This window comes from Haemorhous mexicanus, chromosome 1 (genome assembly GCF_027477595.1).
Source record: "Haemorhous mexicanus isolate bHaeMex1 chromosome 1, bHaeMex1.pri, whole genome shotgun sequence".
NCBI classification, from domain to species: domain Eukaryota; kingdom Metazoa; phylum Chordata; class Aves; order Passeriformes; family Fringillidae; genus Haemorhous; species Haemorhous mexicanus.
The window spans coordinates 143,589,650-143,710,579 of NC_082341.1; the positions used below are offsets into that span (position 1 = coordinate 143,589,650).

Genomic DNA, 120,930 nt, shown 5'->3' on the forward strand with positions numbered 1-120,930 from the left:
AGATTTGTCACAAGGCAAAAAACTGAGCAATATGGGCCAACAAGATGAATGCATGGGTGCAGAAATTTGCAAAGTATACAGAGCATAAACACAAAGATGTCAAATGTTCTTTACGAGCATTACTGGTTGCCAGTGCCAATCCCATTGAGCATCCTTGTTAGCACCAAAAAGAACATCTGCAACCTCACTCAGACCTTCTCTACTCTGCCCCTCTGTGCACATGTTTACATCTGCACAAACACTACCCATTCTTACATGGCAGCTCCTTATACCCACACTGGTCAGCTCTGCATACATGTCCAGACTTTGACAGGACACACAGGAGTAGAAATTATGCCTCCTAAATGTTTAAGTATTTGGGAGTATCATGTGGAGCTGAAAAGAAAAAAGGACATGATAATCTGGATGGAAGTGGGGGAGTACCCTGTGTTTCTTCTACGTGGGCAGTCAGCAGCAGAATGCTGTACAGCCTAGATGGAGTCTGGTCCAACTTTGAGAATACCAAACAGAGAATGGAAACAGTGCATCATATCACCATGTCAAGGCAAGGTCACATGAAGCATGTTCTGATTACAGAAAAGCTCTCCCATTCAGTTTTATTTTCCTTAAATATTAATGTTAAGGACTAGGTTCTGAGAACAGCTGTGGCAGTTAACTGTGTCTAAAGAATTACTTATTTTCTTAGTTAGATGGTCTAGAGTTTAGCACCTTTTCCTAAGGCCAGTCCTGAGCATAACTGGGGTGCCGGTCCAACCAGACACACTTCAGACTGTTAGAAATGCTGAGATTAAGCTCTTCCACTTTGCCTTGAGCCAAGTGGGAACACGCACCATCCATTGCTGTGACTACCTCAAATGACCAGAGCATGGAATTTCTGCCCCTTTATGAAATACCAAGCTGCATCCACCCCACCCTTCACCAGCAAAGCCTTTATGTCTACACAGGACAAGGGAGCTGGGCAAGGGGCACCTGTAAGTGGCAGCCATGGTACTGGGACCTGAGCTAAAGCTGTGGTTAAGGCACTTCACATCCACCTCTGCCCCAATTATCAGTACAATTATACATTTCACAAGTAGCAGTGGAACAGAGGCAGTGAATCTCACAGCAAAATCTCACCAGCTATATTAGTGAAGATCCTAAGTATTAAACAACTAGAAGAAATGCTGTTCTTCTCCAGCATCAAAACTAAGATAATTGTCCCCTTTTTTTCCTTTCAAATGTCACTTTTGAAAGACTTGCACATCTAGCCTGAAGAGCCTGTAAGAGTCACACCAATTAGAGATGGATACCATAGTAACACTTTCTCTTGCAAGATTACAGTTTTGCAGAAATAAAAAATCAATTACAAGCCAGTTATCCCAACACGGTTAGGAGTCTGACAGGAGATGACAGCTTGATGCAGACTGTGTGTGTAACTAGTAACCACAGGGCAGGTCTTCCCCTGCATGCACATTTGGTCTCCTGTGTGTATCTGTCTTAGCTGTGTACATGTAATGGAGAGGGAACCATGGGGCAGAGACCATGCCTGCCTCTGCAACGGCTTGCTGACCAAAAAGAAGTTTCAACTTCTTTATATGCATTTCTCAAAGACACTATGTCACTACATGTTCACTAGTACACAGAAAAGCCTTTCACAGACAAGAAAGCAGAAAAAACAGGTAGTGCTATGATAATCAGAAAGGACATATCCTGTGGTGAATGAGCTGCCAGCTCACTTACATTAGGTAAAGAACAAGTAAAAGCAAAGCCATAGAAATACATAGAGAGTGGGGAAAGTCCACACTGAATCCAGTAGGAAGACATAGCCCCATCCCTATTAATCTCCAATCTCCACAGATGTCAATTCTCTTTTCTTAATCAACACCTTCAAGTGACTCCACCTCTCTTGCTTCCCAGAGAAGCTTCCTCTGTATTTCCACCATGACAGAAGACCAAAGTGTAGTTCAGAACAGTTCAATCATCTCCAAAATTTACTTACACCTCACCTACTTTTGTATCTCATTTCCCTCTCTGACACAGGTCTATGCCTTTAGAAGCTACAAATCTCTACTGAAGTCTTCCTTATTTCTTAATGGACCTAAATTGATATTTAGCACATTTTCAATCTGGCTAAAAAAAAAATCCACTGAGCTTGTTAAACTTCAGCACAAAATATTACTGCCTTCTTTCTCCATTTACATCCTCAATCCTAAAGAACTAATTCAAAACACACAGGTTGTTTTTAACCTGTTCCAAGTATTTGTTTTGCTAACTTTGCAGACCTCCTATTATACATAATGTTACTGCTGCTTCCTTCCATCCACATACAGAGTCAGTCTTCTATTCCCAGTTATCCAGGAGATCATTTCTTCTCTCTCAAATATCTCAGCCTAATTATCTGCTCCAACTTCTGTTCCCTGGTGGTTATTTTGGTGCTACAGAAAACTAGAAAAATTAATACAGTTTGAGTATTTTTTGTATAGGAAATGAAACTCAATCATGTGGCACTGTAGCAGCATAATTCTGTGATCTTTGATGTCAGAGGAGTTCACTGTATGAAAGCTAACACAAAAAAAAGGTGCCCAAGGTTTCCAAAGTAAAATATCAGACTGGCAATTTGACAGATGTGTGAGGGCTGAACAAAATTTGCATGCATATCTACATAAATATTACAATCACTATAGTTTAGATTGGAAAAGAATAAGTACTCAGTCTAAACCCCAGGTTTCACACACTTATGACTTTCCAAAATATTCACTTAGAAGCTGAAATATTCCATGCTAGGTCCATATTTAGAGGATGTTATTTTAAAAGACTAAACCACTCTTGAGCCATTTTAGGCTCTTAGTATTCAAGACACAATGACATGCAAGAACTCAAGAGGAAAAAAAGACGAAATCACGACAGCAACATATGTGAGTTGCCATGTACTAAATCTTTAACTTTCTTCTTAAAAAGATAAGTAGACCAAGTTCAGGAATAAAGACTCATTCACATGACAAAGCTCCAGCACATGCTGCTCTTTTATACTGCACTGGCTGCTCCAGCTACTTCTGCACTTTCTGTCATGAATTCAGTAGCATCACTGAATTGCTTAGGTTGAAAAAGACCTTTAAGATCTCCAAGTCCAACCATTAACTGGTTTTCATTCCAGCTTTTGCTTCCAGATTCTGATTTCAATGCAGTTGGTGGCAGCAAGAGAAAATCAGAACGCAACAAAATAGGGTGGGGACCTGTCTCCATGTCCCACTGTATTTTTATGTTCTGAATGTGAAGTCTAAGAAACATTTGTGATACAGGAGGACCACTGCACCAGACCGTCCAAACAGATTAAAATAAAAATTAGCAACCACCCCAAGGGTCTAGCATATTGCAGTTGTAACTTCTCAACCAAAACTGGGAAATCTTGAATTTCTTCTCTAAGCCAGTTATACTGAACATTTGTAATATTTGTTTTTATTTCTGACTCCAAGTTAAATAAAACCTGTATTATTTGCTATGACTAAACATTATTTGCTATGCCAAACATTTATAAAACCTGAGTGACCACAGAAAATTCCAGTTCAATTCAGCCAACAAGTAAGAAAATACTGAAATATCATTAAAATGTGCCTTTATTTTTCTATTATAAGAGAATTCTCCATAAACCAAGTTGACTCTGTTTTACAAGACTTTCCTCCCAATATAATAAATTTTCAAGATTATCATGAACAGTGTAAATCTGTAAATTACACTTCTTGTTGAGGGCTTCATCAATGTTTCTTCAGTTGTTGTAATCCTGGAGAGCCTGAGCCATGAAAAGCTTGCCCAGGTTCTGTGCATTGAACTCCTTAATATTCTGGCAGTAGGTATTAATTTGACCTGTCAAGAGGAAAGAGTAAACCCTTGTCAGTTTTGAAATTCAGAATGACACACCAGAACACAATTTTTCAAAAGCAAATGTGTATGAATCACTGAGGATTTATGGAGAAGACACTAACTCTGCTCGAATACTCCACACTTAGGAATTTTATATTTTCAGGATGCCCAAATGTGTTTGGGAAGAAGAAGAAACTAAATTAGGAGAACAGGTAAACTGGTATGCTCAAAAAACCCCTTAATTTTCCAGCAATACTACAAACAATTTCTGAAAATACATATGACAATAAAAAGAATAAGCAATTATTGCTGCTGAACTGAAAGCTCAATCACATTAATTCTTCAATTTAGCTGCTCTAAAAATTCTACAAGACTGAATTTCAGTTCTGTTCTTATGCATATGCTTTTTCTATTAAAATATTTGCAAGAATTATTTTTCAGCAGCACACTGAAAATCGTGCCATTTCTCTCTGACATTCTGCTAGCCTTTTTTTCTACCTAACATTTCACTTTATTTCAAAAATCATCAGGGTATGAAGATTTGTCAGTGCTTTACAAATCAGATGTGCCCATCAAACATTTTTATACTCTTCCAGCTACAAGTTATTTCCCTTGTTAGCTACGAACAGCTAAACCTGAAGCCAGTTTAATCAAAATTAAAGCTGTTTAGAAGGCCAATAAACTCTCGATTTAAAGCTCTATTTGAGAAGTTTTTCAGTGCCTCAGAGACAAAGACCTAAGTTTTATGCTTTATCCACAAACTTTACTTCATCTATGTTGAAGTGGATGCTTTCAATTCTTCCCTTGACTATGGTAAAAGAACAAACAAAGAAAGTGCTTTGGCTGAAAACTGTCTTTTCCTTTAAGTATAATAGTTTTCAATTCCTTCTCTCGTAAGGGGTGATTCATCCTAAGCTTTCACTTTCATAAAACACACGTCTACACATATACACTCTTCAGTTGCATTTATAAGCTCTGCTAGAGCTGAATATTTAAATACTTTAATGCTGCTAGGATTCAGTTACTGCTAAAAACTATAAAAACAATAGGGTTTTCTAAAAGATTAGGAGTAATAAATCAAGAATATTCTTTCTTCAAAACACAGCACTTATTATCAGTGTGAAACTATTAAATATTAAAATAATAATCTCTTGGTCACTTTAAAATTCAGGTAATTCAAATCCACTTTTTTTTTAATGCCAAACCACTCTTTGATGTACCGTACATTACCAGGATTTTGAATTTTCTCTCAGTACAAAACAAGGTGATAGCTATCTGATCCAAAAAGCCTGCTACATTTAAACAATTTGCTTTCTCATGACATTTTCCAAACTTATTTTACTTAGCAGTGCAGCTAGGTTGCCTGATCTCTCTTGTCACTGTGAGGTTCCAGGTACAGAACAGGCACTGACAGTGATTATGCCTGCAGCTTACCAGTGAACTGAAGAAATTGGGGGGTGATATCTCGAACTATCTATGCTTTGTTCCCATTTATATTTTCCCTCTCCTGGTAGTGCAAGAATATGGGGATAGTTTCCCTAACTCTCTGGCCATATAAAACAAAGAAATTATCTCCAATCTATTTGAAATTAAAAGCAAAACCTCCTCAGCCACTGCAACAACCAGTTTAAACCCCGAATTATTATCAATAACTTGGGGCTGCTGTCAACTGCTCTGAATCAGAAGTTCCAGCCCAAAGAGCTTACTCCTGAGTCTTGTCTGTACAGCTCCTGAACTTCTGGAGCTGAGGGAGGGGCTGGAGCACAAGTGAAGGGGGCAATTACACCCATTCATGGAGAAAGCCTTCCCCATGGAGCATTTCTCCATCTCTCCTTTAAAATGTCAAATTTTCAATATCAAGGATAGGATGTGGAATGTTACCAAGCGAAAATATCATACCACGATGGCAAAAGTAATAAAAACTTAAAATGCTTTCAAAGGATACAACTGTACTTTTCCCCACAGCAGATAGCCTTTTGTTAAAAGGTAATTTGAAAGCACTGCTAAACATTACCTGCAATAAGGAGTGACTCCATTCTTGGAGGTGGTTGTGGTGGTTTAAAAAGTTTATTGATGTCCTCCTCAGGAAGAGGGGGCTCTCCTCGGCTCTGACGCTGTATATTTTCTTGCTGACGTCTCTGCTGATACTGAAAACAAAACAACAGAATCAAAATGCAGCAGGACTTAAAAAGCTGCAAAAAAAATTCTTTTCAGATGTTTTCAAGAAACTAGCAGGTATATTTTAAAAATTACGTTTTTTTAATGCAATTTAGGTTACTACAAACAATACAATGCAATTCACAGTTTATTTCAACTCACAGGCAACAAGGCATTCCCCATCCCACACACTGGCACCTTTAAGAGAGATAATGGAGAATCATATAGTACTGAGGCAGTGGGGCTAGCTTCTAAAATTTTTCAAAGATAAACACTGTATCTGATGGAAAGAATAGAGCATGGCTGAGAAAGGCCTCTATTGCCCCCACACAATAGAGAAAAGAAAGGGTGGAGTATACAGGTATGAGAAGCCACCACCTCGGAGAGTTGCACAAACCAAAATTCTCCATTTTATGTAAGTTAAAGGTCAAAACAATATTAATGTGAAAGGGGAAGAGAATTTGATTAAGTAAGGTATTTTAAGCCAAAAAATATTAACTCCAAACTGAGAACAAAGTGGTGGCTGAAACCAAGCACAATGGTTCATTTCTCCATTAATATGCTAGAATAGCAGCTTGTAAAAGTTTTTCTGCTCTATATATATTAAAAAAAAGTTGTTTTCCATACTTCTCTTTGCCACAGAGATTACTTAAACTTTATAAAAATTGAGACAAACATTTCTGCAGCTATCAGATAAACATTTGTTCTTGCAAAGCTCATAAATTCAGGAACTATGTGAGATTTCATACTGTATGTGGCAGTGAGGATTTAGTTATAAACTTTGTCTTCAAAGTCTCACATTCAACACAAGAAAAAAGTCTTTAAGGACACAAAGAGTACAGAGTGTTTTCTCTTGCTTACTTAAATGTATCTGTGATCCAATGAGTTTGAAAACAGTTCTTACTTGGTGGCACAATCAAATGAAGTAATTTTTTTCCAGTAGTAGAGACAAATACATGGTTTTGGACAATGTTAAAAATAAAATCTGAAATGCCCATATTTGTATGTGAATTGCATGCAGTTTCTTCTTTCTTTGCATTACCCCATTCACTTCTCAGCAGTCTGCCTATTATTCTTTATTGAAATGGCTTGCTCTTAATCACAATTGCTCCATTCTAGAAATGAAGTTACGACCACTAAGTATGCTGCAATGAGCCACTACTAAGGCAGCTATAGTTAGTAAAGAAATTAGTGAGACACCATGGAACCTACTTTGCTCTGCTTTTCAAAATAAATAGATCCCCCTGTTATTAACAAAAACCTTTGAAGCAGATGCCATCTTTCTATTCAAATTAGGCAATAAGGGGAAAAAAAATTCTGAAGATAACATGCATGAAGCTTCTATGTCCTTGGGAATGCCATGGCCAGGACAGACCACTGATCATGTGCTGCTTCCCTAAAATATACCCTGTCCAAGCTACACTTTACTTATGTGAAAAAAAGCAATTTTGATTTTAAAACATTCAGTGATGAAGTCTTTTACATGAACAACAGGTGCCCTTTTTAATAATCACTTACTGTGTGTAGCAATACCTGCAACATTTTATCTTAAAAGTGATCTGGCCCATTTTCAGTTGGCCAATACTGAATCTTGTCATACCTCTGTCTGCTAGATAAAAGAGCTCAAACTTATTCTTCATGCAGGTATCTCTTGAGTAAGCAAGTAACTTGTTAATTTATCACATTATATGAATTCTGTTCACCAAAATCTTCTCTCTAGGCTTTCAAATAATTCTCATAGTGCTTTTTTCCAATTTACCACCATCCTCCTACAGTCAGACAGAGCACTGCTTTATCTGTGCAGCAAGAGCAAAGAAAGCAATACTGTCTTCAAATACCAGAATAGCTAAGGTTGGAAGGGACCTCTGGAGGTCACCTTGTCCAACTCTTCTGCTCAAGCAGGGTCACCTAGTGCTGCTCTTCATACTCAAGATTCTCTAATCAATGGATTTTAATTCTAATTCTCTAATGCTTGGGATTTTAAAGAGGCCCTTTGGCACCAGGAATTGAAAGTCAGCATCACCCAATCAGCATCACTATTTATTGATACTAAACATGACTCAAATGTCCTTTTCAATCAGAGAACAGTCCAACTTCTTCACAGTTCACTGGACTATGCTTTATTTCTAGATGCATGACTACATATGATGGTACTAAGACACAGTTTGGTTTGGAGCAAAACTTGTAGTTTCTCCTCTTTCATTTACTGAATCTCTTATTCCTGTGTCCATGGTGTATTTATAAATTATTTTGGTTTATCCTAAATCACTAATAAACATGTAAAATAGCTAAATCCATACCATATGTCACTACAAGTGAATTCATTTGGTAATTGCCCACTGACTAACCCATTTTAAATATCTTCTTGTAGTGGGTTTGTGTAGCAAGATTTTGGTAGCAGGGGGGCTACAGGGGTGGATTCTGTGAAAAGCTGCCAGAAGCTGCCCCCATGTCCAATATGGCCAACAGCAGCTGGCTCTGAGATGGACCCACCACTGGCCAAAGCCAAGCCCAACAGTGACAGTACCTCTGGGATAAAACATTTCAGATGGGGAAAAAAAGCCAGCCAAGAGAGAGGAATCAGAATATGTGAGAGAAACAGCCCTGCAGACACCAAGGTCAGTGAGGAAGGAGATTCCTCTGCAGCCTGTGGTGCAGAACATGGTGAAGCAGCTGTGCCCTTGCAGCCCATGGAGCAGAGGAGCAATGTGAGGGGATCTATCCCTGAGGAGGAAGGAGCAACAGAGATGTATGATGAACTGACCACAGTCAGCATTCCCTGGCCCCCTGCACTACTGAAGGGAAGAAGGAGAGAACATTGGGACTGAAGCTGAACCCAAAAATGGGATGGGTGAAGGGAAGGTGTTTTAAGATTTGGGTTCATTTCTTCTCACCCTACTCTGATTTGATTGATAATTAATTGAATTAATTACCCTAAGTCAAGCCTGTTTTGCCTGAGATGGTAATTGGTGAGTGATTTCTCCCTGCCCTTAGATCAACCCACGAGACTTCTGCATTTTTTCTCCCATGCCCAGCTGAGGAGAGGAGTGATAAACTGGCTTTCTGGGGCATTTGGCACCTAGCCAGGGTCAACTCACCACACTGCTTAACAGGTGTATTTTTGAAAGATCTTGCTTAGATCCCAATTCATCTGTCTTGGAAAACACAAGCCAAACTGTATTTTGTGGAAAAAAAAATGCTCTCATTTAAGTTTCTCCATGTTACCAACCTGATGTTTCTGCTGCTGCTGCTTGCTTACGTTCCTCAGGTAGGTATTGTATTTAACAATGTCTTGGCTCATCTCATCCACTCTGTCCATCAGCAGCTGCAGGCTCTTCCCAAGGTGATTACTGAAATAGGAGAAACAGTCATGAAAGATGAAATTTACTACAAAAAAATTTAAAATTAAAAATTCATTTTGTCTCTTGACAAGTATTTCTGATCTAACGACACCATTTGCAAATTTTTAAGTTCCTGATTATCTTTGTTCATACATTTATTTGATGATACTTTACATGGCATCTCCTCCTCTAGCATCTTTGCCTCACTACAAATACCAAGTTTAAGTGTTTTGGTCTTTCCAGAAACCTCCCACTAATGAAAAAACAATGCCTTGCATGAATTTACAGTTATTAGAGATGCAGGTCACACAGCTAAAAGAAAAATTCTGATGCTTTTGTGACATGCAACCCAAGCAACATTCCAGGAGATGTGCTCAGTGTTTGGTTTCAAATTTCTTTTTAAAATTCACTAGCTGAATTTGGTTTTGCACAAATTTTTAATTATCCCTCTGTTAAATATTATTCTGAGTAAGAACAGTTAAATATTCTTCAGAACTCCATCTCATTAACCATGCCTGGAAGTTCAGCAGACACGGTTTGATCCTAGCTGTTGAGAGGGAGTCTGTGTCCTGTCCGGCCAGCTCCACATTCCATACCATAGGCAACATGGAAGCAGCAGGCTGGGCGTGTCCAGCTATGCGATCTACTGCCTTGGCCAGACAAATGCAGTCTGTTAAACAACTTTTATTGTTACCATTTTTAGCAATGCATTCAGTATTTTGCAGGAATGTTCAATTTAAGGTATACCTTCCAAGTCAAAGTTTTGGAAGTTTTTAGGTTGGTGCCCATGGAGACATTCTCCTAAATTGTGTTTACGGGGTGGAGCAGTAAAAGAAGGCACTTTCTGCTCTCTATTGATCCCTTTGATCAGAAGCTGTTTTGTTGGCTCTGTTGTCCTACTTGGCTGATGACCAACAACTCAAAAGCTAAACTCCATCCTTCTCTTCCTCAACTGAAATCTACTAATAATCATGAGAGTTTCTTTCCAATTTAAAGTTTGGTGCACATCAATGTGAGAATCACACCCTTCAATCATTGTTTCACCATGTTATCTGAGATTCTCTCTTCTTTCACAATGCTTTCCTATCATCCTACAGCCTATGGACTGGAGAAACTCTAACTGGAAGACACAGGCATAAAGTCAAAAGAGAACCACACATGCAATACGGTGCACATCCCTAAGTGTAAATTATTTCCAGAATCCATAGAACTCATAGCTGGAGACAGAAGCTGATCATGCTCTTAGGAATACCTGCAGAGAACAGAGCTGGAGACACCCTTATCTCTGAGCGCAAGGACAGCTGTCTCACTCACTGAGCTGCTCACTGAACAAAGGTCAGCATCAGAACTTCAGACCACAATTTATTTACAAGCCAGAGTGTTAAATCGGACTTGTGTACAGAGGCAGATGGTGTGGAGTATTTCAGCTCCACAGCAGCAAGAAAAGGTGCCACTATAATAATTATTTTTAAACTTCTTGGGGCTTTTTGCTTGAACATTTCAAGCACATGATATTTAGAACTGTGGAATATTGCCATGGCCAGGAGCGTGCATGTTTTCAGTTTTTTACAGAGTTTATATTGTATGGAGTTAGTGTTTGGAACTGGATATTATCAGAAATGCCTGTATAGGTATATACTAATAGCCTTGTAAGGTATGTGCACAACAGAAATACATAATTATTTTACAGATAGTGTCCATGTGAAATATAGCTGGTTACAAAGAATGATTTTATGTGAATCTCTTTGGGACCAGCTTAGTACAACAGAGCACAGAAACAGAGAGTTATTGTCAGGAGTTGCAGTAACACAGTGTTTGCTCTCATTGCCAGGGCAACAAAAAACAGATAACTTAAACAGATGTGAACTGAGACATGAAGTGATAAGTATGCTGCAAATACAGAACCAGCTTTTCCCTCAGTTCTCATGTGGCTGATACCCTTTTTTGCTCCATCTCTTAAAAAAATAGAAAGACAAATAGGAAGCAGTTTGTAAAAATGCATATGTATGATCTCTAAGGAAGTTTTATTCAGCTGAAGTTTATTCTGCTGATACTTTGGAAGTTAGATCACATTGCTCCAGCCCATAACACTCATCATACACCTAATTTGCTCAAGGGGTGCTTTAGGCACCTCCATACATTGTGCATTCCCCACAGCAGATCTCAGAGATCACACTGCCAGGTACCTAAATGCCCTCTATTCATCAACACAATAAAAAAAAAAGTTTATATATATATATATATATTTTTTTTTTTTTTTTTAAATTGGTGCCAGTAAGTGCTGCTTGCATCCTTATCTAGACTCACCTCCCTACAGGACTCTATGACTGTCAAGTGTAGACAATGCAGAGCTCAGCACTTGTATTTTTTGTTGTTCTGCAGGGATCAGTAATAAAGAAACTGCTATTTCAATGGCTGCATTTCAGTCAGCAGATTCAGCAAAAGAGTCAATTAAACTAAGTTTACATTTAAATTAGTGAGGAATGCAGACCAACAGGAACAGACCTATAAAGGAAAACAGCTGGTGCTGAGAAACCAATGGCCATGCTACATGTGTTTGGAGGGGTTCTTATCACTGCTTCTGACATGGTCCAGTGATCTGCAAGTGGCTGAGGCACAGTAATTATCCTCCCAAAGCCTTTTTTCAGTTTAGTTTCATCTGAAACAAATCAAGTCTGAGATCACACAGTGGTGATGACCTGATGGCATTCTTGAATTGAACTAGAAGACAGCTCCACCTTAAGACAGCACCAGGAGACCACCACTCCTCTGGTACAGTGAATCTTCATGGAAGAAAACTATCAGCTTTCATCACAAAATCCTCCCTCTCACATGGGAACTGTGTTCTTCTTTGTGAAGGAATATAGAAAAGAAAGGGGGGGGGGGGGGTGTGAATTAAAAATCAGAAAAAGTACCTGCCATGTGAATCTAATGAAGAATAATCTAATGTGAGAACACTCCTTCACCACAACTGTTACCAGAATCATGGATCTGTAAGGAGTGACCCATAGAACTCCTGGAAATTTAAAATTTGAGACTTATCTGTGTAGCTTAGATAGCATAATAAAAAATGCCCCAAAACACATAACATACTGCCAAAAGGAAACTGTCAAAGCCTCTTTACATCATAAAACACACTAGAAACTATAGTCTGGAAAGCAGTCTCTTGAGCTGTGCATTCTTTCTCTAACAGCCTTACATGTGATGGGATGTAACTGTTTACCCACAAGGGCAAACAATTGTTTAACAATTGTTTAACAGTTATCAAATACAAGGATCAATTAATTCTGAGGGTGAAAAGTAGCAACCTGTGAGCAGAGTAGCCTAACCTGCAGATAACACTGATGGTCTTTCCTGTTTTGTTCTTCCTGCTGGCAAGCCCTGCAGTTGGCAGTGATGGAATCTAGCACCCACAGACAGAGAAAGCAACAACAATACATTAACTGACCTCACAGATCACTCACTGCACAAGGGCATCCTCGTAGGATACAGATCTGGCTAAGAGACCTGAATGCAAGCCTTCCTCTTCCCAAGGGAGTGTTCATACCACCAAACCTCCCTTTGCAGATATATTTTAAGGAGAGCAAAGGTCCAGTTCAGTGTTGCCAGAAAAGGCAGTTTAAGAGGTTCCATCAGCATCTCCCTGCCTCTCCCTCTTTGCCCACAGGTTACAGCACTCTGAGCTGTATGGATTCAGCTGTTTGCGTGGGCACACTTCAAACTCTTTCAGTGAAACAGTCCACTGTAAATGCAAAAACACCCCCTGTTGGGGTTTCTATTTTTTTGGGGAGGCAGAGGGGAAGGCTGGAAGGGAGGAGTGGGAGTCTGACTTTTTCCATCAGACTATGCCACAAAAGCTATTTGTACAGCCATATTCTGAAACAGATGAGGAAATAAAAATCTTTGAGGGTAGGAGGGATGTAGAGATGAAATGAGGGTAGTGGGGAGAAACAAGACAAACAGCTGGGACTGGAACCTCAAACTGGCTCTGCTTCTGTAGCATTCATAATGGGGAGCTACACATGAAGCCCATATTTACTTCAGCATCTTTAATCAGAAAAGGACTCCAGACACACTTGCTAAAGGTCTGAAACACCCAAAATGAAGCTTCAAGTCAGACACCCAAGCTTCAAAGGGAAGCAGCGATTCCTGTGGCTCCCAGTGTGCTCCCAGTGCCCATGTGCTGCTCACTACTTTGCCTGTGTCCAGGCACAGCTCCCGGGCTCAGCTGGCACAGCCCACGGGTGCATGCTGGTCCACGAGCCCGTGGCCCTGCTCCTCTGAGACCCAAGTCACGGTGCTGCACCCAGGCACCAAATTTTGGGCTATAACAATCCTGAAGCTGGAGATGTGCCAAAAAGACAGCCCCCTAAACTTGCCTACCATTGCCATAATTGGACCCCCTTACATATTTAATTTTATTTTGCTTGTACCATGGCTAAGGAAGATGAGAACAAGGGACAGCAAGAGGAAGCGCTGGAAAATGCTGTATCTGCTGCTCATTTTTTCCACTTTCCATCAGCTCCACTGAGGCCCCCTCTCATCCACTGCTTTTTGGGAAAGGTGCCATCCTGGACAGAATTTTCCTCCTGGTGGGAACAGCTTTGGGTGGATTAGAGAAGTACTGCTGGGCAGAGCACATCTTTTTGATTAAAAATGTGTAAGGTACGTTCCCACCACTTAGCAGAACTTGTTTACATCTCAGCATTTCAGCCCGAGTTCAACCTGTGTTGTTTAAGAGGGTTTTGTTTGAATGAGATATGTAAGTCAAGAGTCTTGAGTTCCATTCTGTTTTCTATTCTGACTTTGATGTGTACCTTTGGGCAACACATTTACTCTCTCTATGTCAGGTTCCCCCACCTGCAAATTAGAGATTTTCATAATTATCTAAATAATCCGTTAAGCACATTGAGAGTTTTGAATAAGCAGTGCAATGTGTAAAGATTAATATTGTTTTTAAAAACCAAAGCAACCCTTCTTATGTTACTTCTGCAAAAATACTGCATCTGATGTTTGAAAAATATAACTGCCAAGTCGATGTTAGTGCAGTAAATGTTCAGCACATGTTTGCTTCTACTGACGCACACTATTAGAAAAATTGCTTGAGACAAATTGAGATATTATAGAACAACCCTATTATGAAGCTAGACCACAAAAAAGCTTTTTTTAATTTAAACTAGATCATCAATAGAATAAGGAAGAGATGGATGAGAATGAGAAAGTTGGTTGTAATTATTTCCCTGCAGATCTGGAACATTATCTGACAGGATTTTAATTCTTGAGTCTCTATCAAAAGACTGGCAGTACTCCAAGGTCTTCAAGACATTTTGGTCCTTAAGGGTAGCAGGATAACTGTTTGAGCAAGAGGCCTTTACTTGCTATTACTTGCTAACCCTGTGCTAGTCTGCCTTCAATCTCTTTGCCTAGAGTACTTGAGTCAATTCATATTTCACAAGAGAAACACAACTTTATGTCCAAAAAAGTAAATTACTATATACAATTATCACAAATATACTTCAAATGGAGAAAGGTACTAAGGTGAAAGCAAAGTGTCTCAAATAGGTAGAGCTTTAAACTCAGACAAGGTGGGTGCTGAACAGGTGAAAATCTTGATGAAGCAAACTCTCCAGAAGAGACAAACTATGGGTAAATAACTTTATGGCCAAAATCATTGCTTCAGAGAGTATAAAAGTTCAGGGATGCTCCCAAGGAGCCAAAAAAGCCCCCCAAAAGCCCAAAAAATTAAATACTCCAAAGAAATAAAACAACAACAAAACTCCAAACAAACAAACAAACAAACAGAAAATCAAAACAAAAAACCCCACAATCAAACAAAACAAAGACAAAAAGCAAAAAACAAGGCCAAACCCAAAAAGTAGCTTTGAAGTTACTGTCAACAGCAAAGTTAAGTGAGGAAGATATGCACCGAAATTAAAAGCTGTTATCTGAAATGTTTCAGCCTAAACTGCTGAAAGACAAAAATGAGGAAATGTGAAAATAAAACTCCAGAGTAGTGGAGCTTTGAACTCCCTACTTCAGGTAATATATGCTTTGACAGAGTAGCCTTCATAGCTGAATTCAAGTAAACACTAGTGAAATATTTCAGCAGCCAGAATAAGTCACCTAACCTTGAATAAACAAGCATTAAAATGCTTTAATTTGCCACCTGCTTTGCCAGTTATACCAATATAAGATGTCATTGAATGTAACCTGCCTGGTAACTAAAAGTAGCTATCAAATATTAAACAAAGGACATATACAAAAACCCCCAAACAACCCAGTGGAGTAATTCCCAAAACTTTCTCTCCTTCAAATAAAACTAAGCACCTTGAGCTCCTCAAAGAGACCAGGTGAGCTTCAAAAATCTGCCAGGAAAGTCTGTTTTTAGTTTTGGGCTGGTACTTCTCTTGTTCACCTCTCATTCCCTTTACTGATACGAAGACCAACACAAAAGCCTGTCTTGCACCAGACATTTAACACCAGAACGGAAAGTAATTTGTACAGTTCTTATCTTTTATCTTGAGTCAGGACAGTGGCACAGAACAGTTACTACATAAGACCTAAAGCTGTGATTTGTCATCTGTTCAAATTGCTTTCCATTTCCAGAATTGTATTGTGTCACTAGCAGCCCTTACTAGATCCAGGGTGCCAGGTAGTCCCAGACCTTTAAAGGAGGAAACCCAAAGAATCAGCCAAGTGCAATGCTGCCAGGCCACCTGGGAACCTTCTATATCCTCAGCATGGTCCTCATTTTCACCACAAAGTGATAGAGCTCACAAGAAATCAAACCATTGTCATCTCCTACATCCAGTCCTCACCCTCTCCTCAAATGGGAAAAGTTTTGTGATCTTTGACCAAGAAAATGACTTCTGGAACACCTGCAGAGTCAAGCACACTGAGTATCTCAGCAAGAATTCTTCACTTCATTAATATAAATGTGCAAAGTAACAATTTTACTGGACAGAATTATTGACTAAGTATTACTTGTGGCATTTGTAAATACCCCAGCAGAGTTCAACCCTATACCCGTTCTCTCTTGATCACTTTCTCTAAAAGCTGTCAGATCCCTCTGAACTTCCACATAAGCTCAAGCAGATAAAGTGGAAAATTTCTGCTAACTTAGGCAACAAGGGACCACTAGAAATACGTATCTATTAACTTCAGCATTACATGATGGGGGAGGGAAGGGGAGCAGGAGAAAAAAGGAAAAAAAAAAAGGCCACTAGGATCAGAATCTTGATGCCAAAGTGAAGTGTTTTACCTGAAAAACCTATTCATTAATTCAACCTAGCTTCTACATGCAACAAGATACACAAAACAATGCAGTATCTCATTATTTTGGTCAGACCAATAATAATCCAACTGTATTGTGCTGTGTAAGATTTAAATACCGCCAAATTTTTGATCATACTGCTAGAAGTCATGCGTAATTTGTTATCAAAAACGGATTATCAGGGCAAAGTGCTACAAGAAGAAAAAGTTATTCCTAGACAAAGTTATGAGAAGATCATTTTAGAAACTCTTGAAACAATTTCCGACATCATGAATGCCGTCTGTCATGACAATCAGGGGCATTTTTCCCAGTTTATCAGAGCCTTTATTATTTCATTTTCAAATTCATCCTGCTACCAAAGAAAAAGAAATGCAATTTCTTTTTCATTAAAATAATTTATGTAATTACTAACAGGATATTTTAAAAAACCTATTTTTTTATAGATCTATTTGCCTGAAATTTCTGAGTGCCCATATTTTCTTGAAAAAACACACTCTGAAACATTTCTACATTTCAAGCACTGCAAGTATATGAGGATAAGAGACTGAATTTAGTCCTGGAATCTAATGCTACAGTTTTACCATGCAGTTTTTCCTTCAGCAAAAGAACATGAAGGGTAAAGTGTTAACCCCATTAAAAGTCAAGGTAAAGCTTACATGGACTGTAACGAGACTGGGATTTCACCCAAGGTGTTAAACTGTGGTTTGGGAAAGCGAATAAAAGTACATCCATTACTGTAACAAGTACTTACCTGCTAGCCAGACTGAGCAACTCATGTCTATCGGCTACTGCGGATTTCTTTTCCAGTTCCCACAACATCACATTGATCAGGTATGAATTCTTAATTACAATAGGCACTTCTTCAAACATGTTTTCATATGCAATATTTGCTTTTTTCAAGCTGTGAAAAAAGTTATGGAATATTTACTAATATAAACAGTATCTCTCTTATTCTCTTTGTTGAATTGTTGCTCCAACAAACAACAGTTTTGTAAAAATTCTTGATTTTCATAGTTCCACAATTAACCAAGAGTCAAGTTTTGTTAAGAAAGCATTTGCATGGCAAAACCTCACGTTTACAAAGACTAGGAAAAGCTGCTCTAGGAAAAATTCTCAGAAGACAAGCAGCTGCCTTGCTTGTTAATAGATTACCTACACGAAAAAGCCTCCAGCAAGAGACTGTACTGACAGGATTAACTCTGCCCCTTCCAAAATATTTTACTGGTTTTCCTGCCATCAGCATTTCTTGAGCAGAACTAAACAGTTAGTTACCACATGATGCTAAAATACCTTTAAAATATCAAAACTACTACAATGAAGAACAATTTTCCCAATACCTAAATAAGTAAAATTTTTACTGACCAAAAAAGTAGATTCACAAAATATTGTATGTTTTGGAATAATTCAATTCTGTGGTGAATATTAAAACATAAATTTTTAGTGTGTATTTTTACAATATACACATAAAAAACTATTGCTGTTGCTTTAAATAAAGTGAATAAAGTAGACAGTAATACTTTTCATAAAATATGGATATAAAAGCATGATCTAGAAGTCTCTAAGGAAATAGAGCCTTAACTTCTTTATATTCATACTGGATTTTGGAACAAAAACTTTTGCTTTTTGCCTCCACCCCCCTTTTTTTTTTACCAATCATGGATTTGTTTGCTCATCATTACAGTTTAAGACACCAAGCAATGAAATTGATATGTTTTTCCTCAACGAAGTGATTTTAACAAATTGTTTGTGCTTTTGCTATTGAACACTATGCAGTTGGAGGCAAAAGATGCTAAGGCCTACATCTGTAACAAGAAGCTAATCTTTTGAAAGTAATTATCCTACTTTACTCCAGAAGATGGTGTCCACCTGGGGACTTAATTTAGAACAAATACACTGGGACAGCTATTCCAGAATACCTGTTCTATTTTAATTCTGGGGGAAAAAAAGAGCTTAAAGACAGATCAGCTATTTCCCTCCATCCATATTATTTTTTTCTCTGTTTTTGGCTCTGCTCCCATGTACAGCTATCTACCTCCACAGTCCTCAGAGCACACCCTCTGACTAGCCCCAAACCCAGTTCGGGTGCCCCCACTTCTGGAAATGCCCACCAGCCTTTCACACCTCCTCAGCCCACTGTGCCTCTGCACGGCTGTCACAGCCCACACAGGTCCGTTTTCCCCAGCATACACTGTTACATGACATTTTAAAATACAGCCTTCCATAATCCCAGGTACCGTTCTGCGTCCCAATAACTCAGCAAACCCTATGAGAAAACATTATTTGAAGTTACTTACGCTTCTGGAGAGAAGTCTTTTTCCTTGCAAACTTCCATCAGTTTGGGAGTCAGCCTATATGCCTTCAGTGACAAAGACCCTTGGGCAGTCTTAATGGGATCTATTATTAAAAATCAAAAGAAGCCTATTATTACCAAACCCAGACTGCCTTTTTCTTTTTAAATATCTGAATGACATAAACAGGAGGAAAATTACTAAGTAGTCCTAGTGGAAAAAAAATTAAGACAACAAACACAGAAAAGACACTATAGCAGACACAATCCTATTGCACTTCTAGGTAAAATACAACCAACAATATAAAGTGATGCCAAGTAGTAAACTTAGATTGGAGAACTTGGGGGGAATCTTGATCCATTCTACTCGTATTATTTCCCCATTAGAGGTCCAATTCACATTTCCTTTCTTTGTATTAATTATTCACAGAACTTATGTAAGAGTGACCTCATTTAAATAGAGATTCTTCCTTCCATTCTGCAGTATATTAAAATATTCATTAAACAACATTTTATATGAAAAAAGAGTTATTTTAGAGTAGCAATAAGCTAATTCAGATCAAGCTGCCATGCCACTTTGTGTTTGACAATGTAACTGGTATATACAAAGATTCGTTTTGCCTTGAATTTAGGCGGAAATTTTCTAAACAAACTGTTACATTCCTTGGACAAAGAAGCTTAACACTTGCAGCATGATAACAGCTGAAGCATGCCAACACAAGAATAAAAGCTGTGTTAACATTCATGTTGTCTGAAACTTAACACAGTAAAACTTTTAGCAATCGGTGATAAAATGAAAACCAAAATAGACTGAAACAAGTGGAAAATTCATCAAGGTCTGATGATGCAATGTTTCCAGCCAATATAAGTATACTTTAACAACTTGTTCTTTACTGTAATCCAATTGTTAACATACTGAAACAATTTTGGGGCAGCTCATAAGATTGATCGTATTCATTAGTATTTTTTCTGACAGATACTCAGGACGTTACATTTACTTCTCAGCTGGAAACTATATGCAAGTCTGCCAGATATGGCAAACTGTGAGTGTTTGGGGAGGGGGAGGCTATAAAGCTGTTAAATTGCCTACGGTTCTGATACAGCACAGAACATCTGGTCTGGAGAGCTTGAGGAAACACCATTAAATAGGCAGAAAAGAAAAAAATCTTTGTGCTAAGAAACAGTCCAGGTTTTGTATGCTTCTGTCAGAGGTATTAAAAAAACTTGGCAATTCGTGTGATGATTGGTCAGTCACGTACAGAGCCAGACACGCTAGCAAGCGGGGTTTGTTAGACATCTGGTCGGGTTCCACCAGCCCCTTCCACGAGGGAGGGGAGATGAAGGAATAAAATTGAAGCAGCTACTCCAGCATTCCAAAACGTACACATCAGGGCTCTGATAGCAAGAAAAATAAACAGAAAGAAGGAAACCCTGTCTAGACTTAGCTGCTGCTGAGGCTGCCGTAGACACAGGGTTGGTATTTACTCGAAAAGGCCTGCCAGGCTACTCTTACAGGCAAAAGACAGAATACAAAAATAGTAGTAATAATATTAAGAGGGGAAAAGAGTAATAAAGGAAACCTCATACTAACCGTAAATGAGAACTACAGACTCTTCAATTGCATGCTGGTAACTGAACTGGGAGTCCAGGAGGGCACGGGTGACAAAAGAGCCATAGTATGTGGACTGGTACCAGCCAACGTGAAGATGATCAATGTTTACGTGGCGTAGGCTTCGCATCATTTCCATCTGGTATTGGACTGGATTAAATAAAAGGCATGTTAAAAAAGTAAACTTACATAATCAGTACTATTTGAAGAGAAAGCTTGATATTAAATGAGTCAATTGTATTTAATTTTCATTTTTGCAACTGCCTGGAAATTTGTTTACTCGCTGGACTGTCTTCGTTAAAACCCAGAGTTTCCTCAGAGAACGAGAGTAAGACCAGCCTGAGTAAGCAGACTTTTTTCAGCTGCAGTTAATTGCAAAAGTGATCAACAAACTGTTACACGTCATTTACAGTGTGCATTACCTTCCGCATTCATAAAAAAAATATCTGATACTGGGTTTCACTAAGCAGTAACATTTTACCATTTAGTAACAAAGATTTATTGTGATTTAAGTTGCAATACTGTCTGGAATTAGGTAACTTTTGGAATGAAAAGAATTATTTAATGAATATATGAAATAGATTATAAACGGTGTCTTTCACAACATAAAACTACATTTTCAATATCAGAGCTTGAGGAACAGCTATAGCTGTTAGATAGTTTTGATTACATTTTATTTCCAATTTTCAACACTGTTTCTTCTTTTTAGGTGTATGTAAATGCAAAGGATGCATGAGTGTACATATTGTTTATAATACACATATATCTAAATACAGCAAGTTACCTTAAACAGTAGAGAACATATTTTTTGTAAGGCTTTTTACACCAACAACTGTAATGTTTCCTTGTGCCAACACAAAAATTCTATTTCTATTAAATGCTTCATTCAAACAATCACCTTCATGGAAGAGAGTTCTGTTCAGAACAGTTCTGTTCAGGAATATTTAACATAATCCCATCAAACAGAACAACACACTTTATCACTTATCAGACCTTTTAAACAGGCAGACTGCTGGTTAAATTTAAGGAAAGAGAAATCAGTGTGCTTATCAGATGAACCAACATTCGGAGCCAACTCACAGGAAATCAAATGCAACAACATGACACAATCCTTAAGTTTTGTCTGCAGCTGCAAAAATTACAAAGATAACACACACACACCCCATGTGTTCATTTTTTGGTAATTTTTTTCAAGACTTCTCCTTGTACCAATGCAAATATGACATTCATTATGAAAGAGAGAAACACAAATTAATTAGCTACAGAATGTGCTACATTTTCAGACCCCACTTCACATCCTTTCAAAAGGGGAAAAAAAATCCACACATTATTTAAAGACATGAGGAGACATTCTTCAAGACTGGACAAATATTTTTCCAACTTATCACTCACCTTTGCAGCACAAACTACATTCTGCAGTCTTCGTAAATTGCCTTTTCACTAAATTGCCATATCTGACTGACTGGTGCATTGAAGTAACCTACATACACTTACAGACTTCTATCAGTACATGCTGGTGATTGCATTCTATACCTATATTCTATTCTATATAGTATCTGAACAGGAGTTACTTGAAATCTGTGTTTCATCCAGGGCACCATGACAATACAGCATCCCAAAACTAATACAGGAAAACTATCTGGGCTCTGTTCTAACACAGCCAGTGAAGCAGAGACCTGCTCCATGTGGGTGCCTCTAAACCAAGGAAAATCTGGAGATGCCTCTACACTCTTCAGGGCAGGCTGCACAATTGATCAAACAGATATTTTCAAGTCAGAATGAAAACCTTTCCCTTTGTTAGACCTAAACAAGCTCATGGTGCTACTTCCAGAAACAGAGGCCAGGCTGAACAAAGCTACTTACCCAGAGCCCAATGCTTTTGCATCTCAGTGTTTAGCTCAAAAGCAAAGATCTAGTTTGTAAAAGAGGCTCAGCCCTTAAACTTTAGAAGTTTTTGTGGATTTTTTGGAGGTGAAGATGGTAAGTTTCTAAATTTTATAATTAAAACAAGACCTCCTCCAAAACAAACTAAAAGTCTCATCATGTAAGCATGATTTTTAATTGAAAAAGCATATCCAATTATTAAGTGTAGCTAGAATAAACTCTTTTGGTTAAAAGAAGCTTCTCAAAGGTATATCTATGTAGAAAGCAAGAATGACTTGTTTCTTATATGACTTGCTACAACATGCTAAAAAATAAAATTATATTTAGATCCTTTGTAGCCAAATGAAGTCATTAAGAGAAAAAACTAGAAAGGATTTTCAAAAACAGCTGAAACAGATAAAGGATTTAGTGATAATTAAATTAAATTTAATTAAATGTGGAGTTTTAGATAGCTGAGTTAGACTTCTTGCAGTGGCAATTCTCTTGTAATAGTAAAGGTGGTCATGTAATGATGGGGTAAAGATACTTAGACATAGATTCCTATGAAATCATGTGGCTGATACATCCAGATAATTTCCACCTTGAGAAGTGTAATATTCAAGAGCAGGAAAACATCCAGATCTTTTACAAACTTGAATAAAGGCATATCATGCTCTCAAAAGTGTTCCTCTGAGAGCTAACTGGTAACCAAGTTCCAGGAACAAGTTCTTTTCTTAAGCACAGTACATCCAGCTACATGTAAGAGATGCAACACGATGCAAGAGATACTATCCAGAAGAAAAAGGACTCACTGAAAACCATCCAGATTTCATGTTAGCAATTCCTCCTCTCATGACTGTTAGCAGTTAGATGATAATGAAGGCAATAGTGGAAAAAATGTCAAAGAACCAATAAAGCATCAATAGCTAACATCTTTGCCTTGGGAAAACAACTGCAGAAATTAAAACATGATGCAGTCCCCACCAGGGAGAAATGGAAACTCTTTTAACCAAACATATATATTTTATAACATGTATTAGTAGCTAGATAGCTCCAACAAGCTGCCAACTTGCACAAATGGATAACAGCCCCCAAGCTGCTTTTGTTGATACTGTTACCACTGTTTCTTTACATCGTTTGCCCAATCTACAGAACGTCATCTTTTTACCTAGAAGCTTAGCACAGACTGGGCAAGAGCTCCCTCTCTCCTTCTATTTATTACTCAATCTGCTAGCATTTGGGACAGTTGTGCACTTTTTCATGCCACAGTGCCTCCCAAGCCACTCTGGAAAGCTGACACTGAAAGAGCCACTTAGTCTAAGAGCACACAGAGCTGAGGTGAGCAAAGAAAAGGGCAGGGGAACAGCCAGACCAGGATGCTGCCGCCTTCTCCCTCACATTTAGATAGTGTACCTACATTTTAAAACAAACCAATTGTTTAGGGATGTCCTTATGATAAGGAAAGGTAACAGCCACGTCTGCACTTCAAAGCAGTGCTGCTTGCACTGAGAATGTGCAAACTCCGTCTCCTGAGCCTCCAACGCTATCCTGAGCACCTTTCTGAGATTCTTAGATTTTAAAATTTTTTTAAAGATTCTCACTTATTATTAAAAAACACCACCTTCTTTCCTCTAGAATGGCAATTTTTTGTTAATTTGCAAACAAATGGGTGGGAGGAGGGAATGAAGGAAGCTAGAAAGCATTACTATAACTTGTTTAAAGCAAACAAAGTGCAAAACTATACAATACAGGGTTTGAAAATGAGACTTGTGTGGATTTGTATTACCAAAATGCATTGACTGAAAAACCTTGACAGTAAACCCTATTACAGTAGTTTATGTGTTTCAATAAATACTGTAAAAGATTTTTTTAAAAATAATAGAATAACAAAGACATTTTCTTTTTCTAGAAAGTAATGCCAATAACAGAAACTTTATCTGGGCTTTAACATATAGGAGACATATACCCTACCTTACCAATAAAAAAAAACCCTCAAAAAAAACCAAACCAAACAAAAAAAAACCACAACCAAAAGAAAAATATACACAATATATCAGCTACAAGACAAAGAACTGAACCCTGATGTGATGGCCCATTCAACACGGACAATTCAGCCACGTTTTCTACACCTCAAAATATCTGGTCAGCGATTTCACTATTTGAAAACCTAATTCCAGAATAGGTCAAATCAGCTGAAGCATTTAAAAAAGGTCCATCATTATTCTAAAATGCAAACAAATCTAAAATCCTAGAGTTCAAAAACAACCAGCAAATGATGCAAGCTTACTTATTACTGAACTGTTTTTTTACCAAGAAAAATTCATTAGAATTCACCTCTCAGGGGATCACATATGCATGTTGCTGAAACTCAGTCCTTAAATAGTTATCTTTATCATCAGAGGAGATGCATTTCAGCCTGGCCACATTCACACTATCAGTAACTATTGTGACATGTGAAACCTATGTGATCAATAGTGGCCTAGAGGCAATATATTTAATGACACCTCACTGGCTCAAGGCCTTAATTTCCAAAAGATAACTCAAGTTGATACACCTTAAGAAATTTGATATAAAGAGCAGCAATCCACATGCCTCCTGAAAAGCCATGCCCCATTGAAATGGAAGGACTCTGTGCCAGTGTTAGGTGCCATAGACTGACTGGTTTTATGCTGCTCATCACCAAGCTTGCTGCAGTGGACTCTGTGCACAAGAAGTAACAACCAACTCTAAGCTACAAACCACTAACATCTGTGTAGCCTTCAGTCTGCCACTCACAATGCAGTGTTTGCCCCAAACTGCATTTCCCAAATTTGTACTTTTAAGTGTGCTCTAAGAGCAGAAGTTGCATGTGCCTTCAGGAGGGCAGGTCACTGGTTCAAGAACAAAGTGGACCTTCACTGCTCCCTCACCTTCTACAGCCTCCTCACAAAGACATTCTCAAGGAGAATAAATCTGAGGATGAGTATTGTTTCCTCAAAGAATGCTGAGCACCCAGAAGACAGATGAAGTAAAACTACCTAAAATTTACTCAAGATTAGGCATACTGTCCAAGGGACACAAAAGTCCATGAGAAGAGACAGCATCCAGTTTCTGTGCCAACACTTCTCTGAATTTAACTAGCAACATGAACATGGCACATTTTGGTTAATCTGGTCAAAATATACTGAAAAACAACCAAAATATTCCTTTTATAGCACCGCTATTAATGTGGATTGTATTTTTAATGCAATAATTTATCTGTTTTGAAGTGCTACCATGTGGTAGCATGCGTACTGAACAAGTGCTATACACTTCGCAGCACAAAAAAATGTGGGTTTTTCTATACATATTAACTTTGCCAAACCACATGTATGCTTCAGACAGTATCTTCAATGACTAAACCAAGTTAGCAGATGCTAGTTCAAGGAACCAGCGTATGCATTTGAAAAGAAGGAAAACTGATTTATTTAATTTAGCACAGAGAATTATGGAGACAACAGATTAATTCGTTTCCCTCCACACACACAATCTCAATTAATTGTCTAAAAAACTATGAATCACAATAACTGCATCTATTGATAACCATTCCAATTGTGAAGATAAAAAAAAAAAAGGAATGCCACAACCAACTTGTTATGATTAAAAAATACAACTAAAGAATGAGAAAAGAGAAAACAGAATTCAGAATTAATTCCAGGAAAGGCAATGTTTCATCTGAAAAAGCCTTTAGATACTGTTGAAATATATTTCTCTGTCCAAAGTGTGCACTACATATGCATACAAATATTTACAGATTTTTATCTATATCCAACCACCTCACACATACACACTTCTCCCAAGACAAATGCACAAGCTCAGTAACTCAACAATTCCCCTATTCACGGAGAAAAAAAATTAAAAGTAAATATTGCCTTCCTCAATAATATTAATTTCCTCCTCCGAAATATCAAGTCATGGTTACAAAACAGTGCTCTATTTTATGCACTTTTGCTATACAGGTCTGGAAGCACCTGACCTCGTCTAAACTTGGAAGCTAAGCAGACCAGGGTCTGTAGGTAGCTGGATGGGGGGGGGGGGGGGGGGGGGGAATCACATGAAAATAGGAAAAAGTCCAAGAGTCACAGTCGTAAGAGCACAAAACGAAAAGCACAAAAGTCAAAAGACTTAATTCAACCCCATTTTAATTGCTAAATTGAAGAATGAAAAAAAGGGTAGAACATATTTGGCCAAATAAATCACAGAATCACTATCACTAGGTTGTAAGAGACCTTCAAGATCACCAAGTCCAACCCAGCCCTAATACCTCAACTAAACCATGGCACTGAGGGCCACATCCAGTCTTTTTTCAGACACATCCAGGGATGGTGACTCCACCACCTTCATGGGCAGACCATTCCAGTACTTTATCACCCTTTCCGTAAAAAACTTTTTCCTAATAGCCAACCTATATTTCCCTTGGTGCAGCTTGAGACTGTGTCCTCTTGTTTTGTCAGTTGCTGCCTGGAGAAAGAGACCAACCCCCACCTGACCACAACCACCTTTCAGGAAGTTGTAGAGAGTGATAAGGTCACCTCTGAGTCTCCTTTTCTCCAGGCTAAACACCCCCAGCTCACTCAGTCATTCCTCAAAGGGCTTGTGTTCCAAGCCTCTCACCAGCCCTTTTTTTTTTTTTTTTTTTTTTTTAAGGAATTTTGTGTTCTAATGAATTAGCAACAGAGGAAGAAAACCTGAACATTCACAAATCTGCATTTCCTCTACACACTATGAGATAAATTGGCTACAAATCTACAAATCTTTCGGAATCCCCTCCATCTATGCCACCAACACTACTGCTCTAGGAAAAGCCAACCTCTCCTGAGTGAATGCTAATTACAGCAATTGAGACTTTCCTAGTACCTTCATGTTTTTCTAAAACAAAAAGGTCCTTGCTTTTATGAGAAAGAATGAGAGAAACAGAAGAGGAAAGACTCTTCAGTACCAATTCATTATGTACATTCAGTAAACTCATTCATTTTTAACCTCGATCACAACTGAATGTTAGTTTTATGACAGCACTGTGTGATATTAATTGTGCTCAACAGAATAAAGTACAGGACACCCAGAGGAGACATCACAATCAGTAGGTGAACAGTGAAAAGTAACAGAACATAATAAAAATAAAAACCAGTATTTAGAGTGCTTCTGTCGGGAGATACTTACCCAAGTGTAAGCATGTACCTCCAGACTCTTATTTATTACCAGTTTAGCCAGCAGCTGCCAGAGCACAGTCCCCACCAGAGCTGATGACCACAGCCCTGGTATTAGGGACAGGGAGAACTGTCCTGGGATCAAGGACACCCCAGCAGAGCCAGCAGTGACTGCCCATGACTACCTCGCTACTTTACAGAGGAGGCTCCAAGCCATAGGCCAGCACAAGGACAGCTGACAGCTCCTGATCACGTAGGGCAAGGTAGGAAAGGGCAGCTCTGCCACTGGTGGGAATAAAGGTTGAGGACAAGTTTTGAGAGCAAACAAGTAAAACAGGGAAATGGGGAGCACAGGGATGTGCGTGACAGGACAACGGGAAAGCAGAAAATGGAAGCAAACCACTTCCTGCACATGTGCTGGCACTCACCCAGGGTTTTCTGACAGCAGGTTTGGGACTCTGGTCTAAGCACACAGCCAGTGAATTAGGAGGCAATCAAAGCCATCAACCTAGTGTAGCATTTTATTAACACATGAGCAAACACTCAGATAAGCCTTTGGACAATCTAAATCTCACTGACCACACGATTCTCTACACAATTCAAGATAATGGAAACTTGTCCTGTTTTTAAATAAGTAAATCCAAGCCTCAATACGACTCTAAATACAATGGGTAGGACTGTCAAGGTAACCTGAGAAATTGTCATCTAATATATGCAACATTATTCCAAAGGATAAAAGCATTATAATACCATCTTTCAGAAATATTAAAACACTGAGTTTTCAAAAAGCACTTTTAATTTAGAAATCCACTAAAAACTAGCATCTTGAAAAAAGTTAAAATCAAGCAATATAATTCAACTATTTTGTTGGCAATGATTATCAATAAGAAATGGTCAAAAGAAAAAGCAACATATTTGAAGGCTTACTGCCATATCTTTTGAGTATTTTTTTCATATTTATCTAGAAAGATCCATCTTCACAGCATCTTACAAACACTTGCCAATTAATCCTCCATCTCCTCCTACAGGGCAGGTAAATATTATTCTTGTCCAAGCATCCATTTGGCTTACTACACTACTATTTCTACACTGATTGAAGACAAATTTGATATGAGATCAAAATCTTTATCCAGAGAAAAAGTTTCAGTCAGCCTACATTGTCATGACAGCAGTAAATTGTACTACTAAAAATGCCATCTGTTCAGCCTAAAGCTTGCTTTCCTCGTAAGAAGGCAGGAAGATGATATCTCATTTCCTAATAAACATCACATGCCTAATGAAAGCATCCACTGTTTTCTATTAGGAGTGTATTCCCATGAACTTCAGCACCTTGAAGCCTTTACTTACACCAATTTTGTCCAGTATAATTCTAGCTGCTAACATGCAAAGTAGGATTAAAGGAATGAAAAAGAATTAGCATGGTCAAAACACAACTCTGTGTTACAGTAACCTCGTATCTAACATCCTTTAAAAAAAAGTTTTTTAAAAGTTTCCTAAGATATCCTTAACTTTGTTTAACAGCTGTTGATTTTAGCTTGTTTACTCTAGTGAGGATACATTAACAGGTAAAAGCTCTTTCTTCACAAAATATCAACAGACTCTTTACAACATATCTACCTTAATGCTCAAAGTTACAAAGCAATTAAGCACACAATAACACAAAAATGTGTGGTGAAACTAATTCCTTTCCTACATAAATGTCAATCAGATTAATGTATTTTTATGAAATTTTATATTACATAAATACTCAAAAAGGTTATTCAATTACCTGGAAAAATTTGGAAATGTTTAAAGATTAATGAATTACACAGTCACTTTTACTTTAATATAACACAGATTTTCACATTCAACAATTTGAAAGCAGAACAGGAACAGACTGAAATGGAAACAACTCAAAAATCCCTGCATTTAGAAAATCAGTAATTTCATACAGCATGCATCACAAGAAAGTCAGTCTCATTTAGTTAATAACTTTTCAGTAAGTGAAGAAAAATTATGACTTCACATAAGGGGTTTTTGGGTCTTTCACATTCCTCAACTCCCCTGAAAACAGAAAAAAAACACTCTTCTTCTTTGTAAAGCTTCAAAGTTTGGGTATTTTCTACCAATCACTGTTTGCACTGCTGAAATTCAAAGGGCAGTGGGAAGTGGAGGGACATCTTCTACAGTTTATTTCAAGTCAAAACACCCATTTTGTGTCACCAGATACAATGAAGCAAGTGGTTTTCTGATGGCTTGGTATTAAATATGCACAAGTCTGCTTTCAAGAATTTCTCACATTGTTCTTAAGTTTCAAGCTCATAAAACCCAGTCTGAGCACTGAAGCACACACAGCCCCCATACAGCAATTTTCCTGAATTGTCTTTATAGCAATTCATTGCTACTGCTTATTTCTTCAGCTGAAAGTTACACCAGTTATTTTTCTGTGATCTCCATCAGCCCATCACGTAGGGATAACACTACTAAACACTTAGCAGAGAGAATCAGTGAAGTTAGAATTTCTGGCAAAACAAAAGAACACGGTAGCCACCCCCATAAACTCATCATTTGAGTCAAAATTACACAGGTATTTTATTAAAAAATAAAAAGATGATTGTATCTTCAGCATTGCCCTTACTGCTTCCACCAGGGCCTACTGTGCAGAGCCAAGACCTCCCCATGTACCAGGAAGGCCTGAAGCAGCCAGCATCTATTGCTCCTTTCAGGAGGGCAGAAGGACCCCACACAACCCCCAAAATTCAACTAGTTTTACAAAGTACCAGTTTTGTCTAGCCCAGGCGCTGATAACTTGCTGAGCAAACAGCTATGAAATGCCACATTAACTTTTCTCTTCAGTAAGAACAGCACTTCACTATTACTCCTCATTTAACACAGCAACTAGGAGCTTTGTCTAATACCTAGATGAACACAACGTCACAAGGACGCTTCAGCACGCCTCTTACAACATTCTTAGATGCCCACTTATATCTCCAAGTAACACATCCCATTGAGCAGTCCAGGACACAGCCTGAGACAGTCCATCTGATCAGCTTAGAGAGCAATGACTAAGCTGAAAGCTCTAACAAAGGGCAGCTTCACTCGGATCTCTGCTGTAGGACCATCTACAAGCGCTCCTCATGGCTGTCAGCCAGGTCTTCAAGCCATGAGGAACACTTTAATTCACAGGAGGTACAAGTAAGTCAGAATTTATGCCAAGCCCCACCCAGCAGACTGATGACAAAGTATCTCTTCACTACAAGATCCAGGGTCAGACATTTGCTTTGCCAATTTGCTTTTTACTTCCAGATAAAATGAGTCAAGTCCTTTTTCTTGCAATCCCTGCCACAACAGAAATCTTTGCCCTTGTTTAGCTTGCAGGCAGATTAGAGTGACAGGTTCCCTTCTGGTTTAGTTCCTGAGCTAATGATTGCCACTACACAACAGACACACATATTTAACACCACTTCTTATCACTAGGCAACTCTTCAAAAGAGAGGGAAAACTCAGCTTTTATTATCCAAACTCTAACACAAAAAATTCTTAACATGCAGTCTTACAAAAGCGTAAGTAAACAACCCGTCCACCTAAAGATTTCTCTAGATGAAGTGAAAGGTTTGCATTGCACATGTGGAGGCCGCGGATCCATACAGAGATGATGCCTAATGAGAGCCAGAAATGAGTATATCAGACAATTCCACTTTTTTGAGGGGCACACCTTACACTAGTATTTTATTGTAGCATGATGGCTACCAAGAGCTGTTTGCAATTTTCTTCAGGATAGTTTTAAGTGTGTGAAATAATATGAAGGAAACTGATTTCAGATGGGTTCCAAAGTAGAAGACACTGATCAACATTTTCTACGGAGCTTGAGGAAAAATATTCCATTTTGGAGGAAGAATAAGACTACCAGTTCAAACCTTGTGAAAGCATTTGCCCAAAAGACTCTTAAATTTCTGCAATTAGATCACAAGACATTTTTTGTTTTTTTGTTAAGTCTTCCCTGCCAACCAACAGTCACAGCACAGTTATTTTGGAAGCTGTTGGCTGCACCAATAAACAACAGATTAAATCAAATTCTCATAGAGGTAGTCCCTTCCGGCATGTGAAAATCAGCCTCCTTTGTTCCCTAAATATTACATATAATATTGTGTGCATTTCAACATGACAGGTGATAGCATTAGAAGGACACTGGAGATGCAAGAAGTTATACGGTGGCCACATATGCTAGCAGGCAGCAAGAGTTTGCAGTGAGAGACATGACACTGACCAAAAACTCATCATCCAGAATGGATGGCATCCAAATTTTCAACACATCTCATCCCATACAGCTAAGCAATAATGTTAGAAAAAAGCCAGTGTTATGCTTCTTTAGGTAAAACCTTGTTTTTATGCCAATTCCAAAACAGAAATTTTCCAAGAACATCACTAATACATCATTGCACTGTTTCCTTACATGACTACTACCACAGCATCTATCAATTAATCAATTAGTGTGTGCAACATTTAATTAGTGAAAGAGTATTACAGTACTTAAGGTTTTAAAAGTGTTACAGTTTCAGGTACAGCAGCACAGACTTCTAAATAACTCCAAAATGATGCTTTAAAACAGGGTTAGCAACTCACAACCCAGGTGCCATGGAAAGCCAGCAGGTACAGTTTTGAAAGGCTCAGTGGCAGCTACTGTGCCACTTTACCACAAGAACCACCACAGTTAGGGAGACACACACACCAGATCTCGTTTTAACACACAGGAATCTACTGCAGCATCTAAACAACAGTGGTTCCATTTCCAGAGGCTTTCTATGTGGATGGAAAAAAAGATAACCTGGTACACCAGAATGGCATTTCAAGTGGTCAAGACAGATCCAGACTAACTGTGCAATAACTGCACTAACATTTTCCAAATCCCCAAACTATTTCTATACCTGACTTCCAACCTTGTCCTGGACAACCTGCACAGTTAGCTGCTACATGTCCCATTTTCTTCCCAGGGAAATCAGATGCATCATTATCACTTACTGCCTCCTTTATTTTCAGTCATGTGCGTGCATATATATATATACATACATACATACAGATGTGAGGGGGGTGAAAGAAGAGGGAGAGAGGAAAGCATACATACACACAACATATACATATATACATCCCATATGTAAAAAGATATTTAATCATGAATCAAGGTGTATTTCCCATGGTAAATGTTAATGCACATGATCATGCTTTTATGTACACAGAAGAAGTCAGGTAAAGGCAACTTCTCAACAACAAACAAGACACAGAAGGCTGACAGTGTTTGTTTCCAGTATTACCAAGTTCATCTCAATCCTTACCCCCACTCCAAAAAATTTTCAGCTTACAATTTCTCGCCACTACCCAGATAATAACACCATGGTTAGGAAAATCAGGCCAAGGTAACTCAGAACAGAAATCCCCATTTCACTGAGCATTACTCCTGCAGTAAGGAAGTGCAACCCTGCACAGCATCTACTGAATGGCATCATCATTGGTATTACTCAGTGGAGTTTCTAAAGCCCAAGCTAACACTAGTACTGCCTGCAGCACTATCATTTCTTCAATGTGTCCTCAAATAAACAATTAATTCAGGCCAGATTCAGGAAGTCTATTCCATAGCCCAGCAAGAGGAACAATAAAACCAGGAGTGGTTAGATATCTGAGGTAAAAGACAATCATGCCTTTGCAGGAGCAATGGCACACTGCAATTTGAGATTGTGAAGTATGTTCAAATGCAAAGATATCAAATAATTTAAACAAAACTAAAACCCACAACAGTTTAAGAATATTTAGAAAATAAAGCTCATGGCTTTTAGATCAAGCTACACGAGACAGAGTCAGGATTAATTCCTTCTCTTTCTAGGGCTTGTAACATCATATGGCAGGATTTTGCAAGCCAAAGCTAATATTTCAGCAACATAGCACTTGCAACTTTTATATCTAAGTGTGGCTTGTTCTTTTAAAGTAGCCAAAAACTGAACTCACACCCTGTTTGAACAGGCAGAAAAAGTGCTCTGTGCCAAGAAGGAAGTTATAAACTTAAAGAAGGTTTTTTACATTGGAAACAAGTTGGGAAGCAGATTCACTGCAATCAATTCTTTAATGAGTAAGAGAAAAAGCACAGTACATCAGAGCTGGAGGCAGCAGGCTGTGGTTCCACTGCTTGCTCAGCTGAAGGACTCCCTGATGGGGGCTGGACAAGTCAATTCTTTCCACTCCCGCTTGTTCTCTGAAGACTAGAAACCCTTGGGACCGCACTCACCATTTATTCTGAACAAAGCCTTGAAGCAAAACAGTTTCATTTGAGGAAGAGATGAATCATCAAATCACTTGGTGGTACCTATTTTTCACTAACTGCCAAAATGCCTTTGTAACAATACTGTATTTACAAACTCAAATAATAGTTGGAGGGGGGGGAATAATACAACAAGATTAATACTATTTAAACACACTTCAGAAAAAAGCCACAAAGATGATGAGCCACACAGGGCTGTGAGCAGCAGCACTAAGTCCATCCAGATGCCAGTCACTCTTTGCGTGCCCAAGGGATTGACACTGGGTCCAATAGTCTCCTATCATCTTCATTAATAACGTGGATGATGGGACAGAGTGCACCCTCGGCTAGTTTGCCATGATAAAAACCAGAAGGAGGTTTGTGCTGACTTCCAGAGTGATTTAAACAGGCTGGAAAAAAGTTCAGCAAAGGCAAATGCAATGTCCTGCTCCTGGGGAGGAAGAACCCCAGGCACCAGCACATGCTGGGGCAGAGTAGCTGGAAAGAAACTCAGCAGAAAATGCAACTGGGGGTACTGGATGGATATTCAGTTGAGCCACCAGTGGACCCTTGCAGCACAGGCCAGTAGCTCTTGGGCACTAGGCAAAGCATTCCCAGCAGGTTGAGGGAGGTGATCCTTCCCCTCTGCTCAGCCCTGGCAAGACACATCTGGGGTGCTGTGTCCAGTGCTGAGCACAAGACATGGATCTACTGCAAAGAGCTCAGGGACAGGCCACAGAGATAGCTGGGGACTGGGGCATCTGTCATTCAAGGAGAGGCTGAGAGAGCTGGAGAAGACTCAGAGGGCTCTTACCCATGTGCGTGAAGATTTTGGAAATTCAACTCCAGTAAATGACAAAATAGCTTGTTTGTTTGTTTGCTTTCAAACTCGAGGAAGGGCAAACTTCCCAGCGGCTGTCAAGAGAAGCTGCAGAGCCTCCAGCCTTGGAGACAACTAAAACTCGTGTGTACAACCTGTTCTACCTGTGCTGCTTTGAGCTGGAGGATTGAACCAGAGATCTCCAGACACTCCTTCCAAGCCCAGCAATTCAATAATTCTGTGACTGGAAAAGATGGCTTAATAAGTTAGAATACAGTAAAGAAAAATAACAAAAAGAAATGCCAAACATTAATTTCAGTCACATAAAACATTTTTTTTTTTAAAGGGGCCAAAATCACAAAGTTCTGCTAATTGCTAAAATAAAAATACCACAATATAAGTAAACCAAGTTTGCCTTGAAAAAAATATAGGTTTCTAGAAATAAACAACCATAGTGTGAAATCTCATTGAATGAGATTTTTTGTGTTTCAAAAGCATTCATTTTCATTCTGCATTCATCTTTTTGTTAGTTATTGAAAACGTTAAAAGCAATTATACAGAGAACTATATAATTCTCAAAGGATTCAGCCTAAATACTTTTTCAAATGCAAACAAGACACGAGTCACAATAGGTGCAAAATCTTTGGTTAACAGCCACAGACTATATTTATTTTAGACACTCTCATTGAATGTCAAAAATGTAACAGAAATTGTTTCAAAAAAATTAACATGGGTAAGCCAGTCTGAAAATATTTTGTTAAACAAACTGTGCTTAGATTTTCATCTGCAGTTCAATATGGTAAGAAAATACAAAAATACAGAACTGTCAAAGGACAAAAAGGAAACAAAGCCAAGGACTGAATAACACTGAACTGCAATGTCAAGAGGACTTGAAAATAAAGGCCTGGAGAATTCATTTTGTTCAACAGAGAAACGTGGCAGAACGAAATGCAAATTAAAAAGCATTTTACTACATTGACCATGATGCCCTATGTTTAAAGTTGCGTTTAAATTTTTTAAAAAATAGTGTTTCAGCCATCAAGAGCAGACTCAGTAAATTTTCTTTAATATCAATATAACCAGAACTGCATCTAGATGGGCTGCTGAAGACTCCTTCTCTGCAAGATATTACAAAGAATGCTATTTCCTGAAGTATTTCACTGAAAAAACTAAAAACTTCCATTTGCCACAGTTACACATTAATACCAGAAAACAGTTCAAAACAATACAAATTAAATGAGTGGAACAGTGTCAACTTTGAGGTATCTGTTAAGGTGACAATTCAGTAAGAATAACCTCAATTTATGGTCACCTAATTATTTTAAATTTCCCAATGTATTTTATTTTTATGTATAACAATCACAGTATCAGGTCCCAGCAGGGAATCTGCAATTTTTTTAAGTTTACTATGCCTTAGATGAAAGATATTCATATCATTCTCAAGAGCCTCTAAACAACTACTTAAAACCCTGCAATTTGTGTTTTAAACACCTCCTCCCTATTTTATCATTAGAATATACTCAAGGGGACTGGGAAAAAAATCCTTCTTTCTGTAGGAAGGCTGAGTCAGCAGTGCTTATTAGAGAGCCTTAACATATCCACAAAGACACAGAGCTTGTGGTGTATATGCACAGAGCCTTAGCCATAAAACACCAACCAAATCATGTTGATTGGTAGCATAGTAGTTTTTTCACTGCCCAATACATTCAGTTGCTGATTAGCTAAGAGTCTAATACAGTTTTTTTACAAATAACCTTTCTTCAATTCTTACACATAAGGAGTTCAGGAGTCTTGAAACCATGTCAAACTCCACTAGCCAGTGGAAGATTCCACACAAAATAAAGTCCTCGACAAAATCCTGAGAGTTAGAAACACTCAAGAAACTGACAATTGCACCTACTGAAACTTCTCTGCAGGAGAGCTGAATTCACAATGGTTTCACAAACCCAGATCTCTACCTCGGACTCAGCACAACCCAGTCCATGGTGATCCATCCCACTTCTGTGATGGACAACCACGCCTCCAGAGAGATTTCCAGGCAACTGGCAAAATGAGCTATATGATCACCCCAACACAACTGAAACTTTGCCTATTCCACTGTTGTCCTTTAAAGAAGGAGGCCAGGGTCTTCTCCTCTCCTCCTCTCTCACCAAAAGGCCGTGTGGCAAACCAAGTCTATTCTCACAGCCTCCTCTCTTAGGCATTACTTTGGAAGCATAAGGAGGATCAGGAATACTACCCTGGACTTAAAGACATGCTAATTAGCTTTTAAAAAAGACCTCCAAATTCCCTGACGTGTCCTCACATTATTAAACGTGCTTGATGAACGAAATTTACTAAACACAGATAAACATTTCACTTGCTGTCCTCTACAATTTTCCCTGGCAAAACATTCCATGACATGGGTCTGAGACACTTATTTTTTGTTCACAGACACCAGACACGCATCAGCTTCTGGACAATGCTGTAACTCAAATATGGCAAGGGTGGCACATGGTTTGAGCGCAGGAGTGGCTGTGGGTGGCCAGAAGCTGAATTTCTGACACCCCATTCTGCACAGAGGTGAACGCCTCTGTGCATAGACAAAACCAGTGAGCCACACAAATGGCCCCCTTATTCAAAGATGAAATTAAAAGATGAATTTCCTTCAAGAAATATCAACTGCATCAGCCTAAGGGATTCGTTCCTGAGATTCACAATTATTATTGAAATTACTGAGGCTTCTTCATCCAAAAGACTACTTTATGCTGTGAACAATCTCTAGCAGTAAATATGTAAGATATCAAATCACGTGAACTATTAATAAATATAAAGTAGACAACAGGCTTACATAAACATACAAAATCTGCTCTGTTTAGTGTTACCTTATCTTTACAAGCAAGCTTAGTCTAAGATTGGATCATTGTACAAATGGAAATTATAAAATATCTTTCTGAAACACAATCTAAAAGAAAAATATATTTAATATGAGTTCTTCAAGTTATAAAAGGTTTCCTTTATCTCCAAATATTCATAACATGTTTAAAATATATTCTGAATTTTATTTCTCACAGTGTTTGATATAAAAAACAAACCAGAAGGTTGCCCTAAAGATAAATGAAACATCTGGTGGAACATGTAATAAGCTTCAGGCTCACATCTGCTACTGAAGTTAGTATTCCCGCACCACAGCTACAAGCTCTATGCAAAGCTCTACAAGAATAACTGAGAACAGGGAGGATTATAAGGAACACATTCCTCAATCTAAATTGATATTTCCTCTTCCATCTGAATCAACATTATGCTTCCATATGTACGCATTAGTGCCCAGCACTAACCCTCAGTGGAAAATAATTTCTAAAAGTAAAGTTATCTCAATTAAAACCTATCCTATTATTTTATATCATAAAGGGATTTAGGCAGTTTTAAACATATGAAACCATTTATCTAGGCATATTTATATACGTAAATATATATAGCTAAAACTGGATATGTGCATATATACATACAGTTTCACTAGTTTTAGAGTGTCAGCAAACTTACAGTTAATTCATCCATATGTCATTACATTTGGCAAAACTTATTGGCAAAATAACAAAGAGTAGACAGTAGACGGCATAGTTACTGCAATTATATAGGAGTGAAGCCCCAAGTATTTTCAAGCAGTAACTGATAAAACTGAATGTAAGATATTTCCTAAGGAACAAACTATGTGTAACTCACATTCCTGTTTCTATAAGGAGACTGTTCAGTATTTATCTTTTTTTACCCATTCACTCCTAAACGTTCAATTTCTTCCATAAACAATGGCAGCAAAATGTTTATATTTAATGCCAACAGAAATTGCTTTATATTTGTGACATTTTAAAAAGACACTTTTGTGCCATGGAGAGTTTAGAAAAAGGCAGATATCTGCACAGCAGGGAAAAACGCACTTACATTTTGCAACAGCTGTGAAAGATCAGTCCACCAGGGAAACCAAAATCAACGGCAAACTGGGAAGTGTTTAGGAAATAAAATGTTTCCATCACCTCATACTATCATTCACTTCCATTAGTGCTGACGAAAGAGTGACTGGATTTTATACAGTGTTATAAATGGTAGGAATATTACAGGCAGTGGAAACAGAACTGATCACTAAACATTGTTTGGTGACTAACAAAATTGGTCACTAAACAATTCTAATATCAAACCTGGGACAAAAAAAGCGTAAGTACCCAGCGAGCATCTGGTTAGTCAGAATATGAAGAAGTGATATCCACATCCAAACTTATTTTTCTTGGATAAAAATTTCATAGTAGAACTGAAAGTGATTAGATGTTTAATCAGAGTAACATGGAAACTTTTTCAAAAAACAGATTACATAGTAACACAAACTGTGCTGCAGAAAACTCCCTCAGTACAGGGCCCTTTTCTCACACTTAAATTTGCAAAAATGCAATTATTATATAGTACAAGAAGTTTTATATAGATTTAATGCAAAACATGGGAGAAAAATAGGGAAGATATAATGTCATATGATCACCTAGGGAACGGAAATTAAGGACTGGCCACAGAAAACATGATCAGGCCAGTAGTGTCATGATATAAATCATGCACAATACCAAGAATCTATCATGCAGAAATAGAAATGCAATACCAAGCATACCAAATTATTAGGTGTTACTTGTGTCCTGCTCCTTGACACTCTTCAGAAAAGGGACGAAAGGTTGCAGAAGAATGGACAAAGAAGGACTGCTTCTGATACAAGGAAAACCAAGGCATGGAGAGGGCACTTTCATTTGTTCAGATTTAAGAAAAAACAAGCAAGCCCCAGCTTCTCTTCCAATTAACTGCTGCAAATAATCCACCTTGCAATGTAACTTTGGAATACTCTGAAGACAAGTGTGATGCAAAAGTTTTTCAGAACTCAAAGCAGCTGTAGGGGCAAAACCCACCACGTATTCCCAAAAAACCCAAACCAACACAAACAAGCAAAATGTCAATCTGATGCACAGAGCCCTATGATGCTTCCATGCTAGGCTCTAGAAATCATTATCTATTTACACTGCCTTGTACATAGCAGAGCAGTTTGGATGAATCTCAAGTATTGTCTAAATGCTCAAGTAACCTGTCTTTGTGAGCTCAAATTTAGCTCTTCCCTTAATAAGAGTCATGGCAGCTGCTTAGCTTTTTTACAGAATTGGACAAGCCTACAGCAGTGAAACAGGTAATATTTTGCTTAGAATTACGGTATCTGAAATTATTATTATTATTATTATTATCTGCATATTTAGCTGAGAATAAAATAAGTCACCACAATAATGTTTACAGCTCTTGATAATTTTATGATAAAATAAACTCTATGCTGTGTTAACAGACAACAAAGTAAATAAGCTGGCAACAAAAATAAGACTGTTTCACGTCACACTCAATCCTTTACCTTCAACTGCTGCTGAAATGGGCGGTCCATACCCAATCCTCCTCTTCCTCCAGCTACATGAGCTTCATCAATTTGCTGGATTCACTCTCCAGTAGATCAATAAGCTGATCTGACTCGCTCTGTGGCCATGCAAGCCCTGGATCCTGCACAAGGCAGGAGGCAGGACCAGGCAGCCAAATGCACAGAGGAACAGTTGGGATGGCTCCCATCCCTCAGCTGATAGATTAAATCACATGTATTACAAAAGCTCAACTGCAGAGAACAAATCACTCCTTCTAGAATGAACAGCGCTGTAACTAGAAATACCCAATAAATTCATTTTTTTCCCTATTCATCATTTAAAAAAACCTGTCCTAAAGAGATCAAAGAAGGGATAAATTACACGTCATGGTTAATTTACCAATCTTGAAGCCATCCAACTAAATCAATACACCGTTGCTTTCAGGCCACAATACAAATGCCTTGGTTAGCTAGGAGTTGCTTTGTCAGGGGTGCTTAAATTACAAAATTTAACAGCCAAGAACATATTTAAATTAAATTCTACCTACAAAGGTCTTCCTGTAGCAATGATCATTTGCTTCAGAAACTGCAGAGCAATGAAATGGTCTGCTCCCAGCCATAAGTGCCCTAACAAGAGCTATAACAGATTAGGAAAAACATCAGCAAGACACTTAAACAAGGTTTAAATAATTTAAAGTCACCCAGAACTTACAGAATTGATCAAATAATACATATGTACTTAGTTTCTTACATTTGAGAAACTGAGAAAATATTGTAAAACTAAAAGCAAGGGCTCTGTGTCATTAACTGGAAACTGCAATTCACTGAATTTACAGTGAATTGTGAAGGATAAATACAGTGTGAAGGATAAATACATAGAGTGCCTTACATACTCACACTGGATTTATGCAGCAAGTGATTAAAAAGGAGTGTCAGAATTCCAAAACACAAATCTTCTCTTAACAAAAAAACAAAGTACTACAAAAATCACAGAACCTCTCACTTCTGTGTGGCTGTCTAAAGAGTAAGCATTTGTTTTGTCATCAAAAACAGGCATTTGAGAGGGCACCATATATCAATACAAAAAGTATTCTAATGATTAAAGATCCAATCCAGTTTGAGACAGAAAAACATGCAATAGAAGAGTGCATTAATAGTCAAGGTCTTCAGAGGCTGCTGGTGTTAGAATTACTGATTTGAGTATTTTTACATAACATCAAGTTAGGAAATAGTTTCTGAAAATTCTATTGCCAAGAAGAGTCGCAGGACTTGAAAACATTGACACATCTTGCTTTAAGTCATTCTGCAGCCTTTTCTCTATCCTGAAGTGTGTGCAAATCACTATCCCCATCCATACACATAGATCTCTGGTGCTATTGGCAAGTAGGAGTAAGATCAAATTATGCAGAGGAAATAATGGTACATACTGTATTTCAATCTATGACCAATTAACAACTACATGAAATTAGTCAAGACAGGAACCATCAATGAAAGTGTCTTCCTCTCTGCATAATGCTATGCAGACAAGATGAATCACAAAAAAATATTATTCAAATTTCAGCTGTGAAAAAGGAAGGGGAAGAAGACAAGGAAGAGAGAGAGAGAGAATGGAAGAAAGGGAGAGAGAAAGAGAGAGAGAGAGAGAGAGAGAGAAAGAGAGAGAGAGAGAGAGAGAGAAAGAGAGAGAGAGAGAGAGAGAGAGAGAGAAAGAGAGAGAGAGAGAAAGAGAGAGAGAGAGAAAGAGAGAGAGAGAGAAAGAGAGAGAGAGAGAAAGAGAGAGAGAGAGAAAGAGAGAGAGAGAGAAAGAGAGAGAGAGAGAAAGAGAGAGAGAGAGAAAGAGAGAGAGAGAGAAAGAGAGAGAGAGAGAAAGAGAGAGAGAGAAACCAGAGATTTCTATCCTTGTAGACTGGCAAAAAAGCAGAATAACTAAAAGGCTTGACACATATGTTTAATTTTACAGCAAATGCAGGATCAAGTCCCAGAATTAAGTTTGATCCTTCAGACTAGATCACAACAGCATGTTCCCATGTTCCCAGTTAACACCTCCACACCCTTTACCAGGCAGTGACATTCTTGGGATCTTTTGTCTTCACTGAAAGCCACTTCACCAGCTCAGGTTTTATACAACCCACTGAATCACCTTTGACCCATTTCACAAAACCTCTCAACTTCCTCTCTGAGTAGGACACCTGATAAAAACTAGCCAATGTATTTCCTTCTTATTATTCCCAGCTGTCTTTCTTCCTTAGCTTGACATTCCCTACAGCTCATTTTCTTTTCAATCCAAGCAAGCTTCATGTTGCATAGAAAATCCCACCTTAAAACACATCTGCTCATTTTGATGCATAAAGCTCACTAAATGTACTGCTTACAGTCAAAATGTGGGGATCCTCTCAAGTTGTCTCCTAGACACATTCTTAAAAGAAATCAATTGAAACTTAAAACACAGCCATTCCTATGTAAAGGATCCACAAAGCAACAAACAATCCAGTCTCTTGGTATCTTCTTGTTTAAAAATTATTATAATTGGCACTCCTTTAGCTTTGACCAGTATACTGATAATTTCTTCATATCAATTCACCAAGCTAATACAGATAGTTCTCCTTTTCAACTGCTTTAATACATTAATAAAGAAGGCTGGAGGGGAAAGGACAAGCTGTTGCTGCTACAACAAATATAAGTTTATCTGTCTACTTTTAAGCTTTTATCTAGCTTTCCATGTTCTGCATGTAAATACTCCTTCAATACTAAAGGTTCATTTCCATTTTCCTATTCTCACACTTCCCATCACCTTTTGGCATTATTTCAGCTACATTTTTTACAAAAAGCACAAACACTGGCGACTTTGCTTATGAAGAGTTGTCCAAAACCAGCTGCAAATCATTCTCACATTTCTTTGAGGAACCACTCCTCTGTCAGGATGATCAAGAAAGCTTGATAAAAATCTATTATTTTACAGGTCTATTTTATAATCCCAGCACTCAAGTTGCTAACACGTCCAAGCAAGGGAACATGGCAGTTGGTGCATTACACAAATGCAACATGACCACATTTGGGTTTACAGGTACCTTGACAGAAATAAGTAAACGTACAGCAACCCCTCTGGGGCCACTATTCTAGAGCTGGTTTTACCTGCTACACCATCAAATGGATGCTGCAAGCAAGGAGGACACTTTGCTACGAACTGAAGAACCCATTTACACTTTCTGAGTCACTTAAATAAAATTTATGGGAAAAGACTGAGTTCCATGAAAAATTAGTGAGTAGCTTACAAAGTACTCTAAAAATCCTCTGAGATACCCAACTTCTAGGCACATAAAAAAATCAGCAGAGAAAACATGCTTTGCTTGTGTTTTAGCAGAGACAGTTCATTAAACTGAATACTTGAAAGGCTGAGGTACTGTAAAAATCAAAACACCAGAATGATTTTTAGAAAACTGTTTCAGCATATACTTAAAAACAAAACCAAACCAAAACAAACAAAACACTCAGGGATACAGGCCCCTCCATCTCACCAGAACACTGTGTGCAATTACAGCTTAAAATGTGCTCAAACAAAGAACTCATGAGAAGTTTTGTAAAAAATCAGACTGAATCAGCTAAAGCACAGGAAAAACTTGATTAAAAGCATGTACCTTATTGTAAACCAAATGTGTTACCCTTCAAGTTTATACATTGAAAGTAGTTCTGTGTCTAGTAAAATGGAAGATATCTCACCTTATCATCTCTTTACTTGCATATTTCTGTGAGAGTGTAACATAGTACTGCCTTATAAACTTGGAATGAAAAACTATCATCTCCTCCAGTAAATACTTTCAACATTTAACAGGTTGAAACATTTAACATATTTGGGTTTTACCATTTGTTGCTTAATTCTGATCACTGTTGTGCCTTTTTTATGGCCAGATTACAGGTACCTTCTTATCCTAGAATGAAATGTCAATTGAGATTTCCCCTGCCACCAAATTTGCTACTCTGAGAGACAGAGAGAGTAAATTTACAATTTTATAAATGCAAAGTAAGCCTAGGGAGATTTGTTTCAATAGAATAAATCTGGCCTTTGACATATTGTTAAGGGACATTCCCAAGCTTCTACCCCACCCTTTTCTCCACCTTTGTCAACTGCTCCCTTTGTCTGCAATAGCCCACACTTCCACAGCAGCTATCAAGAAACTACAAAAATTAGCAGAACCAGAAAAATCTTTATGTTACCTTCATGTTATTTAAAAAAGCCAAAAAAGGTGTCTGAAAAACAGTAGATTCCTTGTGCCTGTAATGTTAGGTGTTAAGTAGGACTAGATGATGGTCAACTCAATTTGTCATTGTCTTTTTCCTCAATTACGTGAGACTAGTGGAATTTTCAGAACTGGGTAAGTAGCTGGCTTATTCTAAAGAAATGCTTTAAAATCCTGCTTTAATCTGCCCATTGCATGGAACAGCAAAGTTACCAGACTTCATCCTTTGTGTAATTGCATAAAAAAGTAACTGAAAATCTGTTTGGCTTGTTTGAATTTTTTTCCCATTGGTAATAATTGACTTATACAAATTAGATGGGAAAAAATTAGGAGTCATTAATTACTTATACTTAGAAAAACAACATGTTAAAATATTTCTAAAGATTTTACTTTTCCCCCTTTCCAGTATCACAGTAAAAACTACAAGCTTTATTTATTTTGGAATGACTTACAATCCATTTTTGTCTAGCTGGTTATAATACTGTGCAGTCTTCTAATAGATGTGAAGTATCCTTTTTTGAATAACAAATTACACAATCTATTAGCAAGTCAGCTATTTCTCTTTCTTTTTCAACTACCATGAAGGCCATCCAGCTACAGTAATTTACTGAAATGTATTTTCTTTTTACTTCTAAAGAAAACAATATATCTACAATAAGCAGCAGACAGAGCAGACCTCAAATACTGTGACTCTTGTAACTGTTCAGGTCTTGTTCCCCAGTTGGTTTTACAATGACACATTTAAAAATTCTCAAGGAAAAGTTTTAGAAGAAATGTTTCTGTTGGGGAGGAAGGAGAGCACTACTTACATGCCCAGTTTTCAGAAAAATTATGTTTAAAATAAAATCTAGCCTGAAACATACAATACTAGTAAGCATGGTGTGCCAAAAACATATACTACTATCTGACAGTACTTCAAACAGATTCTAGACATTAACTTCATATGTGTCCTGAAGTGACAATATTTTGTATAAACAGTTCACTTTGCTTAAGAAAATAATCTTGTTTTCTTGAGTATGTTTGAGGCAAACACCTCTCATCCGCAGACAGATCACCTTCCAGAATATCTACAGAGCACACTAAGTTTTTGTAACATGTACTTTATATGTGGGTTTTGTGAAATACCGTCTACCATAATGGAATACACAATGATAAAGTACTTCTAGCAATTTTTAAAAAGCATACAAAGCATGACAAAAAGGAAGCAGTCTGATATGGTTTGGCCCTCCACATGAAGCTCTACCTAAAGCTCAAGTAATTATACATTTCATATCCAGTTCTTTCATTTTTAGAAAAGGAAAGTCATGGTTTCATATGTAGAGGATTAGTCCATGGAAGCCCAGGGAAAGGAAAAGCTTCAAAATCTTTTTTGAACAGAAGACATCAATTGAAAGTAGAAATTACTATTAAAAAAGAAAACACCACATGTTCTAGAACAGATGCCCACATTTTCATTTTGTAGTGTTTTGTAGTGTTATCAAATTAGGTGGCACAAGGCAAAGATTAGTATCCTCTTTTCATACAAAACAGAGCTTATTACCAATTTATGGTGAAATACATTCTTTGCTGTCAGATGTTCAGCAATTGTGTGTCTGGGAGCCACAGAAAAGCCTACATGAAATGCCATATCTGCATTTCTGGCATGACTAAGGGAACGTATATTAGGTTTCCATATGGAAGTTCTCTCTTAGGTTAACAGTAGGAGTTATTTTAAAAAATTACACATTTCCCTCAGTGTCAAAAACTTGCAGGCCTCAGGGTCTCTTGTGGAGGTAAAATAATCACTTAGCACACAGTTCATCAAATTTCTCAAATGCTGGTTTTTATGCATTGAATCAAATCCTTTGATTTTTACAATGCAAAAAATAAATTTAATCATTTTAGCCTTATCTTTACAGAAAGAGGCTATACTAAAAAAATGGCACCCTGACTTTTAACTTCTACTTCCCATCACCACTTCACTCCCAGTAACACAGAATTACAACTCCCACTACAGTTAATACACTGTTTCTTCATGTATAAATGATCTTCTCTCTCCTTCCACTCTTAGCCAATTTAATGCCCGTATTTCTTTCCACTGTCTCTGCTCCTTAAGCTTTGCCTGTTTACTTAAGCAACTCTCACTGACTAAATACAGAACTAGTAAATTACCATCTTATGAACATAAAAGTGGTACACTATCATCTTCTGCATTTCTCACTGATATGTTTTTTGCCAATCCTTCTTTGCCTCTTTACCACTGGGAACTATAGATAACTCATCTGATTTTTTCTCAAAAACCATGATAAAGACAAAGACAGTCTTTCCCCAGTTAAAACTGTAAGTAAACATTATCTTGTAGTCCATTTACTACTTAAATTTAGTAACCCACTTGGCTTGTTTAAGTCCCAGGATGTAACTGGCACATCTCTATCCTCAGAAGAATGAACCTATTATACTATTTCACTGTTATGTTATAAATTAATTACTACATAGTTTCTACTACACAGAATCTCATGGCATCCATTACATTTGTAAAAATTACTTATTATCAACAAATATAAGGACACCTACTTTAACAGAGTGAAGTTTCTTAAATAATGAAAATGTATTCATTTGTAAAATGTAAAATTAATAAAATGTAATCTTCAAATCAATATGGACCTGCAGTGAGATAACTAGTGTTTTACTCTTCTTGGGAGTAAAGTCTAATTAACTTGCACTAAGAGTAGTCAATTCAATTTAAAAAATAAAAATAAAATCTCTTCCTTTAGGGCTGAATCATTAAATGCTAAAAACTCCATTTCCAGCCCACTGTGAAGGGAAACAGTAAATAGGTGTTTCAGATAGGTCAGCTGGATTATTTTCTGTAAAGACAATAACACTGCATGTAAGAGCTACGTTTTCTTGGGCATTATTATTTCACAAACTGTTTTGTAGAAGAGGCAAATAAAATAAATCTATCTTCCAATGAAACGCCAAGCTTTTAAAAGAAGTCTCTTTATATTTCTGGAATTTTCTGCCTATCTTAAAAATAATTGTGTAAAGCAACCACGAGGCCCTACTACTTAGCAGGATGCCAATTTAAAAGAAGGAAACAACATGTTCTTTTGCCAGATTCCAAATCAACTTGATGTCCAGGCCAGGAACAAAGAACCACCATGCTCTGAGATAATAATTTAATAAAATTTGTGGCATCTGAAGTAGCAATCTTTACCTCAGCATGATACTTGCAGGCATCAAATTTAATAAAATGGCCCCAATAAAAGTTAATCAAAAGTGTTTAAATGTATTGGCAATAAAACAAATTTTATGGCAGCAGAGTCAGTTCTCTTCTGTGTGACAAATGAACTGAGCACTGAAAATGGGTGATGTATCTATACCATTTCAACAATGAAAAATGCAGGCAAGTCTGGCAGAAGAGAACCTCCTTGCAGGAAGAGCACAGAAATTAGTAAAACACCTATAACACAATGCATTTTGTACTACACAGAAGAGAAAAACAACCAAAGGGGCTTGCTTTCCTTCAGCATGACCATAACTTTGCCCAGGCTACAGCAACAGGTAATGTCTGCTCTTTAATTAGACCGCCAAATGCAGAACAAGTACCAAGCACCACAAGAGTCACCGTCGGAAGGTTTGCAGGTATTCTTCCAAGAGACAAATTCTGCTCCACTCTCTACCATGCCAGTTTTAACACTCACCAGCATGAACCTCTGAAAGCTGCAATACAAACTGTGAGCCTAATTAACTTTCTTGGAGCTGGATGATGAATTGGAATGAGTTGGTTAATGTTACCTGTATGCATACATAACAGCAGTTTGACAGAATCATTTTCCATGGCAGAGGGGCTAGAACTAGGTGATCTTTAAGGTCCTTTCCAACCCAGGCCATTGTGTGATTCTAAAATTTTGAAAAACAGCATCAGCAACTGCACTTGGCTCAAAACTTCTCAACTTGTCATTTGAATGTAACACTGCAAAATTCTTTTCACTGGCAACAAGCAACAGGTCAAGAGGAAATGGCCTCAAGCTGCATCTCAGAAGGTTCAGGTTTGACATCAAGATGAATTTCCTCACTGAAGGGGCAGCCAGGCATTGGAATAGGCTTCTCAGTCTATGGGGATGTCCCCAACACCAGAAGGGCTCAAGGATTGCCTGGATGTGGCACTACAGGCTATGGAGTTCAGTAAAAGGCTGGACTCGATCTTGGAGGTCTTTTCCAACCTTAATGATTTTAAGTTTTCTCCCTGGAAACAATCCATTACCCTTCTCATCAGAGCAATCACCTTGTGCCACCTAAAAAGTTTCTAAGATTGTCTTCTGTAACAGAAAACAAGCTTTGTACATCTGTTTCAAAATATTTCTCTTTAAGAAACTAGTTAAATTATGTTCAGCCCTAGTCACTCTTATTTTTAGGAAGAAATACTGTATGGCCATCCTAAATGAGATGCAGATCAGAAATAAAAGACAAATCACAGGTTTGGGGTAAAAAAAAAGTAAGAAAAAAAATTCATCTATCTTGAATACTTCACCTTATGATTTTGCCTTGCAGCATGAGATGCACTGTGGCATATTAAGAAGCAGGAAAAAAACCCTACTTCATCCTGTGAGGCAAAGCAGCTGAAATGAAAGATCAAAACCAATTACCAGTTCTGTCAAGTCCACGGTACTTTTACAGAAAATCCTGTTTACTTTTTTCTTTTTTCTCTATAAAGCTGAGGTCAAAAAATGTGTTCTGCTTACTGAGCACATGACTATTATTATATTTTTCTCACTACCTTTGACTGTCCACTGTCTTAAAACCAAAAGGAAATCACTATTAATAATTGGTACATGTAATATGGACATCATGTTTCATGATGTGGGGAGGTATGTAAGCAGTGTTCATTTTTATCCTCGTGTACTTTCAATCAGAATATATATTGTTATAGTTAAAAAAAAAACTCTGAAGTAGACCTCTACCTTAAGAATTACTACTTTGAATCACCTTTCTGAAGATAGCTTTTCACATATGCTACTACAAAGGATGCAGCCTGTAGCACTGTTTCCCCTAAAACACAAATTTCATTTTCATATGTCTCTTTAACCAATTATTTTAGGTATCTATCTGAGGTATTTCCCAGCACATACTTAACTTCCATGTACTCCTGTTCTCCTAACCAGTATGGACAAGTAGGAATTTTACACTTACATGGTTAAAACAATAAAAAAATAGCTCCAGTTATTTAATTCATAACATGAAAAAAGACAAATAGGAAAAAACTAACTGGAAGTTTACTTTGGGTAACAGAGAGGTGTGTCCATACACTAAAAGAGAAATGCAATTTTATTTAATGCTCGTAAATTCTAACAGAGACAAAGCCATGCCTTCATGGGAGCACTGTTAGTTACTTTTTAGTTCACCCAGAATTGCTCAGCCACCACCAGCAAAATGCCTATTTAGTTTCAAGCATGGCAACTCAGGCACTACAGGATTACTGGCTTATGATTTAAGTCACAAGAACAAAAGGGAACATAGGAAGAATATATTTTGACACCTGTATTTTGAGAAGAGTGGGAAGAAAGTCAAGACTTAACTATTTCCATGGTAATACTCTGCTCTTCAGCATTTAAAAGACAGACAATTTGCATTGCTCTAACTCAGTTAAAAGAACTTTATTTCCCTTTTCAACAGCTGTCACCTGTAAGACCACAGTTCAAAGGACCACGGGGAAAAAAAGCACAGGGAAGGAACTCACACAACTGAAGAGCTAGAGGAACAAAAAGAGCTAGAATCAATTACAGCCTTTTGTATCAGGACATTAAGTGTTGTGATGCTAGACATTCCAAAATTAGCATGAGACAAACTTCAAATATTTCTGCCACAACTACCAGGCATCCCAATCTTCAATTCTTCTATGCATCAGCTTCTTAAACTGTAAACCAGTGATAGTTTTTACCTCACAGAGAGGTTATGAGGCAATTAACTGATCATAAAGCACGCCAAGATCGTCAAATGAAAGGTGCTATGCAAGTGCAGGGTATTAATCTCACACTCCAGGTACAAATCATTCCCTTATCCCACCTTTTACCTAGTGTTGGCAGCTTTACAACCATTAAAAGTCTCTACTACACACGTTGGCTCGATTCCCTGCAGCAGACATCTTAGACACAGTGCACTTTTGTGGTTCAGCTACCTTCACTTTCCTACATAAAACAGGGCATTTGGTTCAAGACATCTGCAGCTTCAGGTAGACTGCCCAAACACCCAGCCTTCAAGCTGGATACAGACTGTGTTTTTGGCTGCAGTACTACAAGATCCATGAAACTTCTGTCAGCTGCATGTAACGTATGTTGCTAGATACCATCTAATGAGCATAAAAGCTGTAAAGTAGAAGCAGCAAAAGGACCACTGGCCACCCTTGCAAATTTAACTTTTAATTGCATATTTTTCAAGTCATGCATTGGTTCTATTACCAGTTAGAATGCTTACACTTCATTCATCATAATGTTATTTAAATAATATATTAGATGGAAGGCTTCCTTCTAAATTAATAACACAGTTTTAATTTTGGAACAGGCAGTAACATAAACACTGGAAAATTTACACTCAGGATCACTGGTGATACAGATCCAGCAGAGGTAGCAAAAAGGACAGTGCAGCAAAGAGATAGTGCTTTTATCAGCCTGGTCTGCAGGTCAGAAGATCAAGTAGAAAAAAGGTTTTCAAGCAGGAAGTGCAAGGGAAAAAGAGCAGCAGTGCAAGCAAGGGCAGTTCTGTTCTATGTTAACAGGACAAGCTGGGGGAAGGAAAGAAAAAGATCAAGGCAAGGGACAAGAGAACTATAAATCAGATGTAACCCTAATGCCACAATCTGGACAGGGAATGGGAGAGACTTTAAAAAAGAGAGACTTCCTAAAAAAGAGGTGACAATAAAAATTGATTTATCATAGAGTGATATTCCATATAAAAAGATGGAATAAGACACCAAACACTTTAGAAAGCTAAAGAAAATACAGCATTTGCAAGGTTCCAGATAGGACAGAAGAGAAGTTTCGGAATCTACACGTGTGGATGACATGATGACAACAAAGCCATTTCAAAGACAGCCCAGGACACTATGAAGGAAATGCAAACCAAACCATAATGATGATCAAAGTTACACAGCACTGGCTAAATACACTTTGGTCCTGCATTCACTATAGCTTCAAGTTATGATTTACTAGTATAAACAAAGTAATTTTTTTTTCCCTTCCACAGCTCAGAAATGCTTTGCAGTTCCCCAAGCATGAAACCTACGTCCCTTTCCATTATTTTCTTCCAAGTCTCTTTGAGTAATTTTCCCTTTTCACAGAGCCAACAACAATAGTATTTTATAGATGTTCAGTGCACTAGACACCTCTCTTCTACACAGAGAAAAAAGAAGTACACATATACCTTTACACTAGTTCTCATAGGAGAAAAGCATTTTGGGTAGAAAAATATCAACAGGACTTCTAAACCGTTAATACTTTTTAAATTAAAAGACTACTGATGTGTTTAAAAACATCTGATCAAGTACATTCTTCACATCATGCTATATTAATCCTGTACCTACATAAAAAAGCGTGGGGGGCATTACCAAAGAAATTTTATGAAACTTCTATTCATCCATGTCTACAATTCTTTTATCACTTTTAGCCTCAACTTGATAAAATGAGAATGGTGACCTTGTGTTAATCAAGATATTACACTGATCTCTGATGATCTGGAAGGTGTATTACTTTACCACTTCACAGAATATGCTGAGTAGGAAGGGACCCACAAGGACCATCCAGTCCAACTCCTGGCCCTGCACAGCACATCATCAACAGCCCCACCATGTGCCTCAGAGTACTGCCCAAACACTTCACAAACTCTGGCAGTGCTGTCACCACTTCCCTGGGGAGCCTGTTCCGGTGCCCCAAAACCCTCTGGGTGAACAACTTTTTTCCTGATATCCAACCTAAGCCACCCCTGACAGAACTTCAGGCTGTTCTCTCGGGTCCTGTCACTGATCACCACAGAGAAGAGATCAGTGTCTGGCCCTCCTGCTCCCCTCATGAGGAACTTGTGAACTGAAGAGGTCTCTCTTCAGTCTCCTCCAGGCCAAGTGACCTCATCCACTCCTCATACAGCTTCCCCTCAAGGCCCTTCAACACTTTCTTTGCCCTCCTTTGGATGCTCTCTAATAGTAAATATCTTTTTCATATTGTGGTACCCAGAACTGCACACAGGACTTGAGGTGAGGCTGCCCCAGTGCAGAGCAGAGCAGGACAATCCCCTCCCTTGCCCAGCTGCTGATGCTGCCCCTGATGTCCCCCAGGACAGGGTTGGCCCTCCTGGCTGCCAAGGCACTGCTGGCTCATGTTCATCTTTCCATCAACCAGCAACCACAGGTCCCTTTCCAGGGCATTGCTCTCCAGCCTCTCATTCCCCAGTCTTTCCATACACCCATGGATGCCCCATGCCAGGCACAGAATCTGACCCTTTCCTTTACTGAACCTTACATTGTTTGGGATTGCCCAGTCCTCTGATTTGTCAAGGTCTCTCTGCAGGACCTCCCTGCCTCTGAGGGAGTCAACAGCTCCTCCCAGTTTTCTATCCTCTGTGAACTTGCCCAGTGTCCCTTGCAGTCCCGTGTCCAAGTCGTTCATGAAGATGCTGAAGAGCACAGAGCCCAAGATGAAGCCCTGCAGAACCCCAGGAGTGACAGGTTGTCAGTCTGATGTCACCTCATTCACTATAACCTTTTGTGCCTGACCCATCAGCCAGTTGCTCACCCATCCCATGATGTCTTTATCCAGCTGTGGGCTGGACATTTTGTCCAGAAGGATCCTGTGAGAGACAGGAATGCTGAAGCTTTACTGGAATCCATAAAGATTACAACAACTGGCTTCCCTTAATCAAGCAGGTGAGTTGCCTGACATGAAAGGAAATCAGGTTTGATACCAGGACTTTCCTCCCATGAAGCCATGCTGGATGTGACCTACGAGCGCATTGTCTTTCCGGTGTTTTCTTTATCTCTCATAATAATATTTTCCTTAATTTTGCCAGGCACTGAAGTAAGACTGACAGCTCTGTAGTTTCTGGACTCCTCCTTCTTGCCCTTCTTGAAAACTAGGATAATGTTTGCCAGCTTCCAGTTAGCCAGGACCCCTCTGGATTCCCAAGACAGCTCAAAAATCAAGAGAGGTTCTGCAATGACATCAGCCAGTTCCTTGGGGACCCTTGTATGAATCTCACCAGGCATCACAGAATTGTAAGGATACAGCTGGAGCAGAAAATCCTGCAGTTTCAGGGTCAACTAGGAGTTAACCATTCTCTCAGTCATGGTCCTCCAGCTCCGGGCATCCCTTGGAGCCTCCTCTGTGTTGAGGAGGCAAAGAATGCATTAAACACTTCTGCCTTATGTCTGCCCCTGTTTGTGAGGTGACCATCCTTATCCTGTAACAGGACAATTTTATTTCTACACTGCCTTTTGCCACTAACAGATTTGAAAAGACTCTTTTTATTGTACCCCACAGTTCTGCCCATATTCAACTCCAACTGAATTCTGGCCACACAAATTCTCTCCTTACAGAGGCAATCAGTATCTCTGTATTCCTTTCATGTGCTTCCAGTGGGCATGTACCTTCCTTTTTTACCTTATTTTCAAGAGAAGATCCCTGCTCAGCCAAACTGGCCTTCTGCCTCCCCTACCTGACTCCCAATATTTGAGAATTGCCTGCTCCTGTGCCCTTAGGAGGTGATGTTTAAAATGTGACCAGCTGTGATGGACCCGAGCATCTGCAAAAACATTTTCCCAGGGGACTTTACTCACTAATTCTCTGAGCAGCCTGAAGTCTGCTCTCCTCATGTCCAGAGCTGGGGTCTTGCTGGCACTTTTCTTCCTGTCAACAGAGATTTTAAACTTTATCACTTTGTTGTCAGTGTGGCCAAGACAGCCACCAATCTCGACTTTGCTCATGAAATCCACTCTCTTAACAAGCCGCATATCAAGGAGGGAACCTCTCCTCACCAGCTCCCTTAGAACCTCTTCCAGCTCCTTTAGGACCTCTTCCAAGCTGTCATCAAGGATTTTTAGAAATCTTCTGGTGCAGGTTGTACCAGCTGTGTGATGCTCCCAGTTGATCTCTGGCAAGTTAAAGCCCTCCATAAGGACAAGGGCAGTTGACTTGGAAGTGTCCCTTAGTTCCTCAAAGAATAAATCCATCAGCATCATTGTCCTGGCTGGGAGGTCTACAGAACACTCCTACAATGACATCTGCATTATTTGTTTGCCCCTTGATTCTCCCACAGAGACTCTCAATTGTGCCACTGCCAGCTCTGAGTTCTATTACGTACAATGACAACCCTCAGCCTCTTCTGCCCTGCCTGTCTCTCCTGAAGAGCCTGTAACCATCCAACAGGGCACTCCAGACACAGGAATCATCCCACCAAGGTTTCACTTATACCAGTAATATCAAGTCTCTGGGACTGGGACAAAGCCTGAAGCTCCTCTTGTTTGTTCCTCATGTTGCATATATTAGTGCAGAAACATTCTGAGTGTTGTAGATTGTAACCAATACCTGGTAAAGCAGATTGGGGGATTCACTAGTACTCCCTTCCTCAAGTTTTGGCACACGCTCCCATCACTCATCACTGGTGAGCCTTGTTTGTTCCTTTCTCCCTTCCGAGCTAGTTTAAAGCTCTAACAATGAGCCCCATTAGCTCCTGTCCTAGAGCTCTTTTTCCCCTTTGAGACAGATGCATCCTGTCAGGCTTTAGACTGGGTGTTGAGTATACTATCTGGCAGTCAAAAATCCCAACATTTTTCCACTGACACCAACCTTAGAGGCAGATGGATCTCCCTATTCCTAACAGTATTATTCCTTGTTACCAGAAGGATCAAGGAAATCACTACCCACACTCCTGATCCTTCTACCAATCGCCCCAGGGCCCTGAAGTCTCTTTTGATTGCGCTCAGACTTCTGTTATTTCATCACCACCAGCTTGAACATTCAAAGTGGATAGTAATCAGAGAGCTTAATCGATTGGAGAGTTTTTCAGTAATGTCCCTTACTGGGAGACAGCAGACTTCCCTGTGAGTGGGGTCCACTCTACATACTGGGCCCTCTGTACCCCTTAGAAGGGAGTCTCCTATTGCAACTGCCCCACTTCTTTTGTTAAGAGAGGAGGCTGTGACAGAGGATGGAGGTGGTGTTACTTCAGGAGGCCCCACTATCCCAGAAAGACCTTCACTCACCTCATCAGCTGTCTGGCCTTCTAGTTCCAGAGCCTCACACCTTTGCAGAAGGTGTCAGTCCTACTTGTCAAATTCCAAGGAGGAACCTTCCTCCTGCTATGTACAGTGACCTGCTTCCAGCCTTCATCATGAACAGGCCCTTGACTAACAGTCCTTTGACTAATTACCCTGCAGGGCTCTGAATCCATCTGCTTTTCCTCTACAATGGAGATTTAAGACTCCCAAGAGTCTGAGACCATAGTGTCTCTGAAAAAAAAGGTCAATCTCTTGCTCCTTTGCTGAAGTACTAAGTAACCTATTCACTTCCTCCTGTAGTTCCTTCACCTGGTGACACAGCTCTTAAACCACAGCACGCCTTCTGCAAAAGAACTGTTGGCTCCAGCCTTGGGGAGGGGTATCAGGCACTTCCGGCAACCTGTAACCTGGAGAGCTGCAGTAACACTAACTATAACTGTTAGCTGTAATCTTCAAAAACACAGATAGGCCTTTAGCTGAGCCAAAGATCTCCAATATGTTACAAAGAAATAAAACCAAAAAGTCTACTTGAGCTGAAGGCCCAGAACATTAGCAACACCTTTCCTAAAAAAGGCCTATCCAAAAATGTGCTGTTAGAAATGACAATGACTATTTTTTAATAAACAAATAATTTTATCAATGTATTTCCATATTTAAAACACACATATTTGGCTGAAAGACTTACAAGTATAGTGGAAGTAACTTAATGACTTAATGGGGATTGGGAGTGTACATTAATATTATGCTTTGACACTTGAATATAAAAATTGACCACTAACATTTGCTTCTTTCCACCAACACCTTTTTAACCTTAAGAAGAGCACCACATTTGAGACTTGATCCAGACAAAAATAAACCCATTGATGAGAGAGAAGTGAAAGCCCCTTAAACACACAGTCTAGATCCAGATAGCCCCAGGGTAGACCATCTGTCCCCATTTATACAGCACTTCCCAGTTCACACCTGTACAAGCAAGGGCTTGGCTACAGATCTGGCTGGAAGTGCAGCTGGGTGAAGCGCGAGCAGGACCTCAGCCTGGAGCGCGCGGCGGCACCGGGGACGCACCAGCTGGGCACCAGGAGGAGTGACGGGACCTCAGTCCACCAAGGCAGTCCAGCATCTTCTGTAGACACATGTTCAGAGGTTCTCTTAAGCTTTGAAAGTGAGTAAAAGCATAGTGACACAAGGATGAGAACTTCTGAAACAAGGAAAAGTGAAATAAGCAGGAATGTTACAGAGTGCATGCACATGAACTGAAAATACAGACCTGCTGCTGTTTCAACTAAGATTGTAGCACTTCCTTGAACGCAAAAATGTCAGTGGTAAAAGTCATTAAAAAATTTAGCTTAATTATTAAACATTATTTGTTCTGAAAGATAAAATGTGGACTAATGAAAGAGTTACTTGCACATATTTAATTAATATTAACACTACAATTGCTAAAAGCCCAAGAAAAAAACAGATTTTCCAATAAAAAATACATATGGAAGCTTCAACTTTTGTATGCAATTTGAAAACAGAAAAAAGAAAAACCTCCAAAATAAGACATTTAAAATTAGGGAGGATTTGCCCTATTTCCTCCAAATTTGCCCTATTTGATACTAAAATTACCTGTTCTTATTTTATAAAGTAGCAGATCTTTAAAGACATTTGGGCATTACTCTATGTTTACCATCTTCACATCAACTACTTTCCTTTATGCTAAAAAGGAAAAACCTGCAACATACACAACTGAGTAAAATGACAAATAATTAAAAATAAAATATTTTTATACTATTCTGACATACTTAAATTACATCATTTGAGATGTTTTCATGCAAATGTTGGGTTTCCATTTCATAACTGCACATATTTCCAATTAAATCAAACCACCTTCACATCAGCCCCTGCACAAATGAAGACTTCCACATACAGGAGGGTGTATGGAAAATATTACTTAACTAGTTGATCAAATTACAGTAGCTGAAATGCATCAGTTTCAGTAATTTAAAAGTCTCTTTCAAATTCAGGATAAATAGGATATCAAAATCATAGGGACAGAGCTAAAAGTCATCCGATAGCCGTTTCCTCCCATTACACACTGCTTGCAGCAAACATCTGGCTAACGTATCCTTCACGACCTCCCCAGACTTCCACTCTACCTGCCCTACTGTACCACTACTCTTATGGGGTTTCTCCTCATGACTCACCCTTAATACAAGTTGAACCCGCTGCTTCTTCTTGCAACCACCCGGGACACAGGAAAAAATACTGGGCAACACCATTTTTCTTTAGAGAGATTTCATCAAATGTCCCTTCAGCCTCTCTACACTGAAGAAAACAAAAGCACACAACAGAATCAATCCCAATTAAGAACTACTGTCACCATTACTATATAACACTAGTTGTTACACAGCTGTAATACTAAAAAGGGGGGAAGGCAGGGGAGAGGGAATTTTCAGCAGCAGATAACTCTGCAAGAAAAGCAGTGTCGTTTGAGGCTCAATAATATGCTCAAGTATCCACGACCAAACCAATACCCAGACACCACCAAACAAGCAGCTCTCCTACCTCTGCCAATCAGCAAAGCCTCAAAGAGTTATAACCTACATAACTTGTATATAGTGATGGCTTTATTTCATAGGTGCAGAACTGTATCAAAATTTTATCAATAGAAAGAATAAAAACAGATCTTTCCCCTATTCAAGTTATTAAGATGGATCAGATTTTATTAATTGGCTAGCAAGTATGAGCACGATCAAAGGCTGGACCCAAGTGCTCCTCCTTTCATGTTTAAGTGCCATTTAAATGCAAGAAAAGGGAAATCTTAAGGAGCATGTCTGCATTGTGCAAAGGGCTCTGCTGGGAACGCAAGGCTGGACCAGAAGTGCATTGCAGAGCCGTGCACCAGGCCTACAGCTGTGCCTCTTTGTGACACGAGTTCCTAAGGGACACAGCTGCACCAAACCACCACACACATGGCCTTACTGACGGCTACCCTGATCCCTCCATCCAAGATGACAGCACCCCATTCCATGTAAACTCCTCTGTCTGCTGCCAGCAAGCCTGAGTTATTACCACTCTCTCCACAGCATGATGTGTCCCACATCGACTGAAAGTCATCTACTGCTCTTTCAGATTACAGGTCTTGTTTAAACAGGTGCTTTTGTTCCCAGGTTGACACATTGAACTAGCATCTCTCCCATACCAGTTTCCCATTTGAGTACTGTCTTGATTTTTGCAATTCCTCTTTGTATTGCGTCAGATTAAAATCTAAATCACAGTGATGACAAGGAACACTGATGTTGTAAACAGACACCTCTTTAAATAAAGTTGTGATCAAAGCATGGAGTAGCCCAATAAAACCCAGGTGGCTCTAGCTTATCATATGCCATACTCATTATTTCAAGTGTCCCATTTAATAGATTTCCAGGTGTCAACAAAAGGTTTGTGCCAGTTCTTTCATTTCTGGCTCTGTTTATATATCTGGTGCCTTTTGATAAGAAGGTCTAATATTAAAAAAAAAAAAAAAAAAGTTAAAAAATACCAATTTTAAAATCAGGCATTTCGCCAGAGTTGGCAAAACCACAACTGTGTCTTTGTATTATTCACCATCTACATGGAGCGTAGCTAATTACAGAGGAATACCTAATGACTCATGGTTGCCATAGTTTTCTGTAGGCCAATATGTTTACCCAAAAAAAGTCCAAAAAATTTTAAAATTTAATGTCAACTTTAAGAGATTTAATCTAAAAGTTGCATGTAAAAACATGGTCAAAAATTTTAACTACTTATGGAAGTCATTACCTTTAAAATTACTATAAGCTCTGACATCAAGCAGACAAAGAGAAAAAAAAGCTGATTTGACATTTATTCTTCATTTAACTTTGTGCTTTATGTGTCCGAATACATCAATTAATTTTTCACTTGAAACATCATCACAAGAAAAATGCCTTGGAAGATTTGGTCAAGTATCATAATGGAGCACTGTGAATAGCAGGAACCTTTTACAAATGTCATTTTAAAAAGAAAAATCAAGAGCTCAAATTTCTACATTTGCGGATAGAGGGATGTTTTGTTTTTAATTCTACACCATTGCATCAAAGTAGAATTTTACAAGGCACTTCCTCATCCCTCACCCTGTCATTCATCACTTCAAGTAGTGTATTGCTTCCTCTCCAAGCACATGTTATTTTCTGACCCACTATTTCAATTTCTTTTCATACAAAAGAGACAAAATTTTTGCGTGGAAATAAGGTTTAGAGGTCTAATCTTTCTAAAATGCTATGGTATTTCACCTTCCAAACCCTCACTTGCCTTTCAGTTATAAGTGAAATTTCAGTTTCCAAATTAGCCAGGTAGAGATGCCAACAATATTCCACTGAAAGCCATTAAGAACTGGACACCTAAACTCCTGTGCTGTTTCTAAAATGTTTGAGCAAGTATGTGTTTGTATAATGTTCAGGACACCCAGAGCCAGCTGACGCCTCTGGGCATGAGCACAGTAAAGCATAAATCAGGTCACGCTTCCTAGTTTGAGAGCTACACAGCTTTCAGGGTGGAAGCACTAACCTCATTCCAATTTACATCTAAACATTTCTTACTCCCACTCCTTATTCCATCTCCTCAGCATTCCTCGTATCTTCAGCACTTGGTGCCTATTGGAAACCATCACTGGCTCCAAGTCCAGTAAACTGACCAATCCCAAACCCATCCTCAACTGTCCTTTCCTCTAGTCTTCCATCAGTAACACACCACCAAATTTTACACTGAAATGATCTAAAAAGAAAGCACATGGCAGAATGAAACTATATATTAAAAAATACATATACATATATACATATACATATATATATATTTATATATATATATATGTTTGCAGGCAGACATTTCATTAACATTTTTTGGTTTTGCAATTATTTTTTCTATTTCTAAGAAGAATTGTGATATTTGGTCTAGTTCCTGAACAGTTGGTGTTGCACTCTTGCCTCTCTTACTCTTACACATGATTAGAGGTATGGAACTAGACAGCAACATATCAAGCCTAGAAAACCATCCTCAGTGGAACTGGGAAGAAAAGAAAAAAAAAAAAGAAAAAAAAAAAATCGAATCCTGCCCCTGTATCTTTAGTTACTCCTTGTAGGACTGAGGACAATGTTTCTCAGCTACAAGAACCACAAGGCTCAGGGGATGAAGACCTTCAGAATTTCCTGAGTATACAAAGACCTCCATTTTTACAAGTGCCTGCTGTTCCACGGTGTGAGAAAGTCTTTCAGGCTCAGTGTGTACCAGGAGTGGCACCCAGTGTCCAAACTGCATCCTTACAACAGCGTCTCCAGTTCCCTTCTCAGTCTCTCCTTGCTCCTTTCCCCCCGGCTGCAGTTACAGAAAATCAGCAGTTCTCTGCTTAAACTGTATATACACTCTAAGCAAAGTAGTTTACACACACTTTTTGTCAACCTGTTTAAATCAACTGAGCACAGATGAATGAAATTTTCAACTACTGAATGTGGACAACAACTATTAAGTCTCATAAAATACTTCAATTAAGCCAAAGAGATACAGATTTAAACTCTGAGTGAAATCAACATTTGTGTAGACTATGGTCTTTTAACTGTACTCAACAACTGACTTCACAGTCCCAGGCTGATTTATTCTCGATCATTGGCACTGCTTTAATAGTCCAAACCAGTCCTCCTAAACACGTTTTGTCAGAACAGAAGTAAAAATCACTAAAAGAATTGGGGAAAAAAAACCCAAAACAACAAAGCACCAACTAACAATTTTCACGTTTTGCAGCTATGTGGGATTTTATAGACCATCTACTGTGCTTGGCAAAAACAACTGAGTAAAAATGAGAGTAAAAAATCTAGAAAATAAAATTGTTTTGTTCTTCCCAAAACTGATCAGAGGGATAACACTTAATTTTGAACAAGATTCAACACCAAGAGTAAGTTGTAAAGAAAGCTTCCCCTAAATTGCTGTAAAAGCTACAATATCCAGCTTTTTTTTCTTTCACTATCATAGAGTAGCACAAAACAGATCAAGATAAAACACGTAATTATTATAACAATTATCCTAAAGCATTAAACATCTATTATTCTATCTGTAGGTAAGAGCACAGTATGGAACAATGGAACAATACTAATTGGTAAAAACAAAAAGAAAAAAAATAGGAAAAGAAAAAAAAACTTATTTCCACCTACATGTGAAAGTCAAATTGCGAACACCCCTTCCAGTAGTTTTGCCAACCTTCACCTGGTCAGTTTTCCTGTTTCACTAATATCAAAACCTAACCCCCACCATAACATCTCTCCTCTCAAACGATGAAGCCCAGCACTATTTGCCTCACATGTGCAAGCTTCAAGAACGTAACATGCACCTCTTCAGGAGTCAAATGCCTTACAGCTAAGTGAAATTCTGAGTTGATTAAAACCTAAAAGATTAGATCTCAGCTCTACTGCAAATATCTCTAAAGAAGCTTTTGTTTCTCAACCAAAGACACAAAACTGGCACAATTTAACAGTTTATCAAGAACTTCAAAATCAGGATGTTCAGAGTCTGCAGTTCCTCCCTTACCCCTCCTATTTCTCTGCTGCATAAAAGAACACTACAAAAAAACACTACAAAATCTGCTATACACCCGACACAGATCAGGTTTTTATATATAAATATATGAATACACACACACACAGAGACACTGAACAGCATGTTCAAATCCTTGAATTACTTCCCTGGTAAGACTTATTTTGTTTCGACGAGACTTCTACTTGCAAAAACATGCACACACTGCACAGCAAATACATCTCTTGTTAGGTGCCTAATATGGCCAGGGAAACCATTTTGATTATTCTGTGCCCGCTTATGCATTGTCCTACAAAACAATAAGATAGAACAGCAAGAAACTAGCAATTAAGGGAGTCTAAATGCACATCGGGAATCACTAAAATCCATGCTAGCCAAGTCAGGAACAATATAACTGATGAATAGGCCATATTATATTAGGATTGTTAGCAAGTGTTAGAAAATTATCTTTAGCAGATGTCCCTTATGACCTATATATATATCACACACAGAATATGCCTGTCTTGTTTTCTAAAAAAGTTTTAAGAAATCTTTCCAATTTTATTTTTGACTAGAACTCCACATGTCTGCATGCTGGCTATAAATATATACAGAGGATTTATCACACTAACTTACAAAACCATAAGTATTTTACTGTAAACAACCTATTTTCATATATATTTTTCTACTGCATGAATTTATGCTGTACTGAAGCATGTAATCCAATAAAAGAAATCAAACGGTGTATTCAGCACAGTGAAACAAAAGGCAAGATACATACTACAAGCTACATACTACTACTGCAACTTATCAACCGACACACCACAAACAAAAACAGAGTGAATTTCTTCAGTCAGATGGGTGAGAGCCTGATCTGCAATAAAAACATTTTGGGGATGCAGTCAACAAGGAATTATATAAATTTAAGTTACTGTACACTATTACATGTGCAACTATGCACACCCTGCTCATCTTCACTAGAGCTTTAAAGTAGTTTTTACTTTCTTAAATTTTGCTGATATTAGGATTCTATACACTGGATTACCTTCAAACTACAGAGATAAGCAAGATTCGCTCAGTTTGAGCTTTGTCAGTTTCTCCATGTATTTTTGACTGCATCACTGGATTTCACAATACCTATCAATCATAAACAACTAATTGTGAAATAAAGATACAAACATAAACTTTACTAAGATTTTTCTCTTTCCTATCAAAGACTAGTATTTTTAAAACACCTTTAAAGTTCTGTAATTTTTTATGAAAAAGTTCTTATACCTCTTTAATTCCACTGCTGCAGTGGGTTTCCTGCCAGCAGAATGGATTTGGAGTCTGTTCCTCAACTATTTAATTCCAAATTCAGTCCTGAATCTTGGGCCAGCTTCTTGTCTCTGCCTTTCCATCAAAAAAATAAATTTGAACACTATGAACAAAAGAGGTGCAACTTAGCTTTCATGTGTACTATATCTTGAGTATGGAACATTTTCTTAGAGAATAACGCTACATAATTTTTCCACATTATGCAGTTGATAAGTCCATAAAACATTATTGAACAAGAAATAAGAATGAAAATGATTTTTCATAATTTACTACTACTATTTATTTCAATCAGTTTCTATTACCTCTCACACAGATGTATTGATTTGAACTGCTTTTCAATAGAACTATAGGCATTTCCTTAATTTTAGCTCTCAGAAAAAAAAAAAATACATGATCTGCTCATTTTGCTGTGCTTGCCTTCAGCTCCCTCAGGTTTATTACAGCTTTCTTTGGGAAAGGAAATGGCTAAATACTTGCATTAGCAAAAAAGGGAAGGAGGGGGAATGGAAAGAGGTAATAAGAAGGTGTTGAAAGAACTCTCTCTTCCTCTTGGTCCAGTCCCACTGGGAAAAGAACAGATGAGCATAGAGTCCAAATGTATGGCCAAGGCTGAGGGGAACCACAAGGTCCACAAACAATGAGCCCCTTAAGAAAGGACATGCTACAGACCCAAGCAAGACATGCAAAAAGCACAGAGAGTGAGATCCAGGCAGTCCTACTGAAACAGCCACTCCTGTATCACATTATCCAATATCAAGGAATAATCATCAAGGATGAAGAAACTGAAAGTTTTTAGCAGAACTGACAATGTTGTCTTCACTACCTTGGAATTCCTTCTGGATGAAGCTTTAGTTCCTCCAAACACAGAGGTAGACATAAGAGCAGATATTAAGTATGTGTGTGTATATATATACATACACACACATGCACTTTCATTATTTAATTGGTTATCTAATTCTGTGCTATTTTATGTCTTTAGTCAATGCTGAGCTGATTATATTAGCACCAAAAAAATAAATTCAGAATAGCTCATTTGTAATATTTTACCAGAACTGAAGGCAAAAGCAACTGGGTTTTCATATTGCTGACCATATAAAAATTAATGAGTTTCTGCAAGTCTTACAAAATTATATGAAATATCCATATAACAAACTAAATTATTGTATATCATGATTATAAATAAAGAATACAGCTAAGATAGAACACAAGCTATGAAGTAAAAACTCCTGGCTTCAAGATGAAATCTTCAATATAACGAAATGTTTAAACAGCTGAGTTGGATACAATGTCCCAGCTCATTTTAATGCTGCTGGAAATCAGTTATATACATTTAACCACCTATCTCTTAAAACAGACGCATTTCTAACTTCATTTTCAGACTAAGTAAGTGAATATTCTGAAACACAATTTTAAGTAAAGTACAGCATGGAAGTTTATTACGTATGATAATAATATCCTTGCAATTGCGAATTACGGAGAAAAAAAAAAATCAAGCAACCTACAACAGATCTTAGGCTAGGTTTTTCTGTTTAAAATTGCTCAAGGAAAAATGCCATTAAATATGGTTTCTTTAAAAAAAACAAACTAAGAGCTAGCAGAACATTTTGCATTTTAAATCAAATTACACTAATTTATTTTGCAGCAAAATTTCAATGGAAACTGATTTAAATAAACCTTTATTATGCATGGTACTTTAAAGAGCAAAATGATTTCTCTTTTTTGATATAAAATTAGATGTTGAACAAGAGGATTAACCTACCACTTTAAAGTATTGCCCCTACAGTAAAAATCAACTTGAAAATCCAGAAATGCAGTAAACAAAGCATTTCAGACAGTTTGTGCAATACTGTCAGAAGAGGAATAGTTGATATGCAATTTTTATGTCTGCACAGTCCAGTAGTGTAAATTCCTTTAGATAAGCCAAGGAATTCCATCAAAATTGCTGCCCCCTCTTTCTTAGTTACGCGTGGCAGAATTGGGAAGCAAAGAAGCAAACCCGCAGAAGAAGCAAGCTCTGTCCTGCTTTTAGGATACACACACAAGGAAGTCGGAATCAAATTCTCCCCATTTACACTGAGCCTTAGAGCACATTTAGGCTGATTTAAGAACCGAAAAAACACTGAGTCAGGATAGTCAAGGTACTCTCTAACATATTTTCTGACTTTGTTTGTGTAAAAGATTCCATGTACCGAATCAGACGAAGGTACCGTGCAGCCGGCGCTGCCGCACGCCCCAGGACAGCCAGGCGGGAGGGCGGCGCGGGCTGGGCCGTGCGCTGGCCACGGGCGCCCTCTGACGGCGGCGCTCCGCGGTCATGGGGGGGGGGGGGGGGACACACACGAGGGGCCCGGCAGGGACACCCGGGGGGGACACCCAGACAATTCACTTGCCTCGGGCACGACAAGGAAAATCACTGTTTCTTAGCACTTGTGATTACAAAACCATCCTCTGGCATACACTGCCGCCTCTGATAGAAACAAGTACATGCATCCACACACACAAGGCACACTTCAGCCCGTGCCCGGTAACGTAGCCTTTTAGTGGGATTTCTGCTTTCTTACTCATTGAGGACAAAAACCTCCAGTCATTACAGGTAAGTCTGCACAGTATGAAAACATAGGCAAAATATTTAACAGGCTGCATGCCTGCTACTCCACTGAACCATCACAATTACACAAACCGTGTCAATATTAGCTTCCTTTCAGGAAAAAAATCAAGGGCCGGCACTAGGGACAGGTAAAGTACAAAATAATTCAGGTGTGATTAGCAGTTTTATCAAAGAACCTTGAATATATGATACATCTTATTAGATGACAATTAATTTTGCCCATCATTATATCGCAATATCATTTCTGGCAAACCATTAAAAAAAAAATCAAAGATCAGATGACATCATTTTGAGTGCTTAACAACTGACCATCCATCATTTGTCATAATCATCTGAATTCCTTATATAAATTAAACCCTATTGAGCCTATGGACTATTTCACATATTTATTATACCCACATGATAAAGAAAGACACAAAAACACACAAACAAAAAAGCTTAAAATTCTATATCCTTTTTTACATAGAGAACAGAGTGTAACTTCATGAATGCATGGACAAACCTGACAGGCTCTCACCAGCACTCAGTAATTGAAAAGTCAACATTTACACAGTATGGCTTTCTTCCTAAATTACAACAGGCCTTACAAAAAACACAGATGAGGAATTTGCATAAACGGACTACAACTGGAACCAGAACCAAGGCTAAGAAGCTTTTGGGTTATCTGTTCCTGTCCTTAATGAAATAAAACTCAAATGTCATGTAACCTGATTTCTTCACTTCATAAACATTCCATTTTCTTAAAGTAAACAACAAAAGACATGCACTACAACTGTTTTATCTAAAGCGAATAAATCTGTACAAACAAAAAAAAAAAGAAGAAAAAACCAGCTAAAATTGTATCTGCCTATTCAGAACATAGTTACAGTCACTGCATGTTCAAGGTCTGTCACACAATACAAGAGAAATACAGTATGATAAATACAATGATAAAACCTTTCATTTAAAATGGGAATAAAACAAGAAAAACTGAGAAAACCTAGCTTGGACAGAAGCCATCTGCTTTCTGCAAAGGAAGCAGATGAACCAACACTGCTGGGGGGGGGGGGCAGTGATTTAATGACACCAGGACTTCTACAGCAATACCAGCAAAAGAAATCAACCCTCAGAGTCCATTTGGACCCTACTGCAACAAGGTTTATGAAAGGTCCAGAAAATATGTCATAAGGGAACAGCTGATGGAGCTCTGTTTGTTCAGTCTTCAGTAGAGCAGGCTCAGGAGGGACCTCATTGCTCTCTACAACCATTTGAAAGGAGGGTGTACAGAGGTGGAGGCCAGTCTATTCGGCTGTGCCTGCAGAGAGGACCAGAGGAATTGGCCTTAAACTGAGACAGGGGAGATGCAGATTAGGTATTAGGATTTCTTCTTCCAGTGTTGGGGTCAACAGGCATTGAAATAGGTTACCCAGGGAGGTGACAGATTCACCAGCCCTGGAAGTATTTAAGGGGTATCTGGATCTGGTCCTGGGTGATGTGGTTCAGGAGTTACAGTGATAATACTGGGCAATAGTTGGACTTGATAATCTTGTTTTCTTTCAACCTTGATGATTCTGTGATTCAACCTGAAGCCCTCTGCTTCTGCAAGGACCACATGTCACAGGTGAGCCAATGGGCAGCACTGCAGGTGAGGCTCAGCAGCTCAAACTGCTGCTGCCCCTGGCCAAATAAAACCCTGAATAAGCACTATTTATGAGCTATGACACCTTTGTCCACACGCAACTGCACCCATTTGAGGATAAAAAAAAATGGTGGGTTTGTGGAAATGTTGCACTATGTTATTTCTAGTTGTTACTGAATGATTACACAACTAAATACAACCTAAAGCACAGAAAACCTCAGGTAACTGAATGTTTAATCATATAGCTAACTTCTAACCTGAAAATAGAAATTAATCTTCCTGAGTAACAAAGTAAAAATCATGTTGGGGGACAGGGGGAGAAGGCATCAGTTTCCTTCTGGAGCATTTCAGAGGGAATCTAATAAAAGAAGAAAAAGTTACAACCATATAGAACTTATTTTGATGTATAATTCTATAACTGTCTCGAAGTTCAAATTGGTGAATTTACCACAGGACCTAGTTTAGCATCTCAGCTTTGTAACTAAGTTACTAAAATACATGACTGAAATAAATCTGTTTCAAAATAATGTCTCACAACATCTATAATGAGTGACAAGAGGCATGCTTCATTTTTTCATTATTTCCAAGAAGGGAATATAAATTTCCTTTAAATTGGGAGAAAAGCTACTCAGTGAAAACGACTGAAGATAAAGTCAATAAAGTGCATGTGAATTTAACATGTTGCTTAGAAACACACAGACATGAAAAGTACATTTATTTATCAGGAAGAACTCAGAGAAAATAAGGTTTTTAGTAAACCTTAACAGAAAGCAAAACAATGCTCAGACAAAGGCTTGGAAGTGCCCTAAAGTGAAAGCACTTCTCAGAAAACTACCCTCAGTAAGACAAGCTGGAATACTACAACTTTTCACAGAAGTACCTAAGCCAAAAATCCTTACAGCAGAAATCTGATTTTCCCTAAACAAGAGTTGAATCTGTGGGGTGGAGGATGTGGGGAAGGGGAGACGGGGGCATAGGAATAGGGGCTGTATGTGTAAATCACTGGAAGTATCTTTATGAAATTTAAGATCAGTGCTTTGAAAAATAAAGTCAATGCCTATGAGGATTTTAGAGCACCAGCAATAAGGAAACACAATTATGTGAAAAGTAAATGCCTAACCAAAAGCCCAAAGTGCAGCTCGAAAATCCTGAACATTCACACTGAAGCATCTTTTGCTGAGGACTCAACAACAATTCTGCAATTTTCCTCTATTAGCTCACACATCATCAACTAAACTTCACCTACAGATTTCTAACAGAGAGTTGGGTTGAACCCTCTCACCCCCACTAAAAATCTCATGCTGCAGCAGGCCAGCCTAAGTGTTTAAGACTTCCCTGACAAGAAATTTTACCAAAAAAACTGCACTTTGTAAAAAGAATCACAGGAAGACAACACTTCAGGAGAAACTTTCTATGATGAAAAACACCTGCGGATTCATACGTGGTGGACAGCCCTCCCACATTTGAAATAAGAATTACCTGAAAAAACCTCTCTCTGTTTTCTGTCGTTTCAGAAATAGTCTAATTCAAACTGCATTAAAAAATGTTCTTGCTGTAAAAGAACAAGTTCAGATATGGGTTTTTTTTTAAAAATTAATTTTTGAAGGAATTCTGTAACAGCAAATAGTCAAATTTTGATATTATCTCAGGCATTAAAAGCAAGAGACAAAATGGCACCATAACAAAAGCATAACTAAGCATATCTAAAGAAATGGTTGCTGTAAGCCAGTTTAAATACACCTTTATCAAACTGATTCTTAAATGTCATGCATACCTATTTCAAGTTCAATTTAAGGATATTTTCTTAGCACCCTCAAAAATGTGTTTTGTATTAGGTTTGCACAGCTTAAAAGAGAAAACATTCACGTAAATGTGTCTTGCCAATTACCCAACAGTTTATTTGCTCAAATATCACCCTCCTGTACAAAAGCTCAAATTCTCTTAACAACAATCACCTCGAGACCACTAAGGCCTACACTAAGGCAGAAGATGATGCAACATCATCCTGACAAAAGAGCATAACGTTAAGTATTATTCTGTGTGACAGCAGCACTTAAGTGCCAAAGCCTTTTATTTTCCCTCCATATCTGTGGGCCTGAATTTGTGCAAATCTGTAAAGCCAGGTAGGGTACTGAAGTAACACATAAGTCATAGGGGGAAGGAGGTGCCTTATTTTCTTTGGTTTCTAGCATCCTCAATTTTAATATTCTGGCACATAACAAGAGATTTCTCTACTTCAATTACCTACATCTAGAAGAAAAAGAATCTTTGGAAAATCTGGCAGGATACTTGCATAGGGAAACACAGCTCCAGGGAAAACAAACAGAGGGCATTTATACAACATTATTGTTTTTCACATTGGCAAGACAGAAGACAACTCTGAGGAGCCTAAAAAGATATCAAAGGCTCAAACTAGCAAGTCCAACAGCCATTTTGTTTAGGTTTTCATTTTCTCTGGCTCTACTACATTGCCTAAAGAGCTCAACAGACCCCCTAGTAAAGGGCATGCAGAATGAACTTGAGCACTTTGCACTTTTCTAAGTGGTTCAGTCTATTTAACTGTATTTCACTGAAAAGAATACAGAGGCAACATCTCTGTGATACACATAGTACAGGCTAGGGAAGATGGAAGCCAATAGGAAATTCTCCTGAATTAGCTAACAGGGTTTAGCACTGGCAAGCTCCCCAACCTGGCTGCAGACTCCCTGCCACTGTCAGAGGCAGCATCAGCCTCACTGCCACAGGCTCACTCCCCACTCTGGCCAGAGTTTGCTCTGCTCTCTGTGCCCACAGCATGGGAACAAAAAGCTGAAAAGCTAAAGGGTCCAGGTGAGGGAAGCTTTGCCTTTGGACCCTACTTAATGTCAGGATTATTGCCTACTTGCTAAAAAAGGAAAGACTTGTACCAAAAATCACTCTCCTGGAAGGAAGTTTCTCCCAAACACAAAGAGTTGAACTCTGCATACCAGATCACAGGCTTACAGCTCAGCATGGGAGCCATCCAAGGGTGAGCTGAATCCATCTCTGACACTGAGAAATTCGTTTCAATACCTACTCTCCTATCAGCTACATGGAAATAATTCAGCCATTTTCTACAGGAAAAAAATTAAGCATGGGGTCCAATTAAGAATTTAGATTACTTCAATCCTTTTAAGAGCTCCAGAAGAGAAGGAATATTTAAAATATTTTTTAGGCTTTAGCAAAATATAGTTCTGACTCAAGCACCATGTTATTGTACAACAATTAAGATTCCTTTTTGTTTTGCACTCTTATTTTCTTTGCCCTAACTGTATAATCCCACAAAGGAAGCAATAAACAGTGATGAAACCTTACCAAGTTGCAAAGAATTCTTAAAATTATCTCTGCTATAAAAGCAGAGTCCAAGATTTTTTTTGTAAGATAAAATATTAATTTAATAATACCTAATTGCATTATAAGCAGGAAAAAGCAGTTAATACTTACAGATTAAGTGATCTTGCTCAAACTGAATTATCAAAACAGAAGCAACTGCAACTACTTTGACAATATTGCCTCTTTAGTTACTCTTGAAGTTAAACTGACTCTTTATGCCCTAATAAAGTTTTTCTAATAGTATCATTAAATACACACATGTGCACTTATAATATCAAGATTAGAACTGCAAGCCTTTAAGTTTGCTTTATAAATTTGATGTCATTCTGTGCCAAGCCAATCATACTAACTTACAGGGTCACTAACAAAACACCACCAGGACCAGCAAAAAACACTGAGACCAGCAGAAACCGCCCATGCTACATTCTAGCTCACTTAGAAAGCAAAATGATCACCCAGATTTCAAGTTAGCCAAAGCCTCTCAAAACCACAAAGCTCTGCTCTCCAGGTTTCCAATGAGTACTTAATGCATACAATTGAATCCACAGAGAAGCAATCTATGTGCTGAGCTACATCCAGGTGTGTATGTATGCACACACATACACACAGCCATTTCCATAAAAAGCATCAAAGTGATTATGAATTTCAGACAGGATACTAATGTAACTTCCTGTGTGGAGTCTCATCATCCTAAAATACATGTCCATATCATACAGTACTCATCCCCTATAACTTCCCTTATACAGAAAAGAATTAAGTTGGATATTCAGCACAACACTCCAGTTAACCCATTGACACCTCAACCCACAGTAAAAAATCTGAGTACATACAAGCTTCTGCTCACTGTGAGGGGAAAAAGGCCTTTATAGTCCATAAAGATCTTCTTTTTAGTCTAAGTTTAACAAAACTGTAACTATTACCTTCATCAAAGTCTGCATCATCCTCTGTATGTTGAGGGAAAGGGAAGCAATTTGTGATTTCCAGTCTGTCATCCACCACAAGACCCAGCAGCACACCTTGGACCACTTCATTCCCCTGTCCTTCTTCTTGGTAATGTTTAATGATCTTTAACACGACCTACAACACAAAACAATAAAATCATAATATGCACTGCATTATTTTTGTCCTCAAACTATGTATCTGGAATTTTAAATTTGTTGCATGGTTTAGAGTTGCAAACCAAGTGAGCTTAAGCACTAGCAATTTTAATATAGGTTGAGGAACAGACAGCCACCCTAGCATTACAGGGAAAAAACAAGACCATTAAATAACCCATCAAAATGCAGTTCTAAACCAATTTTCTGAAACACCATTCTAAAATGAAATATTGATCCTTTTTACTTTAGCTTGTTGCTTAAACTGTGAGCTTTTAACAGTATCTTGCAGGTCCAATAAGCCCTCTCTTGAGGGAAACAGGGCACAAGGAACAGAATATCTTAAAAAACTATGCAGAAACCAGTAGAAATTTTTAAAGGTGCAGATCCCATCAAATTTCAATTGTATTATTCTTCTAAAGTACATCTCACTGCAGTTTTACTTCAGATGATAGTTCAAGTTATACAATGTGAACGGCGTGTCGTAGGGTATTTAAGGAAAATCAATGATAAAAGAAGAAAAATATGCACAAAGTACTCATAATATTTTTAACAACATAATTTCCACTTCCTTCCTTAAATCTGAACTCTACAATGAATAATTCTCATGAGATGATACTGTAAATTGCAACAGTATGAACAAAACCACTCAAAAATAGTCATTTGCTAACAACACTTCATACTTGAATAACATTTTATACTTGACAAGAACTACAATAAGGTAAGACACTAACCACAAACCTTGACTTGAAAGAACTTATGCTTTCTCCAGCGTAAGAAAGGTTTATTTTACTAAACCCTAATCCATCCATCCAAAATTCAACAGAAAATGTCTGATGATTATGTTTTCATTAAAGCAATACTACTTTAACATCTGCTGGCAAACAAACCAGTTTAGTAGATTTCAGCTCAACTGCCCTTAGAACAGACTTTGTACAAGTACTGGCTTTTGGTGAACATTCTACAGGGGAGGGAGGGGTAAAAAAAGGAAGTTAAGCTCATACTTACACATCAGGAACATATACTTGTCCCTAGCTTTCTCCTTTGTTGACTATCAGATGTCACTTTTTGTAAAACACCATTAATGTGTTGAAGAACCACAATACAGATTAAATGAAAGCAAAAGGAGAGGAGAATAGAAGATATTTGCAAATACACTGCCTTCTTGGGTTAAAATGGGAAAACAAGCTCCATACTTGGGAGGCAGGGCAGAGAGGGCAAAACTGAAAAGAAATACCCATTTTCAACTAAGTTGGATTTCAGTATCAAACTGGACTAACACTCAACTGATTCCTTGTTTATTTACAGCATCACTTATTTGCGCTTCCTCTTTAAGCTAGATATACTTGCATTGAAGTTTCTCAATCATAGATAGAAAACAACATTTCACTCCAATACTCCTTCACATCTGCCACTCAAATCCTTTGCAGCCACACCTTTTTATTCAATGCTAAACACGTCTACAGAGCAGAGACACAAAGAGATACTTTGGTTATACACATATTATTTCATGGGAAAACATGAAGTAAGGAAATTAAGATCAGTGGGCAGTGAAGCAGTACTTAACAGTGATGGAAACAGTACAGCAACCACCAGTTTGAGATCACCTGGGCATAGCAGATGAATGTACCACAGAGTCAGCATACAAATAATATTCAGCTTGCATTTACTGTAAAGCTAAGGTTTATCATATATTTGTCATAAGCTCTGTCTACCACAGCCATGGCATCCCTAACTACCCTGCCAGAAAACAGCACAGAGTATACTCTGTTGTCTACTATACAACTATTCTCAGCATTTTTACAGCCTTGTAAGCTTCACCTTTTCCAGTATTTTTCTTGTCTTCTCTTCAGCTCACTATGCACACTGACTGTCCCTGTTAATGTGAGTATTATTTGCCTGTTTGATTTCACTCCAGGAGCATTTGTGATACAATGTTAATTTGCTGCAGCACACAATGATAATTGCTCACAGAGAGCAGTCACAAATGAAACAAGCACGGGCAGTCACAGAGTATCAATGATTTTTGGGAGAAAGAAAACTAGGAGTTCAAAACTCTTAAATGTTAACCAAATACCCAATACACAATGAAGTTATTACACAAGCCTGCACTTTTCAATCTCCAGCCTGAAGACCAGAGCAGATATTATCCAGGGAGACACAGACCCCAAGGATTTAAGCCTACCTGCAACCTTGTTTTCTAAGAGAGTCTGAGAAAGGGAGCAGAAAAGTCCATTAACTCAATACTCCAAATTTCACAACCATCAGGACACTGCAGAAGTTTGTGTTTATGACTGCACTGGAAAATACATTAGCTACCGAAATCACTTATAAAAAGATGCATCCAATGACAGAGGATTTTTGTTTTCATTTTGTTCTTTGTTCTGGACAGTTTTATTTAGCACATTAGACACCAGTCTTTTCTACAGCAGACTCTTCAACTCAGTTTGAAAAACCTGTCACCAAAACATTACCATATGACCAAGCAGGAAATGTGCTCTGAAACTTGTGTTTCAGTACTAAAAACAGACCTGCAGGTGTAAAGCAGAACTATTTCTCTAGTAATAACATCAGCTACAACACTAAACATGTCATTTCCATTTGTTTGCTAGTCTAGATACAGCAGGAAGAGCTGATCACTATGCAAACACCAATGCCATGACATTTCTGACTGAATATACAAACCAGTACTTCATACTGAATAAAACACATATACCCAAGAAAAATGAGGACTAACCTGTATCTAGACATTTCCTAAAAGAAAAAGATGCTATGTTTGTGAAGCATGGGAACAGAATCAGAGTAGTTATATTGGTCTGAAAATAAATGTAGTAAGTGCTAATATAAACAATGCAAGTAACACAGCACATTGAAAAGTATCAGTTTTTCCAAACTCTTAAAAAAAAAGTCTAAATGAGCACCAGTATAACCATCCTAAAGTCAATGCTGATTCACCTTCCAAACACCATTTATAATTCCCATCCAATTATTCTCCTAATAGGAGATACTGCTCCTTTGTACAAGCTATAATTGTTTTTAAATACCCGTAGACCCTTCACTGCTGTGCCATAGCTACACAAAATTAACAGTATACAAACCAAACCATTTCAACTGCGGCTGTTACTAAGGTAATGCAGCTGGCCAGACAGGAAAAGTTATGTTTTTAAGGAGAAAATGTATCAAATAACAAAAAAGCCTTCAGATTTTAAACTCTGATACCCTGAACATGAGTCAATAATCATATGCAGCACGATTTAGTAAATCAGCATGTAAGAAATATTCAGGTACATAATGACTCTTTAGAAAAGGATATACAAGTAATTCCTAAACAAAACTCAAGAGTCCCCCAGCCTTGTAAATGTAGTGTTCAAAACACCAAAGTAATTTAATCACTTGGAGTAGCCACTTGTCAGATTTTAATGACCATTAATCCTCAATGAAAAAAAAAAAAAAAACTTGCAATTCTGCAGTGCTTCTAATTTCCAAATCTTCAAAGCACTGCTCAAACATTAAGAATAAAGTCAAACTAAAAAAAAAATTTAAAAAATTTAAAAGCCATTCTGAAACTATTAAGTACATCAAAGATACATACTTTAACTGCATACTGCCAAATTTTAAATGGGGCTACATCCCGACATCATAGTTGTTAATTTCAAAAGTTTGTACCTCACTACAGAAATACATGTAACATGAACCCACAGCTGAAGTATCATGAGCCTTTGGGGGGAAATTCTGTGAAGATCCCACGGTAGGGACATGAATCTACCAAGATGCACATTTCTGCATTTATCTAAAGAGAAACAACTGCAAATCAAAGCACTGAGGATTCATTTACGGCTGTGTTCCAGAGAGCTGAATGTCACCACATCGAAACCAGATTGCCAGTACCTGTGCCATGTCTTGCACATGTGAAATCAAACAAGAGAGAGCTTCTGTTAGCCCAATGAATACATGATGTAGCACACTGATCTACAGTCGTAAATTAAGTATTTATATCTTTTTAAATGCTTAACATTTTTTTGCCACCCAAGAAAGCTTTGTGGTCACAACCACTAGCATCAATTGCCAGCATCTGGGGAAGAGGATGGGGAGGGAGTCTAAATAACTCTGGGTTAAGTAGCTGGTTTCAGCACTAAGTGAAAGGTATCACAATACGCACACCCCCTCAGTACTTAACACTACTGCCATGGTGATCAACAGTTAGCTTGGCAAAAGGGTCTCAAAAGCTATGACTGCTAATAATGTGTGATACACTTTGAATACATCCGTATCACATTTGTAGCCTTCTCCATACAAACTCTTAAAACTCAAACCATGAACTTTTATATTTGAGTATTTCAGCATGAGCCATTTTACTTAAACTCCTAGCATAAACCAAATTCAAGAGAGAACTGATAATGCAGCCTTGCAAATAGAGAGATCACAATGTCAGTCACTACTAACAATGACTCAGGCAATCGTGTTAACCTCAAAGCTGCCTGGAATCAACATCTTGATACACATAAAATGCATATATGCTACCTCTGGATAAAGAGTTGAACTGTTTAGCAATTAATATCCACAAGAAGACATACCACATTTTACGCTAATTTAGCGGCCATGTCTCCTTCTCCAGGTGGCCCTACACCTAAAGCAAATCTACAACTGGTGGTGTGCTGAAACAACCAATTAGCTATGCAAAAATGAAATTTAATTAAACAGTTCTGAAATACCCAAGTAAGCATGGAATGGCTTTGTTTTTAAACAAAGACTTGGAAAAAATACAAAAAAACCTAGATATCATGAAACATGAGCAATGTTAACATTTTAATAGTTCCAGATGAGGTTTTTGCACACTACAGATAAGTGCTTATCCTACAGTTACAAAAGACAAGTTCTGGAAGCTTACCAAAAAAACTTGCCTTGAGCTGATTTGTCTCCTGGCTAGAGCACCATTTGATAAGACAATAACAGAGACTCTCAACTTTCCTGCCAGGAGAAAAGGAACTCTGAAGTAAATTAAAGATATTACTGCAACGATTAACATTAAGAGAACATATCTCTGATCCACATGCTGCACTCTTCCAGATGATTAAGGAGACAGATGTTTATAGACACACATCGAAAATTCCACCTTAATCAGTGCAGTCCACAGAAAAGGGGTTCTAGAAAGCACTGGGACAGATAACATGTCAGAAGTAAGTGCAAAATCAACAGGTTGATACCCTGGTCTCATAGTTGCTGCATAAGAACCTTTGTGGCACAAGACTCACCACCACACAGTCATGGCATGAGTCCAACACCAAGCTGAGTCGTGTGGCTGACAGTCCTGAAGGACAGAATGCCATCTAGAGGGACTGGACAAGCTCAAGAAGTAGGGCACAGGAACTGCATGAGATTCTGTAAGAGCAAGGGCAAGGTGCTGCACCTGGGTCAGAGCAACCCCCAGTACCAACACAGGCTGGGGGATGAATGTATGGAGAGCAGCTCTGCCCAGAAGGACTTGGGGGTGCAGCTGGAAGGGAGGCTGGACATGAGCTGGCAACGTGCATTCACAGGCCAGAAAGCCAGATGGGTCCTGGGCTGCATCCAAGGCAGTGTGGACAGGAGGTCGAGCAGGCAGTTCTGTTCCTTCTACTCCTCTACTCATGAGATCCCACCTGCAGCGCTGTGTCCAGCTCTGGACTCCTCAACACAGGAAGGCCACAGACCTCTTACAGCGAATCCAGAGGAAGCCACCAAGTTGATCAGAGGGATAGAATACCTCTCCTATGAGGAAAAGCTCAGAGATTTGGGCTTGTTCAGCCAGGAAAAAAAAAGGTCTTGGGTTGACCTGACCGTAGCTTTCCAGCACCTTGCAGGCAGCCTACAAGGACAATGGAGAGGATTTACAAGAGCCTGTAGTGACAGGGCAAGAGGGAATGGCTTCAAACTTAAAGAGAGTGGTTCTAGATCAGATATTTAAAAAAACCCCTTAACTGTGAGGATGGTGAGGCACTAGCACAGGTTGCCCAGAGAAGCAGTGGATGCCCCATCCCTAAAGGTGTTCAAGGCCAGGTTGGATGGAGCTGAGCAACCTGTCTTGTGAAAGGTTTCCCTCCCCATGACAGGGGGGCTGGAACTAGATGATTCTTAAGGTCCCTTCCAACCCAAACCATTGTATGAAACTAAAGATTACAGGTGAAACTGAATTTTGCATGTTATACTAATCTCAATAAGTATGACAATTTCTACTGATAAACACAGAATTCACTTCAATGCATATTCCAGCTTATTTGCAGAGATCTAGAAATTTTTCTAGATTCTCTTATTGAACAGGACTGCATTTTTGACCATTCTTGACATGATGGATGTCTAAACATTTTTTCTTCTCTTCCTCATATTTAATTTTACAATAAAAGTTCTTAAAGCTGTTAGACCAATTTTATCTCAGAAGAAGTAAAAGAAAAAAAAATTTTTAAATAATTTTCCATTAAGATCTTCAACATCTTAAGGTAATTATTTTGGCAGATATCTTCAGTTCTAACTTTGTTTGGTGGCCAAAAAAAAAATTAATTCCCTGAGAAGTAATCAAAAGCTACTTAATCTAAACATTCTGTTGAAAAACTTAAGACCAAGACTGAGTAGACTTAAAAGCAAGGTAACTTCAGAAAAATGTAGTTCTGAACAGCAGCTTCAGAAATAACAAGCCTTAGCCCTCACTGTTCTAGTAAGCGTAACAGCCTTTGGACAGAAGACCTCAAATGCCCCACAATAATTTACCTTTATCTTGACTTGCTAGAGTCAAAAAAGCAACATTTATAAAGCCTTTGTAAATACAGTTCTTGGAACAGTAAGCTTACATTTTATGTCAGTCAACAGCTAATTCACCACTAGATGTTAAAATCTTATTTCTGAACTTGACAAAAATTTGGGGCTTAAAAACAATAATTATACAGGAGCATAACAGAATGATGCATGCAATTTCATACCATCTCAATTGGGTGCAAATAGCAAAATATCCTTTTGACATGAGCAGAGGTTTCTTGGAGCTGAGCCTAAATTCACCAACAATAAACAATGTGTATTGATCTGAGGCAGGCCTCAAACAGAGGATGCTACATATATTTTCACACTGAAATTATAAATTATAGGAGTCTGTCAATTTTATCTCATGTAGGTCCTCAGCACCAAACCATCCTGAAATCCATGTTAAATTGAATGGGAATTGTCCATCTTAAACTATGGGGGGATGATGTTATTTGCTTCTGTACTATATTAATATTTTTGAGTATGAGGAAGCACGTGAGAAGCACCCAAAGCTTTTTGTTCCTTGGGTATGTTATGACATCACATAGTACCATAATACTTAGTCTGTAAACCACAAGACTTCAAATGACTGAACTGCAAGAGGGAATATCAGTAACCTTTCTGCTCTACAATATCTACATGAGGCTAAAGAAAACTACCCAAATCATAACAGATTATTGATGCAACAAGTCTTTTCTGTCACTTCTGCTTGGTTTAGGAACCATTTCCCCCTGTAATTATAGGAATCTAGATGGTTTTTCAGACTACTCCTTGCTTATAGCCACCTCACTTTCCTTCAGCATTTGGTTAGGGTTTTTTTTCCAACAGGACAAAGAAGGTGATAATATCCATACACAGCAATAAGCCAGATATAACATCCCTTGTCACTTTACTTCAGTAAGTGGCTGACTCAAAGCACAATTTTTAGTCAGCAACTAGCCAAGAGGCATTTTATCAGTTCTTCCTGAACATTAACTGCTTATGTGCACTGTTTGGAGCACGGCTGAAAAAGCTGTACCTTGCTTACCCTGAAGCTTAGTCTAGAAAAAGTAGACATTCCATTAATTTTTCACTTTCTGAACACTCTTGCATAGATTATGTGTAGCTCAGCAGCATGCTGAACACAAACTGCAAGCAAAGCTTCAACCACCACTGAAATACCCCACAGAAAACACTTTTAAAGTACCTGCTCTTTCAGTTGCATTATTTCTCTTTTTAAGAATAATTACTTCCAAACTGCTGTGACTCAAGAGCTCTAGAATTTCCCTAATAGCAGGAGGGAAAACCATTCTAACAAGAAGGGGGCCTCCCTACAGTGACACAGCCTGGCTGCACTTTCCAACTGCACCCCACTTCCAGTCAAGGTGGTTGTTCCCATTGTGCAAGCCCAGATTCCTACAGACACTGCCAAGTGATTGACACACAGGCTATTCACTCACTGGAAGCAAGCTTAGTCACTGCAAACTTGGGTTAGCTGCTCTCTCATTCTATTACTGGGACACTTTTAAAATCACAGAGATTTTTTTAAAAAATCATAACCCATAAAAAAGCTACCTTCAAATTACAAAAATCACTGATTTAATGTAAAACCAGACACAGAACATGAAAGAGACTGTTTCTCAATACCTAGAACTAAAACTGGTTAATATCCAAAATATAAAATGGAATAGACAAACTGAGACAAGACTCCACAGGTAGGTGGAGTTCAGGCTGAAGAACTGAAATAGTACAGACACCAAGCCTGTTTCTGCACAAGTTCAACATCTGAAGGGAAGATTACTGGGTTTTGGCTAGAGGCATGTTGGGTTTTCATAGGCTGTGGTTTTCCTTGACTCTGCCAGGAATTTACATTCATCAGCTAATGTCTTGTAGGTACCATGAAATATCTGTTTAAGTCATTTGTTTACTCATGTCCAAGTGAGCTGCTTGTTCTTGTAAAAGGAAGCAGTTAAACACAAACTGCAGCACATCAAAGGAAAAACTAATTAAATAGTGGAGAAAAGCAAAGGTTATTAAAACAGAAAAATACTGAATGTTAATCAAGGCATGCGTTACCAAAGAGACCAATCTCTTCTTCATTTTTGTCCCAGTACATTTGAGTTTTACAGCAGTTCAGGCTAACAATCATCTCCAGGGTTAATCACAAGTCATTAGCACACTTTAATATTGCCTGAATATAAGTAAAAATGCACCATTACATGTGCATTGAAACTCTCCATTGCTGTGTTCACACACTGGTAAAACACAGTTCTCTGCAATGGAAAGTGTCATAACACATTTCACAGTTCATGGATTCATGCACATTCCCATGAAAACCATCAAGGCCACGGGCACTGCAGAATCACTTCCTCATAGAAACACTTCCATGGACAGCCTCAGGACCTCATGTGAGAGCAGGGCATTAGACAATATTGCACACTGACAGGAGGAAGGGATAGGGCTGGGATGAGATTAACATCCAAAATTCTGCTGGTGGCAAGAGGGATGGACCATTTCCCCAGGACTACTTAGTATATTATTTTTTCTATTTCCCAAATCTCACCGAACAAAACACTTTTGAAAACATTCAGTATTTCAGGAAGTTTTTGCAAATTGCCAATACAATCCATATTTATTATTCTTAATGAATTCAATATCTAGCCATCATCTCAAGAATGAAAGCTGAGGAATCCTTCAGAGCACAACATATGGAAATTATATACAAGTGGTAGAGACAGGCACAGTTTCAACATTCAAAACTTTACATTTATCCTTCAACACATGGTCGATACACATGCTCTGTGTATTAGTGAATCACCAGTGTTCAAATTTGTGGGGCACAAGGAGTGTATTGCAAGTATCATGTTTTCTTCAGCATCAACTTCTAGCAGCTTCCTGTAAAAAGATTAAAACATGACAGCCAAAAGCAGCAGTAGCAATTTTATTTAACTATACTTTAATCAGATTGTGCCAGACTGCTACCATTTTGAAGCTGAAGAAAAACTGCAAGACAGTTACCCTTATCTATTTGACCTTCAAAAATTAGCAAAGTAAGGCAGACCTAGATGGAGATGAGGGAGTGGGAGTTCAAACTGGAATATGCTATTTAAGGGTGTGTCTTTAAAGCATGACTTCCACATGCATTCAACAGATGCTTTCAAGTAACCAGTAAAATCCCTACTGGAATGACTTCCATATCGTTTTAATAATTTTTAACTTTTTGCACAACGATTTTTTCCACATTGAAACACTCAAGCTTTTCTGGCAAACATTTGGTTATGTGCTAAGGGTCTGCAACAGAGACAGATCCTCCTAGTAAGAGCTAGTGCAATCCAGAGAACCAAGCCTGCATGGAGTCTCAGTTTTCCCGCTGACTTAAAAGTATAAAATTGAGGGGGGAAAAAAAAAAAACACACCCAAACCATGAAGTTATTGCTTCAGCTTTCCCATCTTTCGACCAGAGATTCGCCTTTGTATCATCATCTGAACACTGCCACATGAAAATCACTTCCAGCAGAGTTCCATTTCTAATAACAGCTACTGTGACAAAGAGATTAAAAACAACCACTCTAATTTTATCACTGAGAGTGCCAATGGAGAAGGCAGTATGGCTTTCAAATTGCTTCCAAGGAGTGATGACAGCTGCAGTAAATATCCTACATCTCATCTTAAGTTTAAACAGCTTTAAAACAGCTAATTTTTTTTTTGCATTGATAATAATGCATTAGTAAAAAACCCAAGACCTAAGTGCTCAAAACTCAGGCCTACACTGATGAAGCACTTTGTCAGACTCCATACTTTCCTCAGGTATGCACAAAAAAATCCCCAAATAATGGTAAGTGATTTACACCTCCAAGTTCCTAAACATCAAAGACCTTGCTATACAGGAAGGGGTACGCACACTGCTTCTTGCAGAGATATGGGCTTCAAGAAACAGGAAGGATGTGCAGCAAGCACACTGCAAAGCAGGATACAACATGTAAGCAGAACAAAAGCAAAGGCCAACAAGACTTACATGCTCAAAGCAACATCCCCACACTCTCTTTCCAGAAAAAAACACAAATATTTACAAAAGAGAATTGTTATGGCACACACAAAGCAAAATTCAGGCATATCTTCAAACTCCAGTGAGTAAATAAGCCTGTCTATTAACTTTAAAATTTGATAAAGCCAAAAGAAATTAATAGAATGCTTATCTGAAATAAATATCCATAAAGTCATTCAAAAATATTCCCACGCTAATGCTGAAGTAACTTTGTGTATGCACATTAAAAAGACACCATCAAAGTTAAGCTCCATTGTCTTGGTTTTAGATTATTGAATAATCATACAAAATGCTAACAAGAATATTTATTATATGAACCTATTTTTTTTTCCATTTGGTACATCAACAATTATTTACTTTCCATTAAGCTGATATGATTTTGTTATGTGGTAACATAATTAAACTATTATACACTGTTGGTAAAGCCAGTATCACATCTCTGCAATCTTAATGCTGCTGGAAGATTGAAAATAATATGAAAGAAAAGAATGCTCAAAACTGTACCATGCCTGAGAAGGTATTTTGAGCTTGTGTGTAAGTATGGAGAAACAATATCCAAAAGGGACCATATCCAAAAAATATCTCTGGCAAAGTAAAATTAATGATAAAATACAATAGCAACAATAAGTGGAAGATACATGATCCTTTTTCAAAGATTAGGGGTCAAAAAAAGAAAAGTTTGCTCCTCTTCCTACAAGGCCTTTCATACAATCTTTAAGATTTATTCAAAAGGTGGCAGAAAAAGTCCTAAGATTGAACAGGGTCTAGGAGGTGTTCATTTCATATACACCACCAAGGGCCTTTCAGCATCTGTACCTGCTGGGTTTCTCCCTGGGGCCTGCAGTTCTGTGTACACTTCCCTCACCTACACCACACTGAATGTCAGCTGCAAAGCTCTAATTTTTTTACAATAAACTGAAAACCAAAGGAGAACATTTAACAATGTTCAGTGTGCAAGCAGACATAATGCATGCCTCAGCAACAAAGCCATCACTGGTCACCTCCCAAGACACAGAGTCAAAGCTAACACCAACCAGGACAAAAGGTAATGATTATTATCTGCTGCATTTTAGATGTAACATTTTAATCATTAAAAGGTAGGAATTTATTTTAAAGATATCTGGCGGCAATACTCTTGTACTCAGTATCGACACAACCAAATAGGAATCACAAGGGCACAATCTACTGTTTTCACAGGAGCTATGAATTCATAATTACCATGCCAGAGACCAGTTTAGTATGCACATAAGAGGGCCAAAAACCAGAAAATTTTAACTGCTAGTGACAGCAGTGTAGAGGGAAACACATTATTTCTCTTTGCAAGCAGCAAAAGAAAGGCCTGTTCTGACGTAAGATTTTCCCCTTGAAGTCTTGAAGTGTAACACTGCTCAAAACATTTAAGCCACCTCCCCATTTAGAGTAACTCCTTTTGTCAGCACACTAGTTTCATGGCATGAAGCGATACCAGATGTTCCAGTTCTAAATGCCTCACTAGGGTACACTTACCATGACACTTAGGAGATGCTGAGTGCACCACTGCACTCTTAGAAATCATTTAAAGTTTGTGCTCTGTTAGCACATACCCACTCCTATCCACTGACAAAACACTGAAATTTGCATTCTCAGAACATCATAATATGGGTACTTTACCCACTGCAGTTCAAGAAATTTCACTAAACCTGAAAATTGCTATATTCCAAGGAGGCTCTTGCACTTTCAACATAGCAGCATATATTAATGCTTTCTCTTCTGAATTTAAGCACAGATGATATGTCAAAAGTTCCCTTCTGGGTTAGATTCATGCAACTCATTCTTAACACATGAAGATTAATAGAATATAAAACAAAGCTTCTCCATGGTTCAAGGTATCCATGAATACATCAAGCCAGTATTCATTTAAACACCAACTCTCAGAGTCAGCATAAAGTCATCTAACTCTTTAGGGAAACAGGTCAAGGAAAAGTCAACAAGATAAAACTTCAAATTAAAATTCCATTTTAACTCCTTTGGAAGACACATAAAAACAATACAGCCTGAAGGATGTTATATGCTAAAATACTACTCTACAGCTCTGCAACGTCAAGTGTACAAATAACAGCAGGCAGAACCCACCACTGCGCTTTCTTGCAAAGTCTCCAGAAAGGGTAAAGAAGGAAAAAAAGAAACACGAGAAATGCTAGGAGAAAAAGAAACACAAGAAATGTTAGGAGAAGCACATTATTTACAACTTAAGAAATGTCAGAGATTTCAGCCAGTTCAATACAGGCTTCACCAGTACAACAAAATTACCCCAACACTATGGAAATTGATTCCTTTCTTTCAATAGTGCCCAAAGTTGTCTTTTAAAAGTCCTTACACAAACATTTGCAAGAAAAGTCTTAGAAACTGATTTTCAGTAACCATGGTACCTTACTTCATTTACAGTGGTCAAACATATCATCCTGAAGGGCTCCTCTCTATGAACAGCTGAGGATACAGCCCAATGTATCCAACCCCTTTACAGCAAAAACTGATGGTAATTAAACAAAAAGGCATAAGCGACTTAAATATCACAATTATGAACAGAGTAACATAATTCAATAATGATGTGAGGGATTTTTTAAAAATGTAGACTCACATATTCTTTTCTATGTTTTTGTAAATAAATAAATAAATCCCCTACATATACTTACCATAGATAAGAATACAAAGCTCTAGGCACACTACCCCATCACCAAATCAGTGATGATGTAATGAAGCTTGAAGTAACAATCTTAGATTAAATCACTTGTATCTGTGTTCCAGATTGCAAGGCAAGATGTATTCTATTACCATCTGTATGGCAGTTGTCTTTTGTCAAGTGGGCAATTCCCCTTATCTCTCCTCCTGAGTGATCATAATCACTCCTCCCTGGGAGGGGACATCTGCTGATAACAGGCTATTGAATGTCACTGCATGACTGGTTAGAACTATAACAACCCACTGTGAGATGCTCTGCCCAGAGGGAGGAGCCAAGCATTCCTACCCAGATATAATCCGGAGGTTCTGAAACACCAGCATGGCTTTCCTCCACTGGATTCCCCAGAAGAACAGCAGCTGCCTCTTCTTCCACTGGATCTTTGGAGGAAGAATACACCTTTTTTTACAGGACCCCTTGCTCCAACAGAACCACACCTGACACTTCAGGAGGACTGCAGCCACCTTTCCACCTGGACTGCTACCAACACCCTGACCAACAGGGCGTCACATTGAGTTCTGACTCTGTCAGTGCTGTTCTAGTGTACTGCATTGTTTGTTTTATCCTTTAATTTTTCTTCCCTATTAGAGAACTGTTATTTCCTGCTCCCATATTTTTTGCCTGAGAGCCCCTTAATTTAAAATTTATAGCAATTCGGAGGGGTGGGGAGGGTTTGCATTCTTCATTTCAGGGGAGGCTCCTGCCTTCCTTAGCAGACTCCTGTCTTTCCAAACCAAGACAATCTGACACAAGAGAATGTGGCACTATAGCCCCACTGGTGATGGTGGTGCACAAATGCAGACAAGGCCTACAACCTCTAGCCACTTTCTTGACATATTTATGTTTTGGCCAATGTATGTTTGTATTTAGTACAAACAAACTTACAAAGATATCTTAAGGTGTAGTGGCAATTTGTTACTAGTAATAAGGCTTTTGCACATCAGCAGTTATGAAAATGTAAGAATAGAAACCTGTAGGCATTTTGAAAAGCCTACATAACTTTTGCTACTTCCTACAATATGTAAAAATTGTGTGCAATGGACATATGTGTAAAAAGAAATCATATGCAGTGGTTGAATAAAAAAGAAGCCATCATTCCCATTAGTGAAATGATAAAAGCAATGCACATATTAATGCTATAGCATGGGTTAATTATCTAGTTATATGACTTTGCAAGAGCCATGTATAAGCAAACCTTTTTCAGTCAGCTAACACTGTTCTTCAGAACCATTTCTGGGTGTGTAATTTTTTGAATGCGTAAACAAATGCAAGGGTAAGATTTAAAAAGAAAAAGTAATTTTGGAGCTTAAGAATTTAGTTAGATGAATTTAGCTAATTTTATATTCCTTCCTAGAATAACCTCATGCAGAAGATTTGCAGAGAATGAAACATCTTCCCAGTAAAAACACAGTCCCTTGTAACTACTTGGAAAGCAAAAGTGATTAATGATAACACTTATCTGACCTAGCAGCACACTTGCCTTGCTAAGAGTCCCCCATCTCCCATCCCACAACTGCTATTTTTCAGAATAAAGTTTCCATACAGCCATCACCCACATATTAGTGGTCTGACACAACCCACAATCCACCACATGGAGTATCTGGTCTTGGATATTAGTTCAATTTCTGAATGACACAGACTTTGATGCTCATCATGTAAAAATGCTACTTACTTACCCTACCAGATCTTATGCCTTTGAATGACACACCAGCTCATTCAAAGGCATAAGAATGAACTTCTGCCTTCACAGTTTTCTATGTCGCCTGATATCACTAACAAAATCATGAGAAATGTACAAATATGCCAAGGAAGTCTTCCAGAAGTGCAATTTTAGACAGCATAATAGGGTTAGAAGTTTCGCTAGGGAAGCATTTTATAGAAGTCTCCAAGACTTGATGGAAATCTAGAATCTTCCATTAACCTAAAAATCATTCAATGGAATAATTATTTCTTATGTTCTAAAATACATCAGCTTATAGTTTGAAATTTATTGCACCTTACTGAAAGAAAATACTATAATATCAGTGAACCAAATCTGATTAAATTTAGTAGCTGAATTACCAAATATTTGGTTCTCATTGAAGAATTTCTAGAGTAGAACAGAGTCCATCAACACCTTTTGCAAAAGAAAAAAAAAAAAAAAAAAGGAACAAGCAAATAATGGCATTTCTGTATAATTATTTCTGACAGTTTGCAATAATCACAGAATCAGAGAACTGTTTAGGCTGGAAAAGATCTCTAAGATCATCAAGTCCTCAAGTCCCACCATCAACCCAAACCCACCACACAGTATTCACCACGAAAGCATGTATTTAAGCGCCACATCTACATGTTTTTTCAAACACTTTTGAGGAATGGTGATTCCACCACCCTGGGCTGCCTGTTACAATATTTAATCACCCTTTCAGTAAAGAAATGTTTCCTAATATCCAATTTAAACCTCCCCTCTACCAACCTGAGGTGATTTCCTCTTGTCCTGTCACTGGTTACCCTGGAGAAGAGACTGACTCCCACCTGGCTGCAGCCTCCTTTCAGGGAGCTGTAGGGAGTGACAAGGTCTCCCCTGGGCCTCCTTTTCTCCAGGCCAAACACCCCCAGTTCCCTCAACTGCTTCTCATCTGACTTGTGCTCCAGACCCTTTCCCAGACATGCTCCAGGCCCTCAATGACTTCCTTGTAACAAAGAGCCCAAAACTGAACATGGGATTTGAGGTGCAGCCTCACCAGTGTTGTGTCCAGGGGGACAATCATTCCCTTGCTCCTGCTGGCCACACTACTCCTGATCCAGGCCAGGGTGCCATTGGTCTTTTTGGACACCTGGGCACATGCTGGCTCACGTTTGGTTGCTTCCAACCAGCACCCCCATGCTCTTTCCCACCAGTCACTCTTTCCCAAGCCTGTGCACTACTGTAAACACAAGCTCTCTCTGGGCTCCTTGATTGGAGAAATCACGATTTCTACAACAGGAAACAAAGACAACAGGATATCATACACGGCATTTAATCTGATCTTTTTGTCAGGATGGTCAAAAACAAATTCGTGAATTCTTTCGCTTCACCTGAAGGAAAAAGCACATTTTATAATGTGCTTCTGGAGGGTAATTTTTTACCCTGCATTTTCTAATTTCTTAGAAAGACCAGACCACCTACACTGGAATCCATTTTCAATATAAGTTTATTTATTGAGAAATTGAACAGATTAAAATAAGAAAGAAGTTAACTCCAGAATGCTTTATCGGTACCAGATTTTAAAAAGAGGCCCGAGAAGCAGATATTGCGGCATCATTACATATTAAGGTAACATCCTGACATTTAGAACTTTTTCTTTTCATTACAAATACTGAGGGGTTTTTTTAACTCAATTATTCCTCTGAAACACCAAGCTTTCTAAACATACTTTCACATTCTCACATAGAGAGTCTACTGATGCATCTTCTATTTTGCACTCACAGACTCCAAAGCAACCTACCTAAACATGCCTTTGCTTTCAAAGCAGCCCCACTTGAAGGGTTAATTGTGACACTGCCAAGACATGGGACACCACCAAAGGGAAAGAGATCACCAACTCCCCTAATGCCCACCTGAATTCAGAATTCTCGCATGTAATCACCCTGGCCATCATCAAGATGACTGATGAAGTGCTGTTACTTTGTGAGAGCCGACAAGACATTTAAACCAGTGAGGTATCAGAAACACTTCAGAAGAATTTTAGTAAGACATCTGAAGGACTTTTAACAGAATCCACATTGTTTGCATAGCAAGCAAATTTATGCCAACATTTCTCTACATCACAGATGTCAGAGAAGTTTATGAACCAGTGCCAATGTCCTGAGAACATTCTGTCTAGGAGACATCTTCAGCAGGTAGAAAGTTGAAAGCTTTCATAGTTTTCAATAAATCACCTCCCTCTGTACTGACTTCATGTGAGAGCCACCACTGTGCTGTACCAGAAGAAAATACAAGGAGAAGAAAAAAAAGCATGGAAAAAAAAAAAAAAAAAAAAAAAAAAAAAAAAACCAAACAAAATCATAAGCATTTGCTGGACTGTCAGAAGCAGAGCATCAGATCACAGTTGATCTAAATCAACAGCAGCTCACAAAGCAGATTATATGCCTGATAAAGAACAACCAGGAGGAAAATAAATCAAAATTACCAGTTACTATCAAAGTGTATGGCACCAGCCTGCAGCAGGAGCAGCCTGCTATCCACTGCTGGGTTTTTTGGAACATTTCACAACTGGTCAGTTTTCACCCCTCCTTGAAAATGCTCCATACACCAAAGCCACAGGCACACAGACAGCTGGACAGAACAGGACAAAAAAATGTGATTCAGATTTCCTCTTTCACAAGACCTACTACACACAAATAAATTATTTTCCATCTTACCAAATATTTACTACACTGTGTATCTCCAGGATAAGAGCAGAGGACTACCAGTAAAAATGCCAAGCAGGATTCAAAGCTTGTCTCAAAACTATGATCTTCTTTCTCATAACCAGGGTACCAACTCTCTCCTTCACACTCCAGCTGTACAATGTTCTGTTGACACTTGGCAAAGATAATGAAGTAAAAAACAATGTTTCTATCCTTAAGAAATAACTTTTTCTCCTTGTGTCACTAATAGTATTACCAACTCTCTAAGGCCAGAACCAACACAAAAAGATCCAGCAGCAAAGCCAAGAACCAACTTTAGTAGATGCTCTTCCACTTCAGGCCTGCACGTACTGTCTGTATTAGGATGGCTCTGTTCTCTGCTAAGCCACTTCAGCCCGTCCGTTTACTTTATTTCTCATTAGGCAAACGCAGGAGGCCGTAGCAGAGAAGACAAAAAGCACAAAGGGTGAGGGAAAACCCCACCGTGCTTCTCAGCTCTTGCACCTGCGGGATTTTCCGGGTAAATAGTAGGAGTATGAGGTATGAAAGCTGCAAATAGCAACTCCGGGCACAGGGGCGGCGGCACTGAACCATGAAATGGGAGATTTAAAGACAAATCACTCTGCGCTGGCCCGGCCTTTACTGACACACCAGGGACGAGCACAGCCAGGGCTTTTTACCCCTGCCACAGCCGGGAAGCTGGGCAGGAGTGAAAAGCCAGTCCTGCCCCTCGAGAAGCTCCGGTCCCGGCAGGACACGAGGCTCCGCAGCGGCACCGCCCCACGCAGGAGCCCCGCCGGCGGCTCCACGCGGCCAGCCCGCCCGCTCCCCGCCCGCGAAGACCTCGGTCCCTCTGCTTACCAGCCCGTCGATCTGCACTTGCTTGACGGCCGAGTCCCCCGCAGCGGCGGCTTTGCCTTTGCCCTTGGAGGCGCCGAAGCCGCCGCCGGCAGAGCCAGAGCCTTCCTTGCGCGACGCCATGGCTGCTCCCGCACGGCCGGAAAGGGAAACGCGCCACACCGGAAGCGGCGGCGCGGCCGGGGCGCTGCGCGGCCAAACGGCCCCGGGCGGGAACGCGGAGCGGCGAGCGCGGGGTCCGGCATGGCGGCGGTGCCGCCTCAGGGCTGCGGGCCCGGCCCGGCTCGGTGTGCCCGCAGAGGCTGGGCTTTGGGCCTGAGGCCTTGTGCCTTGGGCCAGCACATCCGGCGTGCGACAGCCGAGACAGCCTTCCCTGCCGGCTTTCCTCTCCACAGAATCATTCCCTGGAAAAGACCGCCAAGATCATCGAGTCCAACCTATGAGCAAACACCACCTTGTCACCTACACCATGGCACTGAGTGCCACATCTAGGCGTCTCTTGAACACTTCCATCGATGCCGACTCCACTCCCTGGGCAGCCCATTCCAGTGTTTAATCGCCCTTTCTGTGAAGACACTCTTCCTGACGCCCAACCTAAACCTCCCTTGGTACATCTTGAAGCCATGTCCTCTGTTCCTGACATCCTCTCGCTGTTTACCTGGGAGATGAGGCCGACCTCCGTCTGGCTACAACCTTCTTTGATTTCAAAATGTGGAATATGCAAAAAAAAAAAATTTTAAGAAAGTATGTTCTTTGACGTTTGCTCTTTGTATACCTTCAAGCCTAGTCAACAAAAAAGGAATTATCTGTGAATTAGGTAGCAGCTAACAAGGTCTTAGTGATGTCCAGGCATTAGAAAGAAAAATACTTGTTGCCTCGTTAAGATTTAGTGCTGGATATGCTTCAATGATCTCAGACCTAGGGGGAGGTTAACAAAGAGCTTGGGAAGAAGGATGTGCCACTGACAGTGGACACAAAGAATGTGGAATTTATGGGCCACAAGGACATTTGGCAGGGGCCACAAGATAAGGAAGAAACTAATAAGGACAATCCAGCAACTGTGCTGCATCAGCTCCCATGGGGTAAAAGTAATTCAGCAGTGGAAAATTATGACTCAAGAAAGCCACCAACTCAAAGGATGAGAAAGATGTAGCCTGCAGACTAATTAACATGAGAAGCAAGAGAATCATTAACCAGTAGAAGATCGAACACTAATTAATTAGAGAACTGAGTAACTTCTAACAAATGAACATTAGTGCCTTTGCTAAAATGCATAAATAGTGAAAAGTTTTGGTAATCATTGTGCTGGCTTTGTGGATTTGCCACCCAGCAGCCTTTATGCACAGCACTGTAAAGAAATCAAATACCTTAATTCTGTGTGGATTGCCCTCTTGCACACTGGCTGAAAGAACCAGTTTGGGGAATACTTCAGGGAGATGTAGAGAGCAATAAGGTCCCCTTTGAGCCTCCTTTTCCCCAGGCCAAACGCCCCCAGCTCTCTCAGCTGCTCTTCATCAGCCCTGTGCTCCAGAGCCTTCCCCAGCTCCATTGCCCATCTCTGGACTCGCTCCAGCCCCTCAATGTCCTTGCAGTGAGGGCCTAAAACTGAGCTCAGGATTTGAGGTGTGGCCTCACCAGTGCTGAGGGGAGGGGAAGAGCCACTGCCCTGGTCCAGCAGCCAGCTGGCCCCTGGCAGACCATTTCTGGTAGCCCAGGAAGCTCCATCTGTGCATTTCCATGGTCACCTCGGGCAGCTCGGATGCCACAGTGACCTGAATTCCCAACCCTGTTGCTGGGCCAGCTCTGGGCTGCAGTGAGGGCTCCCCAGCATGGTTGAGGAGACTCTGGTCTTGGGAGGGATTTACACCTAATAAACCTGCAAGTGTTGAGGGAGATGTGCTTCTAATAGATTTGAAAGCTTTGTGTAATATCTTTACAAAAAGCAAACTGCTGTGGAGTGACATGAATCTCTGTCCTGAGCATGAATAATGAGGCATCAGTGCAAACTCTTAACATTACACAAATCCCTGAACTACCAACTTCTCATGCAATTCTCAGGAACGAGTTTGTGTTGCATTAAAACAGTTGGTTTTGCTGCTCTGTTTTGTCTGAGGTAGGGGTTTTTTGGTGTGTTTTTTTTTTTAATTTAATTTCAAATTCTAATTTTCAAATTCCTTCTGAAAAGTGCAACAGGCTGTGAAAGGCAGACCTACCAAACCCCCCAAATCTGTTCAGATACTATGCCAAATATGTGACTTCATAAAAATTTATCTTTTCAACAATGTAGTTAACAGTCATTTCTAATTAAGGCTGAGGAACATGTTTATCAACACCAGTATTAAAACGTATCTGTATTTGCCTGCAGCCACAGACCCAACATTTGCCTGTTCCTATAAAATGATTCTAACATCACTTAGAATAGTCCCTATCAGTTGCTTGCATTGGTGCTGGAACAAATTCAACCAAAGAATCCAGTATATTAATCATTCCAGCAAGGCAAAACATATCCCAAATGCCACTGATATCACTGACTAGAACTGCATTGACCCTAACAAGAAATCTGGAAACCCAGCTCTGCTAAGGACACCTTGTGATAGATGTCTAAAGGAGGGTATGATGAATCCCACCTCATATTTTTCATTGGGAAAATAATTCTTAAATGGAGATTGAAGGGGAAGTTCACAATGGCAGAATCACTGAGGTCAAATGAGCCTTGTGCCCCAAAGAGACTGAAATGCATGTGCAGTGGGATTAAGGGGTTTTTCTATAAGCAGTTTGTAGAGAGGCTGATGCAATAACAACCCTGAGCTTAACAACCCTGGGCAGTGTGCTGTGGCCAGTGAGCTCGGACATCGTGTAGGTGTTGAAAATTTGAGTCCTGCCCCCAGGTTTCCATGACTGAAGGCTGCACTCCCACTGGCATTGCCTTCTGAAGTTTTTCTAGAGAATGAAGTTGTTTAATTCAGTATTATTATTTCACTTAGCTGTTATATTAACATGAATATCCAGTTTTAACTCACAATATAATAGAGTCATAGAATCATCGAGTGTGCTGAGTTGGAAGGGACCCATCGAGTGCAGCTCTGGTTGCACAGGACATCCCCAAGACTCACACCATATGCCTGAGAGTGTTTGTCCCAATGCCTCTTGAGCTCTATCAGGTTTCATGCTGTGACCACTTCCCTGGGAGGCTGTTCCAGTGCCCAACCACCCTCTGGGTGAAGAACCTTTTCCTGATATCCAACCTAAGCCTCCCCCAACTCAGCTTCATGCTGTTTCCTCATGTGCTGTCACTGGTCATGAGGGTGAAGAGATCTATACCTGCCCCTCCACTTCCCCTCCTGAGGAAGCTGTAAACTGTGTGAGGTCTCTCCTCAGTCTCCTCCAGGCTGAACAGACCAAGTGACCTCAGCTGTTCCTTGTACAGCATCTCCTCAAGGCCCTTGGTTGTCCTCCTTTGGATGCTCTTTAACGGTTTAATATCTTTTTTATTTGTGGTGACCAAAACAGCCCCCAGCACTCCAGGTGAGGCCACCCCAGTGCAGAGCAGAGCAGGACAATTCCCTCCCTTGCCCAGCTGGCCATGCTGTGCCTGATGGCCCCAGGACAGGACTGGCCCTCCTGGCTGCAAGGGCACTGTTGGCTCATGTTCAACTTGACATCAACCCCCAGGTCCCTTTCCATGGCTCTGTTCTCCAGCCTCTCACTCTCCTATCTATACACAGCCAGGGCTGCCCTGTCCTGGGTGCAGAATCCAGCACTTGCCCTTGTTAAACTAAATCTGATCAAATAGTTTTAATTAAAGAAAACAAAGAGTAGGAAGAAGTACTGTGGTAATACAGTGATTTTAAACTCCCATCCACAAACTGCTGGAGATCTGCAGAATACTTCTTCAAAGATGTTGTTGAAGGGTATTTAAATAGGAAAATATACCTTCTGAAATGCACAAATGCACAGTGCTTTACCACTGGCAAATTCATAGGGATCTGAAAAAGAATGAAAACTCCTGGGATAATACAAATGTGATGTATTATCCTGACCTACAAAATTTCTGAACAGAAAGTCAATGTAACAAAAAAAAACAAAAAACAAAAAAACCAAACAAAATCAAACAAAACAAAACAAAAAACCAACCAACCAACAATAACAACAACAAAAACCCCACAAACCCAAAAAAACCCACCAAAAACCCCCAGCAAGTAGCTACAGCACGAAACATCACCATGTTCAGAGATATTGCTGTGGGCACCCAAAATATCCCTATTCAAGGGACTGGCATAGGGCTCACTACTTAATGCACTGCCAGAATAATTGAGTCAATTTTGTTAATTATGATTAACATGAAAAATGAAAAACAAATATCAACTTTCTACTTTACAAAACTCACCAAATCACTGGGGGCAAGAGGCCATAAAAAATTTCACCGTTGAAAATTAAGAATTCTTGAAAAGGAGGCCACGAAAAGGATGTCAGTGTGAAGAATTTAGAAACGTTGCCCAAGCTACTCAGGAAAACCACAAAACAGAAGACTTTCATCACAAAATACTTTAGAAAATTCAAGTAGTGCACAATCTCCATTAATCATTTTAAATTATACTCTTAAATCAAAAGACAGCTGGAACCAACCAAAAACCCTTAATTCCCCAGTCCTGTTTAAGTTAAAACCTTGGTGAAACTGAGATGTGTCATATCCCCCAAAGCACCTCTGCACCATATCAGGGCTATGAGCAGAACAAGAGTTGCTAAATATAAATTATCTGATTAGGGTTCAAAGATATAATCCCTTCCAAATCGTCAGACTGACTTTACCTTAAGGGCTAAACCAACTTGAGTTTCATTTGTGTATGCTGCAGGCTAAGACCATGCACCAGAGATGGGCTAGCCTGCAATGACTTGTTACCACTTGGTAAATAGGTCATGTCTGAATTCTGTGTTTTTCTTCCCTGCCCTCTCAGCAATTCCAAGTATTTCTAAGCATAATGAATACTTTAATTTCATTATCACAAAGTGTAGAGGAATAGGAAAGAATCATTTAGGATACACATAGCAGTCTGTACTTGCACTGAGACGTATCAACACCCAAATACAAACTTGCACAAATAACTAGAGTTGCCTAAAACAACATTAATTATGTTAAAAAATAAAGAATTGCTTCCAGTAAAATAATCTCCAAAACTAGGTGGCAAAAGATTCTCCTAACACAAACTTAAAATCACCTTGTAATGTGTTGCAGTTTACAGAAGTTTCAAGTTCAGAAAATCTCAGTATTCTGAGAGAGGTGATGTATTTAGGTTCAAGCTTTCAAACATGGGGAAACACAGGCTTGTGGCACATCTCTGTATGAGTACATTGGTGACCTTTTCCAGTGTGCCACAATGGGAATGAACTCTTACACTGCCTCAGCGGGCCAGTGCACTGCTCACAAATGAAGTAAAAATCCAATGCCTTTCCCGTGTAAAGTAAGGTTTGTATTTGGGAGGAGTGTAATGATTTTAAGGCTGTACTTAATCCTCATGTTCAAGTATAAAAGGCTATTCTACAATAATTCTATGCCTGGCATGGCCTCTGCTCCTTTTGAAATCTCTTTCTTATTCACAGGACACCTTTTGATAGGAGCCACTTTACATGCCACTCTCCCACCCCTTTGGGAGAGTGAAAATCCTAATGACAAGAGGTCCCTCTGTGTATCTGTGAAGATATCTGTGGTGGGTTAACCCTGGCCAACAGCCAAACACCTACTCAGCTCTCATCCCCCAGCATGGGGGAGAACAGAAGGATGGCAAGAAGACATGTGAGGAACATTTCCAAAGCCATGGAACAGACAAGATCTCTTAAATGCTCATTCTTTTCTTACCTTTGTTTTCCCCCAAAAAGATGTAACAGGGACCCTCATGTCTCACCAGCAGATGAAGGTTTGCCAGGTGCATGCCTCTGTAACAGTTCAGAACCTATATCTGTAGTTACATTCACCAGCACTGTCTGCCACATGCAGGGCAATTCCAAATTCCAGCCCCAGCCTTAGGAAGCAGCTTTGTGTATAAGCCTTGAATTCAGGAGTTTCAGCTATTTGTGTCCTGCTGACCACAGCAATTTAAGACTCGAAGAAATAAAATATCCCCAGGCATACCAACCCATGTTAAGGTAGGTTCTCCCTGATAAATGAGGCAGCACTCCATTCCAAATTTGTTCAGATATCACTGATCACCAGTTGCAACTCACTGAAGTCAGGACCTTTACACACTTATTTCTACAGCATCTACAACATTGTGTTTCACTGATAAATAATCACCCTCTGAAGTGTCAGGTATTCATCTAATGTTTACTACTTTCCACAGAGGAGCTCAACAGGAAAATTTAAGATCAGGCTAAATAAATGCATGGGCATTTTGTGCAGATGGATTTTTAATTACTATTATTTCTCAGGAGGCTAGTTGTGATTTTAGAAGTTAATGATACCAATGCTCAGATCTATTCCACATTTTTTTTCTAATTTTCTTCAAGACAATCAAAGTGAAGGAATTGGTTTTATTGTTGTTTGTTTTTTAATTTGAAGTAGGAAATGGAAAGTAATAAGGTGGAGGAAGGAGAGAAAAATTGTAAAAGTGGGAGCTGCAACAGCATAGAAACCCCCAGGGACAAACATCAAATGCAATAAGGAACTATGGGACTAGAATATAAACTTGGAAAATTCAATTTCTTTTCTGTAAGAATGGAGGTTTCAGAGGCCATCAAAGGTTTCAGCCATGCTGTTACACAGGCAACCTTTTACCATTTACTGGACTAGAAGTATAAGCATTATATTGAAAAAAAAAAGGGCAGTAGCATAATAAGGTATTCCTGCATGTGAAAGAAATATTAAACAATACAGGCTCTTTCCTTGGGAAAATTTGGAGGTTTTCCACCACTCAACCTTTTTTCTCTGCTTTTTTCAATAGATGTTTTCCCATAAGTGTTTTTAGTTACCTTCTATTCTTACTAACTTTTATGTTTCAAGTCTTTATAGCTATTTTTTATTATTAATTGATCATTTACTACTGCATCTCAAACCCATTAGCATACAGCTAACAGGAACAAAAAAAATTATGAAGGAATGAACGAAAAAATTGCCTAATTGAAAATGCATTTGATAAAAAAAACTCAGACATTTTAAGTGCTAATTTTGGCCTGTAAAACAAAGACAAGGTATTTCACAAAGTTACTGTATGTTTCTAAGCAGAGCTAAACTCTTTCCTAGAGTATCAAGTTAGGAAATTATGTAAGTGTAGGGAGCATGTATGATTTATCGTCACATTGTAAAAATTCTACTTCTCTATTCCCAGTAAACTGATTTCTCCCTGAAATCAATGAAAAGGTGAAAAGATACATATGGTATCTCAGGTAACTGAAGTGAGTTCTCTGGCATAAATCAGAATTTTGGCCATAAGTTAATTTCTTGTTGGAGACTTCTTCTCACATAATTTCTCTTTTGATGTCAATTTGCTCAGCCTTCTCTTCATAATCAGTTAATTAATCAATCAGTTAATTGACCCTTCTAATTCTTGATGACACACAAGCCCTGCCATGAGGAATATAACAATCTTCTCTAAGGACAACAAGAACTGAGGCAATAGAAGAAAGCATACAAAAAATCAAAAACATTTTGTCTTCTGAGCTTCCTGTCGTCTCCAAGGTAAGACCATGTAGATGTTTAAGAGATCTGAAATGGACTTATATTTACTTTGTATCAGAAAGAGTAAAAGGAGGGGAGGGATGTTCTGCTCAAAATGAAGGCACAGTAGGAGATGAGGTGTAAAGCATCACTCTGTTACTCCCCTCAACCTACTTTGCACATCAGGTATAAGATAGTCAGGGTTTGGCAAGGTATCTTCCTGTCTCCTTCACAAACTGAAGTTACAATTCCAGTCCTGGATACTCCATTAAGACTTTGTATTTTCCTACATTATGGCACTTTTATATCCTTCAAGGGCTTCTTCTCTTCAAGTGAGTACAGAGGGAGCAGTACTGCAGTATGTCACATGTGGTGCAGAATGGCAGCTAACTGGTGCAGATCTTGAGGAACAGTGCAGGGAGGGAAATCTACACCAAAACAATGTCCTTGTGTGTCCTTACAGGAGTATGAAACCAGTTGTTTAACATGAACATCATAAAGAGCTGCATAAACCAAAAATGCTGCATAAACTAAATGATGTGCATCAGAGATGTGTATCTATTCAGAAAGTTTAGTTATACTGGATAAGATCTGATTCTGTTCTGATCTGTTCTGATCTTTCCTGTGAATTTAGCAAGGTCAAAAAAGACAGCAAAGCTGGTTTAACATTTGAGAAACTGTCAAGAATCCCACTGGTTATTTTCATTCCTATAATTTCTTTCAGCTCTAGTAAGAAAGGTAAAGTCGCCTGCAAAATCTTTGGTCTCCAGTGCATTCTCAAAATACATGCTACTATAAGCAGTCACTTAAAACCTGCATTGATATTATCTGTATTTTATTTCTTACCCTTGTGAAACTAAATATGCTGATCTCTACATAAAATATGTGCTTCCTGTGGTCGACAATTTAAAGGATAGTTAATTTGGGACATACAGTGATGGGCCGTTATGGTATTTAAGCTAGAAAATTATTTTCTAGCTATGGTAACAGTAGAGCCAGAAAAGCAGAAAGTTTTGTCATACACAAAATTCTCATCTGCTGAAATCATACTAACCCATGAAGGAAAAACAGAACTTGTCACAGCCATGGTTTTAACAGATCCAGATACTGCATTCCCATGAAATACCAGAAAAATAGGCACTCTAAAAGAAGAATGCACATGATAAAGACTAAAATTCAAAAGCTCAATACCAGCCTCAGGGTAACAAAAGGTGGGGCCAGCAATGAATAATATACCTTCTGACAGATACAATTTAGCAGTAAATACATCTGAATCTTCTTCTATGGCCTATACATACCTCAGAAAAATTAACAAAAAATACACATAGGAAAGTATTTTCAGATACCCTCCAACAATGATTTATGGACTGTGTTTATTACAGGTTTGTTTATTTTAAAATGTTGAAATAGAAAACCTTATCCTTTTCTGGTTTTCTAAATCAGTTCATTTCTCATATTTAAGCATGGTGCTAAGACTTAACTGCAGATAACCACTCAGCACATTTGCCCAAAGCAACACATTCAGATTAAAAAGGTCTGACACAGGACAACTTTGGGAGAATCAGAAGCTATTTTCTCAACAAGCTACAAGCATTTAACAAGTGCCAGCTATTAGGGGAAATCCTTGTTACTAGGCCTACATCAAAGCTACTTTGATACAGCTTTCACTTCAAATAATCCGTGTCATAGCAATTTTGTTATTTAGTTCTACTACTGCATTACCTAGCACTCAAAAGCAGAGCTGAACTCATTTATGCCAAGAGACAGTCTGCTCTGCAGAGAGCTAATTTTCTGCTGGAGCAGATTTTGAGTGCAGTGTGCCTGGTGAAGCCCAGCTTCCTGTGGTGCCTGGTTCACCTCTGCACAGGCTTGGGAAGTTCAGCATGAACATCTCCTCCCACTTTAGATACAGAGAAAGGACTCCTTCTTCAGTGACACCTTTTTTCATAAATACTGTCTATTTACCTTCAAGGTATTAATATTATTGATAAAGACACAGGAACTGTTTTGTCAGATCAGAACTGTACCCAGAAATCTGTATTGTGTCTGGCAGCAAACAAGGACTTGTATTTCAGAAAATTAAGTTCCCAATTTCAAATTATGTTTCCTGTCTTTGGACAAAGCAAGTCACATTAATAAAGGTAATGTTTAAACAACCTCCATGTTCCTTTTCAAGCTCACTTCAACAATGACACTGCTGGTAGGCAGGCTACTGAAGATGCAAGTGGTTTGTTAGTGCTTCAATAAAATAGTCACTTAAAAAAAAAAAAAAAGACAAAAACCAAAACCAAACCCCCCAAAACACTAGAACATGGAAAACCCCAAACTCAAAGTCTTTTGGTGGTGCAGCCAGATAATTGATGAAACTTCTTAATTAAAAATACAAGGGCTAGAAATCCCAAAAACATAACTTTCCCCTGAGCTTTATGACAAGATTTGCTGTGCTACTGACAGTCTTTGTAAGGGTAGGTGCAATGCAAAAGCATCTGGTTCATTGCACTTGTTCAGTATAAAAGAAGACAAGAGGGCAAGTGAGCTATGAAACACACGCAGGTGCACAAAATTTTCTGAGTAAGTAGGTGGTAACAAAGACAAGAGTGGGGAGCAGAAGCTTGGAGGCCATTAAAGGAGTTGCCCAGGAAGAGACCCTGAAGAGGGTCTGACTGCGCTTTGTCTCTGGTAAGAATAGGAAAACATTATGGTGCACCAGCAGGAGTCTGCAGAATTTTCTATGGGATGTTTACAGAACCGGTCAAAGACAGGGAAAGGGAGGATCTAGGAAGACTCATAGGAAAATGAGATGTAAGGGGCCTCACATGTGAGCTGGCAGCATTCAGTACATTTATCTTACTGAGCTCTCTGCCTGATCACAGCAACTAATACTATCTTTTTATGAAGCTTGTTTCTAACTCTTCTTTTGCACCTAAACATGCAACTAACTCACCTTTTTGCACCTCTTCCTGCCCCAGTGAATTTAATCCTGTGGAAGTGTAATCTGCTATCAAATTTAAACTAGCCAGTGAGTAGGAGACACACATACATGCATGGGAGGGCCAGGGTCCAGGCATGGGCACTGGATGGACTGAGGGGCCATGGGGACTTGTGAATGAGGGAGTTCTGGTGAGCACAAGGAGTGAGGGTGTGTGAGTGATCACCTGGGCATTTCAGTGCTCTTCAGGTGGAGAGGGGGAGCAGCACTTCACTCTCTGAATGTGCACTATGTGTCATTTCTGGCAGAGTTCTGGGTGCTGTGCTAGTCTGACTGGCTGGCTCTGTTAGTGCCCTCTGTGTGTGCCACACTTGTCCAGGACACATGGGAGCATAAGGATCCTGCTGGGTCCAGAGACTGTATATGGATGGATTTCAGCTGCCAGAAGCAACAAACCCGAGATACCAGAGGAGTCTGGATTCAACACACCTCTCATAATATCCCTAGACTTATTTTTTAAAAAAATCCACTTTAGAGATGGCTCATGGGAATAGCAAAAGATTTGAACTTGAAAGGAATAGGGCAAATTTTAGTTTATGAAAAATACTGTCAAAATATGAAAGAAAATGCTGAAGAATAGTACTTCTCTGCTATAGTAGTCTTATAGACCTTATTTTTAATATTTTAAATTTATTAAAAATAATTTTAGGTGAATTGCAATCATATGAAACATAATTCTACTGAAAGTAGTTTATCATGCAATTAATGCCATCTTCTGAGGAATTCGAAGGAGAAATCTGTGCTGTGTTTTGCCTGCTGGCCAGCCTTCTGACCATATTCCACATATACCAACTACATTACAACTTGTCTGTGATGATACTATTTACCCGGAGAACAGTATCTCATCACAATGGTATTTAACACCCTACTCTGGATTATATTGTACTTTGCACTTAGTTCAAAAATTAGTTCAAGCTCTTATTTCCTTTTTTTTAAATTTTTATCTCCATTCTGTAATAGCAGGTATTATCACTGGAGATTCCTCATTCTAAGATAAGGTGTGGAAAGTGTTCTTAACATGGAAAAAGTGCCTGTCTTTGGGCAGTTACTTAGTTGTCATCCCACACACAGAGAACACAAAAACAAACAAGCAAAAACCTACTTGAAGAAAAAATAATTTCTCCAGTAAGGTTTTACTTTGGAGTCTTGCTGAGTGTTATTGTCTAACATCTTAAATAATTAAACTGTGCAGTTAGATAGGAAAACTGAATCATCATGGCATTATGGAAACACATCAGCTACAGGACTGAAGTTTAATTAAGACTTTTATATATAAGACTATGTCTAATAATGAATTCAACATGTCACTTAGCTCATAATAAGCCATACATCCATGTATGTCCATGATACTCAGGAGCACGCACAACTGTCCCCTGAAGACAGCAGGAAAGAAGGATTAAATGGCAGAAAAATACTGTCAACAGCACAACTGGATCCATAGAAAATATTCTCAATCACCCCTTCTTTGCACTTTTCATCCTAAGTGCTTTAAAATACTTTTCCATGTAAACATTTGAATTTCCAGAATAGTAATCAAATCCTTTATTTTTCACTTTCTCTTGACATTAACTTACTTGGAAGCACTTATTTTCCATGTCTATTTGCAAGCAAAAAGGCCAATATGACAGCTGAGTATTTGCCTAAATGATCTGAGAGCAGCCTGACTGATTACAACAAACTGGCAGGTACTTATCATGGTTTTGCTAGCAGTACAGTTGTCCCAGGCAGAAAGATGTCTCCTGTGGAACCTGCATAGCAAGACAGATATCTCCAATTATCATTTTGATGGTGTTAAGGTATCACATCCTCTTGCCTGCCTAAAACAGGGGCATTAAGTTTGGTTTTTTTAATACCAGATGTCTGGTGTGTTCATGTTTTGTGTTGTACAGGGAGGAAGGAGTTTGTGCACTTTTTCCATGACAGCTGTATCCCCAGATTGCAGTGCAATTAAATTGTCTTGGGAAAAAAAACATTAAAATGTAGAATATGTGCTTTTCCACTTCGGTTTTGTGCACATTGAATTTAAGATTGATGTGGCCAATGCAGGCACACAATATAAATGGGCACTTACTAAGCCTTCCTAAGTATTCCTAAGCCTTCCAGGTAACAGGTGTCAGGATGAGAGGATATAGTGTTAAGCTGTGCCAGGAGAGGTTTAGATTGGGCATTAGGTGAAATTTCATAACACAAAGGGCAACTAAACATTGGAATGGACTGCCCAGGGAGATGGTGGAATCACCATCTCTGGAGATGCTTAACATGGCACTCAGTGATCTGGTTGACAAAGTGGTGCTGGATCCTGAGTTGGACGAGATGACCTCAGAGGGCTTTTCCAGCCAAATTGATTCTGTGATTCTGTATGCTGATGTGTGATTAAACTACAGTCTCTGCGACAGCAACTGGAATTTTATCAGTACAGTGAACTAGCAAAAAAAAAAAGAAGACTCGGCATCTCTTATCTTAGCCAACGGCAGCAGCCAGCACAGCACCCCAGAACAAGGGGCAATGAACCAGCCCTGAGGTTACCCCTGTGCAGGGCGGGACGGGCAGGCGGGACCCTCCGGGGACGTGGCAGCTGCCCCGGCCGGTCCCGGCTCTCCGGGTGCTGCCCCGGCGCTGCCCTGGCCGGTCCCGGCTCTCTGGGCGCTGCCCCGGCCGGTCCCGGCTCTCCGGGTGCTGCCCCGGCCGGTCCCGGCTCTGGCGCTGCCCCGGCCGGTCCCGGCTCTCTGGGCGCTGCCCCGGCGCTGCCCTGGCCGGTCCCGGCTCTCTGGGCGCTGCCCCGGCCGGTCCCCGCTCTCCGGGGAGGCCCCGCCCGGGCCTGGCGCAGCTTCCGGGGCAGCCGCGGCCGTTCCGGGCGGCGCGGGCGCCATGGGGGTGACGAGACAGAAGCACGCGAAGAAGATCATGGGCTTCTACAAGCACAACTTCCAGTTCCGCGAGCCCTTCCAGGTGCTGCTGGATGGCACCTTCTGCCAGGCCGCGCTTCGCAACAAGATCCAGATCCGGGAGCAGCTGCCCGGGTACCTGGACGGCGCCACGCAGCTCTGCACCACGCGGTACGGCGGGGAGCGCGCTCCGGGGGCGGCGGTGGCGCTGGGGCCTGAGGGTAACCTGCAGGAGGCTGGGAGCATCCTCGGACCCAGCTGCCTTTCCGAAAGTGGCCCGAACTGCGGGGCCGGCGGTAACCCCGCTGTGTGAGGGAGGGCTGGGTGGGCTCTTTTCCCCCCAGCAGGGTCTGCTTGGCGAGGTGGTAACAGCAGGGGAAGCGGAGATCTGGGCCTGGAGGGAGCTCCTGCCTGGCCGGAGCTGCAGCCTGCCAGTGCTGGCTTGTTTCCAAAGCAGCTCTTCGCAAGGAAGGACAAGGATAGGCTAGACAAAGACACGGAATTAAAACATGCACACTACATACTGAAGTTGCCTCCAAGTTGCCTTTGTTATTACTTGATTAGTTGTATTGTATATATTAAAATACAAAAGTATAGTTACATTGTATATCTGCAATAACAGAATAGCCAACTGCCTGCTATGGAGGCAAGTAGTGAAAATGCCAGGAAGAGATAGATACACCCTAGGCTCAAAAAACACACTGAACCTTCTTGCTCAGCATCTTCTAAACAGTATAGAGTCATGTCCTTAGCTGTGAAAGGTTTGAGAATTGCTTTGATCCAAACTCTTCCTGTCGTGTTTAAACGTCACTTCTTGCTTCCTTTGTCAGCAGTATCTGTTGGTCATTTTGACCAGCTTCCACTTAGGCCAGCTGAATGTACGTGTTTTCTCTGCTGTCAGAATACTGACTGTTTGATACAGCACCTCAGTGTTATGAATAGAGCCTCACAGGGGAAATAAGCTGGTTTGCTGGGACTCCAGGCGGGGTCTCACTAATGTGGAGTAGGGGGGGAGAATCCCCTCCCTCACCTTGCTGCCTGTGCTGCTTTTGATGAAGCCCAGGACACAGTTGGCTTTCACACTGCCAGCTCATGTTGAGCTTCTTGTCCACCAGCACACCTCCCAGGTCACTCTTGTCAGGGCTGCTCTCAATCCATTCTCTTCCATCTCAGTCCATTTGTGCTTGGGTTGCATTGACCCATACACAGGACCTTGCACTTGGCATTGTTGAACTTCATAAGGATTGCACAAGTCCATCTGAGGTGTCTCCAGGCCCCTCTGGATGTCATTCCTTCCCTCCAGAGTGTCTGCAGCCCCAAACAACTCGGTGTCTATGGCAAACTTACTGAGGGTGCACTGAATCCCACTGTCCATGTCACTGACAAAGATGTCAAATGTCCCAATACCAACCACTGAAGAACAACACTTGTCACTGGTCACCACTTGGACATTGAGCTGTTTACTGCAGCTCTTCAAGTGCAACCCTCCAGTCAATCCATATCCACCAAGTGATATATCTCTCAAATCCATGCCTCCAATGTAAAGACAAGGATGTTGTGTGGAACAGTGTGCAAAACTTTGCTTTAAGTCCAGTTGGGTGACATCTGTTGCCCTTCCTTATCCATCAGCACTATAACTGACACAGAAGGCCACAATTTTTTTTCATGATTTCCCCTTAGTGAAACCATATTGGCCTTGTTTTCTTCACACCTTATATACTTTTCAGGAGGAAAGTAAAATGCTCCATAATCTTGCCAGGCACAGAGGTGAACTGATTGGCCTGTTGTTCCCCAGGTCTTTTATTTCCATTTTTTAAAAATAAATTACATTTTCAAGTTTTATAATAAGTTAATTTAAAAATAAATTAAATTTTTAAAATAATTTTGTTAGATAGTGGTTTATATGCTCGGTGGTATTCCAAGCATAAATTTTAGGACTTAGCATTGTCACTGATGTGAATTATTTTTAAATCATTTAATATATCTTAATTTTATTACTGGTTAATCATGTTTACAGCCAAAGAAACCTTGCTGCTGTCTTCAGATGGGCTGTTGCTTTCAGAGTTCTGGGTGCCATTTACAAAGCATAGAGACACCCAGAACAACTGGGTGTTTCTCATTCCTAAGTAACTCACATCAGCCTTTTGCTGTTGTAAAAAATATGAGGGTTTTTTTTGTTTAAAAATTATTGTCTCTTTTGGTTTTCAGATGTGTCATAAAAGAACTTGAATCACTGGGGAAAGCACTGTATGGAGCAAAATTAATTGCCCAGAGATTTCAAGTTCGAAACTGTTCTCACCATAAGAATCCTGTGAGTGGTTCAACCTGTTTACTTTCCATGATTGAAGATGGCAACCCTCATCACTTCTTTATTGCTACACAGGTAAAAGCTCATGGGAAATGTAGCTCCATTTCTTTTGAAGTCATGTTTTGATACCTAAGGATAAAGAAGCCTACAGAAACCTTGATTATGAGGTTTTTAAATAGTTGGTGGGAATTAATCATGTAAAGCTCTTGCTTGCTCTTTAATGTATTTCCTAATTACGAAGCAGGGAATCTTTTCTCCTACTTGAACAACTAGATTTTTTTTACTTTGTAATGATATTGCTTAGTTTAGGTGAAAGAGTATAAAAACATACTGACTACCTATTGACATGTAAAAAACAACTCATGAATGTTAATTGGCATATTGCTTGGGTGTGCATCCCCTTCCCTGAACTGCTTTGCACTGTAGTCTGAAAAATGAAATTAAATGTTAACATCCATATAACTTCATTTTTAAGACATTTTGAACTAAAGAATAAATAACTATACTAATAAAAAAGGCTTTTTTTTTCTTGGGTTTGTTACTGGGACTGCATGTATAAATGATATACAATATATATAAAAGAATTTATAGTAGAATTCTTTTTAGTTATGTAAGCTACAGGAGTTTAAAAATTATTTATTACAGAAAAAATTATGTTACTTCTTGAGGTGTGGTGGTCTGCATACAAGTGAATTGGGACTTCTTTCTCAAAAAATGTATGCATGCATATACATGCAGGAAAAGGGAATATGTTGGTAAATTTTGCATCAGAAGTACAGCTAATCAGGAGAGAAATTGAAATTTAGTTGCTCTGAAAGGCACTGCCATGTATATCTGCTAGATTAAGTTTCTTATCTTTTTCATAATGTAATTTATCTTCATAGTTTTGTATTAAAAGTAGGTGCATTTGAATTGCAAATACCATTTCTTCTGAAAATATTGACTAAGGTGTTTAATCTTGCAGGACCAGGACTTATCAAACAAAGTGAAAAGGAAGCCTGGCATTCCCCTCCTCTTTATTATTCAGAACACTATGGTGCTAGACAAACCTTCTCCTAAATCTTTGGCATTTGTTCAAAAGTTGCAGACAAATCAGCTTGTTCCAGAGTACCAAAAACAAAGTATTGTGGAGCTCAAAGCAAAAGAAGGACTAGTAAAGCAAGAAGGTGAAAAGAGAAGAAAACGCAAAAGGGCAGGAGGCCCCAATCCTCTCAGCTGTCTGAAGAAGAAAAAGAAGAAAACACAGGAGGGTCAGGAGCCTTCTGCTGAAAAGAAGAAAAGAAGAAAAAGAAAACGAAATAGAGTTAAAGCAGAAGCCATGCAGTCAGTGCAGAAGAATGAAGGAGAATAAACCTACCTTTGCAGACAACACAGAACTTGAACATTGTTTGAACTTGGGGGAAAAAACAGATAGATTAATATGCAGTCATATGAAACTGAATTTTTAATATTAAAATTTATTTTTATGAGGTGATACTGCTTATTACTGTATCTCAGTATTTGCAGGTTATTGTCCTAATAATTTATTCTGTTATTTAGTGTTGGGTTTGTGACAAAATATTTACGAACCCTCATATTTCATTATTCTCTCCAGCACCATGGTTTGTGTTAAAATTCACATGCTATGTAGTAGTTTTTTAGAAATGCTTCTTGGCCTCCATATAGATTTCAGTGGGAGATTAGACTTCTTACTAAATTGAGGTTGCTAATCTTAATAAAACTAGTTTTTACAGCTGACCTGTTAGAGATATGAAACTGACCTAATATAACACAATAGCTTATTTATCTCTGTTTGAACACAAAAGTTAACTCTTGCAAAGAGACCTCATGCCCTCAAAAGCCCTGTCCAGCCTAAATATCTCTCTAAGTACCATGTGAACCAATACTTCTCTTGCTGTTGATCTTTATTTATTAAGAAAATCACAGAGGCTGTGCAACTGTATTGTTATTCCTGACATTATAAGGGCATCTCCAGTCTTGCCTATTTCACCTGCAGTTTATTCTTTTTTTTTTAATAGGAAAAATGCAACTTAAAATTGCTGAATCAAAGCACTGGTAGTACCTAATGCCATCACAGTGTAGCAGAGCTGTGCAGGACACCTGGAATGCAAACAGCTGAGGGTGACTGGACTTGGGCCCTGATGACTGTTCTGCTGTTCTGTAAGATTAGGAACAGAACGAACTGGGTTGGAGGAGAGTTGTGGTTTGACCCCAGCTGGTAACTCAGCCCCATGCAGCCATGCACTCACCTTCCTCTGCGTTGGGATGGAGAGAATTGGAAGGGTGAAGTGAGAAAACTCATGGGTTAAGGAACAGTTCAATAAGGAAAGTAAAAAGCGTGTAAAACACAAGCAGTGCAGAAAAAGGAATTCATTCACAGCTTCCCATGGGCAGGGAGGTGTTCAGGCACCCCCAGGAAAGCAGAGCTCCATCAGGTCTAATGGTGACTTGGGAAGACAAACACCACCCCAAATGTCCTCCCACCTTCTTTTCCAGCTTTATATGCTGAGTGTGATGCCATATGCTATGGAATATCTTGGGTCATTTGGAATCAGCTGCCCTGCCTGTGTTCCCTCCCAGCTTCTTGTGTCTCCCCTGCCTACTTGCTGGTGAGGGGAGAAGCAGAAAATGCCTTGACCCTGTGTAAGCACTGCTTAGCAATAATGAAAACATCTCAACACTTACGCACAAATCCAAAAGCACAGCTACTGTAAAGTAACTACCCCAGCCTAAAGCAGCACAAGGAGAGAGTTTCCAAAATGGTTTCAAGTACATGATTTTGTAGAATAGCTATTGCTTCCTATGCGTCCTTAAATGTTTGGTGGCATTAGAGTCTGAAGTGAGTGACCGGAATGACAATAGAGGGATGTGCGGCATAGCACGTGCTGTGGCATCAGTGTGCTCTCACAGTGTTCCCAGTCATCTCTAGCCAGATTTTAAATTTTTCTCAATGCATTTCTTTCTAACAGATGTTCTTAAAAGGAGAGAGTTCTGCTTCTTGACCTACATGGGATTAAGCTGTGCGTTCTAAACAATTCTTTAGCCTGTGTATCATGAATTTTCAAAGTAGTTCTTGTGCACTGTCTGCACAGGTTCTTGAATGTCTGGAGTACATAGCTATCATCTATGATGCTTTCTGTTGGCTTTTCAAATTATATAGACAGTTGTTTCACAGAGTTTGAGAAACCAGCTTGAGTGATGGGAGTTGGCCAGTCTTAGCAGACTGCAGGGTCACATCTGGCTAGCACAGGAGGTGCATGGTGTGCTCTCTGCTCATGGCACTGCTGTGGTCCCAGCCCAGGCCTGCCTCGCAGCACAGCTGTTAGGAGCAGGCTGTGCCTGCCTGCATTGTTCTGTTTGAGACCATAAGTATCTTTGGAACAGACTGTGAGAGACAGAAGCAGGGCAGAAGGGTGCTATAGTCAAGATGAAAGCTTTAATTGAAATTAAAAACAGTCACACTCATCATGGTGTTGTTCACACATTGATTGCTGAAGTGAGTCCTGAGGACAAATTTAGTAACTCATAGAAATACCTTAATGCAGCATATTTGTTTGACACCTTTCTCAAGCTGTCATAGTCCCTATACCTTCACTTCTTTGGGCACAGTCCCATATTAATGTCATTTTGCTTCCCATTCCTCCATAAATATTGCTTATATTTCTTCCTCCTCCTGAAACCCACCCACAGATATCACTGCTGTAAGTAAAACTTGGAGCAGAGTTGGTTCACCATCAAAATCTCATTCTGAGTCAAAAGTATATTAAAACCCAGTAACTTTGCTAAAAATACTGTTTTTCAAAATAGAGCATAAAACCCCTCTGCTCTATTATTTACAGCAGTCCCTTTCAGTGTCATTGAAACACAAAGCTTAAATTCACCTTTTTTTAAAGACTGTGAGCAGACACAAACATAATTTCTGTAAAAAAAGAATATTTTAACAGTCCTCTAATGACTCCCACCTTAAGTAATTTAAAACAAAATTTATCTGTTTCCTTAGCATTTGAACACAAGCTGACTCATGGTGCTGCCATTGGGAAGAACTGGAATACAAAGGGAGTGAGCTCTTAAGAGAAAAACTAAAATTTATCTGCCACATACGTGCAACTCTCCTCCTGCGTGCTAAGTAATTTGTCTGTGAGCTTTGGGAGAGAGCTCCCACCCAGGCAACTAGCACAGGCAATCAGACTGTATGTGTTACTGCTTTGAAATTTGAAAGAGAAGCCCACCTAGTTTCCAAGTGCAGCAAGTCCAGCTGACTGGCTGTGTTTATACCGTTAGGTCAGTGACCCTGGGAGCAGCCGGTCACTCCGAGCCCAGGCGGCAGGGCTGGCCCTGCCCGGGCTGGGCGCTCGCAGCTCACACCGCTGCGGCTGCCGGCTGAGCGCTGCCTGCTGGTGCTCTCGGGCTGCAGTGCCTCTGCCTGCCAGGTTCAGGGAGGTTCAGATGGCCAGGACTGTGAACCTTGGCAAGTCCCTCTAGGAATTCAGCAGTGTCAATCTCTAGGAGCATCCCTAGGCCTGTGAGAAACACCACCGTGGGAGCATCCCACAGAGCCAACTTGGCTGTCATAGGTATTCGCTCCATGTACTGCCCAAAAAGCCATGGCCTTATTTATCAATAAAAAGTCTGGAGTTGTGGACACAAGTCAGCTATATACAAGGTTCCCAGTATAGCTGCTCTCATGAAGTTTAGGATTGTTTTGCTCCAGGGTGTTAGAGAGACTGGTTTCAGTTTTGAAAAATGCAGAAGCCAGAGGTAAATCAAAAGGAGCTTGACCAAAAACTTCTTTGGGGCTATTGATTTCCTCTTTTCTCAGACAGTATAAAAATATATCCCAAATCCTAGGCAGCAGCTCACTAAGTCTTTTTTTTCTTTAAAAAGGGAAATAACCAGTGTTATACAATACAATGTATGCTACATGAGCAGAGTAATAGAAGAAGAAAACAATAATACATCAGCCACAGTCTGCAGGGCATTAATGCTGAATTTAGGATGGAGTCTCATCTACAAACAGCAGAAGATATTTACCTAGACTGCCTGCCAATTCAATTGGCTGGATTTATACGTTAGTGTGATCCAGTGGTGTACAATAAATCATTCCCTGGGCATCTGTTAATGACACTAAATAGATGAGTTAATCAGAAGCTTCTGGAACCTGGGATGTTTATGAATCATTAAAGTAAATATGAATATGGTATGACTTGAGGAATAAATACATTCTGGTGGCGAAAGGAAAATAGGATGTCCAGATCAGTCCTGATCATTTGTTTTCAGCTACACTGATACAGTGTGAATGACTTCTCCATCAGCTTTATAGTGCTCCTGGAGTTTCTTGAACATGTTCTGTCAGATACAAGATGAAGAACATTGGAACAATACCATTATTTATATTCACTGCGTCTTTCATATAGAAGTTTCACAAACAGCTACTGTATATTTCATACCTCTGTGTGGGCGTAATATCTCACACAGGGAGCAGCCAGAGATACGGGAATGAACAAATAAGAGCCCCAGCAGGTGTTATCATTTACAATTTAAGGGAGAAAAATTGCAGTGTTCCAAGAGAGAATGACAGAAAGCAAAAGTTTTTGTACCCAGAGAGTCAGGAGTGAGAGAGAGACTGCACCTTGTGATTTAGGAATGGCCTAACTAATGCCGGGAAAGGGGCTTGTGATGTATTTCTGGTAATTATTATGTCTGTGCACTCCAAGCCCCAGATTTGTCTCAGAGAGCTCAGCTGTCTGCACACAGAGGCAGTCATTTTGTAAAAGTTGCTACAGCTTGTTATAGAAGAGACAGGCTGGGCTCCCTCGGGGCAACTTTGTTTTCTGATTTCTTCTCCTGCGGTTGAGAGGGAGAGCATGCAGCTGTGTTTTGTGTATGGATACAGGGAAACAACGAAGCTGTTAACAAGGGTCCAATTAAAAACAACCCAGAGCCAAGAGCTGGAACAAAGAAAAAAGACAATATATTAGTCACTGAGATTTAAAGAAACCAAGGAAGAGAGAAAAAAATATATATGAGGGTTTCACGGTGTTAACTGGAGGAAAGAATTGGTCAGCAGTGAAAGGTGAACCAGAAATGGCTCAGCATTCAAGAATAGGGAACACAATAATAAACCATAAACAAGTTTTTTAAAAAAATCTTTCTAATTACCTTAAGAAAACCTTATTACCCTTTGTGGTTCAGTTTCTGCCTTTTCAAAACAGCAAGCTGAACTGACTAAACTGCTAGCAGATCCTGTGCTGATAGCCTAAGAAGTCCTGCAGAATGTCAGTCTCATGCCACCAAACACTTCATGTCTTTATGGTTTTTCAATATCACTCACTTTGCAGCACTGCAGGTTAGCAGCCAGATCATTCTGCCTGACCTTGCACGTGGCTCACTGCCCAGCATGCAGATATTACATCCAGGAGCAATCCTCCTCATGCCATTACTGATAGGGTTAATTGCTCCTGAGGGTACTCACAGCAATACTCTGCGATAGCCAGCCAGCAGTTCTGGCATGGTATGGGTTCTTTTTAAAGTCTAATCTCCTTCCAAGAACTCAGTAGGGGACCTCAAAAGTTTCTTGTTGCAGTCTTGACTTATGGTTGATTCAGAATGATCTTGTTGCCATATTAATTCCTCTGGGGGCAAAGATGCTACTGATCTGACTCTTCAGGGTGGATACTCTTTCAGACTGTCTTGGAGAAACACAGGAAATTTTTCACTTTGTGAATTGGCACCCTCTTTGACAGCCAGGTTTTCAGAAAAAAACTAAGAGAACAAACACTTTTCTGGAATTCCTGGCTCCCCCTTTCCACCCTGATCATTCTTTCAGCTCTGAAAAATACAAGCAGGGCTGTTCTGGGATGGTCCAAAAATCTGTCTCAACCAGCATCACGCCTCCAATAGTGGCATAATGTTGTTCTCAGGAGTAGAATGAAAACTGACAAAACATCTTCTTGGTGCTTCCCCAAATGACTTTCCAACTTTCTGACAATTTATTAGGGAGTTCCTGACCCACGAAAAATATTTTGTTTTTAACAGCAGGTAATGAATTTCTGTTTCAGTAATTTGTTCAATCTCTCCTTGAAACCATGTAAACTTTAAACCTCTAATTTTCTGTGGCAAGGAGTTGCATAACTTGAACACATCTTATGAAAAATACTTTCATGTGTCAATTAAGAATCTGTTGCCTACCAGCTGGCCCTTATAACGGGTAAAAGTTTAAGGAGTCATTCCTTAGTCATCCTTCCCATGCCACTTGTGCCTGAATAGACATCTGTGATATTTCCCCTCATTCATCTCTTTCCCAAGATGAAGTATCTTCTGCATCACAAACAGCAGCACCTAAAAGAAAAACAGATTTCAGCTTAGTCAGGCACACTTGAAAAAGCCACAGTCTCTGCCTTTAGATGGATGTTCTTCAAGGAACAGTGTGGACAGGAAGAGTCTTGTGAGAAAAGGTGAAGGACAGGAACTCTGCATTCAGCTCTTTGTTTGTCACAGACTCCATGGGTGCTTGAGCTGAATGCCACTGCCCTTGAACATGTCTGGGCTTCTTGCCTGTGGAATGACAGTGAATGTGCTCCCCTGAGCTCCCAAGCTGTCCAAGACTGGCATTCACAACTCAGCTGGCTACTGTGCTTAGACTGTTCTGAGAGCCCAGTCTTCACCCAATACACAATAAATCCTAAATATAACTCAGCGGCACACTAGGCTTAGGATTGTATCCCTGTACCCTAAAATTAAGATGAAAATTATAATTTGAATAAGGGAGAATCAGAACAGCCCAGGTTGGAAGGGATGTTGAAAGATCATTTGGTACAACCTACAACAGAACAGGGAGCCTAAATGAGATTATCTAGCTCTCTGTTCAATGATGTCTGAAAAACCCCCAGTGATGGGGACTCCACCCCATCCCTGGTGAGGTTGTTTCACTGAATGATTGCTCTTTGTGTAAAAAATGTCTATTTTTCTGTTGATATGAAACCTCTGCCAGTGCCACTTGTTCTTGTTGCCCCTTTTATTTGAAATGTGGATCTTTGTGAAGAGGCAGTGTCCCCATGAAGAGGCAGTGTGCTCTTGTAGTCACCCTTTAAACACAGTGATGAGCTCTCTCTAGGCCTCCTCCAAGGAAAAATGCCCTAACTCCTTCAGTCTTCCCTCACAGAGCAGGTTCTGCAGCTCTCTGATAATCTTCATGGCCCCTCTTTGGACCCTCCCCAGTCTGCTTACATCTTTCTTGAATTGTGGGGGCCAGAACAAGACACACTACTCCAAGTGCAGCCTGACAAGCACTGAGTTGGATGGTGAAGTCCCTACCACTGCAAGTTAAGCCCCTGCAGATGCAGCCTAGGATCCAATTTACCTTTGTGGCTGCAGTCACACACTACTGACTCATGGTCAGCTTTTCATCCACCCCCAGGTCCCTCTCAGTGATTCTGCTCCCCAAGCACAGATCCTGGTCTTTTCTGGGCTCTTTGGTTATGTTGTCCCAGGTGCAGGACCTTGCACTTGTTAAACTTCATCCAGTTCTTGCTCTCCTAGCCTGGTTAGATTCTCTGAGATGTCTCCTCCTTCTGAACTTGTTAAACTTCATCCAGTTCTTGCTCTCCTGCTCTCTCAGCCTGCCCAGGTGTCTCCAAGATGTCTCTCCCTTCTGATGTGTCCCCCTCACCATCTAGTTTGGTGTCATCCGTTAACTTGTTGAGGCTGCTTTCAGTCCCATCATTCAGATCATTTATGAAGATGTTTAGCACCATGGGGCCCAGTGTTGATTCCTGGGGGATCCACCCCTGATTTCCATGACTTTTCAATTATTATAGACAGTGGCCTTGCACTGAGAAGTAGCTAATTTCCCTGCCATGATTAGCAATGGTCCCCTGTCTTACCTGTGATTCTGCTTATTGGTCATGTGTCTGAATACCCATTTCTTGTTGTTCTTGACATCTCTAGCTAATTTCAGCTCTAGCCAAGCCTTAGCTTTCTTGACTGCGTCTTTGCATGCCCTGCCATGGTTCTCATAGTCCTCAAAGGCTTCGTGGCTGCATGTCCATAGCCAGAACCTCCCAAGTCCCATGTTTGTATTTTTATCCAATTTGTAGGCCTTGCCTCTCAGTATCCATAATGACTTTATAGAATATGAGTTGCCTGCTTATATTAGATTTTTAAAAATTAATTAAACTGGATATAAAATAAACAGAGTTCTGCATTGTCATTAGAATGCCCACAGAACTGCAGTGTTTCTTTTTTCTTTGTGTAGTAAAGAAGTCAGATTTATTGTTGCCCTAAACACAAACAACACCACTGGCGTTAAGCTTGAGTCAGAGATAAATTTGCACGAACATTGGTGCTATCAGAACCCAGGCAGGCCTGCCAAGCTTCTGAGAAAATAGTAAAATTAAAATGGGGATATGGCATTCATACAAATCACTGCGTTATGCCAGACAGTGGAATTTTCTTCAATGTATTTGGCCTTTTGTGATTTCTGGGGGACTTGTATTCAAGTCTGTATTTGCTTCTTAATGATAGTGAGAACTAGAACATTGTTATTACATATGCTTGACAATATAAAATTGTAGACAATTAGCTCCAGTTTTGTAGAGCATCTGAGGACTATTTAATTTATTAGATTTTTACTCGGTCTCTGTGTGTAATGGACTAGGAAAAGGTAAGAAATAAGGCTGTATAATTAATCTGAAAAAACTTTTGGTTCCTCCCCCCACTCCTTCCTTTTCAACTAATGAGATTTTTAATTATTATTTTTTATGGTTGTTGTTGCTGTTGTTGTTATTTATAACTCATTTAATTATGTGCTTTAGAATAATTTTTGGTGGGCACTTGCCAGTTTACTAATATTCACTGCCCACTACCTGATGGTGTCAACAAACACACCATCTGTTCACTTGTGCCTTCCAGAACTCTCTGAAGTAGCTAGCTGACTCAAGCTGCAAGTGGTAGGATTGCTCAAAATACATAATTACAAAACTTCTAAGTAACAAAACCTTTTTTCATGTATACTTTTATCAAATCACACTTGATTTTAAGGCTTTCTCAACTACCCTCCAGTTATACACAAGCTTACCTCCACCACAAACATATCTGATAGCATTATGCTGAAGAAGAAGGCTAATGACCTTTTTAAAAAAAATGACATTTTTTTTCTGAAGGATTTCTCAGCATGTTTTTTTTTTTCCAGGCCAAAAACTGTATATCCCAGTCCCTGGACTCATTTCTCTTGACATCGTGCTCACCTGCCTAGTGACAAGCACCACTTTTTTGTGTATTTGAGTGTGTGCCATCTTGGGTCATCCTTCTACCAGATTGTGGACGGGAGACTGGATCTCAAAGATGGGACCCTCATAGAGGACAGTGCTTGAGGCTTGGCTGTTTTGTGGCTGCTGTGCCCTTCCCTTTGGGTACTAATGAATTAATCCCTGTTAGAACATGTTCACAACAGAAATCTCAGCAGGTTACAATAATAATAATAATAACAACAATATTCTATCAAAAGGGAAAATAAATCAATATTCTTGATAGTGGATATCTCTATAGGCTTTTACTCGAATTCTCTGAAACAGCTAGTGTTATTTCTGTGACTGAAGATTAATTTCTGTGCCATTATCAAACGTAACCCTTGAGGAATTAATTGCATATGTATCTCATATTGAAGTCCTATTTATATGATCAAGCAATCTGGAACAGTTAAGCCCCTTCTTGGGAAACCTCTGCTGCTTCACAATATTTGCCTTTGCCTCAGACAGGTTATGCCCCCCGGGACCCCCGGAGCTCACTAAAGCACCATTTGTAATGCAGCGTGACAAATCCCGGAGCCAGGGCGATAATCTCTGCAAACTCTGTACAAACAGTCCCCGTGCCTCAGCAAAAGTGATTAATGGGCTCTGCGGAATCAGCATACGGCCCTCTGCATTAATTACTTGTGAAGGACGCTAACTGGGAAGCCGGAGCTCTGCGCAGGATGTGGGGAGGCGGCCGGCGGGCCCCGCTCCGCTGTGCTGGGGAAGGGGAGCGGGGCAGCCCGGGCTCCCCGGGCCCCGGCGGCGGCCCAGGGCCAGGCTGGGGTCCCGGGCCCCGCTCCGCTGTGCTAGGGAAGGGGAGCGGGGCAGCCCGGGCTCCCTGGGCCCCGGCGGCGGCCCAGGGCCAGGCTGGGGTCCCGGGCCCCGCTCCGCTGTGCTGGGGAAGGGGAGCGGGGCAGGCGGGGCTCCCCGGGTCCCGGCGGCGGCCCAGGGCCAGGCTGGGGTCCCGGGCCCCGCTCCGCAGACAGCGGGGACGGCTTGGCCTGCGTGAGGCCGGGGCGGTGGCTGGACCGCAGCTGTGCTCCACACACGCTTCTTGTGCCCCGCTCACACTGGGTGCTGTGGATGAGAGAGAGCCTCCGCCGAGCCCGGCTTCGGAGTGGGCTCAGGGAGAGCAGCCGAGGGGATCGGGCTGGAGGGGACGTGGTCCTTCAGGAGTAACCGCGGTTTGCGATTTTCCCTCTCTGCCACAACTGTCGTGATTTAAAATGCACAGGCCCTTTGTAAATTATTGCAGCTCTGCTGCAACGACTGAAACTGTGCCAGTTTATCTCCAGGGAAGATCTAAGCCTAAACGTTTTACAGAGAAAGAAAAGATGAGGAGAGAAGCATGTATTTATCTTTCCAGTATGTTCTCTGGGCTTCATCCAAGGGGAAAACTTCTACATCTTGTCTCAAGTCCTTCAAATCCCAGCTAGGGGATTCTGGTTAAAGACCCCCACGGAAAAGTCTTAATGAATTTACCATGCATTTTTTCCAGTTCATTAAAAGTATGTCAAATCCGGTGAAGTGTACTGACCTGCCTGTATATTTTCCCTTCTCCCACAGAAGTCTATGGAACAATAATACCATGGCCTGCCCAGCTCTCTGGAGTTACTCAGGGCTGGCACAGCCCCGGCTGCCCTGCCAGATGTGATGAGTTTGTGCCCAGCTGGCTGAACCCCCAGTCCTTAGACCATAACAGTGATTTCCGCTGGAGGAAATAATTTGGTTATACCGACAGTTTGGTGTGGTCCAGTGACCCTAGAGGACTTCACTGCACTTGGACAGGAACAATATTGATAGTACTACATCAGGGGAGAGCCGCCCTGACCAGGATTTGACCCTCTGTTCTGTAATAGCCTGTGCTGATGGACATGGGAGGCAAACCTTTCCTGACCCTTTGTTATACACAAGAAAACAAAAGCAGAAGTATCTTTTTCACTTTACATGTGAGGGATAAGAATTACAGCATTTTGGTTTCCTAATCTTGTGTTGATTGTAGTATCCTAATCCATTCTTAAAGAGTGTGTTCATCTGACAGTCACCCTCCTAACTGAAGCAATACACCAAAAAGGACAAACATAGGAAAATATACCTACAGGGACACTTTGCACAGTAGCATGCTTGAGTAACAGAGGGGTTTGAAACATGGGTAAGCAAATAAGGACAATTTTATGTTTTCTCAAAGCACCCACCACCCATCAGGTGTAGTTTGGCATTACACCTGATTTCTGAAGGAATTCATCAGAGTGAGAGCTAGCAACTCAATTGCTTACAAATCAGACATGAAGATAGTGCTAAAAATCCTTCCAGGAAGTATCTTTAAAAATGTGTCTCTCCAGATTTTACCAGTGAAGCCTGAATTAAATCTCCACCAGTAAAAGTTCGCTGTTTTCCTTGCATTACTCTGTATTGAAAAGAAAATGCATGAAATATTTGGAAAATAGCATGGCATCTAGTTTTACAGAGTATAGCCTCCTGAAATTGCCTGGATAAAGACAGGGCAGCAAGTCACAGACACAGCAAGGAGGCTTAGGTCTCTCTTCTGAGAAATAAGACAGCTTGAGTTTTAAAGGGGCTTTAAATAAAACAAGCAATAAAACAAAGCTGTTATTTCAAATTGTTCTGAAGTTTTGCCACATATTTGGCTAATCAGTGGGCACAGAGGGCAGGGACAGCAAGTCTGTGTAGGGGCACTTAGTCCAGGTCTGGAGGGATGATGTTCTGTGACATCCACGTGAGTGGCTTTCTATGTGCCACAAATAACTAGATGGACATGTTGTACTGGAATAGCAAATTCAGAGTCATGGATATAATCAAGGAAAATGTCTTTAATCACAGGTAATTTTTCCACTTCCAAAGCCACTCAACTGGAGTAATTGCTACACGACATGTTTAGCTCTGTGCTGGAATAGCCTTTCCACAAGGCAGATGGGTCATGAGAGCAGTACCTGGCAATTTGCTGATGGGAAGAAGTGTTTGGGGAGGGAAAAGAGCAGATAGCCTGGGGGCAATGGGTCTTCTTAGTAACATTTATTTTGCAACTTGTGGAAGGAGTCTTTTTTCATCTTTGGGAAGTTTGTAGCTTTTGTGGTACTCTGAGAGAGTACCACTGGCAGCAGCTCAGCATGAAGAGGCCATGTAAAAGAGGGACCTCTGAGAACTCTCTAAATCAGATTTCCTCAAAGTGAAACAGGATGGGATTGCAATGTCTCTTTGGCATGGCCCTGAAACCAAAATGATTCTTCACTGACTAAACAGTTTCATGAGTTGATTAGACTACAGCCTGCAACCAGAGATGGAAAGGAAGCTGCCTTTTCCTTGAATTCTGCTCCTTTTTCTCATGAGAGCTGAAAACAGGACTAAGATGAAGTAATTCCTTTCACTTCCAACCTCCAGTTTGATTACTCACTGCATTAATTTACCAATTCCGTGATTCGAACCCATTGGTTTATTGATTTAGTCTTAATAGGAACACTGATGCAGTCATGAGATTGTTCAGTTTTTAATTAAATTTGCAGAATTGTAGCAGATTTACCCTTGCTGCCTTAAAAATGAACTCTCTTGCTTATTCTTTTCAATAAAACCCATTTCAATATAATCCACCACACTGGTTTACTGTGTCAGGCTGCTCCAGGCAACTAGCAATAGGACAAGAGGACACAGGCTGCATCAGAGAAGGTTTAGGTTGGACATTAGGAAGAAGTTCTTCACAGAAGGGGTGATTGGGCATTGGAATTGGCTGCCAAGGAAGATGGTGGAGTCACTATCCCTGGAGGTTGTTTAAGAAAAGACTAGATGTGGTACTCAGTGCCATGGTCTAGTTGGCAAGATGATGTTTGGTCATAGGTTGAACTTGATGAGGTCCCAAAGGTTTTTTCCAACCTAGTTGAATCTGTGATTCCATGGATCAGAAATGCACATATAGCAGTGTCTTCTGGACTCTTCCTTCAGATTAGGATGAATCCATCCTATACATAGAAAGCAGGAAAAGCACAGAAGGCAGCATGGAAAACAAAGCTGAGTAAAGGAAAATTACCTTTTTTTC

The 120,930-nt window shown here is 39.5% G+C and overlaps 2 protein-coding genes and 1 long non-coding RNA gene across 3 annotated transcripts; 1 reads left to right on the plus strand and 2 right to left on the minus strand.

The window, feature by feature from the left end:
* Positions 1 to 3,575: 3,575 nt before the first annotated feature.
* EIF3H (eukaryotic translation initiation factor 3 subunit H) lies at positions 3,576 to 90,925 on the minus strand. Its single transcript, XM_059865619.1, has 8 exons — positions 90,767 to 90,925; positions 71,853 to 72,009; positions 20,487 to 20,654; positions 18,903 to 19,002; positions 17,360 to 17,509; positions 9,224 to 9,344; positions 5,852 to 5,984; positions 3,576 to 3,840 (listed from the first exon to the last, which is right to left on the minus strand). The coding sequence occupies exons 1-8, from the start codon at positions 90,884 to 90,886 to the stop codon at positions 3,743 to 3,745; spliced, it is 1,047 nt and encodes a 348-aa protein (XP_059721602.1). The 5' UTR covers positions 90,887 to 90,925; the 3' UTR covers positions 3,576 to 3,742.
* On the minus strand, positions 52,409 to 58,864 carry LOC132337244 (uncharacterized). Its single transcript, XR_009489115.1, has 3 exons — positions 57,685 to 58,864; positions 54,254 to 56,693; positions 52,409 to 54,125 (listed from the first exon to the last, which is right to left on the minus strand). It is a non-coding gene; the product is annotated as an uncharacterized LOC132337244 (long non-coding RNA).
* A 13,294-nt stretch (positions 90,926 to 104,219) lies between the features above and the next one.
* Positions 104,220 to 108,330, plus strand: UTP23 (UTP23 small subunit processome component). The gene is made up of 3 exons (XM_059865631.1): positions 104,220 to 104,456; positions 106,494 to 106,668; positions 107,558 to 108,330. Exons 1-3 carry the CDS (start codon positions 104,269 to 104,271, stop codon positions 107,942 to 107,944), a joined length of 750 nt encoding a protein of 249 aa, XP_059721614.1. The 5' UTR covers positions 104,220 to 104,268; the 3' UTR covers positions 107,945 to 108,330.
* The last annotated feature ends 12,600 nt before the right edge of the window (positions 108,331 to 120,930 follow it).

What these genes read in the sequence shown, in the direction of transcription:
- EIF3H (XM_059865619.1), bottom strand. Translation starts at nt 90,886, where the DNA reads ATGGCGTCGCGCAAGGAAGGCTCTGGCTCTGCCGGCGGCGGCTTCGGC. An exon ending in AAAGACTTCTCTCCAGAAGC is followed by an intron (nt 17,510 to 18,902) that starts GTAAGTAACTTC and finishes CTTTTTTCACAG; the next exon opens with CTTGAAAAAAGCAAATATTG. An exon ending in AGCAGCAGCAGAAACATCAG is followed by an intron (nt 5,985 to 9,223) that starts GTTGGTAACATG and finishes TTTTGTTTTCAG; the next exon opens with TATCAGCAGAGACGTCAGCA.
- UTP23 (XM_059865631.1), top strand. Translation starts at nt 104,269, where the DNA reads ATGGGGGTGACGAGACAGAAGCACGCGAAGAAGATCATGGGCTTCTAC. An exon ending in ACGCAGCTCTGCACCACGCG is followed by an intron (nt 104,457 to 106,493) that starts GTACGGCGGGGA and finishes TTTGGTTTTCAG; the next exon opens with ATGTGTCATAAAAGAACTTG. An exon ending in ACTTCTTTATTGCTACACAG is followed by an intron (nt 106,669 to 107,557) that starts GTAAAAGCTCAT and finishes TTAATCTTGCAG; the next exon opens with GACCAGGACTTATCAAACAA.